The following is a 144,179-nucleotide window of genomic DNA, read 5'->3' as shown; positions in this document are numbered from 1 at the left end:
TCTCTGATTCCAGTTGACACTAAGCACATAGGATGGGGTCGGGGGTTTCGTCCTGCCGTTTTGAACAAGGGAAAAGAGCCATTGGGCTTGTGGTCCTCTGCAAGCTCCACAACACCTGCAGAGGCAGTTGCAAAGAGTTCAATAATAGGAGCTGGTTGTGAATTCTGATCATTGGTCGCTGCACTGATTAAAACGATTCCGTTGGTGAGTAGCAGAGAGAGAACAAGAGCTACAATTCCCATTGTAGATGATTTCCTCAAAAGGCCCTGCAATTTATCGGCAGGTAGTAGTCTGCAAATAGAATGGAAATCATTACTGGACACATTACAGCCTGGAGTGATACCAAAAAATGAATCAAGTTGGCATAAAGTCTATTGATTACAACAAGAAGCATGGATGATTGTCTGTGAAATTATAGATATAACGTTGAAATATGTCAGTTTACCTACTGTACACGCCAATCGATCCAGCATCAAACTATTCTCCACAATGCAGTGCCAATTGTAGCTTACACATGCAGTCTGTGGCCTAACTCGTACAGCTAAGGCAGATGAAGGTTTTATAGACCTGAGATTTTTATTGGCAAGGCTAGTCATCAATCTGTCACCGCATTACTCCTCTTGGTGCATCATACTGGATGAGAGGGCTTCACTGAAGTCTTGTCCTCAGCAGATCACTGATCACAGGTTAGAATTTGAATACCAGACATAATATGGACATTAACCTTCTTACGATGGGATAAAAGTCAGCCCTTTTGGTCAGGGAGTTGCCAACTATGGTTTGCCAGTGCTGCGATAAGATATTGTGTAAAAAATAATTAAATTTGTAGAATTTATCTGCACTCTTTGTTAGCTAGCTAGCCAGCCTGTTTTAGAGGAATGATCCCATTAATTGAAGTCAATGAAGTCAATCCACAGCCACACACTGGCTATAATCAGTTGATGACAGGACTTAGGCAAGTTGTTAAATGTGCTGATATTGTATCATATAATAGCACTCACTGCTTTCCAAGAAAATAAAAATGGAGACATTTATGGTCTGTTTACATATATTTTAGGATCTATTTATACAGAAAATTGGCATAAAACCCATATAAACTGTATTTATACTTATATGACAATGTTTTGGGTTGACAATAATTCTATTACACAATTTCTGATATATCACAGCCTTACTGTTATTGTCCTGCATAAGTAACATCGGGATTATGCCTGTACTGATGTTTTCACCCCATTCTGGAACTTTTAGGGTTTATGACATAGCCCTTCTAGTAATTTAACAGGATCTCTAGGCTTAGACCTAAAGGGCATCACTGACTTCTAAATGCCACATGATGTAATAATAAAATGCACACTAAGCTGTTGCCATGTATTTTATCAAAAATTAATGATGTCATTAGTATTTGTGATTGAACAGGGTCTATTTATTTTCACGTGGGTGCCACTTACTCCATAAAACCCTGTCAATATGAGTAGGGGGCAGACGACAGATTAAATCATTCAAGATTCTGGACGACAAGACTGACCTTTTACGCCCCTCGGTTCTTAGTCGAAAACGTGCAAAACCCAGGGGGCCAGTTGACCTGTGACAATCAGAAAGACCCCCGTTGCGACTCTTGTGACGGACAGGTATCCAAGTTTATCTGACAACGTTGAAATTTTGCCCACCTATATGGCGTCGGATGACATTTGGAAAGTCTGTGAATTGGACACGAAACTTCGACCTCTTGGAAAGAGTGAGTAGGCTAACTCACTAATGAGATATCATGTTCACTGCGTTGTCGTTGTGCTGTAATTGTTCTGTAACTGTATACATTTAGAAGCAGATAGATAGCCTACTTAACGTTACCTTCACTGTGCAATGCTAGGGGGCAACATAACAAAGACCCATGCCAGCACTCCTTTGAGCACAGATGAAAAGGTTATAAAGTAAGACATTTTGTATTATTTCAGGTTCAATGAGAGATTATTAGAGAAATGAGTATAATGTACTAAAATGTATCCAATAGGCTGGTAGCCTATTGTTAGAGGACAGCGGAACTGGATACAAGTGCTTTTTTATTGTTACAATTAAAACAACCGCGCGTCAGCCATTCGCCTTCATTAAGTTCATTTACTGATAAAAAAAAATGAAGGAGGATTTTATATATTATTTTAAAGTGGACCAGGTACCACAATCACAATCGGCATGCAAAAAACATGATGTTGTGGTGGAAATTCAACACCAGGGACACCTGAAGTCAATATTAAATGAATCACTCTTTATTATCAAGGCTGGAGAGGTTCACAAACTCAATACAAGCTTGATGAGAACTCTGAAAAGGGCGTTCCCTTTCAGTCCTTATATATTGCTACACAAACAAGTCATATAAGCATGATATACATTATTCATTATTAACGTTGGTTCCTGCATGTGACTGACTGATACCTCACGAGGCTTCTTCTCTCAAAGCTGAGACCTTGAAACTGAGATACTCCTTTTGGATCCCAGAGCAATGTTGTGGGCGTACTGCCAAATTGCTTATTTACATTTACATTTTAGTCATTTAGCAGACGCTCTTATCCAGAGCGACTTACAGTTAGTGAGTGCATACATTTTCAAACTGGCCCCCCGTGGGAATCGAACCCACAACCCTGACGTTGCAAGGGCACTACCAACTGAACTACAGGGGCTTATCAGTGATATTATGGTTAACTCCTGTTTGTAGTCAATCTGTCACTCGCATGAACCCAACCAAGACATGTAATTACAAAGCATCATTATTCTAAACATACGATCTGATACACACATAGAACATTTCCATCACAATGTGATTGGCAAATGAGTTGGACACACAATTTATTGGTGAGATTTTTCAACTCATTTACCAATCACGTCATGTTTTTTTTTTGTATTCCCATTGTGATTGGTCCCTGTACCCATAGGAAGGGCCAAATCCTGGCCCTGATGCGTTTGTTTTACTTTTAGCAGTGAAGCACTTTTTATAAACTTCCACTGCCCTCAGAGAGTTCCTCAGTTTCCTCTTCACTTCAGTTTGCTCCTCAATTCATGCACCTTTGGAGAGCGAGGTAGTAGCGTTGTATTCACAGAATTGTCATACGATTAATAACAGCTATTGCATTTCATAACAAAATTGGCATGCACTTGAAACTATTTTGCCACACAGTCTTAACATGCTTGAAGAACAGGCACTCTTTATCCTGCACTATCCAGCACACCGCCAAGGAGCGATTCTACCACAGCAGAGTTCATAGAGGTCCATGCGCTGGACGGCAGAGCCATCACCATAGTGAGCACCAGGACCCAGACAGACTGGGAGTGGGCGGAGCAGACACTCACAGACAGCTGTCAAGGTAGTCAGAATGTCAGACGGTTTGGGTTGGAATGCGTCACACTTTTCTGCTGCTCCCCCCCCCCCCCTCTGACTACTCAAACATCTGTCAGCACCTTCCTACAATTACCTCCTCTCTCGTAGTTCAAAGTGAAGTGGAGCGGTTTGAGCCAAAAGCCTCATCCCAGACAGCCCTCCAGTGTGAAGTTATTGGGCCTGATTCAGAGGTAAGGTAGGCTAACATGTATATAGCCTACGGTATGTGATTAGTTAATAGAAAATAGTTCAATCACAGCAGGGCTATTCAATCAACCAATTTACTACCAAACAAAACAAAACAGAAAATATTGATTGATCTTTTGTGTCGTCTGGAAGAACGAAGAGCCAGACGAGGAGAAGGAGGATGAGTCGCATGGTATACCTAATGTGGGGCCACCTTCCCTGTTGGCCTACAAACCCGAGTCGAAACAACCGCCGGTTCATTTTGAAAAGGTAAGCAACCTCCAGCACTTTGGATTAGAAATGATACAATGACTATGAAGTTAAAGTGCAGACTGTCAGCTTTAATTTGAGGGTATTTCCATCCATATCGGATGAACCGTTGTGTGTGTTAAAGTAATAAAACGTTACGTGTTCTGTCCCATAGTTGTAGCACGCAATGACTAAAAAAAGGGCTGTGTAGGCTTACCCTGGCTTGACGTTTTGATAACCGTGTACTGTAAAATGATACATTATTTACCATTCATTTCTATTGGGCACAAAATAATCTGAAACACAATCAAAACAAATAGCAAGTGCATCCAACAAATGTGTAAAGTCACAAGCTCGATGTAGTCATTGTGTGCTATGAATATGGGACCAAATACTTAACTTTTTACTACTTTAATACACATATAAGTGAATATTTCCCAATACTTTTGATCCCCTAAAATGGGGGGAGTACAAACAAAAAGTTCTGTAATTTCTGAACGGTTCCCCGATATGGATGAAAATACCCTCAAAATAAAGCTGACAGTCACCTCATAGTCATTGTATCATTTTGTATCCAAAGTGCTGGAGTACAGAGCCAAAACCACAAAACCACACTTACTAGAGCTTACTCTATTCCCACAGTGCTTGTTGTTTTCATGATGACATATTTAATGTTAAATACATAATATAGTACTGCACATACATCATATAGTACTGTACGTACATACATCCATATTATAGTACTGTACATCCATACTATAGTACTGTACATCCATACTATAGTACTGTACATCCATATTATAGTACTGTACATCCATACGATAGTACTGTACATCCATATTATAGTACTGTACATCCATACGATAGTACTGTACATCCATACGATAGTACTGTACATCCATACGATAGTACTGTACATCCATACTATAGTACTCACCATACATGGTATAGTATTGTACATCCATACTATAGTACTGTACATCCATACTATAGTACTGTACATCCATACGATAGTACTGTACATCCATACGATAGTACTGTACATCCATACTATAGTACTCTACATCCATACGATAGTACTGTACATCCATACTATAGTACTGTACATCCATACTATAGTACTGTACATCCATATTATAGTACTGTACATCCATACGATAGTACTGTACATCCATACTATAGTACTCTACATCCATACGATAGTACTGTACATCCATACTATAGTACTGTACATCCATACTATAGTACTGTACATCCATATTATAGTACTGTACATCCATACGATAGTACTGTACATCCATACGATAGTACTGTACATCCATACTATAGTACTCACCATACATGGTATAGTATTGTACATACATAATATAGTACAGTAGATACATACACACAAAATATAGTACTGTACATATATAATATAGTACTGTACATACAGTATCTCACAAAAGTGAGTGCACCCCTCACATTTTTGTAAATGTTTGAGTATATCTTTTCATGTGACAACACTGAAGAAATTACACTTTGCTACAATTTAAAGTAGTGAGTGTACAGCTTGTATAACAGTGTAAATTTGCTGTCCCCTCAAAATAACACAACCATTTATGTCTAAACCGCTGGCAACAAAAGTGAATACACCCCTAAGTGAAAATGTCCAAATTGGGCCCAAAGTGTCAATATTTTGTGTGGCCACCATCATTTTCCAGCACTGCCTTAACCCTCTTGGGCATGGAGTTCACCAGAGCTTCACAGGTTGCCACTGGAGTCCTCTTCCACTCCTCCATGACGACATAACGGAGCTTGTGGATGTTAGAGACCTTGCACTCCTTCACCTTCCGTTTGAGGATGCCCCACAGATGCTCAATAGGGTTTAGGTCTGGAGACATGCTTGGCCAGTCCATCACCTTTACCCTCAGCTTCTTTAGCAAGGCAGTGGTCGTCTTGGAGGTGTGTTTGGGGTCGTAATCATGTTGGAATACTGTCCTGCCGCCCAGTCTCCGAAGGGAGGGGATCATGCTCTGCTTCAGTATGTCACAGTACATGTTGGCATTCATGGTTCCCTCAATGAACTGTAGCTCCCCAGTGCCGGCAGCACTCATGCAGCCCCAGACCATGACACTCCCACCACCATGCTTGACTGTAGGCAAGACACACTTGTCTTTGTACTCCTCACCTGGTTGCCGCCACACACGCTTGACACCATCTGAACCAAATAAGTTTATCTTGGTCTCATCAGACCACAGGACATGGTTCCAGTAATCCATGTCCTTAGTCTGCTTGTCTTCAGCAAACTGTTTGCGGGCTTTCTTGTGCATCATCTTTAGAAGAGGCTTCCTTCTGGGACGACAGCCATGCAGACCAATTTGATGCAGTGTGCGGCGTATGGTCTGAGCACTGACAGGCTGACCCCCCACCCCTTCAACCTCTGCAGCAATGCTGGCAGCACTCATACGTCTATTTCCCAAAGACAACCTCTGGATATGACACTGAGCACGTGCACTCAACTTCTTTGGTCGACCATGGCGAGGCCTGTTCTGAGTGGAACCTGTCCTGTTAAACCGCTGTATGGTCTTGGCCACCGTGCTGCAGTTCAGTTTCAGGATCTTGGCAATCTTCTTATAGCCCAGGCCATCTTTATGTAGAGCAACCATTCTTTTTTTCAGATCCTCAGAGAGTTCTTTGCCATGAGGTGCCATGTTGAACTTCCAGTGACCAGTATTAGGGAGTGTGAGAGCGATGACACCAAATTTAACACACCTGCTCACCATTCACACCTGAGACCTTGTAACACTAACAAGTCACATGACACCGGGGAGGGAAAATGGCTAATTGGGGCCCAATTTGGACATTTTCACTTAGGGGTGTACTCACTTTTTGTTGCCAGCGGTTTAGACATTAATGGATGTGTGTTGTGTTATTTTGAGGGGACAGCAAATTTACACTGTTATACAAGCTGTACACTCACTACTTTACATTGTAGCAAAGTGTCATTTCTTCAGTGTTGTCACATGAAAAGATATACTCAAATATTTACAAAAATGTGAGAGGGGTGTACTCACTTTTGTGAGATACTGTACATACATAACATAGTACTGTCCATACATAATATAGTCCTGTACATACATTTTGCATTAGAGGAGTGAGTGATGATGATGGTGAAGCTTGACTACTCTAGATCCCAGTGGTGTCCAGCTCTGGATCCTCTCAGTCCAAACGGGACACAGAGTTTGTTCTATGTGACTACTGCCAGCAACCCTGTAACCCTTTCATACGCCGGGAACAATTGGAAAATAATCGTGACCTGGAATTGGTGAGTCCTGCTGACAGTGAAGTTGTTCTTCAGACTATCAATTCAAAGCAAATCAATACAAGTAACAATGGGCCAGTCTATAAATACCTGTTTCAGAGAGAGACTGGAATGATTGCATTCTTATGTTCCTTTATTGCTCCTGGTGTGGATCGCATGCTGCTGAGATTGTAGATATGGGTTAGAATTAAGAATCTCCTACACCCATAGAACCGTTTTTTTCTTCTTTTTTTTTCTACTCAGCTCTTTTGCTGTGAACGGGCTCAGAAAATGCGAGAGTTTCTCCTGGAAGAGGAGCGGGCCTTAGCTGCTGTGGAGGTGAACAGGAAGATTGATGTGGGCCCTCACCCACCCTTCATGAACAAGCACGAGAAGAGAGCTGCAAAGGAGCGGGCAGAGCAGAGGTGAAAGCATCTAGATGATGTTATACCCTGTCCATTTTGGTGTCAGCTATTTGAAACCCCCTGCAGTCGGCTCCTGTAAAAGGCGCTGCAGGGTCAATCCGTCGTCTGCAATGGCCGTGCCGCATTTATGGTAATACGGCCTCTGCAGAAGTCAGGGCATTCATACAGTACTTATTGAGCTTCGCGGAGCAGCGCATAGCTGTTGTGAAGGAAGTTGTCAAGGAAGTGAGTTTGTGTTTATACACGACCTCCCGCCCCCACCTACCGTCAACCAATCATGTCAATGTGGAGCTATACAGAGCCCTCTGCATTGTTACAACATTTGGGAGGCTCCGGAGGCTCCACAATTGCGTCACACCCTCCATACTGAGTCTCCGACCACATTTTCAGATCAAGCATAAATGGTCTCTAATCGAATGATGGTGCGCCTCACACCTCTCAACATACATGTGTAATAGAGCCCCACAGTATGAGTCATAATACCCATAAAACTCACGCCAGGGTAAGCCGACACGAAACACAGCCCTTATTTTAAGTGTTTCTAAAATCCCCTCTGGGAGAAATGAACGGGGGAAAACGATTGGAACCATTTCCCTGTTTGACCGCTAGGTTTTATGGGTATTATGACACCTCCACTGTGGGGCTCTATGTGCCCTTTTTAGACTTAAAAGCTAAACGTGGCCAAAGGGACACATTTCTGTCAGAGTGTGAGTTTTGGAAAGAAGAGGAGAGTTTTCCACTTAATCTCCCAAAGTAGTGTGAATCACTTCACGCTGTTCCGATGGTGCACTCTGAGGAAGGCCAAACTCTATTTTAACCCATTTTAACTTAAGGTTGCGGGAATGGGAACTTCAGAAGGTCCTGAATACAGGCAATCAGAACCGATTTTTTTCAGGTAAGTCCATTTTCACGCTTTCACAAAAAATCCTTGATACATTAAATAGTTAAAATGCTTATTATCTAACTAACATGAGATGCTGAGTATAGTGACTTTGCATTCTCAGACAAAAATGTAAATACAGGGTTATTTTTCTTGTGTTTTTAAGGTCAGATCAAAACCATATCCTACAGACTGTCCAATGAGGTTTGGACTATCCAAGAGGAGTCACGCTTCCCTCAGATGGACGTCATGGACTCCTCAGACATCTTCACCCTCCAGGGGGAGATGGACAGGCAGCACAGAGAGAGGGTAGGTTTCTGCATTAACACCATCCCTGTACTGTCACTGACACCAACTTATCTCATCTGAGTGCTCACTACACCTATTCCCTTAATGTTCAGGTCCACGCTATCCCTTACTGTTCAGGTCCACGCTATCCCTTACTGTTCAGGTCCACGCTATCCCTTACTGTTCAGGTCCACGCTATCCCTTACTGTTCAGGTCCACGCTATCCTTTACTGTTCAGGCCCACGCTATCCCTTACTGTTCAGGTCCACGCCATCCCTTACTGTTCAGGTCCACGTGACCCCTTACTGTTCAGGTGAATGCTATCCCTTACTGTTCAGATCCATGCTATCCCTTACTGTTCAGGTCCATGCTATCCCTTACTGTTCAGGTCCATGCTATCCCTTACTGTTCAGGTCCATGCTATCCCTTACTGTTCAGGTCCATGCTATCCCTTACTGTTCAGGTCCATGCTATCCCTTACTGTTCAGGTCCATGCTATCCCTTACTGTTCAGGTCCATGCTATCCCTTACTGTTCAGATCCACGCTATCCCTTACTGTTCAGGTCCATGCTATCCCTTACTGTTCAGGTCCACGCTATCCCTTACTGTTCAGGTCCACGCTATCCCTTACTGTTCAGGTCCATGCTATCCTTTACTGTTCAGGTCCATGCTATCCCTTACTGTTCAGGTCCACGTGACCCCTTACTGTTCAGGTGAATGCTATCCCTTACTGTTCAGGTCCATGGACTACCATAAATGAGTGATGTATTTGTTTGTTTTTTAGAGAACACATTTGCTTCTGAGGTTTTATCCAAATGGCAAACCCTTCATCACGTTATATCCGGATGGAACAGGTAATGTGTTGTATCTTTTTATTAAAGGGACTCAGGCACCAGGCTTGTCTACAATTGTACAATAGTTTTGCAATAAGTTCCTTAGTGGAAACAAAGCTATCCATCTGGGAATGTTGCTATCATAATCTCCTCTGTGGAGGCTGCTGACTTCATCTATATAATCATGGAGGACAAGGACTTTGAGCCAAACCTTGAGGCCATGTTTACAACCAGAGGCCAGTCTACATGCTACCACCCCAATGGACTTATATGGTGTGTACCCCCCAATGCTTGCCCTGAAAATCACGTACACAGATCAACTGTGGCAATGTTCTGCGATTACTGCATGTCTATACTGTAACTGTGGCCTACCTGTGTGTGGAACGTGGACCTAAGCTTTGGGGTGTGTGTGTGTGTGTGTGTTTGAAGGGTGAACCTGACCCAGTTGGGAGGATCCTGCTGCAGTGAGACCGGGGCTCTGAGACGACGCTGGAACTGGCTAGACCTTGAGCACCACATCCAAGCCCCTCCCTTCCAGCCCATCTGTCTGGTCATAGGTAGCCACATCAGCCTCCGTATCCAGTCCCAGGAACGCATCTACCTCACCTTCTCATCTCGCCAAAGCAGAGCGCGCTTCAACGTGGGCTCCAAACTCAAGGTGAGTCATCACAGGACTGTCTCAAGTGAGTACATATTGGGTGAACATCTCCATCGTTTACCATTGATGGATTTTCAAGGATAGGTACAGTAACACACGGAAACATTCATAGCTGCTAATCTCATGGACGCGCTCCATCCCCATGTGGTCTGACTGTTTTCTGTTGTGTTTATCCTCTCCTTAGCGAACCCACACAGAAGACCTAGTGTTGCCGGGGCCAAACATCCTGCAGCAACATCTCCAAATGAAAAGCCTGGAGATTTACTCTCTGCTGGACAGGATGCGGACATGCATGGCCTACCAGCATTCGGCCAATCCCCACAACATTAAGCCCCATTACAGCCTCATTGCCCAGATGCAGAGACTCAAGAGGCAGATGGAAAAACAGAGCTCGCCCAAAAATACCAAAGCTCTCATGGCTTCTAAGGACTTTTAACAACTGACAACTCAAAGCCTGTGTTGTTGTAGTATAAATCTCGTTGCTATGAAACCAAGGCATTTAGTATTTTTTCTAATTAGAAAGAAATACAGTTGCCATCAGTAGCTGTGCAAACATTTTAGAAAAAAGACGGGTCATGTTTCTTGTCAGATACATTTCGAATAGATTTAATGTTTGGCCCATTGTGTAAATGAAGAAATTAGTCAGCGGTCTAATCACAAGTAGGCCTAGAAGATTCAGTTCAGGTCCCAACAACCCTTGAACTCACAGTTGAAAACGTGCATTGGTTACAGCAGCCGTTTAATGGCGCTGATCGGCTGTACAGCAGCCGGGCAACTTGGAGGAATATGTGGAGTAATGCAGTCAAATGGACTCGGAGCCCGGGAGAATCAAGGAAATCTGCAAACAGGATAATAATGTTAGGACTACTAGTTTTATACTAACTCGGTGCAGGTATATTCCGTTGAGATAGCTAATAAACTCAGAATCTTCAATACAAATAGGCCATGGTACACAGAACCTTATTACTCACCTGTGCAGTAGCCGAAAGGTAAAAGGATTGACCGTGACATTTCTGAACAGTCTCTTCAGAGGAACTGTACCTGCGATTTATGCCCACCGCATTTACATTATGTAAATGCATATCTGGTTTTTGCAGATTATTATTTTATTTTTTTTTCAGTAGAAGGAAAATAATACATTGCAATGAATTTTCTTGTCAGTGGCATAATGTTGACTTATCTGAATGCCTGGACCACACCTATAGGAATCTGTGGAGGTCCATGCATTCAATGGCAGAGTCATCTCCAGAATGAGCACCAGGACACAGACAGACTGGGATTGGGTGGACCAGAGACTGGGATTGGGTGGACCAGAGACTGGGATTGGGTGGACCAGAGACTGGGATTGGGTGGACCAGAGACTGGGATTGGGTGGACCAGAGACTGGGATTGGGTGGACCAGAGACTGGGATTGGGTGGACCAGAGACTGGGATTGGGTGGACCAGAGGAGACATGAGGAGAGCAGCCAAGGTACAGTTGAGGTCGGAGGTTTACATACACCTTAGCCAAAAACATTTAAACTCAGTTTTTCACAATTCCTGATATTTAATCCTGGTAAAAATTCTCTGTCTTAGGCCAATTTAGGATCACCACTTTATTTTAAGAATGTGAAATGTCAGAATAATAGTAGAGAGAACGATTTATTTCAGCTTTTATTTCTTTCATCACATTCCCAGTAGGTCAGAAGTTTACATACACTCAATTTGTATTTGGTAGCATTGCCTTTAAATTGTTTAACTTGGGACAAACGTTTCAGGTAGCCTTCCACAAGCTTCCCACAATAAGTTGGGTGAATTTTGGCCCATTCCTCCTGACAGAGCTGGTGTAACTGAGTCAGGTTTGTAGGCCTCCTTGCTCACACACGCTTTTTCAGTTCTGCCCACAAATGTTCTATAGGATTGAGGTCAGGGCTTTGTGATGGCCATTTTGCCACAACTTTGGAAGTATGCTTGGGGTCATTGTCCATTTGGAAGACCCTTTTGTGACCAAGCTTTAACTTCCTGACTGATGTCTTGAGATGTTGCTTCAGTATATCCACATAATTTTCCTTCCTCATGATGCCATCTATTTTGTGAAGTGCACCAGTCCCTCCTGCAGCAAAGTACCCCCACAGCATCATGCTGCCACCCCCGTGCTTCACGGTTGGGATGGTGTTCTTCGGTTTGCAAGCAACCCCCTTTTTCCTCCAAACATAACGATGGTCATTATGGCCAAACAGTTATATTTTTGTTTCATCAGACCAGAGGACATTTCTCCAAACCGTAGTCTGGCTTTTTTATGGCGGTTTTGGAGCAGTGGCTTCTTCCTTGCTGAGCGGCCTTTCAGGTTATGTCGATATAGGACTTGTTTTACTGTTGATATAGATACTTTTGTACCTGTTTCCTCCAGCATCTTCACAAGGTCATTTGCTGTTGTTCTGGGATTGATTTGCACTTTTCGCACCAAAGTACGTTAATCTCTAGGAGACAGAACGTGTCTCCTTCCTGAGCGTTATGACGGCTGCGTGGTCACATGGTGTTTATACTTGCGTACTATTGTTTGTACAGATTAATGCGTTTGGAAATTGCTCCCAAGGATGAACCAGACTTGTGGAGATCTACAATTTCTTTCTGAGGTCTTAACTGATTTCTTTTGATTTTACCATTATGTCGAGCAAAGAGGCACTGAGTTTTAAGGTAGGTTTTAGCCTATCAGAAGCTTCTAAAGCCATGACATCATTTTCTGGAATTTTCCAAGCTGTTTAAAGGCACAGTTAGTGTATGTAAACTTCTGACCCACTGGAATTGTGATACAGTGAATTATAAGTGAAATAATCTGTCTGTAAACAATTGTTGGAAAAATTACTTGTGTCATGCACAAAGTAGATGTCCTAACCGACTTGCCAAAACTATAGTTTGTTAACAAGAAATTTGTGGAGTGGTTGAAAAACAAGTTTTAATGACTCCAACCGAAGTGAATGTAAACTTCCGACTTCAACTGTAAGATAAAAGTAATTACAATGGGATAGATGAGTGATGATTCTTAAAGGTCAGACTTCAGAATTATGCTGATCCTCAAAGCGTAGCTTGTTGCTTACTTAGCCTAACTACTTCCTTTTCTCCTGACTAATTATTTACTTGCAGTCAACATTCAGTCAGAAGAAGGGACTCTAAAACCTGTAGAGGAATCAGGGATCCCCTTGGATACAACTCTTGACCCTGAGGTAGCTAGGCAAAACACAGATGTTTTAGAAATAGGCGCTCACTATGAAAAATAAAGTAAATCACTTTAAATCAAAATCAAATCAAATCCAAGAAATGTCTATTGCCTGTCTCTGAGAAGTCCCTGAGAAGTCCCTGAAGTGCTCCAAGAGTGCGATATGTGTTGAGGGGAAAATTCTACATCTTCATCTGGGGGCATTTCTATTGAAACCAATCTAACAGACATCAAGCAGCATGAAATGTTAGCGTAACTGTAGATACAGAATCCTGAATTCTGGAGTTTCTCCTTTTCACTTATTAATGATGAGCAGTGTGGGTTCTTCTGTTAAGAGTTTAATAAATTATGAACAGCCTTTGTTGTCTCTCTTTAGAATCTTCCTAAAAACGAGGACCCGGAGATGGATACGTCCCTAGATAATGAAGTGTTGGCTATACTCAGCAAGGATCTCCAAACTCCCACAGCTTGCCAAGTAAAAACTGAACGGTTACCAACACATTTTGAGATGGTCTTGTTTTTTATTTTCACTGTTGTTGCTTTATATAACTTTCTTAACACAGTTTTTTCTAAGCACATTATGGCTTACCCGATTCAACTCAACACTGTCACGACACAGTAATACACCAATTGTATTACCCGTACAATATTTTCTTGTATAATTTTTTTGGGGGTAAATAGTGTATTGCTGGTACATAGGCCACTACAGGCCACTGGCTTGATGGACATGGCTAAAAAGGACAGGCTTAGAGCACTGTGCTGGATGTTGTCAACCGAGATGAATGCTTGGTCTCCTTTCAGAGCACAAGGGCATCCAGCTCGGACTCGTCAGGGGAGCTCCTGGAAAGCGAGCAGGACTCTATTACCCGTGAGTACTGCCAGCAGCACAGGAAGCCCCCTGAGGACTCTATTACCCGTGAGTACTGCCAGCAGCACAGGAATCCCCCTGAGACCAGCTAGTCGACGATACGGACCCAGAGGAGGTGAGGCCTTCACAAACCACATACTGTTCTCACACACATCCAACATAGCCAATAAGCACAAACCTTTCGTGTGAAACTGAAATTCACTCTAACCTTCCAAATAACCTCCAGTAACGTTAGTCACAATGGACATAAGATCCATGGCTTTATACTTTGAAATCTCCCATTAGAGGTAGAGCCCTTTGGTAGGTTCACCTGCCACTTAAGATTGCTGGAAAAAAAAAATTGTATTTGTGAGAGGTATTGACATGTTGAAAGCACCGAGCAGTCTGTTTGAACTACTGGCACACAGCTCGGACACCCATGCATACCCCACAAGACATGCCACCAGAGGTCTCTTCACAGCCCCCAAGTCCAGAACAGACTATGGGAGGCGCCCAGTACTACATAGAGCCATGGCTACATGGAACTCTATTCCACATCAAGTAACTCATGCAAGCAGTAAAATTAGATTGAAAAAAAACAGATAAAAATACACCTTATGGAACAGCGGGGACTGTGAAGCGACACAAACATAGGCACAGACATGCATACAAACACACGATAACATACGCACTATACACACACGACCACATGGATGTTGTGTTGTAGATATGTGGTAGTAGAGTAGGGGCCTGAGGGCACACACTTAATATGTTGTGAAATCTGTTGTGAATGTATTGTAACGTTTTAAAAAATGTATAACTGCCTTAATTTTGCTGGACCCCAATGCAGCAGCTAATGGGGATCTATAATAAATACAAAATACTTAGATGCAATTTTAGATGTCAAAATCAATAAGATTATACATGAATAGTCTGATTTTTGTGATGACTGTGTATTTATATCTTGCCGCTTTTATTGAAATTAAAAGGCATTTCAACAAATTGGATCTTAATTTCTAACAGATGCATGTTTGGATCTCTACACTACATATCCAAAAGTATGTGGACACCTGCTTGTCGAACATCTCATTCCAAAATGGGCATTAATATGGAGTTGGTCCCCCCTTTGCTGCTATAACAGCCTCCACTCTTCTGGGAAGGCTTTCCACTAATGTTGGAACATTGCTGCGGGGACTTGCTTCCATTCAGCCACAAGAGCATTAGTGAGGTCGGGCACTGATGTTGGGTGATTAGGCCTGGATTGCAGTTGACGTTCCAATTCATCCCAAAGGTGTTCGAATGGGGTTGAGGTCAGGGCTGTGTGCAGGTCAGTCAAGTTCTTCCACACCGAACTCGACAAACTATTTCTGTATGGACCTCGCTTTGTGCACGGGGGCATTGTCATGCTGAAACAGGAAACTGTTGCCATAAAGTTGGAAGCACAGAATGGTCTAGAATGTCATTGTATACTGTAGTGTTAAGATGTCCCTTCACTGGAACTAAGGGGCCTAACCCAAACCATGAAAAACAGCCCCAGACCATTATTCCTCCTCCACCAAACTTTACAGTTGGCACTATGAATTCGGGCAGGTAGCGTTCTCCTGGCATCCGCCAAACCCACATTTGTCCATCGGACTGCCAGATGGCGAAGCGTGATTCATCACTCCAGAGAACGCGTTTCCACTGCTCCAGAGTCCATTGGCGGCGAGCTTTGCACCACTCCAGCCGACGCTTGGCATTGCACATGGTGATCTTAGGCTTGGAAACCCATTTCATGAAGCTCCCGACGAACAGTTATTGTGCTGACGTTGCTTCCAGAGGCACTTTGGAACTCGGTAGTGAGTGTTACAACCGAGGACAGACAGATTTTTACGCGCTACGCTCTTCAGCACTCGCCGATCCCATTCTATGAGCTTGTGTGGTCTACCACTTTGTGGCTTAACCATTGTTGCTCCTAGACGTTTCCACTTCACAATAACAGCACTTCAGTTGACCGGGACAGCTCTAGCAGGGCAGAAATTTGACGAACTGACTTGTTGGAAAGGTGGCATCCTATGACGGTGCCACTTTGAAAGTCACTGAGCTCTTCAGTAAGGCCATTCTACTGCCAATGTTTGTCTATGGAGATTGCATGGCTCTGTGCTCGACTTTATAAACCTGTCAGCAACGGTGTGGCTGAAATAGCCGAATCCACTAATTTGAAGCGGTGTCCACATACTTTTGTATATAAAGTGTAGATATAGTGTATACAGTGCATTCCGAAAGTATTCAGACCTCGACTTTTTCTAAAATGGATTTAAATTGTTTTTTTCCCTCATCAATCTACACACAATACCACATAATGACAAAGCAAAAATATGTTTTTGAAATATCACATTTACATAAGTATTCAGACCCTTTACACAGTACTTTGAAGCACCTTTGACAGCGATTACAGCCTCGAGTCTTCTTGGGTATGACGCTACAAGCTTGGCACACCTGTATTTGGGGAGTTTCTCCCATTCTTCTCTGCATATTCAATCAAGCTCTGTAAGGTTGGCTGGGGAGCGTCGATGCGCAGCTATTTTCAGGTCTCTCCAGAGATGTTCGATCGGGTTCAAGTCCGTGCTTTGGCTGGGTCACTCAAGGACATTCAGAGACTTGTCCCGAAGCCACTCCTGCGTTGTCTTGGCTGTGTGCTTAGGGTTGTTGTCCTGTTGGAAGGTGAACCTTCGCCCCAGTCTGAGGTCCTGTGCACTCTGGAGCAGGTTTTCATCAAGGATCTGTCTGTACTTTGCTCCGTTCATCTTTCCCTCGATCCTGACTAGTCTCCCAGTCCCTGCCGCTGAAAAACATCCCCACAGCATGATACTACCACCACCATGCTTCACCGTAGGGATGTTGCCAGGTTTCCTCCAGACGTGACGCTTGGCATTCAGGCCAAAGAGTTCAATCTTGGTTTCATCAGACCAGAGAATCTTGTTTCTCATGGTCTGAGAGTCTTTAGGTGCCTTTTGGCAAACTCCAAGCTGGCATGTACGTTTTACTGAGGAGTGGCTTCCGTCTGGCCACTACTATAAAGGCCTGATTGGTGGTGCTGCAGAGATGGCTGTCCTTCTGAAAGGTTCTCCCATCTCCACAGAGGAACTCTGGAGCTCTGTCAGAGTGTCTATCAGGTTTTTGGTCACCTCCCTGACCAAGGCCCTTCTACCCCGATTGTTCAGTTTGGCCAGTCGGCCAGCTCTAGTAAAAGTCTTGGTGGTTCCAAACTTCTTCCATTTAAGAATGATGGAGGCCATTGCGTTCTTGGGGACCTTCAATGCTGCAGACATTTTTTAGTACCCTCCCCCAGATCTGTGCCTCGACACAATCCTGTCTCGGAGCTCTACGGACAATTCCTTTGACCTCATGGCTTGGTTTTTGCTCTGACATGCACTGTCAACTGTGGGACCTTATATAGACAGGTGTGCGCCTTTCCAAATCATGTCCAATCAATTGAATTTACCATAGGTGGACTCCAATCAAGTTGTAGAAACATCTCAAGGATGATCAATAGAAACAGGATGCACCTGAGCTCAATTTCGAGTCTCATAGCAAAGGGTCTGAATACTTATGTAAATAAGGTATTTCTGTTTATTTTTAATAAATTAGCAAATATTTCTAAAAACCATTTTTTCTTTGTCATTATGGGGTATTGTGTGTAGATTGATGAGGGCATTTTTTTTATTGAATCCATTTTAGAATAAGGCTGTAACGTAACGGAATGTGGAAAGTTTCTGCAGGAGGAGAGGTTCTCCATGATCCAGGAGAGCATAAAGATTGATGTGGGACCTCACCTGCCCCTCAAGAAGGCTGCGAAGGAGTGGGCGGAGCAAAGGTCATACAGGACCAGTCTCTCCTATGATAGATGGGGCACTAAAAAGATCCCGATACTGTACTTTTGATATGATATCCCTCAACACTACTTTAAATCATCACTAAAAATCCTAAATGGTACTGTTCCCACGACTCTAAATTCAGGTTGAAAGAATGGGAGAATCAGCGAATACAGAGTTTTTTTGTCCTCAGAATAATCTGACACTCTCCCCCTTTATGGAGCAGAACAAGGACAGAAGTTATACTAAAGGAACTCAATGATGATTTGCAGCGCAGGTGATGCTAACAAATAAATTAGCTCACTCAATATACTAGAGTGAAGGCCAATGGCTAGGTCTATACATTACTATCCAGTCAATTCATGTTCACGGTTTGATTTTACAGAGACAGCCCCCGCTTATCAAGCTCTACGAGAACGGTCAATCATTTGTCATCATATTGCCAGATGGGACAGGTTCTGTATCCTTTTGGAGAGATTACTCAGGGAATGTATACAACATACATTAATGACATTTATACAAAATACAGTAATGACATTTATAAAAACAATACAGTAAAATACAGTAATTACATTTATACAAAATACAGTAATGACATAAAAAAAAAAAATACAATTATTACTAAGTTCCTGTATTTTAATTATAACTTTTTCAAAAGTATCGACGAATAGTGAATAAGCAGGATGTTGGGATCGTTTACCCTAATGGTGTGCAAGCCATCCAGTCTCACATCTTCTGTGATACTGGAGGACAAAGATCCCCTACCAAAAATCCAGGTCATCTTTACATCCATATCATATAATAGCATTTATGAACAAATGCAGAGTGTCTTTTTGACTTCACGAGTCCTGTGTGCATTTGGGAAGTTGCTGATCTCCAGGTGACATGTCTGATCTTGCTGTTCTCCAGGTGACATGTTTGGTGTGAGTTTGCGTTTCTGACAGTGTGGCTTGCTTGAATTGTAGCCTTCACCTTTTCAGCTTAATTGGGGCCTGTGTAGGCTTACATTTGTAAACTTGACATACAGTGAGGGAAAAAAGTATTTGATCCCCTGCTGATTTTGTACGTTTGCCCACTGACAAAGACATGATCAGTCTATAATTTTAATGGTAGGTTTATTTGAACAGTGAGAGACAGAATAACGCATGTCAAAAATGTTATAAATTGATTTCCATTTTAATGAGGGAAATAAGTATTTGACCCCTCTGGTCTTGGCCATGGTGGAGAGTTTGGAATCTGATTGATTGATTGCTTCTGTGGACAGGTGTCTTTTATACAGGTAACAAGCTGAGATTAGGAGCACTCCCTTTAAGAGTGTGCTCCTAATCTCAGCTCATTACCTGTATTTTCTTGTTGTTATTCTGTCTCTCACTGTTCAAATAAACCTACCATTAAAATTATAGACTGATCATTTCTTTGTCAGTGGGCAAACGTACAAAATCAGCAGGGGATCAAATACTTTTTTCCCTCACTGTAAAAGTATCTGTGATCTTGCTGGTTTGCATGTTGGGTGTGAGTTTGTGACCATGTGTTTTGCCTAGTTGGCAGGCTGAACCTGACCCGGCTGGGAGGCTCCTGCTGCAGTGACAATGGGAATCGGCTGGACCACACCTCCCTCCCTGACTGGAATTGATCCCAACCAATACCAAATGTGATTGGCATACAGTACCCTAATCATACAGTACCCTAATCATACAGTACCCTAATTATACAGTACCCTAGTCGTACAGTACTCTAGTCATGTTAGAAGTAGGGCTGTGGTGGTCATGAAATTTTGTCAGCCGGTGATTGTCAAGCAAATAACTGCCGGTCTCACAGTAATTTACCGTTAATTAACATAAACACATTTAGCATCTCTTGGCTTTCACGCATAGCCTACAAGCCACTGATGCAGACCTTTGGAACATCTACATAAAAAAAGTATAATAAATCCATTTAATATAGCCTACACCATCACAATAAATCCATTATTTATTTTAGACAGGTCTAAAGAAACATGATATGAAGAAAATGTAGTCTGTTTCAGAACAGAATAGCATACTCTGCATTGTCCTTACGTTAGGCCCTGATCTGGCTATGCCATATGGCTGTGGGCTACACTAGTTAATTTAGCAGACAAGATATGCTTAGAATTCCGTGGCATTATTTTATAGTATGAAGAATACAATTGAACAAAGCTGAATAAAATAGAAAGGATATTTTCTCCAAACGATTTGAGGGAGTGCGCACATGCGGCTATTCGGTGTTGAGTGGTTAACAAATAAATAGGTACTCCTATATGCTTAATTTAGAGTTATTTATGTAACATAAACACATTTGCTGGGCTATATGTTTAGATTTTTTTATACGTTCTAAGGCTGCATGATGCGACTCTAATGATGATTTTAAAAAAGTTGCATGAAAGGCCTGAGCTCTGCTTTGTTTTTAGCGCAGGCTGCACACACTTCATCAGTCTCTCATTCACAATTTGACAAGCACTTGATAATGCCTCGTATTTCCCGGCTGCATCCCCTTTGTGTGGCCGTAAGGCCCCCTAAAAAAAGCCATGCCTTTTGTGGCCAGTGGCCATTGTGCCCTCGGGATGAATATAATAATTATAATTCCCTTCTCCAGGCTGCATGTTCTGAAGCACCTCTTACTCACATGGCTCTCAGTCACGCGATCGGGTCTTTCTCACAGGCTACAAGTGAAGACAGACAACTGCGCACATCCTTATCCAATTCCGAGGCGCATATTGAAGATATTGGAAGAACTGTCCACATTTACTTTTCGCCAGCCGACAAGATGAGTAGGCCTAACGAACAGAAGAAGCAATAGCCTACGTCAATCTACTGTCCCCCATAGTACAAAAGTTGACCTACTCTGTGCGAGAAATAAATATTCCAAACATAGTCTGGGACAGTTGTGGGATGGGATAGATCCCAAATTAATACAACCACTAGCATCAAAAAACCTGTTTTAACCTGTTTTAAGCAATGGGCCTGACGCAACAGATGAGAACGTTTAGCTTAAAATGTTGATAAACTATTTAGGCTATTTCTTCACATTATAAGCGCAGCAATGCGCACACGGCAGTAGGCTATAAGCGCAAATGTCTATTAGCAGGAAAACACCATTCTAAAAAGGGACCACAAATGCGATTATGCATGTATTGCTTTTATTATAAAGGTGCATTTTTATGGTGAAAATGGTCTTCCCCAAACTTGAAACTCATGCGCTGCGTACGTATGCCAGTTAGGCTCTACACCCCTTGTACAGCGGATTAATGTGCTTAATTTTTCATAAGTTATTTGTCCACTTTAGTTGTGATACAAACCTTATCAAAACATATAGGCCTATGGGGTAGGCTACATGAGGTGTGCGACTAGGATTTGAAAAAGTCACAAAAACATTTGCCTTAAGCTGGGCATCATTCACAAGTGATAATAAATAATTCACAAGTGATAGGCTAATATTGTCACACATCACACTATTCTTGATTTAATTTAGTCTTTAAATATACAAAATAATAAATGTGTGTAATCTGTTTTGATTTAGAATGGACCATTATCATGCACCTGTCTCAAAACAGGGGCAGCGGAAAGAAATACGTCATCTTAAATAGCGTACCAGCCATGTAGGCTATACTCCTGTTGTAAAGAGAAGCAATGTGCTTAATATTAGGAAAGTTGAGAAATAAATATAGTAGGCCTAGCCTATAGAAAGCTGATGGGATCCTCCTCTTTTTAAGAGGCCATCACTCAGTTTTCTCACGCAATTACATAGCCTATAGAAATGTTGCATAGCCTATAGAAATGTTGCGCAACATGAGCTAATGGGCCCTCGAAGTGTTTGATTACATTTTCAATCACATTTGCATTGATGTCAGAGTGATTAGAGGGACAATAGAGTGCTGAGTACCAGGCAGTTAACATGTTTGGTAGGCTACTAATGACCATCAGCAGCATCAGAGCTTGGAGAAGCCTAATTACCGTGACTAAATGGTCATGTGGAATTTGACTGCCGGTAATACGGTCACCTTAACAGCCCTAGTTAGAAGCACAATTAGCACACTGTGATTTATAAATGGCCACTGAAGTGACTCACAGGGGTCACATTCTTTCTGCAGTTCTCTCCTAACACCCACTCATATCAAGACTGATCTCCGGTCCTCTGTAGCTCAGTTGGTAGAGCATGGCGCTTGCAGTGCTAGGAGAGTGGGTTCGATTCCTGGGACCACCCATACGTAAAATGTTTGCACGCGTGACCATAAGAAGTCTGGTAAATGGCATCTATATGATATATGACTTTGCTTTTCCGCAGTTGGCGCTGATGCTGGCGGACAAGGCCAGAGACACCTACACATGAAGAGTGCAGAGATCTACAACCTGCTGCAGAGGATCCAGAGCCAAATCACCTAGCAACAGGCCGCGATTCCACCCCCCAGTATAGCCTGTTGTCACAGACGGAGAGACTGAGGACACCTCTGGATAAGCACTGTTCAGACAGCTACAGAAGCCATATTATTCAACACTAGAGTATGCCTGTGTGGTTTATTTTTCATGAAAGGCTATACTTTATTGGATAAGGCAACTTATTCATTCTCGGAAGCTTTTGTTAGGTTTTGCAATTAAAATTGCACAATGAGACATTAGTACTTCTGTATGGTGTGTACAATGAGATAAGGACAGCAGATATTCCAATTTGTAATCCTTTTATAAATCAGAATGTTCATAGATGAAAACAGAGGAGGCTGCAGTTTACATTCCCATCGTAATTCATTGAATTTGTGGGAATAGCATTTGGCAAATATAACCATAACATATTCAATTTCCAAGGGAGCTGTGTTAAAACCTGAGAGCCCTGCAGCACAGGCCACCATAGACCAGAGATCTCCATGTCCCATAGAGAAAGGAAAGCGTAGAGAAGTTAGATACTGTACAGTATTATTTTCTCTCAATCTATTAAAGGAAACCAAATGAAGCATAAATGTGGCAGCTGCTTGTCGCTAATTTGCTACCTTACTAATGAATCAACCTCTCTCCTCTCCTCATTCCTGCCGCTCAACATTCACCCTTGTTTGCTCACGGAGTGTGCAGACTTAACTCTTGATTTGGCACGTTGATAACGTTAAGAGAAATGCAGTTGATATACAGTGGGGAGAACAAGTATTTGATACACTGCCGATTTTGCAGGTTTTCCTACTTAAAAAGCATGTAGAGGTCTGTAATTTTGATCATAGGTACACTTCAACTGTGATCAAAAATCCAGAAAATCACATTGTATGATTTTTAAGTAATTAATTTGCATTTTATTGCATGACATAAGTATTTGATACATCAGAAAAGCAGAACTTAATATTTGGTACAGAAACCTTTGTTTGCAATTACAGAGATCATACGTTTCCTGTAGGTCTTGACCAGGTTTGCACACACTGCAGCAGGGATTTTGGCCCTGCCAATGTTGTTCTCAGACCATTTTGTAGCTCAGCTGGTAGAGCACGGCGCTTGTAACGCCAAGGTAGTGGGTTCGATCCCCGGGACCACCCATACACAAAAATGTATGCACGCATGACTGTAAGTCGCTTTGGATAAAAGCGTCTGCTAAATGGCATATTATTATTATTATTATTATTATTTATTAGACCTTCTCCAGATCCTTGAGGTTTCGGGGCTGTCACTGGGCAATACAGACTTTCAGCTCCCTCCAAAGATTTTCTATTGGGTTCAGGTCTGGAGACTGGCTAGGCCACTCCAGGACCTTGCGATGCTTCTTACGGAGCCACTCCTTAGTTGCCCTGGCTGTGTGTTTTGGGTCGTTGTCATGCTGGAAGACCCAGCCACGACCAATCTTCAATGCTCTTACTGAGGGAAGGAGGTTGTTGGCCAAGATCTCGCGATACATGGCCCCATCCATCCTCCCCTCAATACTGTGCAGTCGTCCTGTCCCCTTTGCAGAAAAGCCTCCCCAAAGAATGATGTTTCCACCTCCATGCTTCACGGTTGGGATGGTGTTCTTGGGGTTGTACTCATCCTTCTTCTTCCTCCAAACACGGCGAGAGGAGTTTAGACCAAAAAGCTCTATTTTTGTCTCATCAGACCACATGACCTTCTCCCATTCCTTCTCTGGATCATCCAGATGGACATTGGCAAACTTCAGACGGGCCTGGACATGCGCTGGCTTGAGCAGGGGGACCTTGCGTGCGCTGCAGGATTTTAATCCATGACGGCGTAGTGTGTTACTAATGGATTTCTTTGAGACTGTGGTCCCAGCTCTCTTCAGGTCATTGACCAGGTCCTGCCGTGTAGTTCTGGGCTGATCCCTCACATTCCTCATGATCATTGATGCCCCACGAGGTGAGATCTTGCATGGAGCCCCAGACCGAGGGTGATTGACCGTCATCTTGAACTTCTTCCATTTTCTAATAATTGCGCCAACAGTTGTTGCCTTCTCACCAAACTGCTTGCCTATTGTCCTGTAGCCCATCCCAGCCTTGTGCAGGTCTACAATTTTATCCCTGATGTCCTTACACAGCTCTCTGGTCTTGGCCATTGTGGAGAGGTTGGAGTCTGTTTGATGTTGTGTGTGGACAGGTGTCTTTTAAACAGGTAACGAGTTCAAACAGGTGCAGTTAATACAGGTAATGAGTGGAGAACAGGAGGGCTTCTAAAAAGAAAAACTAACAGGTCTGTGAGAGCCGGAATTCTTACTGGTTGGTAGGTGATCAAATACTTATGTCATGCAATAAAATGCAAATTAATTACTTAAAAATCATACAATATGATTTTCTGGATTTTTGTTTTAGATTCTGTCTCTCACAGTTGAAGTGTACCTATGATAAAAAATTACAGACCTCTACATGCTTTGTAAGTAGGAAAACCTGCAAAATCGGCAGTGTATCAAATACTTGTTCTCCCCACTGTAGCTAATAACATTTTCTGAGTCAAGATCACTGAATCAAAATGCAACCCGTGATCTACCGCTCAGATTTTTTTGGGAACTACACTTAAAAAACGTAAACCTATGCAACATTAACCAATTCTGTAGCAATGAGGTTTGTGGAGTAGGCTATAGGCCCAATGCATTATCACTGGATATTGGCTATGCTTGAATTGCCCTGCCAATGTTGTTCTCAGACCATTTTTAAGTTATATTAACAAAATGTAGGTATATGATCACACTGGTAATAGATAATTTGTTGTATTACTTGTGAGGAACAGCTGACTGAGCATAATAATCCTTTTTTTTTTACTGGACTGATGGCCTGCATCAGTCTGAGGGGACGGGAGGTGAGGCTGCCTCTGACCAGACTCAACGTCCCGACTCTCTGCCTCTCTCCGCTGAGAAAAGGGGACAGAGTCGATCCCCCGGTTGGTGACCACTGCCCTAGTCCAACCGTAACCACCTTTAATTTGAGTTGAAAAAAGTTGATTCAAGATCAGTAGCAAAAATAAAATCTTCCATTTCCCACGATCCTACCTACCAACTGAGTGACTGAATGGCTAACTGGCTGACTGGACCTCGACATGCTCAGAGCAGTTGTGTGTCAGTGTATATTTGGCCTTGTGTAGGATTTTTGCGCACCTGCCGTCTTTCCTAGGTGGGCCCGAGGGCGAAAGACTGGCACAGTCCTGTCCAGTGGTATTTTTCCTTGACTCTCACTCCACCGAGGGATCCTGGTCTGGCCAGGTCAGGAGTAACACTGCTGTCTGCCCAGACCAGGCAGAGCTCGATACTGACCAACCCCCCTTCAGGCTACTTATTCACAGACAACAGCAGGTTAATCTGAAGAGAGAGAGAGCAGAAGCACTGAGGGCTAACACCAACAACATCCAGCATGTCACTCCAGACGCCACTACACACAGTGAAAAATATATTGTGATCCCAATCGGATAACCTGAACAAATCAAAGTTGAATAAATACACTTGTAAAAAGACCTTGAGATCCAACAGTGTGAGAGCGACGAACCTTGTACTACCATGCCCTAGGTTATGATTTTGTAGTGTAGCCTTGTACAAACCTTACCTGGTCCATAGAAGGGCAAGCGATGATCTGAAGGTCCTCGCCGCTCTATTCCTCCTGAATCAAGGTGTGCAGTCTCTGGAACACCTGCTGAATGTTGTTCTGTTGGGAGAAAACTTCATGCTAGCTACAAGAGCTGCTGGAGAGAAATTACACCATCGCCGGTCCCCTTTGTATCCCAGTTGCCATGTCAACGGCGTTGTTGTGCACTTAAGAGTCGCTTAGATTAGCACTTAGCCTGACACAGAAAGCCACCGTAATTACTGAACAATGCTTTCTCTTTAACAAGCAGGATCAAGGCTGAAAAGGGTAACTGCGCATTACTCAGCCTCAGCACCTGCTGAAAAGGTCTATTTATTTTGTAGGTGTGTACCAAACCCCCCCATGAGCTCCTGAACAGGGTAAGCCTGGCCCCAGATCTGCTTGTGCCGTCTTCTCATTTTTGGCAGGACACCGCAAACAGATCTGGGACCAGGCCAGCACAGGGTTGGAAAAATAATGAGAGTTTCAATTCCTCCAGTGTCTAACAGACACCCACCCGGACAGGCTTGAAGAGGATAAACTCTGCGTCTCTGTTGGCCAGGTACAAGGACATGCTTTGTAACGTGCTTGGCAGCTTGCTCTTCATCACCCGGTAAGTAGCCATCACTATGTCGTTGATCTTGGCTAAAAGGGGAGACACAAAGAGTCATTTTTCAGTTCCATGCCTTCCTTTCACCACACGATTTAGAGGTTCCACTGAAATATGATGCTGCTGTTTCTTACCTGGCTGAGCCCAAGGTTGTTGAGAGAGGCCGTAGGTAGGACCTCCTTGGATCACCGTGGTTTTCAGAGCGGACACCTGAAACAAAACAAGTCCCCATCATCCCCAGTCAGGGACAACATGAGTGATCTCACACCTACCAACCTTGAAGAATGTTTATGAGTGCCACTTCAGTGCTGCGGTGGCCCCCCCGGCCTCCCCAGGCCCCCCCCCACACTGCTCAAATCATAGGGAAATAAACCTTTTGTTGCCTACTAATAGCTGGCAGAAGACTGCCTCAGTAGGAATGGTAGGCTATAGACTGTTATGGGTACTTGGTAATTGGCTGCTCTTCATTAGCTAACTAGAAATATGTTTAAATTGTACAAATCAGGGATCTCCTGAATCTGAAATCGGAGGGATTTTCTAACAAGGTGGTGCTGATGTAGGCCTAAGGTTGGGTAGGGGGGAGGTCCGGAGGGGGTCAGCCAAATTCCTCCGAATAATTTTTGCATTTTTGAAAAACCTGTAACTTCCATTTCCTGAAACCTAGAGTCTTAAATTATATCAAACAATGTAGCCAACACAGAAGTCGGGTGTTTGATCATAAATGAAATTGAGGTGGTCTCAATTACACTTTCACATTTTTCTAGGTTAAATGTAGGGGTAATGATTATTCATATTAATAGGTGTCTTTATGTGGATAGTCTAGTGAAAATGTAAACTGGCTTCTTCTTAATTTTATAGTAGTCTAGCTTACTGTCGGTTATTTGGAATATGAAACAACTGAACTAGCCCTATAGGAGCTTGTGTCAGATCTCCATCCCTCACCTCATCCATCCAGTTAGGTCTGACTACTAGGCTACCATTTATTCAACATGCCTTGTTGTCATTGGTGAACTGACTTATCGTGCATTCGGAAAGTATTCAGACCCCTTGACTTTTTCCACATTTTGTTACGTTACAGCCTTATTCTAAAATGGATTAAATTGTTTCCCCCCCCCCCTCAATCAACACACACACACAAACACAATATCCCATAATGACAAAGCAAAAACAGGTTTTTAGAAATTTTAGCACATTTTGTAAAAACGGAAATATCACATTTACATAAGTATTCATACCCTTTACTCAGTGCTTTATTGAAGCACCTTTGGCAGTGATTACAGCCTTGAGTCTTATTGGGTATGACGTGACAAGCTTGGCACACCTGTATTTGGGGAGTTTCTCCCATTCTTCTCTGCAGATCCTCTCAAGCTCTGTCAGGTTGGATGGGGAGCGTTGCTGCACAGCTATTTTCAGGTCTCTCCAGAGATGTTCGATCGGGTTCAAGTCCGGGCTCTGGCTGGGCCACTCAAGGACATTCAGAGACTTGTCCAGAAGCCATTGCTGCGCTGTCTTGGCTGTATGCTTAGGGTCGTTGTCCTGTTGGAAGGTGAATCTTCACCCCAGTCTGAGGTCCTGAGGTTCATCTTTCCCTTGATCTTGACTAGTCTCCCAGTCCCTGCCGCTGAAAACCATCCCCACAGCATGATACTGCCACCACCATGCTTCACCGTAGGGATGGTGCCAGGTTTCCTCCAGACGTAAGAATCTTGTTTCTCTTGGTCTGACAGTCTTTAGGTGACTTTTGGCAAACTCTAAGCGGGCTGTCATGTGCCTTTTTACTGAGGAATGGCTTCCGTCTGGCCACTCTACCATAAAGGCCTGATTGGTGGAGTGCTGCAGAGATGGTTGTCCTTCTGGAAGGCTCTCCCATCTCCATAGAGGAACTCTAGAGCTCTGTCAGAGTGACCATCAGGTTCTTGGTCACCTCCCTGACCAAGGCCCTTCTCCCCCGATTGCTCAGTTTGGCCGGGCGGCCAGCTCTAGGAAGAGTCTTGGCGGTTCCAAACTTCCTCCATTTAAGAATGACGGAGGCCACTGTGTTCTTGGGGATCTTCAATGCAGCAGACATTTTTTGTGTGTAGGCAAGTGACAATCAAAATTTGATCAATTTAAAATTCAGGCTGTAACATGAGAAGCTCACTGCCGATAGACTACTCATCACGGTGGGAGGCTATTCCATCTCTTGCTAGAACAGAAGCGGTACCCTTCTGCGTACCAACCTGGTAGCAACGAACCTACCGATTCTACTTGTAGAATGCTCGTCAGTGGCCAACAACTTGACGTTGAGCCAATCAGAGAGCACAACTCCACCCCTAATGTTCCTAATGTTTGTTTCCCGTGTGTATCAGGAATGGTCCACCACCCAAAGGACATCCAGCCAACTTGACACAACTGTGGGAAGCATTGGAGTCAACGTGGGCCAGCATCCTTGTGGAACGCTTTCGACACCTTGCAGAGTCCATGCCCCAATGAATTGAGGTTGTTCTGAGGGCAAAAGGGGGGGGGGGGGCTGCAACTCGATATTAGGAAGGTGTTCCTAATGTTTGGTATACTCAGCGTATAGCCTAATAATCAACTAATTCTAAAACAATGAGAATTATAAAAATGTCATCAATTACATGACCCTCCCCTGGATTTGAAAAGTACTAAAACCTCCCCTTGACTGAAATTGAAAAAGCATGACCCTCCCCCGTTTTCCTCCAGCTACCCATTCTGTAAATCTCGATCTATCCCTAGCGAATACGCTAATGTTAGCTAGTTAAACATTTGGCTATGGGCTGGCACTGGCAGTATGGGATTACGGAGAGTGAATTCAATTGTTTCTTCGTCATCTTGCTAGGTAGTTATCTAGCTGTGGCCATCTGGCTAGTATCAACAACGTCTTTCTACAAAATATCAGCATTAGCACAACTAGCTAACATTGGAATCTACACCATAAACTAAGCAACACTCCCTGACATGCATTGCCAAGAAAACGCTACTGTCACCTTCTGGTAAGGAGTATTTTAACAAGGCTGAGTGGCCAACGACTTCCAAGGTATTTGCTGTGTGAACACAAAAGAGATTGACTGCCGAGGAAAATAGTACTATGACTACGGGAGGCGGGCTGGAGATTTTCTCTCCTCGCCCAAGTCCTCGGATTGGCTCAGCTCCAACGTCAGAAGACAATGGATGATTGGCATGATTGGAACTAAACCCATCAAATTTGAATAGGCCTAGATTCACAATAGAATAACATTCACCTTTCAATAGGCCTTTTATATTTTCAGTTTTACTGAACAGTGAATTACCAGAAAAATGTAACTGTTCAAAAAGCAAAAGGGAAGAGAAAGCCCGAGGTCGTGTTGTGCAGTCTGAGCCCCAGGCTACGTCTGCCTGTCCTCTCCTCTGTCAGGCTGACACGTTACCTTGGTGAGAAACACCTCCTCTCTGTCTGATTGACACGTTACCTTGGTGAGGAACTCCTCCAGATTCCCCACAGAGAGTTGATTCTGTTGCTGGATGAACTGCTCACAGCTGAACTTCAAGTGGCGGTCTACGTCCTTCTTCGAGTCGATGTAGTGTTCTTTTATCTCTGGTGATCCCTGAGGTCCAAAAGCCAGAGGTTAGTTAGTTAGTTAGTTAGTTAGTTACTAGACGTGGTACTGTAGATGAGGTCCAACAGTCAGAGGTTAGTTAGTTAGTTACTAGACGTGGTACTGTAGATGAGGTCCAACAGTCAGAGGTTAGTTAGTTAGTTAGTTAGTTAATAGACGTGGTACTGTAGATGAGGTCCAACAGTCAGAGGTTAGTTAGTTACTAGACGTGGTACTGTAGATGTGGTCCAACAGTCAGAGGTTAGTTAGTTACTAGACGTGGTACTGTAGATGTGGTCCAACAGTCAGAGGTTAGTTAGTTAGTTACTAGACGTGGTACTGTAGATGAGGTCCAACAGTGAGAGGTTAGTTAGTTAGTTACTAGACGTGGTACTGTAGATGAGGTCCAACAGTCAGAGGTTAGTTAGTTAGTTACTAGACGTGGTACTGTAGATGTGGTTCAACAGTCAGAGGTTAGTTAGTTAGTTAGTTACTAGACGTGGTACTGTAGATGAGGTTCAACAGTCAGAGGTTCGTTAGTTAGTTACTAGACGTGGTACTGTAGATGAGGTCCAACAGAGAGAGAGAGAGGTTAGTTAGTTACTAGACGTGGTACTGTAGATGTGGTTCAACAGTCAGAGGTTAGTTAGTTAGTTAGTTACTAGACGTGGTACTGTAGATGAGGTCCAACAGTGAGAGGTTCGTTAGTTAGTTACTAGACGTGGTACTGTAGATGAGGTCCAACAGAGAGATAGAGGTTAGTTAGTTACTAGACGTGGTACTGTAGATGAGGTCCAACAGAGAGAGAGAGGTTAGTTAGTTAGTTACTAGACGTGGTACTGTAGATGAGGTCCAACAGTCAGAGGTTAGTTAGTTAGTTAGTTACTAGACATGGTACTGTAGATGAGGTCCAACAGTGAGAGGTTAGTTAGTTAGTTACTAGACGTGGTACTGTAGATGAGGTCCAACAGAGAGATAGAGGTTAGTTAGTTACTAGACGTGGTACTGTAGATGAGGTCCAACAGAGAGAGAGAGGTTAGTTAGTTAGTTACTAGACGTGGTACTGTAGATGTGGTTCAACAGTCAGAGGTTAGTTAGTTAGTTAGTTACTAGACGTGGTACTGTAGATGAGGTTCAACAGTCAGAGGTTCGTTAGTTAGTTACTAGACGTGGTACTGTAGATGAGGTCCAACAGAGAGAGAGAGAGGTTAGTTAGTTACTAGACGTGGTACTGTAGATGAGGTCCAACAGTTAGAGGTTAGTTAGTTAGTTAGTTACTAGACGTGGTACTGTAGATGAGGTCCAACAGTGAGAGGTTAGTTAGTTAGTTACTAGACGTGGTACTGTAGATGAGGTCCAACAGTCAGAGGTTAGTTAGTTAGTTACTAGACATGGTACTGTAGATGAGGTCCAACAGTCAGAAGTTAGTTAGTTAGTTAGTTAGTTAGTTAGTTAGTTACTAGACGTGATACTGTAGATGAGGTCCAACAGTCAGAGGTTAGTTAGTTAGTTACTAGACGTGGTACTGTAGATGAGGTCCAACAGTGAGAGGTTAGTTAGTTAGTTACTAGACATGGTACTGTAGATGAGGTCCAACAGTCAGAGGTTAGTTAGTTAGTTAGTTAGTTAGTTAGTTACTAGACGTGGTACTGTAGATGAGGTCCAACAGTCAGAGGTTAGTTAGTTAGTTACTAGACGTGGTACTGTAGATGAGGTCCAACACAGAGAGAGAGGTTAGTTAGTTAGTTACTAGACGTGGTACTGTAGATGTGGTTCAACAGTCAGAGGTTAGTTAGTTAGTTAGTTACTAGACGTGGTACTGTAGATGAGGTCCAACAGTGAGAGGTTAGTTAGTTAGTTACTAGATGTGGTACTGTAGATGAGGTCCAACAGTCAGAGGTTAGTTAGTTAGTTAGTTACTAGACATGGTACTGTAGATGAGGTCCAACAGTGAGAGGTTAGTTAGTTAGTTACTAGACGTGGTACTGTAGATGAGGTCCAACAGTCAGAGGTTAGTTAGTTAGTTACTAGACGTGGTACTGTAGATGAGGTCCAACAGAGAGATAGAGGTTAGTTAGTTACTAGACGTGGTACTGTAGATGAGGTCCAACAGAGAGAGAGAGGTTAGTTAGTTAGTTACTAGACGTGGTACTGTAGATGTGGTTCAACAGTCAGAGGTTAGTTAGTTAGTTAGTTACTAGACGTGGTACTGTAGATGAGGTCCAACAGTCAGAGGTTCGTTAGTTAGTTACTAGACGTGGTACTGTAGATGAGGTCCAACAGAGAGAGAGAGAGGTTAGTTAGTTACTAGACGTGGTACTGTAGATGAGGTCCAACAGTTAGAGGTTAGTTAGTTAGTTAGTTACTAGACGTGGTACTGTAGATGAGGTCCAACAGTGAGAGGTTAGTTAGTTAGTTACTAGATGTGGTACTGTAGATGAGGTCCAACAGTCAGAGGTTAGTTAGTTAGTTACTAGACATGGTACTGTAGATGAGGTCCAACAGTCAGAGGTTAGTTAGTTAGTTAGTTAGTTAGTTAGTTAGTTACTAGACGTGGTACTGTAGATGAGGTCCAACAGTCAGAGGTTAGTTAGTTAGTTACTAGACGTGGTACTGTAGATGAGGTCCAACAGTGAGAGGTTAGTTAGTTAGTTACTAGACATGGTACTGTAGATGAGGTCCAACAGTCAGAGGTTAGTTAGTTAGTTAGTTAGTTAGTTAGTTAGTTAGTTACTAGACGTGGTACTGTAGATGAGGTCCAACAGTCAGAGGTTAGTTAGTTAGTTACTAGACGTGGTACTGTAGATGAGGTCCAACACAGAGAGAGAGGTTAGTTAGTTAGTTACTAGACGTGGTACTGTAGATGTGGTTCAACAGTCAGAGGTTAGTTAGTTAGTTAGTTACTAGACGTGGTACTGTAGATGAGGTCCAACAGTGAGAGGTTAGTTAGTTAGTTACTAGACGTGGTACTGTAGATGAGGTCCAACAGTTAGAGGTTAGTTAGTTAGTTAGTTAGTTAGTTAGTTACTAGACGTGGTACTGTAGATGAGGTCCAACAGTCAGAGGTTAGTTAGTTAGTTACTAGACGTGGTACTGTAGATGAGGTCCAACACAGAGAGAGAGGTTAGTTAGTTAGTTACTAGACGTGGTACTGTAGATGTGGTTCAACAGTCAGAGGTTAGTTAGTTAGTTAGTTACTAGACGTGGTACTGTAGATGAGGTCCAACAGTGAGAGGTTAGTTAGTTAGTTACTAGATGTGGTACTGTAGATGAGGTCCAACAGTCAGAGGTTAGTTAGTTAGTTAGTTACTAGACATGGTACTGTAGATGAGGTCCAACAGTGAGAGGTTAGTTAGTTAGTTACTAGACGTGGTACTGTAGATGAGGTCCAACAGTCAGAGGTTAGTTAGTTAGTTACTAGACGTGGTACTGTAGATGAGGTCCAACAGAGAGATAGAGGTTAGTTAGTTACTAGACGTGGTACTGTAGATGAGGTCCAACAGAGAGAGAGAGGTTAGTTAGTTAGTTACTAGACGTGGTACTGTAGATGTGGTTCAACAGTCAGAGGTTAGTTAGTTAGTTAGTTACTAGACGTGGTACTGTAGATGAGGTCCAACAGTCAGAGGTTCGTTAGTTAGTTACTAGACGTGGTACTGTAGATGAGGTCCAACAGAGAGAGAGAGAGGTTAGTTAGTTACTAGACGTGGTACTGTAGATGAGGTCCAACAGTTAGAGGTTAGTTAGTTAGTTAGTTACTAGACGTGGTACTGTAGATGAGGTCCAACAGTGAGAGGTTAGTTAGTTAGTTACTAGATGTGGTACTGTAGATGAGGTCCAACAGTCAGAGGTTAGTTAGTTAGTTACTAGACATGGTACTGTAGATGAGGTCCAACAGTCAGAGGTTAGTTAGTTAGTTAGTTAGTTAGTTACTAGACGTGGTACTGTAGATGAGGTCCAACAGTCAGAGGTTAGTTAGTTAGTTACTAGACGTGGTACTGTAGATGAGGTCCAACAGTGAGAGGTTAGTTAGTTAGTTACTAGACATGGTACTGTAGATGAGGTCCAACAGTCAGAGGTTAGTTAGTTAGTTAGTTAGTTAGTTAGTTAGTTAGTTACTAGACGTGGTACTGTAGATGAGGTCCAACAGTCAGAGGTTAGTTAGTTAGTTACTAGACGTGGTACTGTAGATGAGGTCCAACACAGAGAGAGAGGTTAGTTAGTTAGTTACTAGACGTGGTACTGTAGATGTGGTTCAACAGTCAGAGGTTAGTTAGTTAGTTAGTTACTAGACGTGGTACTGTAGATGAGGTCCAACAGTGAGAGGTTAGTTAGTTAGTTACTAGACGTGGTACTGTAGATGAGGTCCAACAGTTAGAGGTTAGTTAGTTAGTTAGTTAGTTAGTTACTAGACGTGGTACTGTAGATGTGGTTCAACAGTCAGAGGTTAGTTAGTTAGTTAGTTACTAGACGTGGTACTGTAGATGTGGTCCAACAGTCAGAGGTTAGTTAGTTACTAGACGTGGTACTGTAGATGAGGTCCAACAGTCAGAGGTTAGTTAGTTAGTTACTAGACGTGGTACTGTAGATGAGGTCCCACAGTTAGAGGTTAGTTAGTTAGTTACTAGACGTGGTACTGTAGATGAGGTCCAACAGTCAGAGGTTAGTTAGTTAGTTACTAGACGTGGTACTGTAGATGAGGTCCAACAGAGAGAGAGGTTAGTTAGTTACTAGATGTGGTACTGTAGATGTGGTCCAACAGTCAGAGGTTCGTTAGTTAGTTACTAGACGTGGTACTGTAGATGAGGTCCAACAGTCAGAGGTTCGTTAGTTAGTTACTAGACGTGGTACTGTAGATGAGGTCCAACAGTCAGAGGTTCGTTAGTTAGTTACTAGACGTGGTACTGTAGATGAGGTCCAACAGTCAGAGGTTAGTTAGTTAGTTAGTTAGTTAGTTAGTTAGTTAGTTAGTTACTAGATGTGGTACTGTAGATGTGGTCCAACAGTCAGAGGTTCGTTAGTTAGTTACTAGACGTGGTACTGTAGATGAGGTCCAACAGTCAGAGGTTAGTTAGTCAGTTACTAGACATGGTACTGTAGATGAGGTCCAACAGTCAGAGGTTCGTTAGTTAGTTACTAGACGTGGTACTGTAGATGAGGTCCAACAGTCAGAGGTTAGTTAGTTAGTTACTAGACGTGGTACTGTAGATGAGGTCCAACAGAGAGAGAGAGAGGTTAGTTAGTTACTAGACGTGGTACTGTAGATGAGGTCCAACAGTTAGAGGTTAGTTAGTTAGTTAGTTACTAGACGTGGTACTGTAGATGAGGTCCAACAGTGAGAGGTTAGTTAGTTAGTTACTAGACGTGGTACTGTAGATGAGGTACAACAGAGAGATAGAGGTTAGTTAGTTACTAGACGTGGTACTGTAGATGAGGTCCAACAGAGAGAGAGAGGTTAGTTAGTTAGTTACTAGACGTGGTACTGTAGATGTGGTTCAACAGTCAGAGGTTAGTTAGTTAGTTAGTTACTAGACGTGGTACTGTAGATGAGGTCCAACAGAGAGAGAGAGAGGTTAGTTAGTTACTAGACGTGGTACTGTAGATGAGGTCCAACAGTCAGAGGTTAGTTAGTTAGTTACTAGACGTGGTACTGTAGATGAGGTCCAACAGTCAGAGGTTAGTTAGTTAGTTAGTTACTAGACGTGGTACTGTAGATGAGGTCCAACAGTGAGAGGTTAGTTAGTTAGTTAATAGACGTGGTACTGTAGATGTGGTCCAACAGTTAGAGGTTAGTTAGTTAGTTACTAGACGTGGTACTGTAGATGAGGTCCAACAGTCAGAGGTTAGTTAGTTAGTTACTATACGTGGTACTGTAGATGAGGTCCAACAGTCAGAGGTTCGTTAGTTAGTTACTAGACATGGTACTGTAGATGAGGTCCAACAGTCAGAGGTTAGTTAGTTAGTTACTAGACATGGTACTGTAGATGAGGTCCAACAGTCAGAGGTTAGTTAGTTAGTTACTAGACGTGGTACTGTAGATGAGGTCCAACAGAGAGAAAGGTTAGTTAGTTACTAGACGTGGTACTGTAGATGTGGTCCAACAGTCAGAGGTTAGTTAGTTAGTTAGTTACTAGACGTGGTACTGTAGATGAGGTCCAACAGTCAGAGATTAGTTAGTTAGTTACTAGACGTGGTACGGTAGATGAGGTCCAACAGTCAGAGGTTAGTTAGTTAGTTACTAGACGTGGTACTGTAGATGTGGTCCAACAGTCAGAGGTTAGTTAGTTAGTTAGTTACTAGACGTGGTACTGTAGATGAGGTCCAACAGTCAGAGGTTCGTTAGTTAGTTACTAGACATGGTACTGTAGATGAGGTCCAACAGTCAGAGGTTAGTTAGTTAGTTACTAGACGTGGTACTGTAGATGAGGTCCAACAGTCAGAGGTTAGTTAGTTAGTTACTAGACATGGTACTGTAGATGAGGTCCAACAGTCAGAGGTTAGTTAGTTAGTTACTAGACGTGGTACTGTAGATGAGGTCCAACAGTCAGAGGTTAGTTAGTTAGTTAGTTACTAGACGTGGTACTGTAGATGAGGTCCAACAGTCAGAGGTTAGTTAGTTAGTTACTAGACGTGGTACTGTAGATGAGGTCCAACAGTCAGAGGTTAGTTAGTTACTAGACGTGGTAATGTAGATGAGGTCCAACAGAGAGATAGAGGTTAGTTAGTTACTAGACGTGGTACTGTAGATGAGGTCCAACAGTCAGAGGTTAGTTAGTTAGTTAGTTAGTTACTAGACATGGTACTGTAGATGAGGTCCAACAGTCAGAGGTTAGTTAGTTAGTTACTAGACGTGGTACTGTAGATGAGGTCCAACAGTCAGAGGTTAGTTAGTTAGTTAGTTACTAGACGTGGTACTGTAGATGTGGTCCAACAGAGAGATAGAGGTTAGTTAGTTACTAGACGTGGTACTGTAGATGAGGTCCAACAGTCAGAGGTTAGTTAGTTAGTTAGTTACTAGACGTGGTACTGTAGATGAGGTCCAACAGTGAGAGGTTAGTTAGTTAGTTACTAGATGTGGTACTGTAGATGTGGTCCAACAGTCAGAGGTTAGTTAGTTAGTTACTAGACGTGGTACTGTAGATGAGGTCCAACAGTGAGAGGTTAGTTAGTTAGTTACTAGACGTGGTACTGTAGATGTGGTCCAACAGTCAGAGGTTAGTTAGTTAGTTACTAGACGTGGTACTGTAGATGAGGTCCAACAGTGAGAGGTTAGTTAGTTAGTTACTAGACGTGGTACTGTAGATGAGGTCCAACAGTCAGAGGTTAGTTAGTTAGTTACTAGACGTGGTACTGTAGATGAGGTCCAACAGTCAGAGGTTAGTTAGTTAGTTACTAGACATGGTACTGTAGATGAGGTCCAACAGTCAGAGGTTAGTTAGTTAGTTACTAGACGTGGTACTGTAGATGAGGTCCAACAGTCAGAGGTTAGTTAGTTAGTTAGTTACTAGACGTGGTACTGTAGATGTGGTCCAACAGTCAGAGGTTAGTTAGTTACTAGACGTGGTAATGTAGATGAGGTCCAACAGAGAGATAGAGGTTAGTTAGTTACTAGACGTGGTACTGTAGATGAGGTCCAACAGTCAGAGGTTAGTTAGTTAGTTAGTTACTAGACGTGGTACTGTAGATGTGGTCCAACAGTCAGAGGTTAGTTAGTTACTAGACGTGGTAATGTAGATGAGGTCCAACAGAGAGATAGAGGTTAGTTAGTTACTAGACGTGGTACTGTAGATGAGGTCCAACAGTCAGAGGTTAGTTAGTTAGTTAGTTACTAGACGTGGTACTGTAGATGAGGTCCCACAGTCAGAGGTTAGTTAGTTAGTTACTAGACGTGGTACTGTAGATGAGGTCCAACAGAGAGAGGTTAGTTAGTTAGTTAGTTAGTTAGTTACTAGACGTGGTACTGTAGATGAGGGATCTCTCAAATTACATATAGTTCCTGACATAGAAACTCCTGGTCCTATATGTGTATATTATATTTAAACTAAATCAAAAACTTTACCTCTAAGAGAAATTCTAGGATGGCGTTGTGGCTGTTGAGTCTGAAGAAACTAGGTACAGATTTGGGGTTCATCATTTTGAAGGCAGCATCTGATTTGAAAAAGAAAAGATTGATCTTGCTGAAGAAGGATTAGAGTGCTCTCTAGTGTTACAAATTAAATCTGCCCTTGGTTGAAATGAGTACCAGAACAGGAGCACTTCTACCGACAGCTACGGAAGTCTATACAGCAACTCTAGTTATTAACACTATTATAATAGCCATATGTGTATATGGACACAACGGCCATCCTAATGTTTGACAGGTTTTAAGGAACGTCTTCTCTTCCTCCTCCTCATCATCACCTCACCTCTGGTTCTCTTCAGGTCCAGAGAGATCTCATTGATGGCAAAGTCTGTGTGGAATGGGGCGATCTGTTCCCTCATGATCAGCAGGTGTTTTATCAGAAACAGCTGACCGTCTACCTGCGTCTGCACAAGATGAAACCATACCGGTAACTATAACATCTTGAATATTAAAACGTTAACCTTTTCCCCAAAAGGAAAACCAGTATTGACCCATTTCTACAGAAGAAAAAAAAAGGTGAACAGGTGAATGGTAAGGCTACAGTTGTTTTGGAATGACAACCTTTACAGTCAGAAATGTACACTCAGTGGCCAGTTTATTAGGTATACCCATCTAGTACCGGGTCAGACCGCCCTTGGCCTCCAGAACCTGAATTCTGCGGGGAATGGAAACACCATTACACCACCGCCACCAGCCTGTACTGTTGACACTAGGCAGGATGGGCCATGGACTCACGCTTCTTATGACAAATCCTAACTGCCATCAGCATGACGCAACAGGAACCGGGATTTGTCGGATCAGGCAATGGTTTTTCCAGTCCTTAATTGTCCAGTGTTTCGTGATCGCTTGTCCAATGGAGCCGCTTCTTGTTTTTAGCTGATAGGAGTGGAACCCGGTGTGGTGGTCTGCTGCAATAGCCCATCCGTGACAAGGATCGACGAGTTGTGCGTTATGAGATGCCGTTCTGCACAACACTGTTGTACTGCGCCGTTATTTGCCTGTTTGTGGACCGCCTGTTAACTTGCACCATTCTTGCCATTCTCCTTCGACCGCTCATCAACGAGCTGTTTTCACCCAAAAGGACTGCTGCTGACTGGATGTTTTTTTTGTTTGTTGCACCATATTCTCTAAACCCTAGACACTGTCGTGCGTGAAACGCCCAGGAGAACTGACGTGCCTGGCACCGACGATCACACCACGCTCAAAGTCACTTAGGTCAGTCGTTTTGCCCATTCTAACGTACAATCCAACAGTAAGTGAATGCCTTGATGCCTGTCTGCCTGCTTTAATATAGCAAGCCACTGCTATGTAACTCACTGTCTGTTGAAGCAAACCATTTTCGGGAACGGGGTGGTGTACTTAATAAACTGGCCACTGAGTGTATAACGTAACGCATTACGTGCATTGCATTGTCTTGTGCCTGAAATAAATCTGCACCAACCTTGTTCTTGAGGATGACATCAGAGGCTTTGAGCAGGGAGTGGATGCAGCCAGATAAAGCCTCTTGAGATAAGCCCTGGAAGACTGCTCTCTGGAGGGACAACAGATCCCATGCATCAACATGGAGGACGGCATCAACACAGGGACAACATGGTGGACAGCATCAACACAGGGACAACATGGTGGACAGCATCAACACAGGGACAAGATGGTGGACGGCCTCAACACAGGGACAACATCAACACAGGGACAACATGGTGGACAGCATCAACACAGGGACAATATGGTGGACAGCATCAACACAGGGACAACACGGGGGACAACATCAACACAGGGACAACATGGGGGACGGCATCAACACAGGGACAACATGGTGGACAGCATCAACACAGGGACAACATGGTGGACAGCATCAACACAGGGACAACATCAACACAGGGACAACATGGTGGACAGCATCAACACAGGGACAACATCAACACAGGGACAACATGGCGTAGAGCATTAACACAGGGACAACATCAACATAGGGACAACATGGTGGACAGCATCAACACAGGGACAACACGGGGGACAACATCAAGACAGGGACAACACGGGGGACAACATCAACACAGGGACAACAACACAGGGTAAACATGGTAGACAGCATCAACACAGGGACAACACGGAGGACAACATCAACACAGGGACAACACAGGGACAACATCAACACAGGGACAACATGGTGGACAGCATCAACACAGGGACAACATCAACACAGGGACAACATGGAGGACAGCATCAACACAGGGACAACATGGTGGATAGCATCAACACGGTGGACAGCATCAACACAGGGACAACATCAACACAGGGACAACATGGTGGACAGCATCAACACAGGGACAACATGGAGGACAGCATCAACACAGGGACAACATGGGGACAACATCAACACAGGGACAACACGGGGGACAGCATCAACACAGGGGACAACATCAACACAGGGACAACATGGAGGCCAGCATCAACATGGTGGACAGCATCAACACAGGGACAACATCAACATAGGGACAACATGGTGGACAGCATCAACACAGGGACAACACGGGGGACAACATCAACACAGGGACAACAACACAGGGACAACATGGTGGACAGCATCAACACAGGGACAACACAAAGGACAACATCAACACAGGGACAACACAGGGGACAACATCAACACAGGGACAACATGGTGGACAGCATCAACACAGGGACAACATCAACACAGGGAAAACATGGAGGACAGCATCAACACAGGGACAACATGGTGGATTACATCAACACGGTGGACAGCATCAACACAGGGACAACATCAACACAGGGACAACATGGTGGACAGCATCAACACAGGGACAACATGGTGGACAGCATCAACACAGGGACAACACGGGGGACAACATCAACACAGGGACAACATGGTGGACAGCATCAACACAGGGGACAACATCAACACAGGTACAACATGGAGGACAGCATCAACACAGGGACAACATGGTGGACAGCATCAACACAGGGACAACATCAACACAGGGACAACATGGAGGACAGCATCAACACAGGGACAACACGGAGGACAACATCAACACAGGGACAACACAGGGGACAACATTAACACAGGGACAACATGGTGGACAGCATCAACATAGGGACAACATCAACACAGGGACAACATGGAGGACATCGTCAACACAGGGACAACATGGAGGAAAGCATCAACACGGTGGACAGCATCAACACAGGGACAACATCAACACAGGGACAACATGGTGGACAGCATCAACACAGGGACAACATGGGGGACAACACGGGGGACAACATCAACACAGGGACAACATGGGGGACAGCATCAACACAGGGGACAACATCAACACAGGGACAACATGGAGGACAGCATCAACACAGGAACAACATGGTGGACAGCATCAACACAGGGACAACATGGGGGACAACAACAACACAGGGACAACAACACAGGGTAAACATGGTAGACAGCATCAACACAGGGACAACACGGAGGACAACATCAACACAGGGACAACACAGGGGACAACATCAACACAGGGACAACATGGTGGACAGCATCAACACAGGGACAACATCAACACAGGGACAACATGGAGGACAGCATCAACACAGGGACAACATGGTGGATAGCATCAACACGGTGGACAGCATCAACACAGGGACAACATCAACACAGGGACAACATGGTGGACAGCATCAACACAGGGACAACATGGAGGACAGCATCAACACAGGGACAACATGGGGACAACATCAACACAGGGACAACACGGGGGACAGCATCAACACAGGGGACAACATCAACACAGGGACAACATGGAGGCCAGCATCAACATGGTGGACAGCATCAACACAGGGACAACATCAACATAGGGACAACATGGTGGACAGCATCAACACAGGGACAACACGGGGGACAACATCAACACAGGGACAACACGGGGGACAACATCATCACAGGGACAACAACACAGGGACAACATGGTGGACATCATCAACACAGGGACAACACAAAGGACAACATCAACACAGGGACAACACAGGGGACAACATCAACACAGGGACAACATGGTGGACAGCATCAACACAGGGACAACATCAACACAGGGAAAACATGGAGGACAGCATCAACACAGGGACAACATGGTGGATAGCATCAACACGGTGGACAGCATCAACACAGGGACAACATCAACACAGGGACAACATGGTGGACAGCATCAACACAGGGACAACATGGTGGACAGCATCAACACAGGGAAAACACGGGGGACAACATCAACACAGAGACAACATGGTGGACAGCATCAACACAGGGGACAACATCAACACAGGTACAACATGGAGGACAGCATCAACACAGGGACAACATGGTGGACAGCATCAACACAGGGACAACATCAACACAGGGACAACACGGCGGACAACATCAACACAGGGACAACACAGGGGACAACATTAACACAGGGACAACATGGTGGACAGCATCAACATAGGGACAACATCAACACAGGGACAACATGGAGGACAGCATCAACACAGGGACAACATGGAGGAAAGCATCAACACGGTGGACAGCATCAACACAGGGACAACATCAACACAGGGACAACATGGTGGACAGCATCAACACAGGGACAACATGGGGGACAACATCAACACAGGGACAACATCAACACAGGGACAACATGGTGGACAGCATCAACACAGGGGACAACATCAACCCAGGGACAACATGGAGGACAGCATCAACACAGGGACAACATGGTGGACAGCATCAACACAGGGACAACATGGGGGACAACAACAACACAGGGACAACACGGCGGACAACATCAACACAGGGACAACACAGGGGACAACATTAACACAGGGACAACATGGTGGACAGCATCAACATAGGGACAACATCAACACAGGGACAACATGGAGGACAGCATCAACACAGGGACAACATGGAGGAAAGCATCAACACGGTGGACAGCATCAACACAGGGACAACATCAACACAGGGACAACATGGTGGACAGCATCAACACAGGGACAACATGGGGGACAACATCAACACAGGGACAACATCAACACAGGGACAACATGGTGGACAGCATCAACACAGGGGACAACATCAACACAGGGACAACATGGAGGACAGCATCAACACAGGGACAACATGGTGGACAGCATCAACACAGGGACAACATGGGGGACAACAACAACACAGGGACAACACGGGGGACAGCATCAACACAGGTACAACATGGAGGACAGCATCAACACAGGGACAACATGGTGGACAGCATCAACACGGTGGACAGCATCAACACAGGGACAACATGGTGGACAGCATCAACACAGGTACAACATGGAGGACAGCATCAACACAGGGACAACATGGTGGACAGCATCAACACGGTGGACAGCATCAACACAGGGACAACATGGTGGACAGCATCAACACAGGTACAACATGGAGGACAGCATCAACACAGGGACAACATGGAGGACAGCATCAACACAGGGACAACATGGTGGACGGCATCAACATGGAGGACAGCATCAACACAGGGACAACATGGAGGACAGCATCAACATGGAGGACAGCATCAACACAGGGACAACATGGTGGACAGCATCAACACAGGGACAACATGGTGGACAGCATCAACACAGGGACAACATGGGGGACAGCATCAACACAGGGACAACATGGGGGACGGCATCAACACAGGGACAACATGGGGGACAACATCAACACAGGGACAACACGGGGGACAACATCAACACAGGGACAACATCAACATAGGGACAACATGGTGGACAGCATCAACACAGGGACAACACGGGGGACAACATCAACACAGGGACAACATCAACACAGGGACAACATGGGGGACGGCATCAACACAGGGACAACACGGACGACAACATCAACACAGGGACAACACAGGGGACAACATTAACACAGGGACAACATGGTGGACAGCATCAACATAGGGACAACATCAACACAGGGACAACATGGAGGACAGCATCAACACAGGGACAACATGGAGGAAAGCATCAACACGGTGGACAGCATCAACACAGGGACAACATTAACACAGGGACAACATGGTGGACAGCATCAACACAGGGACAACATGGGGGACAACATCAACACAGGGACAACACGGGGGACAACATCAACACAGGGACAACATGGTGGACAGCATCAACACAGGGGACAACATCAACACAGGGACAAAATGGAGGACAGCATCAACATCAACACAGGGACAACATGGTGGACAGCATCAACACGGTGGAAAGCATCAACACAGGGACAACATGGTGGACAGCATCAACACAGGTACAACATGGAGGACACCATCAACACAGGTACAACATGGAGGACAGCATCAACACAGGGACAACATGGTGGACGGCATCAACATGGAGGACAGCATCAACAAAGGGACAATATGGTGGACAGCATCAACATGGAGGACGGCATCAACACAGGGACAACATGGAGGACAGCATCAACACAGGTACAACATGGAGGACAGCATCAACACAGGGACAACATGGTGGACAGCATCAACACAGGGACAACATGGTGGACGGCATCAACACAGGGACAACATGGGGGACGGCATCAACACAGGGACAACATGGGGGACGGCATCAACACAGGGACAACATGGGGGACGGCATCAACACAGGGACAACACGGGGGACAACATCAACACAGGGACAACATGGGGGACAGCATCAACACAGGGACAACATGGGGGACAGCATCAACACAGGGACAACGTGGGGGACGGCCTCAACACAGGGACAACACGGGGGACAACATCAACACAGGGACAACATCAACACAGGGACAACATGGAGGACAGCATCAACACAGGGACAACACGGAGGAAAGCATCAACACGGTGGACAGCATCAACACAGGGACAACATCAACACAGGGACAACATGGTGGACAGCATCAACACAGGGACAACATGGGGGACAACATCAACACAGGGACAACACGGGGGACAACATCAACACAGGGACAACATGGTGGACAGCATCAACACAGGGGACAACATCAACACAGGGACAACATGGAGGACAGCATCAACACAGGGACAACATGGTGGACAGCATCAACACAGGGACAACATGGGGGACAACAACAACACAGGGACAACATGGTGGACAGCATCAACACGGTGGACAGCATCAACACAGGGACAACATGGTGGACAGCATCAACACAGGTACAACATGGAGGACAGCATCAACACAGGGACAACATGGTGGACGGCATCAACATGGAGGACAGCATCAACAAAGGGACAATATGGTGGACAGCATCAACATGGAGGACGGCATCAACACAGGGACAACATGGTGGACAGCATCAACATGGAGGACAGCATCAACACAGGGACAACATGGTGGACAGCATCAACATGGAGGACAGCATCAACACAGGTACAACATGGAGGACAGCATCAACACAGGGACAACATGGTGGACAGCATCAACACAGGGACAACATGGGGGACAGCATCAACACAGGGACAACATGGGGGACGGCATCAACACAGGGACAACATGGGGGACGGCATCAACACAGGGACAACACGGGGGACAACATCAACACAGGGACAACATGGGGGACAGCATCAACACAGGGACAACATGGGGGACAGCATCAACACAGGGACAACGTGGGGGACGGCCTCAACACAGGGACAACATGGTGGACGGCCTCAACACAGGGACAACATGGAGGACAGCATCAACACAGAGACAACATGGGGGACGGCCTCAACACAGGGACAACATGGTGGACGGCATCAACACAGGGACAACATGGTGGACGGCATTAACACAGGGACAACATGGTGGACAGCAGTGTAGGGAAAGCAGGAGGACAGGTCAAATACTCCCATCATGCAATGGACTAGGCTCATGATTCATTCATATGCCTGTATCGTTTGTCATGCCTATATTATCTCATATTTGGAAGAGTAAACATGCCAAATGGCAGATAAGCCAAGTCCTCACATCTATACACCTGTAGAGCTTGGATAAGCAGACCAGCGTCCGTCTGACTGTGGGGTACCACATGCCATGCAGGTCAGCGGGAGAGATGGATGGTTGCAAGCGGGACGAGTCTATCCTACCTGTAAGCAAGGAACAGAAAGAGAGTAGGAGTTTACAACAGTAAGACCATTCATAACTTAGAAAGAAAAAAATTCCTCTCCACCTTCATATGTAAACGCTGACTTACTGGCTCTCCTGCCCTCTGAGAATTCAAGCTGCACGTCAGAGAACGAGGACTCCTGGGCCATTAGCTAAATCTGCTCTTCCTTCAGGCTCTGGGCGATTTTCTGTAAAGAGAGATTGATTACAAACATGCGTCTTTGTTTTGTATTGAGGACAGCTGCAGGTAGAAGTTGCCCATAGGCACAGATCTAGGATCAGCACACCTCCCCCAAATCTTAACCATTAGGGGGGTTTGTAAGAGCAATCTCCAGGTAAACAATAGAGAGGTGCAGCAGCAGATAAAGTCAATCATGAATTAGTATGGTTTATTATAAGGATGGGCATTAGACATTTTGACTGTTCGAGAACTCTAATTATTTTTTTGTTGAGTACTAGAATTAAAAAAAAAATATTTTCAGAACAAGGCCTGCACTAGAAACAAATGTGTATTTATCTATATACCAAAAGATCGCTTACAATGCTTAATTTATCATAACCATTACAGATAACAAATCCTAATTGCTAAATTGCCCCATATATATATATATATATATACAGTGGGGGAAAAAAGTATTTAGTCAGCCACCAATTGTGCAAGTTCTCCCACTTAAAAAGATGAGAGAGGCCTGTAATTTTCATCATAGGTACACGTCAACTATGACAGACAAATTGAGATTTTTTTCCCCAGAAAATCACATTGTAGGATTTTTAATGAATTTATTTGCAAATTATGGTGGAAAATAAGTATTTGGTCACCTACAAACAAGCAAGATTTCTGGCTCTCACAGACCTGTAACTTCTTCTTTAAGAGGCTCCTCTGTCCTCCACTCGTTACCTGTATTAATGGCACCTGTTTGAACTTGTTATCAGTATAAAAGACACCTGTCCACAACCTCAAACAGTCACACTCCAAACTCCACTATGGCCAAGACCAAAGAGCTGTCAAAGGACACCAGAAACAAAATTGTAGACCTGCACCAGGCTGGGAAGACTGAATCTGCAATAGGTAAGCAGCTTGGTTTGAAGAAATCAACTGTGGGAGCAATTATTAGGAAATGGAAGACATACAAGACCACTGATAATCTCCCTCGATCTGGGGCTCCACGCAAGATCTCACCCCGTGGGGTCAAAATGATCACAAGAACAGTGAGCAAAAATCCCAGAACCACACGGGGGGACCTAGTGAATGACCTGCAGAGAGCTGGGACCAAAGTAACAAAGCCTACCATCAGTAACACACTACGCCGCCAGGGACTCAAATCCTGCAGTGCCAGACGTGTCCCCCTGCTTAAGCCAGTACATGTCCAGGCCCGTCTGAAGTTTGCTAGAGTGCATTTGGATGATCCAGAAGAGGATTGGGAGAATGTCATATGGTCAGATGAAACCAAAATAGAACTTTTTGGTAAAAACTCAACTCGTCGTGTTTGGAGGACAAAGAATGCTGAGTTGCATCCAAAGAACATCATACCTACTGTGAAGCATGGGGGTGGAAACATCATGCTTTGGGGCTGTTTTTCTGCAAAGGAACCAGGACGACTGATCCGTGTAAAGGAAAGAATTAATGGGGCCATGTATCGTGAGATTTTGAGTGAAACCTCCTTCCATCAGCAAGGGCATTGAAGATGAAACGTGGCTGGGTCTTTCAGCATGACAATGATCCCAAACACACCGCCCGGGCAACGAAGGAGTGGCTTCGTAAGAAGCATTTCAAGGTCCTGGAGTGGCCTAGCCAGTCTCCAGATCTCAACCCCATAGAAAATCTTTGGAGGGAGTTGAAAGTCTGTGTTGCCCAGCGACAGCCCCAAAACATCACTGCTCTAGAAGAGATCTGCATGGAGGAATGGGCCAAAATACCAGCAACAGTGTGTGAAAACCTTGTGAAGACTTACAGAAAACGTTTGACCTGTGTCATTGCCAACAAAGGGTATATAACAAAGTATTGAGAAACTTTTGTTATTGACCAAATACTTATTTTCCACCATAATTTGCAAATAAATTCATTAAAAATCCTACAATATGATTTTCTGGAAGAAAAAAAACTCATTTTGTCGTGTACCTATGAGGAAAATTACAGGCCTCTCTCATCTTTTTAAGTGGGAGAACTTGCACAATTGGTGGCTGACTAAATACTTTTTTTCCCCACTGTATGGGGCAAATACACACAGTATATAAATAATTAGTCAATAAAAAAGTGCCATTTAAGATTAATTTATATAACATCATGGAACACAATCTGTAATATCAACTGGTTATATTACAGTTGAAGTCAGTAGTTTACATACACCTTAGCCAAATACATTTAAACTCAGTTTTTCACAATTCCTGACATTTAATCCTAGTTAACATTCCCTGTTTTAGGTCTGTTAGGATCACCACTTTATTTTAAGAATGTGAAATGTCAGAATAATATTAGAGAGAACGATTTATTTAAGCTTTTATTTCTTTCATCATATTCCCAGTGGATCAGATGTTTACATACACTCAATTAGTATTTGGTAGCATTGCCTTTAAATTGTTTAACTTGGGTCAAACGTTTCAGGTAGCCTTCCACAAGCTTCCCACAATAAGTTGGGTGAATTTTGGCCCATTCCTCCTGATAGAGCTGGTGTAACTGAGTCAGGTTTGTAGGCCTCCTTGCTCGCACACGCTTTTTCAGTTCTGCCCACACATTTTCTATAGGATTGAGGTCAGGGCTTTGTGATGGCCACTCCAATACCTTGACTTTGTTGTCCTTAAGCCATTTTGCCACAACTTTGGAAGTCTGCTTGGGGTCATTGTCCATTAGGAAGACCCATTTGCGACCAAGCTTTAACTTCCTGACTGATGTCTTGAGATGTTGCTTCAATATATCCACATAATTTTCCTTCCTCATGATGCCATCTATTTTGTGAAGTGCACCAGTCCCTCCTGCAGCAAAGCACCCCCACAGCATGATGCTGCCACCCCCGTGCTTCACGGTTGGGATGGTGTTCTTCGTCTTGCAAGCGTTCCCCCTTTTCCTCCAAACATAACGATGGTCATTATAGCCAAACAGTTCTATTTTTGTTTCATCAGACCAGAGGACATTTCTCCAAAAAGTACGATCTTTGTCCCCATGTGCAGTTGCAAACCGTAGTCTGGCTTTTTAATGGCGGTTTTGGAGCAGTGGCTTCTTCCTTGCTAAGCGGCCTTTCAGGTTATGTCGATATAGGATTCGTTTTAATGTGGATATAGATACTTTTGTACCCGTTTCCTCCAGCATCTTCACAAGGTCCTTTGCTGTTGTTCTGGGATTGATTTGCACTTTTCGCACCAAAGTACGTTCATCTCTAGGAGATAGAACGCGTCTCCTTCCTGAGCGGTATGACGGCTGCGTGGTCCCATGGTGTTTATACTTGAGTACTATTGTTTGTACAGATGAACGTGGTACCTTCAGGCGTTTGGAAATTGCTCCTAAGGATGAACCAGACTAATACATCCACAGGTACACCTCCAATTGACTAAAATTATGTCAATTAGCCTATCAGAAGCTTCTAAAGCCATGACATCATTTTCTGGAATTTTCCAAGCTGTTTAAAGGCACAGTCAACTTTGTGTATGTAAACTTCTGACCCACTGGTATTGTGATACAGTGAATTATAAGTGAAATAATCTGTCTGTAAACAATTGTTGTAAAAATTACTTGTGTCATGCACAACGTAGATGTCCTAACCGACTTGCCAAAACTATAGTTTGTTAACAAGAAATTTGTGGAGCGGTTGAAAAACGAGTTTTAAATGACTCCAAGTGTATGTAAACTTCCGACTTCAACTGTTTATCATGGAACACAATCTGTAATATCAACTGGTTATATGATATTGTGGAAGACAACCTGTAATATCAACTGGTTATATGATATTGTGGAAGACAACCTGTAATATCAACTGGTTATATGATATCGTGGAACACAATCTGTAATATCAACTGGTTATATGATATTGTGGAAGACAATCTTCAACAAGGTAGTAACCTCAGCAGTGGAGCTTGCTTGTAGAAGCCTGTGGCTGTGCTATGGACTAGCCTTGTTTTGTTCATTTAGCAGACAAGACGCTCTTATTCCCCGAGCCCTTATCACAGTCAAGACACACCTATTTTATAGTTTAAAAAAAGTAAAAATGGAGTAAAATGGAACAGAATATTTTTCCAAATGAAAAAAAGTTGCCAGTCCGAAATTCTGTGCATCTCGTCCCAAGAACAGTTATTCTCAAAGAGTGATAATTTGAAACGGGGCTCAATTTGGTGATTTGAAAGGCAATTTTTTCAGGGTTACAAACCAAAATCGGTCTTATTTTTGATATACAGATGTTCAATTTAGTTTATTCTGCCTGTTCTTCTGAATATTCTTAATGGATGAACAATTCCACATTATAAGTTGGGTGGTTCAAGCCCTGAATGCTGATTGGCTGAAAGCTGTGGTATATCAGACCGTATACCATGGGTATGACAAAAAACATTTACTTTTACTGTTGTAATTATGTTGGTAAACAGTTTATAATAGCAATTAGGCACATTGGGGGTTTGTGGTATATTGGCCATATACCACACTCCCTCGGGACTTATTGCTTAATTGAACGCTGCATGGTGATGAATTACAGCTACGACATCTATTTCCTGAGTAGGCATATGCTTAATGATTCTGATGAAAATACGCTGTCTTTATACATTTTATTGAGTGCGTATTTTCAGTGCGGAACCCGTCTATGTTTAAGGGGGTTTATAGCCTAGGCTAACCAATTCTAAATGGCACTAGCAGTTTGCAAAGTAGCTTAAGTGGAAAATAGACGGGAAACAATTATTTAAAAACTGGAGCTCGTTGTTGGAACACATTTTCCTACTTCAAATCAACCAGCCCATTTTGAATTTGTGATAGAACGATCATAATTTGGCAAGGAATGTAGCTTGTGTATCCCATCAGTTAGATACGTTTCTATAGGCATTTAGTTCTGTAGGCCTAACGGGAGCTTGTGTGCGCACTCAGCACCCGTGTGGAGAGGGAGCGGTCGGAAGGTAATTGAGTGAATGATACACGGAGGGGAAAGGGAATTTAGTGAGAACGGTGTGACGCTTGGCTTGGTTTCTTTTTTTGTTGTGCCCCGCAAATGCACATGTACAAAATGGAACACTAGAGTCAAAGCAAATCAACATTGTCTTCAAGACAAAATGTCACTTGCCCGTTCGGGCAGACACAAAGCACATTCCACCAAATAGTTTTACAGTATTCTTATTATCTCTGGTTAAAGAGATGTGTCCTCGGTCCTTGTACCTCCTTGTCAATCACTATCAACAGAACACTGCACAAACAGAACACTGGAAATATTACAGAACGGGAACATTGTGTTAATCACTCTTAACTGTATTAATGTTCAATATTCCCATTACAAGGGGAAACTAAAAAAACAGACCTTAGATTAGTATATAGGGGCAACTTCCTCCTACTGACTGAAAACAGCAGTCAGACAGACGCACCTCCATCATCTCCAGTTGTTCAGGATAGGCCAGGTCCCCGGGGGCGGGGTTGTATCCGATGATGTCAGTCTGGATGTAGATGTGTGTCCTGTAGACCAGCCTCTCCTGGACGTCCTCCTCTCCTGGATGTCCTCCACTCCTGGACGTCCTCCTCTCCTGGACGTCCTCCTCTCCTGGACGTCCTCCTCTCCTGGACGTCCTCCTCTCCTGGACGTCCTCCAGCGTCAAACGCCCCCAGCTGACCAGCTACACACACACACACACACACAATGAGGTCATACATTTCTACTCAGCCTGCTTACACACCCTCACTTTTAGAAATAAATATAATACCCTAGGAATGTTTTACATGTTGACGTGTAGGCCTATACACTGCTCTCTGAAAATACGTTATGATAAATATGTAACATACTGCCTAGTTCACTATACACTGACGAAGACATGATCAGTCTATAATTTTAATGGTAGGTTTATTTGAACAGTGAGAGACAGAATAACAACAAAAAAATCCAGAAAAACGCATGTCAAAAATGTTATAAATTGATTTGCATTTTAATGAGGGAAATAAGTATTTGACCCCTCTGCAAAACATGACTTAGTACTTGGTGGCAAAACCCTTGTTGGCAATCACAGAGGTCAGACGTTTCTTGTAGTTGGCCACCAGGTTTGCACACATCTCAGGAGGGATTTTGTTCCACTCCTCTTTGCAGATCTTCTCCAAGTCATTAAGGTTTCGAGGCTGACGTTTGGCAACTCGAACCTTCAGCTCCCTCCACAGATTTTCTATGGGATTAAGGTCTGGAGACTGGCTAGGCCACTCCAGGACCTTAATGTGCTTCTTCTTGAGCCACTCATTTGTTGCCTTGGCCGTGTGTTTTGGGTCATTGTCATGCTGGAATACCCATCCACGACCCATTTTCAATCCCCTGGCTGAGGGAAGGAGGTTCTCACCCAAGATTTGACGGTACATGGCCCCGTCCATCATCCCGTTGATGCGGTGAAGTTGTCCTGTCCCCTTATCAGAAAAACACCCCCAAAGCATAATGTTTCCACCTCCATGTTTGACGGTGGGGATGGTGTTCTTGGGGGTCATAGGCAGCATTCCACCTCCTCCAAACACGGCGAGTTGAGTTGATGCCAAAGAGCTCGATTTTGGTCTCATCTGACCACAACACTTTCACCCAGTTCTCCTCTGAATCATTCAGATGTTCATTGGCAAACTTCAGACGGGCCTGTATATGTGCTTTCTTGAGCAGGGGGACCTTGTGGGCGCTGCAGGATTTCAGTCCTTCACGGCGTAGTGTGTTACCAATTGTTTTCTTGGTGACTATGGTCCCAGCTGCCTTGAGATCATTGACAAGATCCTCCCGTGTAGTTCTGGGCTGATTCCTCACCGTTCTCATGATCATTGCAACTCCACGAGGTGAGATCTTGCATGGAGCCCCAGGCCGAGGGAGATTGACAGTTATTTTGTGTTTCTTCCATTTGCGAATAATCGCACCAACTGTTGTCACCTTCTCACCAAGCTGCTTGGCAATGGTCTTGTAGCCCATTCCAGCCTTGTGTAGGTCTACAATCTTGTCCCTGACATCCTTGGAGAGCTCTTTGGTCTTGGCCATGGTGGAGAGTTTGGAATCTGATTGATTGATTGCTTCTGTGGACAGGTGTCTTTAATACAGGTAACAAACTGAGATTAGGAGCACTCCCTTTAAGAGTGTGCTCCTAATCTCAGCTTGTTACCTGTATAAAAGACACCTGGGAGCCATAAATCTTTCTGATTGAGAGGGGGTCAAATACTTATTTCCCTCATTAAAATGCAAATCAATTTATAACATTTTTGACATGCGTTTTTCTGGATTTTTGTTGTTGTTATTCTGTCTCTCACTGTTCAAATAAACCTACCATTAAAATTATAGACTGATCATTTCTTTGTCAGTGGACAAACGTACAAAATCAGCAGGGGATCAAATACTTTTTCCCCTCACTGTAGCTTGACGGTGAAAGTAACCAGAGGAGGTTCTTTGTATTGTGAGTGACAGTACCGTTGTTGTGAACGTGGTCATCCAGCATCTCATTATTTAGGATGCCACAGAGTTCTGACAGGGTCTCCAGGTGGATAACGTGGATGATGAACGGTCGCAGGACGTCATACAGCGACAGACACAGCTTCTCCAGCAGCCCACTGGAGAGGGGAGGGGTAAGCTCCTTTACTTTTCAACCAGTGAGCAAAATACTCTAGTGAAATGACAGCATGTCCTCTGGGAAATGACAGTATGTCCTCTGGGAAATGACAGTATGTTGAAAATGCATTTCTTCTACAAGAGAGAAACACTAGCTAGTATCTGAGAAGTTTAGATGCATGTTTTCATCTCACTGTGTAGAATTGTACAGCTGCCCGTTGTCAATTCAACAGTAGAGCCATCAGGTGTTGAATGTTGAAAGAAAAAAAAGAAAAAGAAAAAAAGGAAAGAAAATCAAATAAAAGGATTGAGAATACTAACCAGGAAATAGCCATTCATCTGAGCCTTTCCTTCACCTTTCCTAGACTGTACTTATTGTAGTCTAGGTGTGGGTTTGGAAACAGTACTTACTGTAGTCTAGGTGTGGGTTTGGAGACAGGAGACAGTACTTACTCTAGTCTAGGTGTGGGTTTGGAGACAGTACTTACTCTAGTCTAGGTGTGGGTTTGGAAACAGTACTTACTGTAGTCTAGGTGTGGGTTTGGAGACAGTACTTACTCTAGTCTAGGTGTGGGTTTGGAAACAGTACTTACTGTAGTCTAGATGTGGGTTTGGAGACAGTACTTACTGTAGTCTAGGTGTGGGTTTGGAGACAGTACTTACTGTAGTCTAGGTGTGGGTTTGGAGACAGTACTTACTCTAGTCTAGGTGTGGGTTTGGAGACAGTACTTACTGTAGTCTAGGTGTGGGTTTGGAGACAGTACTTACTCTAGTCTAGGTGTGGGTTTGGAGACAGGAGACAGTACTTACTGTAGTCTAGGTGTGGGTTTGGAGACAGGAGACAGTACTTACTGTAGTCTAGGTGTGGGTTTGGAGACAGGAGACAGTACTTACTGTAGTCTAGGTGTGGGTTTGGAGACAGTACTTACTCTAGTCTAGGTGTGGGTTTGGAGACAGTACTTACTCTAGTCTAGGTGTGGGTTTGGAGACAGTACTTACTGTAGTCTAGGTGTGGGTTTGGAGACAGTACTTACTGTAGTCTAGGTGTGGGTTTGGAGACAGGAGACAGTACTTACTGTAGTCTAGGTGTGGGTTTGGAGACAGGAGACAGTACTTACTGTAGTCTAGGTGTGGGTTTGGAGACAGGAGACAGTACTTACTGTAGTCTAGGTGTGGGTTTGGAGACAGTACTTACTCTATTCTAGGTGTGGGTTTGGAGACAGTACTTACTCTAGTCTAGGTGTGGGTTTGGAGACAGTACTTACTCTAGTCTAGGTGTGGGTTTGGAGACAGTACTTACTCTAGTCTAGGTGTGGGTTTGGAGACAGGAGACAGTACTTACTCTAGTCTAGGTGTGGGTTTGGAGGCAGTACTTACTCTAGTCTAGGTGTGGGTTTGGAGACAGGAGACAGTACTTACTCTAGTCTAGGTGTGGGTTTGGAGACAGTACTTACTCTAGTCTAGGTGTGGGTTTGGAGACAGGAGACAGTACTTACTCTAGTCTAGGTGTGGGTTTGGAGACAGGAGACAGTACTTACTCTAGTCTAGGTGTGGGTTTGGAGGCAGTATATAATAATAATAATAATATGCCATTTAGCAGACGCTTTTATCCAAAGCGACTTACAGTCATGCGTGCATTCTTTTTTTTTTTTTTGTGTATGGGTGGTCCCGGGGATCGAACCCACTACCTTGGCGTTACAAGCGCCGTGCTCTACCAGCTGAGCTACAGAGGACCACAGGTTTGGAGACAGGAGAGAGTACTTACTCTAGTCTAGGTGTGGGTTTGGAGACAGGAGACAGTACTTACTGTAGTCTAGGTGTGGGTTTGGAGACAGGAGACAGTACTTACTGTGGTCTAGATGTGGGTTTGGAGACAGTACTTACTCTAGTCTAGGTGTGGGTTTGGAGACAGTACTTACTCTAGTCTAGGTGTGGGTTTGGAGACATTACTTACTGTAGTCTAGGTGTGGGTTTGGAGACAGTACTTACTCTAGTCTAGGTGTGGGTTTGGAGACATTACTTACTGTAGTCTAGGTGTGGGTTTGGAGACAGTACTTACTCTAGTCTAGGTTTGGGTTTGGAGACAGTACTTACTCTAGTCTAGGTGTGGGTTTGGAGACAGGAGACAGTACTTACTCTAGTCTAGGTGTGGGTTTGGAGACAGGAGACAGTACTTACTGTAGTCTAGGTGTGGGTTTGGAGACATTACTTACTCTAGTCTAGGTGTGGGTTTGGAGACAGTACTTACTCTAGTCTAGGTTTGGGTTTGGAGACAGTACTTACTCTAGTCTAGGTGTGGGTTTGGAGACAGGAGACAGTACTTACTCTAGTCTAGGTGTGGGTTTGGAGACAGGAGACAGTACTTACTGTAGTCTAGGTGTGGGTTTGGAGACAGTACTTACTCTAGTCTAGGTGTGGGTTTGGAGACAGTACTTATTCTAGTCTAGGTGTAGGTTTGGAGACAGGAGACAGTATTTACTCTAGGTGTAGGTTTGGAGACAGGAGACAGTACTTACTCTAGTCTAGATGTGGGTTTGGTGACAGTACTTACTCTAGGTGTGGGTTTGGAGACAGGAGACAGTACTTACTCTAGTCTAGGTGTGGGTTTGGAGACAGGAGACAGTACTTACTGTAGTCTAGGTGTGGGTTTGGAGACAGTACTTACTCTAGTATAGGTGTGGGTTTGGAGACAGTACTTATTCTAGTCTAGGTGTAGGTTTGGAGACAGGAGACAGTATTTACTCTAGGTGTAGGTTTGGAGACAGGAGACAGTACTTACTCTAGTCTAGATGTGGGTTTGGTGACAGTACTTACTCTAGGTGTGGGTTTGGAGACAGGAGACAGTACTTACTCTAGTCTAGGTGTGGGTTTGGAGACAGGAGACAGTACTTACTGTAGTCTAGGTGTGGGTTTGGAGACAGTACTTACTCTAGTATAGGTGTGGGTTTGGAGACAGGAGACAGTACTTACTCTAGTCTAGATGTGGGTTTGGAAACAGTACTTACTCTAGTCTAGGTGTGGGTTTGGAGACAGTACTTACTCTAGTCTAGGTGTGGGTTTGGAGACAGGAGACAGTACTTACTGTAGTCTAGGTGTGGGTTTGGAGCCAGTACTTACTCTAGTCTAGGTGTGGGTTTGGAGACAGGAGACAGTACTTACTGTAGTCTAGGTGTGGGTTTGGAGCCAGGAGACAGTACTTACTCTAGTCTAGATGTGGGTTTGGAGACAGTACTTACTCTAGTCTAGGTGTTTGGTTTGGAGACAGGAGACAGTACTTACTGTAGTCTAGGTGTGGGTTTGGAGACAGGAGACAGTACTTACTGTAGTCTAGGTGTGGGTTTGGAGACAGGAGACAGTACTTACTGTAGTCTAGGTGTGGGTTTGGAGCCAGTACTTACTCTAGTCTAGGTGTTTGGTTTGGAGCCAGGAGACAGTACTTACTGTAGTCTAGGTGTGGGTTTGGAGCCAGGAGACAGTACTTACTGTAGTCTAGGTGTGGGTTTGGAGCCAGGAGACAGTACTTACTGTAGTCTAGATGTGGGTTTGGAAACAGTACTTACTCTAGTCTAGGTGTGGGTTTGGAGACAGGAGACAGTACTTACTCTAGTCTAGATGTGGGTTTGGAAACAGTACTTACTCTAGTCTAGGTGTGGGTTTGGAGACAGTACTTACTGTAGTCTAGGTGTGGGTTTGGAGACAGGAGACAGTACTTACTGTAGTCTAGGTGTGGGTTTGGAGACAGGAGACAGTACTTACTGTAGTCTAGGTGTGGAGACAGTACTTACTGTAGTCAAGGTGTGGGTTTGGAGACAGGAGACAGTACTTACTGTAGTCTAGGTGTGGGTTTGGAGACAGGAGACAGTACTTACTGTAGTCTAGGTGTGGGTTTGGAGAAGAACTCAGCGTAGAGCCGGTGCTCATCCTGACAGACATGAACCATGAAGGCACAGCCACTACGCACCTGGGAGGAGAACACAGGACAAACAGACAACATTAGCACTGGCAAAACATGAAGGCTTCTCAGATAATATTATTTAATTTCTGTAATGTGTTTGTACAGCATCTATGTAATTGTATCTGACAAATACAATCAATCAATCACACGTGAATGGATCTGAGTAAAATAGTGTGATCTTACTAATGCACAGCGGTCCTTGTTGTTTAACAGAGTGTGATCTCACTAATGCACAACGGTCCTTGTTGTTTAACAGAGTGTGATCTCACTAATGCACAACGGTCCTTGTTGTTTAACAGAGTGTGATCTCACTAATGCACAGTGGTCCTTGTTGTTTAACAGAGTGTGATCTCACTAATGCACAACGGTCCTTGTTGTTTAACAGAGTGTGATCTCACTAATGCACAGTGGTCCTTGTAGTTTTGGCTGGTCAGGTCCGTAATGGTGGCTGTGATGCCGGGCCTGAGGAGCTGCTCTCTCTGGTCCAGGTAGCACTGGTGGATCTCCTCCAACAGCTGATGGTACCTGGGGATGACAGAACATGAGCAGGAATTACACATCGATGACAGAACATGGGCAGGAATTACACATCGATGACAGAACATGGGCAGGAATTACACATCGATGACAGAACATGAGCAGGAATTACACATCGATGACAGAACATGAGCAGGAATTACACATCGATGACAGAACACGGGCAGGAATTACACATCGATGACAGAACATGAGCAGGAATTACACATCGATGACAGAACATGGGCAGGAATTACACATCGATGACAGAACATGAGCAGGAATTACACATCGATGACAGAACATGGGTAGGCATTACACATCGATGACAGAACATGAGCAGGAATTACACATCGATGACAGAACATGGGCAGGAATTACACATCGATGACAGAACATGAGCAGGAATTACACATCGATGACAGAACATGGGCAGGAATTACACATCGATGACAGAACACGAGCAGGAATTACACATCGATGACAGAACATGGGCAGGAATTACACATCGATGACAGAACATGAGCAGGAATTACACATCGATGACAGAACATGGGCAGGAATTACACATCGATGACAGAACATGGGTAGGCATTACACATCGATGACAGAACATGGGCAGGAATTACACAAAGATAACAGAACACACCACAGTAGGTGAGATGATCCCGTTAAGCCATGAGCATACAGTACAACAACCCAATACTCACTCAGGGATTCTCTCTGACCGCTGCTCTATTTGTTCAATCAGTGTCTGAAAGAACAATCACTATTATTCATCTCTAGAAAGACAACACAACATTTTGTACCGAAAGGATGGCTTAGCAATTTTATGGTAATTCCAACAGAAGAAATAAATAATGATACTCACTCTGACTTTGGGTGCAGCAGCTCTGAACTTGACATGGCACAATGTGAAGGCATTGTCTGCGTTAGCTAGACCCAATGGATCCTGAAATAAAAATATATTTTAAGTCAGACAGACAACTCAAGACAGTTGATTGTGTCCCAGTACCAAGTCAAAATCCATAATAGAAAGTGGCCGAGGAGTTTTTCCTACCCTTTTTGTTAACTGGCCGGTGAGATTCTGCATAGTGTTCACAGTGTGAGTCTTCATGAAGTGCATGGCTTTAGACAGACATTGTTTGAACTTTGTGAGATACACTGGGTAGTCCTTAAAGTTTGGCTGAAAAAAAAGTAAGTATTCAGACAATGATGACACAGCTCTGCAGTAGAATACACACTTTCCATTGTGGGCTGAAAATATACTTACATGGGAAGAAACATACTCTATGCAGTCATCCAATTTCCAAAGCATTGGTATAAATCCTTCACTGTTTACAGACAGTGTGGGTGAGTTTAATTTCTGCAGAGACAGAGCGAGAATGAACTTTTGCAAGGCTCGAGTCAGGAAAAAGATTAACCTTCAGCGACATTTGCTAAAGGATTTCAAATGCCACAGAAAGGAGGATGGGTACAGGGTATAATAAATAAATAAACAGCGAACCCTGTTGATGTTCTCCAACTCGTTGATGTAGGAAAGCTTCCGCTGTATGCTCTCAGCCAGATCCACCAGCTCTGACTGTTTAAGAGAAAACGATCTGTTGGCAGGGAACTAGGATTTTCATAACAGGCTGACATTTCATGTCTGACGTTTTATTCCATTACGAATGGAAACAGGTCCATACTACTATGTTCTGTTGGTACCTTTCGTGCCTCTTTTTTTTTTTTTTTTTTTCATTTAGCAGACGCTCTTATCCAGAGCGACTTACATGAGCAATTAGGGTTAAGTGCCTTGCTCAAGGGCACATCGACAGATCTTTCACCTAGTCGGCTCGGGGATTAGAACCAGCGACCTTTCGGTTACTGGCACAACGCTCTTAACCACTAAGCTACCTGCCGCAGTCACATAGCCTACATGTACAGTACCAGTCAAAAGTTTGGACACACCTACTCATTCAAGGGTTTTTCTTTATTGTTTACATTGTAGAATAATAGTGAAGACATCAAAACTATGAAATAACACATATGGAATCATGTAGTAACCAAAAAAGTGTTAAACAAAGATTCTTCAAACAGCCACCCTTTGCCTTGATAGCTTTGCACACTCTTGGCATTCTCTCAACCAGCTTCACCTGGAATGCTTTTCCAACAGTCTTGAAGGAGTTCCCACATATGCTGAGTACTTCTTGGCTGCTTTTCCTTCACTCTGCCGTCCGACTCATCCCAAACCATCTCAATTGGGTTGAGGTCGGGGGATTGCGGAGGCCAGGTCATCTGATGCAGCACTCCATCGCTCTCCTTCTTGGTAAAATAGCCCTTACACAGCCTGGAGGTGTGTTGGGTCATTGTCTTGTTGAAAACACTTTCTCGTGCATGCTTTACGGTGGGAAATACACATGCGGAGATCATCATATCACCCACACCGCGTTTCACAAAGACACAAAGGTTGGAACCAAAAATCTCAAATTTGGACTCCAGACCAAAGGACACATTTCCACCGGCCTAATGTACATTGCTCGTGTTTCTTGGCCCAAGCAGGTCTCTTCTTCTTATTGGTGTTTCTTTGTAGCAATTTGACCATGAAAGCCTGATTCACACAGTCTCCTCTGAAAGGTTGATGTTGAGATGTGTCCGTTACTTGAACTCTGAAGCATTTTAATTGGGCTGCAATTTCTGAGGCTGGTAACTCTAATGAACTTATCCTCTGCAGCAGAGGTAACTCTGGGTCTTCCATTCCTGTGGCGGTCCTCATGAGAGCCAGTTTCATCATAGCGCTTGATGGTTTTTGCGACTGCACTTGAAAAAACTTTCAAAGTTCTTGACATTTTCCGTATTGACTGACCTTCATGTCTTAAAGTAATGATGGACTGTCATTTCTCTTTGCTTATTTGAGCTGTTCTTGCCATAATATGGACTTGGTCAAATAGGGCTATCTTCTGTATAATGAGTTTGTAACTCATTTTGTACATAATGTTGCTGCTACCGTCTCTTATGACTGAAAAGAGCTTCTGGACATCAGAACAGCGATTACTCACCTTGAACTGGGCGAATACCTTTTCTTTCATGAGTCGGACGAGAGGGATTTGCTCCAGACACCCGACAGGGCCCTCATCCCAGTCATTTGCAGTAGAAAGAAAAGTAGATATCGCAGAAGGAGATCGGGGTACTTGGTAAGGAGCCGGCGACGAGTACCTTTGCCATCGATACTATTGGCCAATTTACAATCGCTTGATAATAAAGTGGATGAACTACAGGCACGAATATCCTACCAACGGGACATTAAAAACTGTAATATCTTATGTTTCACCGAGTCGTGGCTGAATGAAGCTACATGACTGTTCTGCTAGCACAGACTGGAATATGTTCCGGGATTCTTCCGATGGCATTGAGGAGTACACCACATCAGTCACTGGCTTCATCAATAAGTGCATCGATGACGTCGCCCCCACAGTGACCGTACGTACATACCCCAACCAGAAGCCATGGATTACAGGCAACATCCGCACTGAACTAAAGTGTAGAGCTGCCGCTTTCAAGGAGCGGGACTCTAACCCGGACGTTTATAAGAAATCCCGCTATGCCCTCCGACGAACCATCAAACAGGCAAAGCGTAAATACAGGACTAAGATCGAATCGTACTACACCGGCTCCGACGCTCGTCGGATGTGGTAGGGCTTGCAAACTATTACAGACTACAAAGGGAAGCACAGCCACGAGCTGCCCAGTGACACGAGCCTACCAGACGAGCTAAATTACTTCTATGCTCACTTCGTGGCAAATAACACTGAAACATGCATGAGAGCATCAGCTGTTCCGGACGACAGTGTGATCACGCTCTCCGTAGCCGATGTGAATAAGACCTTTAAACAGGTCAACATTCACAAGGCCGCAGGGCCAGACTGATTACCAGGACGTGTACTCCGAGCATGCGCTGACCAACTGGCAAGTGTCTTCACTGACATTTTCAACTTCTCCCTGTCTGAGTCTGTAATACCAACATATTTCAAGCAGACCACCATATTCCCTGTGCCCAAGAACATTAAGGTAACCTGCCTAAATGACTACTGAACCGTAGCACTCACATCTGTAGCCATGAAGTGCTTTGAAAGGTTGGTCATGGCTCACATCAACACCATAATCCCAAAAACCCTAGAACCACTCCAATATGTATACCGCCCCAACAGATCCACAGATGATGCAATCTCTATTGTGCTCCACACTGCCCTTTCACACCTGGACAAAAGGAACACCTACAGTTGAAGTCGGAAGTTTACATACACTTAGGTTGGAGTCATTCAAATTCGCTTTTCAACCACTCAACAAATGTATTGTTAACAAACTATAGTTTTGGCAAGTCGGCTAGGACATCTACTTTGTGCATGACAAGTAATTTTTCCAACAATTGTTTACAGACAGATTATTTCACTGTATCACAATGGGTCAGAGGTTTTTATACACTAAGTTGACCTGTGCCTTTAAACAGCTTGGACAATTCCAGCTGATTCCAAATGATGTCATGGCTTCTGATAGGCTAATTGACATCATTTGAGTCAATTGGAGGTGTACCTGTCGATGTATTTCAAGGCCTACCTTCAAACTGAGTGCCTCTTTGCTTGACATCATGGGAAAATCAAAAGAAATCAGCCAAGACCTCAGAAAAAAATGTGTAGACCTCCACAAGTCTGGTTCATCCTTGGGAGCAATTTCCAAACGCCTGAAGGTACCACGTTCATCTGTACAAACAATAGTACGCAAGTATAAACACCATGGGACAATGCAGCCGTCATACCACTCAGGAAGGAGACACGTTCTGTCTCCTAGAGATGAACGTACTTTTGTGCGAAAAGTGCAAATCAATCCCAGAACAACAGCAAAGGACCTTGTGAAGATGCTGGAGGAAACAGGTACAAAAGCATCTATATCCACAGTAAAACGAGTCCTTTATCGACATAACCTGAAAGGCCACTCAGCAAGGAAGAAGTCACTGCTCCAAAACCGCCATAAAAAAGCCAGACTACGGTTTGCAACTGCACATGGGGACAAAGATCGTACTGTTTGGAGAAATGTCCTCTGGTCTGATGAAACAAAAATAGAACTGTTTGGCCATAATGACCATCGTTATGTTTGGAGGAAAAAGGGGGGACTTGCAAGCCGAAGAACACCATCCCAACCGTGAAGCGCGGGGGTGGCAGCATCATGCTGTTGGGGTGCTTTGCTGCAGGAGGGACTGGTGCACTTCACAAAATAGATGGCATCATGAGGAAGGAAAATTATGTGGATATATTGAAGCAACATCTCAAGACATTAGTCAGGAAGTTAAAGCTTGGTCGCAAATGGGTCTTCCAAATGGACAATGACCCCAAGCATACTTCAAAAGTTGTGGTAAAATGGCTTAAGGACAACAAAGTCAAGGTATTGGAGTGGCCATCACAAAGCCCTGACCTCAATCCTATAGAAAATGTGTGGGCAGAACTGAAAAAGGGTGTGCGAGCAAGGAGGCCTACAAACCTGACTCAGTTACACCAGCTCTGTCAGGAGGAATGGGCCAAAATTCACCCCACTTATTATGGGAAGCTTGTGGAAGGCTACCCAAAACATTTGTCCCAAGTTAAACAATTTAAAGGCAATGCTATCAAATACTAACTGAGCGTATGTAAACTTCCGACCCACTGGGAATGTGATGAAAGAAATAAAAGCTGAAATAAATCACTCTCTCTACTATTATTTGGACATTTCACATTCTTATAAATAAAGTGGTGATCCTAACTGACCTAAAACAGGGAATTTTTACTAGGATTAAATGTCAGGAATTGTGAAAAACTGAGTTTAAATGTATTTGGCTAAGGTGTATGTAAACTTCCGACTTCAACTGTATGTGAGAATGCTGTTCATTGACTACAGCTCAGCGTTCAATACCATAGTGCCCTCAAATCCTGGGACTAAACACCTCCCTCTGCAACTGGATCGTGGACTTCCTGATGGGCCGCCCCCAGGTGGTAAAGGTAGGTAACAACACATCCGCCACGCTGATCCTCAACACGGGGGCCCCTCAGGGGTGCGTTCTCAGTCCCCTACTGTACTCCCTGTTCACTCATGACTGAATGGCCAGGCACGACTCCAACACCATCATTAAGTTTGCCGATGACACAACAGTGGTAGGCCTGATCACCGACAACGACGAGACAGCCTATAAGGAGGAGGTCAGAGACCTGGCAGTGTGGTGCCAGGACAACAACCTCTCCCTCAATGTGATCAAGACGAAGGAGATGATTGTGGACTACAGGAAAAGAAGGAGGACAGAGCACGCCCCCATTCTCAACGACAGGGCTGTAGTGGAGCAGGTTGAGAGCTTCAAGTTCCATGGTGTCCACGTCACCAACAAACTATCATGGTCCAAGCACACCAAGACAGTCGTGAAAAGGGCACGACAAAACCTAAGGAGACTGAAAAGATTTGGCATGGGTCCTCAGATCCTCAAAAGGTTCTACAGCTGCACCAACGAGAGCATCCTGACTGGTTGCATCACTGCCTGGTATGGCAACTGCTCGGCCTCCGACCGCAAGGCACTACAGAGGGTAGTGCGTACGGCCCAGTACATCACTGGAGCCAAGCTTCCTGCCATCCAGGACCTCTATACCAGGCGGTCAGAGGAAGGCCCTAAAAATTGTCAAAGACTCCAGCCACCCTAGTCATAGACTGTTCTCTCTGCTACCGCACAGCAAGTGGTACCGGAGCACCAAGTCTAGGTCCAAGAGGCTTCTAAAGAGCTTCTACCCCCAAGCCATAAGACTCCTGAACATCTAATCAAATGGCTACCAGACTATATGCATTGCCCCCCCCCCCCCTCCCCTTTTACGCTGCTGCTACTCTCTGTTTATTATCTATGCATAGTCACTTTAATAACTCTACCTACATGTACATATTACCTCAATTACCTCGACTCCCTGTATTTAGCCTCGCTATGGTTATTTTTACTGCTGCTCTTTAATTATATGTTATTTTTATTTCGTATTATTTTATATAGTATTTTTTTGTAATTTATTGGGTATTCTTTCTTTAAACTGCATTGCTGGTTAAGGGCATGTAGGTAAGCATTTCACTGTAATGTCTACACCTGTTGTATTCGGTGCATATGACAAATAACATTTGATTTGATTTGATAGGGTGGCTATTTGAAGAATCTCAAATATAAAATATTTGGATTTGTTTAACACTTTTTTGGTTACTACATGATTCCATGTGTTATTTCATAGTTTTGATGTCTTCACTATTATTTTACAATGTAGAAAATAGTAAAAATCTAGAAAAACCCTTGAATGAGTAGGTGTGTCCAAACTTTTGACTGGTACTGTAGGTTCTCTGACACAGTCACATAGCCTACATATAAGTGGTCCCCTACCTGTTCTTTGAGGAGCTGTTCACAGGCCTCATGGAGGGTTCCTGTCTTGTTGGACACAAAGAGGTACTGCTTCTGCAGAGAGTCCAGGTGTTCTAGAGCAGCATTCACGTCATTCAGAATAGCATCACATTGCTCCTGATAATAATTGAGATGGTCTCTGGTTTTCCTGCAGGAGTAACACACACGATACATTCCATTCCATTCCCCAAAGATATAGATCTAATGCAGCGTACTCTGTGTGTATAAATGTACTTTCAATTTGAGAGATCAGCAAGTGGCAAGGCATGAACATCAAGCTCACATGTGCTTAGCTCTTTCACCCTGATCCATTTGTGTCTGTAGCTTCAAAAACCAGGAGAAAAACTGCAGAGCAAAGAACACCAAAATGATAAACCTTTGACCAAGATAGCTAGCTAACTACACAACAAACTAACACATGCAACATTCACGTGATATGAAAAATAGTAGACAGTACACTTGAGGCATGTAATGACACTGTGTACGTGTGTGTATGCCTCGGGGAGTAGTAGCATTGACATGTAACGTAAAGCAACAGTCTCTATCCTCTCATTCTCGAGACCAAGCATTTGAAAGCCCTTGAGCAGGACATCTTCTGTGGAGGCTGGCGCAGTTGTCGTGAATGAAGACCGCAGAGAGCAGGACATCTTCTGTGGAGGCTGGCGCAGTTGTCGTGAATGAAGACCGCAGAGAGCAGGACATCTTCTGTGGAGGCTGGCGCAGTTGTCGTGAATGAAGACCGCAGAGAGCAGGACATCTTCTGTGGAGGCTGGCACAGTTGTCGTGAATGAAGACCGCAGAGAGCAGGACGTCTTCTGTGGAGGCTGGCGCAGTTGTCGTGAATGAAGACCGCAGAGAGCAGGACATCTTCTGTGGAGGCTGGCACAGTTGTCGTGAATGAAGACCGCAGAGAGCAGGACGTCTTCTGTGGAGGCTGGCGCAGTTGTCGTGAATGAAGACCGCAGAGAGCAGGACATCTTCTGTGGAGGCTGGCACAGTTGTCGTGAATGAAGACCGCAGAGAGCAGGACATCTTCTGTGGAGGCTGGCGCAGTTGTCGTGAATGAAGACCGCAGAGAGCAGGACATCTTCTGTGGAGGCTGGCGCAGTTGTCGTGAATGAAGACCGCAGAGAGCAGGACGTCAGGCTACACAAGTCCTCAATGGAGCTTGAATTAGACCAGCAAATGGCACAATCAATACAATCCTGTCATAGATCTCAAAATGCTAAACAGTTAAGCTAGCTAAGGTTAGCTACCGGGTTTGAGCGGTTAACTACAATGACATTGGCATGACATGAGCCACTTATGATATGCTGACTTCAACACTTGGCCTGGTATGTTAGTGAGAGTTATCTAGCCTATGGCAAGTGGCTAACTAGTTAGCCTAGCTGGCTAGTGGCTACAAAGTAAAGACTCACGCAACGACGTGGCAGACAGTAACATTGGCTAGCTAACGTAGATATTTGAGCTGGCAGCTAGATAGGTTGAGTTGTGACACTAGATAATGTTATGATCCGCAAGTCCGTCCTGACAATCCTACAATGAAGTCAATCTATTTGCTTTCTGGGATGGATCTTTGCACCTGTCAACTAGCTTCTAAGTCAGGGGTGTCAAACGTCCGGCCCGCGGGCCGGATCAGGCCCGCAAACGGGTTTAATCCGGCCCGCGAGATGATTTTGTAAAGTATAAAAATGAGCTGCAATTTTTCAATAAAATAAACAGCGCTTCCAATTGTGTCCACTGGATGCCGCAATATAAATTTTGTTAAGCAAGCAAACTGTTTATACCGGGGCAGAGCAAATAGGTCAAGCAAGTGCAGCCAGTCTGGATGAGCTACTTTGTTTTGCCCGCGATATTTATTACGGCTTCTACTTTTAACATTATGTGCTTTGGCACCCTCATTGCCCCAATATGTCTCTGTCAAAAAAGAGAAAAGTGGACGCAGAGTGCAGAGTGTTCCAAGAAAAATTGTCATCCTTCTATTTATTCACGGAATTGAATGGGAAAGCTGTATGTTTGGTGTGTTCACAGCATGTTGCATTGCTGAAAGAATATAACCTTCGTCGCCACTATGTGAGTCTTCATGCCGACAAATATGACAACTTTCAAGGACAGCGGAGAAGAGAGAAGGTGAATGAACTGTTGGCGGGTCTGAAGAAACAGCAGTCTGTGTTTACTCACAGCCGAGACATCAGTGACGCTGCAGTGAAAGCTAGCTACCTCATTGCTAATGAAATCGCAGTGGCTTCAAAACCATTTAGTGAGGGTGAATTTGTAAAAACATGCATGATGAAGGCAGCAGAGATTGTGTGCCCTGAAAAGCACCAGGCTTTTGCAAATATCAGCCTGACAAGAAACACAGTTGCAGACAGGATTTCCGATCTTTCAGTGGATTTGGACAGCCAGTTGAAGCAAAAAGTAAAGTCATTTATTGCGTTTTCGGTTGCAATTGATGAAAGCACGGACATTACAGATGTTGCACAACTGGCCATTTTCATCCGCGGAGTTGATGACACATTGACCGTCACCGAGGAGTTCGTGGAGTTGGTGCCGATGACAGATACAACGACAGCAGCTGATATTTTCACTGCACTCGTCGGCGCGCTGGACAGGGTCGGAGTGGACTGGTCCCGCGCTGTCAGCCTGGCTACAGATGGTGCGCCCTCAATTATCGGGAAAAAAGCAGGCGTTGTGACAAAGTTCAGAGAGAAAGTGCAATCTGCAAATGGAGGACGTGATTTTTGGACTTTTCACTGTATTTTGCACCAGGAGGCTTTGTGTTGCAAGTCATTAAAGATGGATAACGTCATGAAGGTGGTCATCCAAACTGTTAATTTCATCCGATCCAGAAGCCTGAATCACCGTCAGTTTGACAGCCTTCTCAGAGAGAAAGACCACATCTATGGCCTGCCATACCACACTGAGGTAAGATGGTTAAGCCGAGGTGCTGTGCTGAGGCGTTTCTTTTGATTTACGAGAAGAAATTTAACAGTTCATGGAAGAAAAGGGCAAACCAGTGTTAGAATTTAATTCCGCAGAATGGATGCAGGACCTTGCATTTATGGTGGATGTTACAGAGCACCTGAATAACTTGAACAAACAGCTGCAAGGGCGCAAGAAAGTTGCCACGCAGTATTATGACAGCATACGTTCTTTCAAGTTGAAGCTGTCATTGTGGGAGACGCAACTCGCCGGTGGTGATGCAGCTCACTTCCCCTGTCTGAAAAATGTGTGCGCGACCCAACATGTGGCAGACATGAAGCGGTTCAAAGATAAAATAACGGGACTGTTAAGGGAGTTTGAGCAACGCTTTCAGATTTTTGGTGAACTGGAGAAAGACTTCAACGTTTTTTGTTCGCCATTCACCATGAATCCCTCTGATCTGCCCGTCAGCATCCAACTTGAAATAATAGACTTGCAGTGTGACTCGGATTTGAAGGGCAAATTTGCCGCAGCTGGCTTGGACACATTTTATCAGAATCTCTTGCCAGGTTACCCCAACTTGACAGCCCTCGCTGCAAAACTGTTGTGCATGTTTGGAACCACATATCTTTGTGAGCAAGTTCTCTGTAATTAGCATAAATAAAACAAAGCTGCGCTCAAGGCTCACGCACAAGCACTTGAATCACATCCTGAAGTTGGCTGCCACTCAGGATGTGACGCCTGATATTGATGCGCTGGTGAAAGCTAAAAGATGCCAGGTATCAGGAGTCAAATAAACTATGCAACCCCACTTAAAGTGCTGCATGAGACACCCTGATATAGTTCTGTGATCTGTGATATACTTCTGTGAATCACTGAGGCATTGTGTGTTTGTGTGTTGTTTGTCCTCAGAATTTCAAATAACTTGAGGTGTTTTATGATTAATAGTGATGTTGTGCTTTTGGACACACTGTCCTCAGGCTCCAGCTTTATGTTTATATGTTTTTATGTTGATGTGCTATTGTTTTTAATTGATTTTATTTTATTTGTATATTTAACCTATTCTTGACTCTGTGGTTCTTGCACTTGTTTGGGGAACAGGATTTCATTATTTGTATCTACATTTCTGCCTGAGAAATGACACCCTGATATAGTTCTGTGATCTGTGAAACAGTTATGTGAATCACTGAGGCATTGTGTGTTTGTGTGTTATTTTTCTTTAGAATTTTCAAATAAACTTCAGGTGTTTTATGATTAATAGTGATGTTGTGCTTGTACTATTTTGGACACACTGTCCTTAGGCTCCAGCTTTATGTTTTATGTTGATAGTATTAAAACAAACAAAAAAATCTGAAGTTGTTGTTTTTAAGTTATATATATACCATGATTTTACCGGTCCGGCCCACTTGGGAATAGATTTTCCTCCATGTGGCCCCTGAGCTAAAATGAGTTTGACACCCCTGTTCTAAGTGCTAGTTTAGCTAGGTTGTTAGCATTAGCAAGCAGTTAGCCAGCTAACGCCTGTCTCGCAGCTCACCTCTGCGGGAATAGAGAGAGTTTCAGATGCAGCTCGGATGTCCAGAACTGAGTCCGTTTGTTTATCTGTCAGAGGAGCCATGGCATCTGTCCGCCGGTCCCACTGTGACAGTTTTTCACGCCTTTCTTTATCTGTCAGATCCGGGAGAGAATGGTCTGTGGACCCCATCATCATCCTCCTCAGCAACATCCAACGTCAGCACGGTCGTCACTAGTTACCACAGCCACAAAGTCATAAACCCCGCCTATTTCTGCTATTTATCTTCTTAAAATTTGATTTTAAACTTAACCTTAACCCTAACCTTAACCACACTGATAACCTTATGCCTTAACCTTAAATGAAGACAAAAATCTAGTGGAAACCCGTCAGCAGCAGACTAGTTCCTGTTCAGGAAAAAGGGCGGAGTTCCAAAAAGGGGGAGGACTCTGACTACAGCATCCAATGGTATGACTACTTTCAGAACACATGCAGACTTCATTGGTAGAAACATTGAAAGGCATAAAACGTTGCACACAAAAATAAAGGCGATACTTGAGTGCTTATGCTGAGGTATAATTTAGTGAACAGTGTTTTTCGACGCAGTTGCCATGTCTGTAACATTGAGGACACTCTTTGACATTGTTTCACCAAACAGAGAAATGACAACCCAAAGCATCAATTTGCATGACAGCACAGAAGCACTCACTGCTGTTGCCCATCGCTCCTAGAACTAGTTTTATTATAATATATTTTGGTATCTTCCACCTGGGTGGCAGATACCCAAGAATTCTCCACTCCAGGTGGAGTTGAGTTGAGAAATCTTGGCTTACCTAGAGTATGTGGACAACTACAAATACCTAGGTGTCTGGTTAGACTGTAAACTCTCCTTCCAGACTCACATTAAGAATCTCCAATCCAAAGTTAAATCTAGAATCGGCTTCCTATTTACTCATGCTGCCAAACATGCCCTCGTAAAACTGACTATCCTACCGATCCTTGACTTCGACGATGTCATTTACAAAATAGCCTTCAACACTCTACTCAGCAAATTGGATGTAGTCTATCACAGTGCCATCCGTTTATCGCACTGCTTCATCTTGGCCAGGTCGCAGTTGTAAATGAGAACTTGTTCTCAACTGGCTTACCTAGTTAAATAAAGGTGAAATAAAAATAAAAATAAAATAAAGACAATGTTGCAATGTGTAATGTGTAGGTAGAATGTAATGTGTGTGTTGTACCTGCGACCATAGAGAGACCGTGACATATACCACTAGGTGGAGCCCTGGATCTAATTTTCCATCCAATAACTGATTTTTCTACAACCTAAGGCTATAACTCGGCATACAGAACTATTTTGTATGACACTCAGAATTACAATAATATCAGACAAAACCATATCAAACTGTACTGATTTGGAAGTCAACATAGGTTGTGCTGGATGCATTTTTAAAAGAGACACTTATACAAAGACCAATCCCAAAATACTGTCTGTGGAATGTTTTGTGAACGCAAGAACCCTTGAACCAGACTGACAGACTCATAGACCGCCATGTGTTGTGTCTAATCAACCGCGGAGCACTGTATTATGACGGGGTATTGGACCGTTTCTGCCCCAGCATGCAGTCTGTCTAGACGTGGATCGATAAGTCCCAAGATACTTCAGAGATCTGCATCTAGTAATGACAAAAGTATTAGGCATACATATCACTAATTTCGTTTCCTTCTCTGTTGTTTTTTTTGCGCTGTTTTCAACCAAAGAATCTGCTTTTGTTTATGTGAAATGTTTATCTTCATAAGATATAAAAGAGTGGGCGAATAAAGGAGCAAATTCAATTACATGATTGCGCAGATAATGTTCTTCTAAAACAATGTTATTTCTTTGTTGTGGTAGAAGAACAACCAATTTATCGTCAATGAAAATAAAATGTTCTGGCCCAACGTTGATATGTTTCATGTTTCTTCGCTGTTCCCTGGGAAATGGTGAATGTACTGTATATCCAAGACATATAATCCACATCCGATCATAAATTCCAAATAATAATTTGATATAAAATCACCTGATATTTTTTGCTTAATAAGTATTTCCTATATGTGTTATTCATAATACAGTATGTTAAAAAAACATAGTGTTTGAGACTACAGATTTAGAATGTTCAAGATCAGTCATCAGTCATGAAATAGTACACCGTATGGTACGGATGAAGCAATTCATTTGTTTCCTTACTTCTTTTGAAAAGCATGTTACTGTATGATTATTTGAACACCATCTTTGCTTCATAATGGCCTCAGGGCATTCAGACTGCTGTTAACCCCATTCTGTGTCAGATTGCGTGCAAATCCACTTTTCTCTCAATGCTCTGAAATGACTAAATGTTCATGCAATAAATGAAATGGGATATATTGAACCATGTTTTCAGTGATTTAGATAACTTCTTAACCAGTTAGCATGGATGGAATCTCTATAAATCCCTCTCTCTTGGGATTGTCTCCAGTACCGTATCACTGAAACAACCGCCAAGTATATTGGCCAATACTTTGTCCAAGATTAAAGGCCAGATTCAAAACGTTCCATCCTGCCTTAGCTCTGTTTATGCATTCGTTTTGAATACAAAGCTACAGTCCAACATACAAACATCTTATTCTGAAAACTAGGTAGGACTAACTACTGCACCTGCTATTTTCACCCTGTATAATTTTATTTAAACAAATAAATGAATGTTATGCTACTGTGTAAATACCTATATTTTCACCGTGTACAATTGTATTTAAACAAATAAATGTATGTTACGCTACTGTGTAAATACCACAAATGCACATTTGATCAAATTGACCTGCAATACGTTTTCACAGTCTTTAATATTTTTTTGTAAACAAATATTTACAGATGTCTCCAATCAAACCATGGAGGTCTCTGTGACATCATTCAAGCTGGGCTGTGTTCGTGCACTCGGGCTCTGTCATGATCCATGTCTAGAGGGTGTCTGATGGTGAGGTCACGGTAAATTCAAATCCGTTTTAGTCTACTACAAGTTGAATGGACCGGGGTCCAGTGGTCTTCAAGCCATGTTACTTGAGGATAAAAAGAGATGTCAGAAGGAATCTCGTCACAGATGAATTATTGTTGTATGGTGCTTTAGAATAATAGTGACACTCCTTTTTTAAAGATACAGCATCCCAACATTAATGACACCTTATAAATCGGTGAAATGAAACTAAGGCAAAACATATCAAGTTGTTTTCTTTGTTTTGCCTACAGTGGTGTCTGAATGAAATGAACATTACAATTAAGATTAGGTAACAGACAATTAAAAAGCATTATCATTACAATTCACATTTAATTGATGTAATCTTATAAAATTTTTAACAAGGAATGTATTCTAGTGAGAAAAGTCAAATTGCTCAAATTGAAATGTACATGTATATGAACATACAGAGCCAACATGTGAGAAGAAAACAGTAAGGTATTTACAGAGATTGCACATGTATCTAATTACAATTAATACATTATTTGTGTATCGAAATTTCACTTAAAATGGCTTTTATTTAAAATGTACATTTTCACCATTAATCAACTTTTTAACATCATAGAATTAAAAAAAAAATCTATAAATGAACTCTTTAAAATAACTCTTAACATGTTTATTTTCACAAACATCATCCTAATACATATGAAAAATCATAGAGAGGATCTTGGTGCACCTGTATGAAACAGAAGACTGTAGACAAATACTCCTGTTAGAACTGCTCTGTAATCAGAGGAACTGGTGTCATGATGACAAAATCAACAAGTTACACATAAAACACTTATCAACATGCTGCTTACGATGGATCCATGGACAAAGGTAAACAATCTACTGTATGTGTAAGAATGAAATAAACTAATCTAAGGGCTGCATGAATATACTGTAAGTTTGACTGAATTTCAAAACGTTATATCCACCTTCCTCTCTAAGCGCATCCCAAAACCAACACACATAAATATAGCAGTGTATATTAATGTGCAAAGCAAGAAATAAAATGGACAATGTTGTTTTACCCAATAAATGGTTTCCATAAATAATTCAAAAAATGTATTTACTTCTATAAGATGATTAGAGACTTATCTGGCACCATGGCTTTGTTCTGTTTTATACAGAATTATTAATTATACAGTTTTATACAAGGTGGTGGGACACAAAGTCAGCCAGGTGAGGCTGTAGTCAGTCTGTTCTGCTCCCTTTGTGTCTCTGTGGTCTGTTAATCCTGGCAGTCTGTCCCCTCGAGGTGGTCTGGGATGGGCAGCCCCGTGAGAACAGTCAGACACTTGTTCCACACGTTGAACACGGGACAGACTGGCTGGGCGAAGGCGATGTCGAACGTGTACAGGTGCTGTGAGCCGGCGCCATCGTAGAAGGCCAGGGAGCCAGCGTCGTAGTCCAGCAACACCCCCACGCGACGCAGGTGGGGGGACGGCTCGATGGGCATCTCCTTGCTGTTGTGACGTACTACCCAGGAGTTGTTGCATCGAGATAATACCCACGAGGCCGAGTTCTTGCCGATCCACTCATGTTTTGGTGCTGACCTGTAAGCAACGCCCACAGCAAACCTGATGAAGATAGAAAAAGTGCATATTGAATGTTAATGGCTCTCTACTAGAGGTCAAATAGCACCTGTGGGAAATGACAGGAGTCCTAGCGTCCTAGAGATTTTAGATTTCAAGATTGAGTTTATTATAGTGTAACAGAGGCTGTGATTGGACCTCCCAATCTGAATCTCACACACCTTTGTCTCTCCATATGTACTAGTCTGACGTATCTCAGGCACCACAGGTACATATTCTTACCATGTGCTCCCTCCTATCAAGGCTTCCCAGTAGTGACGCCCGCTGTCGATGTACACATTCCCTGTGACGCCGTAGCTGCCCTGGCTGGTGAAGCGGTCCTGAGTGTGGCTCTTCTTGGACGACGTCTCGTCTCGCTCCACCGTCAGGTTGTCATGGGAGACCTTCAGCTTCTTGTGGGCAGACTTTGGGTCCAACTTGAATGGCTGACCTGTGAATTGACCATAGATTAATTAAGCAATAAGGCCCGAGGGGGTGTGGTATATGGCCAATTCAAAAGTATTCAGACCCCTTGGAAAGTATTCAGACCTGTTGACTTCTTCCACATTTTGTTACATTACAACCTTATTCTAAAATTGATAAAATAGTTTTCCCTCATCAATCTACACACAATACCCCATAATGACAAAGCAAAAACAGATTTTTCAAAATGTTTGCAAATTTATAAAAAATAAAAAAACGGAAATATCACATTTACATACGTTTTCAGACCCTTTACTCAGTACTGTTGAAGCAACTTTGGCAGTGATTACAGCCTCGAGTCTTCTTGTGTATGACGCTACAAGCTTGGCACACCCCACAGCATGATGCTGCCACCACCATGCTTAATCGTAGGGATGGTGCAAGGTTTCCTCCAGACGTGACGCTTGGCATTCAGGCCAAAGAGTTCAATCTTGGTTTCATCAGACCAGACAATCTTGTTTCTGATGGTCTGAGAGTCTTTAGGTGAGCCTTTTGGCAAACTCCAAACTTCTTCCATTTAAGAATGATGGATGACACTGTGTTCTTGGGGACCTTCAATGCTGCAGATATTTTTTGGTACCCTTCCCCAGAACTGTGCCTCGACACAATCCTGTCTCGCTCTACAGACAATTCCTTCGACCTCATGGCTTGGTTTTTGCTCTGATGTGCACTGTCAACTGTGAGACCTTATATAGACAGGTGTGTGCCTTTCCAAATCATGTCCAATCAATTGAATTTACCACAGGTAGACTCCAATGAAGTTGTGGAAACATCTCAAGGATGATCAATGGAAACAGGATGCACCTGAGCTCAATTTCGAGTCTCATAGCAAATTCATATATATATATTTATATATATATATATACAGTGAGGGAAAAAAGTATTTGATCCCCTGCTGATTTTGTACGTTTGCCCACTGACAAAGACATGATCAGTCTATAATTTTAATGGTGGGTTTATTTGAACAGTGAGAGACAGAATAACAACAAAAACATCCAGAAAAATGCATGTAAAAAATGTTATAAATTGATTTGCATTTTAATGAGGGAAATAAGTATTTGACCCCCTCTCAATCAGAAAGATTTCTGGCTCCCAGGTGTATTTTATACAGGTAACGAGCTGAGATTAGGAGCACACTCTTAAAGGGAGTGCTCCTAATCTCAGCTTGTTACCTGTATAAAAGGCACCTGTCCACAGAAGCAATCAATCAATCAGATTCCAAACTCTCCACCATGGCCAAGACCAAATAACTCTCCAAGGATGTCAGGGACAAGATTGTAGACCTACACAAGGCTGGAATGGGCTACAAGACCATCGCCAAGCAGCTTGGTGAGAAGGTGACAACAGTTGGTGCGATTATTCGCAAATGGAAGAAACACAAAAGAACTGTCAATCTCCCTCGGCCTGGGGCTCCATGCAAGATCTCACCTCGTGGAGTTGCAATGATCATGAGAACGGTGAGGAATCAGCCCAGAACTACACGGGAGGATCTTGTCAATGATCTCAAGGCAGCTGGGACCATAGTCACCAAGAAAACAATTGGTAACACAGTAGGCCGTGAAGGACTGAAATCCTGCAGCGCCCGCAAGGTCCCCCTGCTCAAGAAAGCACATATACAGGCCCATCTGAAGTTTGCCAATGAACATCTGAATGATTCAGAGGAGAACTGGGTGAAAGTGTTGTGGTCAGATGAGACCAAAATTGAGCTCTTTGGCATCAACTCAACTCGCCGTGTTTGGAGGAGGAGGAATGCTGCCTATGACCCCAAGAACACCATCCCCACCGTCAAACATGGAGGTGGAAACATTATGCTTTGGGGGTGATTTTCTGCTAAGGGGACAGGACAACTTCTCTGCATCAAAGGGACGATGGACGGGGCCATGTACCGTCTAATCTTGGGTGAGAACCTCCTTCCCTCAGCCAGGGCATTGAAAATGGGTCGTGGATGGGTATTCCAGCATGACAATGACCCAAAACACACGGCCAAGGCAACAAAGGAGTGGCTCAAGAAGAAGCACATTAAGGTCCTGGAGTGGCCTAGCCAGTCTCCAGACCTTAATCCCATAGAAAATCTGTGGAGGGAGCTGAAGGTTCGAGTTGCCAAACGTCAGCCTCGTAACCTTAATGACTTGGAGAAGATCTGCAAAGAGGAGTGGGACAAAATCCCTCCTGAGATGTGTGCAAACCTGGTGGCCAACTACAAGAAACGTCTGACCTCAGTGATTGCCAACAAGGGTTTTGCCACCAAGTACTAAGTCATGTTTTGCAGAGGGGTCAAATACTTATTTCCCTCATTAAAATGCAAATCAATTTATAACATTTTTGACATGCGTTTTTCTGGATTTCTTTGTTGTTATTCTGTCTCTCACTGTTCAAATAAACCTACCATTAAAATTATAGACTGATCATTTCTTTGTCAGTGGGCAAACGTACAAAATCAGCAGGGGATCAAATACTTTTTTCCCTCACTGTATATATATATATATATATATATTAATATTTATATATATATATATATATTTGCCAAAAATTCAAAAAACCTGTTTTCGGTTTGTCATTATGGGGTATTGTGTGTAGATTGCTGAGATTTTAGATTTATTTAATTCATTTTAGAATAAGGCTGTAACATAACAAAATGTTGAAAAAGTAAACGGGTCTGAATACTTTTCGAAGGCACTGTACCACAGCTAAGGGCTGTTCTTAAGCACGATGCAACGTGGAGTGCCTGGACACAGCCCTTAGCCGTGGTATATTGGCCATATATCAGAAACCCCAGAGCTGCCTTATTGCTATTATAAACTGGTTACCAACTTAATTAGAGCAGTAAAAACTAATGTTTTGTCATACCCATGGTATACGGTCTGATATACCACGGCTTTCAGCCAATCAGCATTCAGGGCTCGAACCACCCAGTTTATAATTTAACAGTAAACAATGGTAAATATCTCCATATGTCAATATCTCCAAAGACGCTTAACGATGTCAGTACGGTACAGCTATTGGAAACGCTGACATACTGTTGGTCTTGAGCTTCCCAGGCACACTGCTGCGACTCCCTGCCTGGTTGATAGCTTTGACCATAAAGATGTACTTGGTGCCACACTGGAGTCCATGCACTGTGTAGTGGTTCTGCTTGATGTTGGGCACAATCATCCAGCTATCAGCCGAGTTACACAAACCTAGACCACAGACACAGTCAGTCAGTTAATCAGCAGCAAAATAAAAGGAAATACAACCACTGGATTGTAACAAGGACACAGTGTAACAGACATTCGTTGAGATAAGAACACCTCCAATGAATCCTTTGTCGTCGTCAAATCTAGATGTGGTAGTTCTAACGCCCCGTGTTGTCATAACCTCTTATTTCTCTAGGAATGTGTGACCCCATCGTACACAATATACATGACCAATTCACTCTAGTATGAACAGGCACTGGGGCAGAAGAGGGCCAATTGCTTGATTGAGCTGCAACCCTACTAGGGTGATCTGTTCCAACAGTCTGCCACTTACATGAGCCACGGGGAAAATATTCAGCCCATAATCTGCATCTGGATTGGAATCCAGTCTGACTCAGACGATCTACTCTGGCCTAGATCAGTCTCTAGTAGAGATCTCTGATACCTTATTATTATCTTATCACCCAATGAAAGGAAAGCATGGTTGTTGCCCCCCACTTCTGAAATGAAAAATGCTTTATTTAATCAGGATAATGTTATAATGCCCCCAAAGCTATTCACAGTAAGAGGCTCTTTATTTATGGTTGCTCTCAGATAGTCTCCCTTTCAGCAGTTTACGCCACAACAGGCATACTGTACTGAGGCGCTCTAGACATGCTTTGTGTACATACTGACAACATTGGCTTGTCCAGTGAAGATGGCATACTGAAGTTCATAGGAGACGACACAGAACTCGTCATCTGACGTCCAGTGAACGGTGATGGTGTCGTACGACGATGTACATAATTCCTCCCGGATTATTGGGGGATTTGGTGCTGCAAATAGAAAAATTGTAGTTGTTTTTATTCACGTCTCCGGTGTGTGTCAGTTATTAAGGACAACAATGATGAACAGTAGACATAACACTCACTACAGTACATTGGATTTACACAAAATCACTATTTTCTTATGACCAAAAGGGGTTGGATATTTGGGTTGGTAAATAAATTCTAGTCCACTCTTGCAGGTGGCTGTGACTTCATTTTGTTGGTTAAATTACAGACCCTAGAGTGGAGAATGACCTAAAAACCAGAACAATCAAAATCCAATTATTTAAACTGTAAACGAACCCCGAATTGCAGCTTCTAAACGTGTGAGCATTTTGTTGTCCCAAGGAAGCACTTAACAAAGCACCAGGGGTATTACTCAGTCGAGACCACAGTCAATGTATTTATTTTGTCTTTGACTCTGCATTGTTGGAAAAGGACCCGTAAGTAAGCATTTCACTGTTAGTTTACACCTGTTGTTTACGAAGCATGTGACAAATACAATTTGATAATGATTTACACGACGCATCATTTCTGACATGAGAACCTAGTGTAGCTGTTTTTATATTTGACTGCTGGAGAAAATAGATAAACAGAGAAATTGCACTGTACCAGAATGTCCCATTTCAGATAGACCCGAGTTATAGATATGTTCTCAATATAATTCTGAATGAAAAGATGGATCACAGGTGGAATAGAGTTCACCTGTGAGGTAATCCAAGCTTTCCAGCATCTTCTTTTCCCTTGTGAAGTCCAACGCAAACGTATCAAAGGAGTCATTCAGGTTTATCTCTGGTATCAGGATCTGAGAGGATGCTGTTGCCATGGACACTCTAAAACACAACGATATATAATTTACATTACATTTATCTTATTACAACCTGGGACTCAGGTCAGTTGAGACTGTTTGTGGAGCATTATCACAACAATCAGTTTGACTTGAACGCTCACCTCTCGCTGATGCTTTTGGCTGTCTGCAGGAAGCGGGCGTGGTCTGTCTCCTTGAGGGTGTGATCGGCCTGTGTGATGAGGGATGAGGATCTCTCAATGATCTGCTTGCAGCTGGTGATCTGCTGGGCTAGCTTTCGCAGCCGCATAGCCTGAGAGGACACAGTGGATTACTGGATTACTGAACACCCCAGTGCAGAGACAGACCTCTAGACCGCTGTTACTGCGGATTCAGAAACTACTGGACTACAGCAGGTTCAATTGAGTTGACAGTTCCTCATTTAAAAAAGGACACAATTGAGAGGTAATTCAATTGTACATCATCATATCACCATTTTCTCGAATTCAAAAACATGCTTTGTGTGTTTTTATCTAATCAAATTTGCTTAGACCATCACGAGGAGCCAAGAGATCAACTTTAGAGGATGGCATGAGGAGTATCTACATCTTCCATAACGTCGACCATGGTAACGGAATGTGCCTGCGTGCCCCCTCTGTCCATTGGCAGGGAGCAGGGAGCAGAGAGCAAAGAGAAGAGAGGAGAGGAGAGAGGAGAGAGGAGATAGCAGAGAACAGAGAGGAGTGAGCAGAGAGGAGAGAGGAGAGAGAGGAGAGAGGAGAGAGAGGAGAGAGGAGGGAGGAGAGAGGAGAGAGGAGAGAGGAGAGAGCAGAGAGAGGAGAGAGCAGAGACGAGAGAGCAGGAAGCAGAGAGCAGAGAGGAGATAGGAGAGAGCAGAGAGCAGAGAGGAGAGAGGAGAGAGGAGAGAGCAGGAAGCAGAGAGCATAGAGGAGAGAGGAGAGAGGAGAGAGCAGGAAGCAGAGAGGAGAGAGGAGAGAGGAGAGAGCAGAGTGGAGGGAGGAGAGAGCAGAGAGGAGAGAGGAGAGAGCAGAGAGCAGAGAGCAGAGAGCAGAGAGCAGAGAGCAGAGAGCAGAGAGCAGAGAGGAGAGAGGAGAGAGGAGAGAGGAGAGAGGAGAGAGGAGAGAGGAGAGAGCAGGAAGCAGAGAGGAGAGAGGAGAGAGGAGAGAGGAGAGAGGAGAGAGGAGAGAGGAGAGAGGAGAGAGGAGAGAGCAGAGAGCAGAGAGCAGAGAGGAGAGAGGAGAGAGGAGAGAGGAGAGAGCAGAGAGAGGAGAGAGCAGAGACGAGAGAGCAGGAAGCAGAGAGCAGAGAGGAGATAGGAGAGAGCAGAGAGGAGAGAGCAGGAAGCAGAGAGCATAGAGGAGAGAGGAGAGAGGAGAGAGCAGGAAGCAGAGAGGAGAGAGGAGAGAGGAGAGAGGAGAGAGCAGAGTGGAGGGAGGAGAGAGCAGAGAGGAGAGAGGAGAGAGCAGAGAGCAGAGAGCAGAGAGGAGAGAGGAGAGAGGAGAGAGGAGAGAGGAGAGAGCAGGAAGCAGAGAGGAGAGAGGAGAGAGGAGAGAGGAGAGAGGAGAGAGCAGGAAGCAGAGAGGAGAGAGGAGAGAGGAGAGAGGAGAGAGGAGAGAGCAGAGAGGAGAGAGGAGAGAGGAGAGAGCAGGAAGCAGAGAGGAGAGAGGAGAGAGCAGGAAGCAGCCTCCTGACTTTGAAACGAGGCACGGGGCGAGGAAGGAAGCAGTGTTCCTCAGAGGGGCTAGATCACAGGAAACAGGTCTGATGTGGCTCTGACACTGAACATGGCACAGCATGCCAGCGCCATCCCTCCGAGCCCCCCCCCGAGCCCTCTCTAATGACACTTAATGGGGGGAAAGGAAGGAAAACCACTCAAGGAGCAGAGTGGATTTGTTTCAGATGCATAAATGCTGTGCAAACACTCGCATACTACAGGATACATACTGTATTGCACGTACAAATCAAAGCTATTACAGTTACATCAGTCACACAGCAACACTGCTTTTCATAAAATATGAATTCCAGAGTAAATCATAAAAGTCATGCATTCCAACAAACTCTTGTTTATGTTTGCCTCTTGAGGTACATAGTCAGTGAAAGCTGTGCATGTCTAGCAGAGCTGTATGGTATGGTAACAACCTAAGTCCTCAGCCTTTATAGAGGGTTCAGCCTTGGGGGCAGAGGAAGAAGAAGAAGAACAAGTCGAACCATGCCAGCTCCCAGGGGTTAGGCAACCTGACCCATCTGCCCTCCTCAGTAACCATCAAAACATACGAATGAAATATTCACAGGCTATTCCAGGCACAAACAAATCTGGGCCTAGACAAATGGAATTGCCATCAGTCACAACAAGATGGAATCAGAACATTGTCATCAGTCACAACAAGATGGAATCAGAACATTGCCATCAGTCATAACAAGGTGGAATCAGAACATTGCCATCAGTCACAACAAGATGGAATCAGAACATTGCCATCAGTCATAACAAGGTGGAATCAGAACATTGCCATCAGTCACAACAAGATGGAATCAGAACATTGTCATCAGTCATAACAAGGTGGAATCAGAACATTGCCATCAGTCATAACAAGGTGGAATCAGAACATTGTCATCAGTCATAACAAGGTGGAATCAGAACATTGCCATCAGTCACAACAAGGTGGAATCAGAACACTTCCGTAAAGCTGTAGATTTACGTTCCTTTTTCATATTGAGATTCATCAGCCACACCATACAGTATGCAGTAAAACTACAGTACAGGTTACACCATACAGTATGCAGTAGGTATAGAGTACAGGTTACACTATACAGTATGCAGTAGGTCTACAGTACAGGTTACACCATACAGTATGCAGTAGGTCTACAGTACAGGTTACACTATACAGTATGCAGTAGAACTACAGTACAGGTTACACCATACAGTATGCAGTAGGACTACAGTACAGGTTACACTATACAGTATGCAGTAGAACTACAGTACAGGTTACACTATACAGTATGCAGTAGAACTACAGTACAGGTTACACTATACACTATACAGTAGGTCTACAGTACAGGTTACACTATACAGTATGCAGTAGGTCTACAGTACAGGTTACACTATACAGTATGCAGTAGGTCTACAGTACAGGTTACACCATACAGTATGCAGTAGGTCTACAGTACAGGTTACACTATACAGTATGCAGTAGGTCTACAGTACAGGTTACACTATACAGTATGCAGTAGGTCTACAGTACAGGTTACACTATACAGTATGCAGTAGGTCTACAGTACAGGTTACACTATACAGTATGCAGTAGGTCTACAGTACAGGTTACACTATACAGTATGCAGTAGGTATACAGTACAGGTTACACCATACAGTATGCAGTAGGTCTACAGTACAGGTTACACTATACAGTATGCAGTAGGTCTACAGTACAGGTTACACCATACAGTATGCAGTAGGTCTACAGTACAGGTTACACCATACAGTATGCAGTAGGTCTACAGTACAGGTTACACCATACAGTATGCAGTAGGTCTACAGTACAGGTTACACTATACACTATACAGTAGGTCTACAGTACAGGTTACACTATACAGTATGCAGTAGGTCTACAGTACATGTTACACTATACAGTAGGTCTACAGTACAGGTTACACTATACAGTATGCAGTAGGTCTACAGTACAGGTTACACTATACACTATGCAGTAGGTCTACAGTACAGGTTACACTATACACTATACAGTAGGTCTACAGTACAGGTTACACTATACAGTATGCAGTATGCAGTAGGACTACAGTACAGGTTACACTATACAGTATGCAGTAGGTCTACAGTACAGGTTACACTATACAGTATGCAGTAGGTATACAGTACAGGTTACACCATACAGTAGGTCTACAGTACAGGTTACACTATTCAGTATGCAGTAGGTCTACAGTACAGGTTACACCATACAGTATGCAGTAGGTCTACAGTACAGGTTACACCATACAGTATGCAGTAGGTCTACAGTACAGGTTACACCATACAGTATGCAGTAGGACTACAGTACAGGTTACACCATACAGTATGCAGTAGGTCTACAGTACAGGTTACACCATACAGTATGCAGTAGAACTACAGTACAGGTTACACCATACAGTATGCAGTAGGACTACAGTACAGGTTACATCATACAGTATGCAGTAGGTCTACAGTACAGGTTACACCATACAGTATGCAGTAGAACTACAGTACAGGTTACACTATACAGTATGCTGTAGGTCTACAGTACAGGTTACACCATACAGTATGCAGTATAACTACAGTACAGGTTACACTATACAGTATGCAGTAGGTCTACAGTACAGGTTACACCATACAGTATGCAGTAGGTCTACAGTACATGTTACACCATACAGTATGCAGTAGGTCTACAGTACATGTTACAATATACAGTATGCAGTAGGTCTACAGTACAGGTTACACTATACAGTATGCAGTAGGTCTACAGTACAGGTTACACTATACAGTATGCAGTAGAACTACAGTACAGGTTACACCATACAGTATGCAGTAGGACTACAGTACAGGTTACACCATACAGTATGCAGTAGGTCTACAGTACAGGTTACACTATACAGTATGCTGTAGGTCTACAGTACAGGTTACACTATACAGTATGCAGTAGGTCTACAGTACAGGTTACACCATACAGTATGCAGTAGCACTACAGTACAGGTTACACCATACAGTATGCAGTAGGTCTACATTACAGGTTACACCATACAGTATGCAGTAGAACTACAGTACAGGTAACACTATACAGTATGCAGTAGGTCTACAGTACAGGTTACACCATACAGTATGCTGTAGGTCTACAGTACAGGTTACACCATACAGTATGCAGTAGATCTACAGTACAGGTTACACTATACAGTATGCAGTAGGACTACAGTACAGGTTACACCATACAGTATGCAGTAGGTCTATAGTACAGGTTACACCATACAGTATGCAGTAGGTCTACATTACAGGTTACACCATACAGTATGCAGTAGAACTACAGTACAGGTAACACTATACAGTATGCAGTAGAACTACAGTACAGGTTACACTATACAGTATGCTGTAGGTCTACAGTACAGGTTACACTATACAGTATGCAGTAGAACTACAGTACAGGTTACACCATACAGTATGCAGTAGAACTACAGTACAGGTTACACCATACAGTATGCAGTAGGTCTACAGTACAGGTTACACCATACAGTATGCAGTAGAACTACAGTACAGGTTACACCATACAGTATGCAGTAGAACTACAGTACAGGTTACACCATACAGTATGCAGTAGGTCTACAGTACAGGTTACACCATACAGTATGCAGTAGATCTACAGTACAGGTTACACCATACAGTATGCAGTAGGACTACAGTACAGGTTACACTATACAGTATGCAGTAGGTCTACAGTACAGGTTACACCATACAGTAGGTAGTAGATCTACAGTACAGGTTACACCATACAGTATGCAGTAGAACTACAGTACAGGTTACACCATACAGTATGCAGTAGGTCTACAGTACAGGTTACACCATACAGTATGCAGTAGAACTACAGTACAGGTTACACCATACAGTATGCAGTAGAACTACAGTACAGGTTACACCATACAGTATGCAGTAGGTCTACAGTACAGGTTACACCATACAGTATGCAGTAGATCTACAGTACAGGTTACACTATACAGTATGCAGTAGAACTACAGTACAGGTTACACCATACAGTATGCAGTAGGTCTACAGTACAGGTTACACCATACAGTATGCAGTAGGTCTACAGTACAGGTTACACCATACAGTATGCAGTAGGACTACAGTACAGGTTACACCATACAGTATGCAGTAGGTCTACAGTACAGGTTACACCATACAGTATGCAGTAGAACTACAGTACAGGTTACACCATACAGTATGCAGTAGGACTACAGTACAGGTTACATCATACAGTATGCAGTAGGTCTACAGTACAGGTTACACCATACAGTATGCAGTAGAACTACAGTACAGGTTACACTATACAGTATGCTGTAGGTCTACAGTACAGGTTACACCATACAGTATGCAGTATAACTACAGTACAGGTTACACTATACAGTATGCAGTAGGTCTACAGTACAGGTTACACCATACAGTATGCAGTAGGTCTACAGTACATGTTACACCATACAGTATGCAGTAGGTCTACAGTACATGTTACAATATACAGTATGCAGTAGGTCTACAGTACAGGTTACACTATACAGTATGCAGTAGGTCTACAGTACAGGTTACACTATACAGTATGCAGTAGAACTACAGTACAGGTTACACCATACAGTATGCAGTAGGACTACAGTACAGGTTACACCATACAGTATGCAGTAGGTCTACAGTACAGGTTACACTATACAGTATGCTGTAGGTCTACAGTACAGGTTACACTATACAGTATGCAGTAGGTCTACAGTACAGGTTACACCATACAGTATGCAGTAGCACTACAGTACAGGTTACACCATACAGTATGCAGTAGGTCTACATTACAGGTTACACCATACAGTATGCAGTAGAACTACAGTACAGGTAACACTATACAGTATGCAGTAGAACTACAGTACAGGTTACACTATACAGTATGCAGTAGGTCTACAGTACAGGTTACACCATACAGTATGCTGTAGGTCTACAGTACAGGTTACACCATACAGTATGCAGTAGATCTACAGTACAGGTTACACTATACAGTATGCAGTAGGACTACAGTACAGGTTACACCATACAGTATGCAGTAGGTCTATAGTACAGGTTACACCATACAGTATGCAGTAGGTCTACATTACAGGTTACACCATACAGTATGCAGTAGAACTACAGTACAGGTAACACTATACAGTATGCAGTAGAACTACAGTACAGGTTACACTATACAGTATGCAGTAGGTCTATAGTACAGGTTACACCATACAGTATGCAGTAGGTCTACATTACAGGTTACACCATACAGTATGCAGTAGAACTACAGTACAGGTAACACTATACAGTATGCAGTAGAACTACAGTACAGGTTACACTATACAGTATGCTGTAGGTCTACAGTACAGGTTACACTATACAGTATGCAGTAGAACTACAGTACAGGTTACACCATACAGTATGCAGTAGAACTACAGTACAGGTTACACCATACAGTATGCAGTAGGTCTACAGTACAGGTTACACCATACAGTATGCAGTAGAACTACAGTACAGGTTACACCATACAGTATGCAGTAGAACTACAGTACAGGTTACACCATACAGTATGCAGTAGGTCTACAGTACAGGTTACACCATACAGTATGCAGTAGATCTACAGTACAGGTTACACCATACAGTATGCAGTAGGACTACAGTACAGGTTACACTATACAGTATGCAGTAGGTCTACAGTACAGGTTACACCATACAGTAGGTAGTAGATCTACAGTACAGGTTACACCATACAGTATGCAGTAGAACTACAGTACAGGTTACACCATACAGTATGCAGTAGGTCTACAGTACAGGTTACACCATACAGTATGCAGTAGAACTACAGTACAGGTTACACCATACAGTATGCAGTAGAACTACAGTACAGGTTACACCATACAGTATGCAGTAGGTCTACAGTACAGGTTACACCATACAGTATGCAGTAGATCTACAGTACAGGTTACACTATACAGTATGCAGTAGAACTACAGTACAGGTTACACCATTCAGTATGCAGTAGGTCTACAGTACAGGTTACACTATACAGTATGCAGTAGGTCTACAGTACAGGTTACACTATAAAGTATGCAGTAGAACTACAGTACAGGTTACACCATTCAGTATGCAGTAGGTCTACAGTACAGGTTACACCATACAGTATGCAGTAGGACTACAGTGAAGAAGGGGGGGGGGAGAGAAGGGGGCAGTAAGAAGTACCGTATTACCTTGCCCTCGTTTATCTTGGTGGCTATGATCTGTCTTCTCTTCTGTATGATGTCCATCAGGAGGTCACACTCTTCAAGGAGCTTGTTCTCTTGTCTTGATGCATTACCCTTGGAAACAGATGAGGACAGGGACATGAATGTAGTACTTGATGTTTTCTCATTGCATTGGCGTTGACTTGAGACAGGATAAAACATAGCATTTACAGACATTTGTATTGTTGTAGCCCTTTCCTGCAGTCAAATTACCAAAGCGCCCTCTAGTGGCCTCATGGGTGGAATGTTATATATTTCATAATTCCATAATTAATAACCTTTGTTATATTTCAGTCTTCTGTGATGTACACTACCGGTCAAAAGTTTTAGAACACCTACTCATTCAAGGGTTTTTCTTTATTTGTACTATTTACTACATTGTAGAATAATAGTGAAGATATCACAACTATGAAATAACACATATGGAATCATGTAGTAACCAAAAAAGTGTTAAAGAAATAAAAATACATTTTATATTTGAGATTCTTCAAATAGCCACCCTTTGCCTTGATGACAGCTTTGCACACTCTTGGCATTCTCTCAACCAGCTTCATGAGGTAGTCATCTGGAATGCATTTCAATTAACAGGTGTGCCTTCTCAAAAGTTAATTTTGGAATTTCTTTCCTTCTTAATGCGTTTGAGCCAATCGGTTGTATTGTGACAAGTGAAACAACAGTCCATCATTACTTTAAGACATGAAAGTCAGTCAATACGGAACATTTCAAGAACATTGAAAGTTTCTTCAAGGGCAGTCGCAAAAACCATCAAGCGCTATGATGAAACTGGCTCTCATGAGGACCGCCACAGGAATGGAAGACCCAGAGTTACCTCTGCTGCAGAGGATAAGTTCATTAGAATTACCAGCCTCAGAAATTGCAGCCCAAATAAATGCTTCACAGTTCAAGTAACAGACACATCTCAACATCAACTGTTCAGAGGAGACTGTGTGAATCAGGCCTTCATGGTCGAATTGCTGCAAAGAAACCAGTACTAAAGGACACCAATAAGAAGAAGAGACTTGCTTGGGCCAAGAAACACGAGCAATGGACATTAGACCGGTGGAAATTTGTCCTTTGGTCTGGAGTCCAAATTTGAGATTTTTGGTTCCAACCGCTGTGTCTTTGTGAGACGCGGTGTGGGTGAACGGATGATTTCCGCATGTGTATTTCCCACCATAAAGCATGTAGGAGGAGGTGTTATGGTATGGGGGTGCTTTGCTGGTGACACTGTCTATGATGTATTTAGAATTCAAGGCACACTTAACCAGCATGGCTACCACAACATTCTGCAACGATATGCCATCCCATCTGGTCTGGGCTTAGTGGGACTATCATTTGTTTTTCAACAGGACAATGCCCCAACACACCTCCAGGCTGTGTAAGGGCTATTTTACCAATAAGGAGAATGATGGAGTGCTGCATCAGATGACCTGGCCTCCACAATCCCCCGACCTCAACCAAATTGAGATGGTTTGGGATGAGTCGGACCACAGAGTGAAGGAAAAGCAGCCAACAAGTACTCAGCATATGTGGGAACTCCTTCAAGACTGTTGGAAAAGCATTCCAGGTGAAGCTGGTTGAGCGAATGCCAAGAGTGTGCAAAGCTGTCATCAAGGCAAAGGGTGGCTATTTGAAGAATCTCAAATATAAAATATATTTAGATTTGTTTAACACTTTTTTGGTTACTACATGATTCCATATGTGTTCTTTCATAGTTTTCATATCTTCACTATTATTCTACAATGTAGAAAATAGTACAAATAAAGAAAAACCCTTGAATGAGTAGGTGTTCTAAAACTTTTGACCGGAAGTGTATATAAAGTGTAATATTGGGATGCATACTAAAAATTGCATACATTTCAACTCTATATCTGACATGTGTCTTCTTCTTTTTTTTTAAGCCCATAACCATGTGTGTGAGGTGTATACGTTTGTTTCTAAATAGATTTGTTTAAGACTACCAAGAAACACTCTGTGTGACCCTGATTTGGCCCACTGCAGTAAAATGAATTAGGATAATGCTCATAGACTGTAACAAAGCCCCTCTGGCTCATATATAACAGTGCACCTGAGGCAGGAGGCTATCTAGTTAGATCTACACAGCCACGGAGATCCTATTAAATTACATTTCTAACACAGGGTAGCACCGTGCCGCAGGTGAGAGTCAGCTGAGCATAGTCATTGCAGTAGTTGTTTTGCTTTCCTACATACAGCCAGAGCTGCTGCTGGCCCACTCGCTCCTTCATCTCTCTGAGGGCACGTTGTGTTATCTGTGCCATTTATTCGTCAATTGGTTCACGCGCATATGTTTTGCTACGGCCTATTCATGCCTATTCCCCAAACAACCCCCTACCATGCACAAACACACACGTACGTACACGGTCAAATTGGCAATATGGCACTGTTTATGTGAGGCTAGCCTTCATCCTACTTTGTATAGATAGGTTTACTGGCATAACCACTTGACTGTATATGTAACCGGTGTGAAATGGCTAGCTAGTTAGCGGTGCGCGCTTGTAGCGTTTCAATCGGCGACGTCACTCGCTCTGAGACCTTGAAGTAGTTGTTTGCCTTGCTCTGCAAGGGCCGCGGCTTTTGTGGAGCGACGGGTAACCGTGCTTCGAGGGTGACTGTTGTCGATGTGTGCAGAGGGTCCCTGGTTCAAGCCCAGGTAGGGGCGAGGAGAGGGACTGACACAAAAGTGTTACATATACCCAGTTAACATATTCATCTCAGTAACTGTATCCGTGAGATATGTCACTGTTCAATGAATTTCAAAGCATTGCATGTCACAGAATCTGGTGAGCTTGAATGCTAAATAATAACATTTTTAAACCAATTTATTTTTTAACCATTTTTTTTTTTTTAACCAATACATTTTTCTATCGGTAAAATGTGTCTTACCTGACACCTAATGTGTTAAATGTACAATACAAGGAAGAAATCAAGAAAGCTTAACCTATCAAACAATAGAAATGCCACAGAAATTGAGAGCTGTATCATATAGCCTGATATGGAAACAGATAAACATGCTTACTTACCTCCACATGTTGGCAGGTCTGGATCAACTTGCCCATCAGAGTTTCCAACTCATTGTTCCTCTTAATCAGATTGCTGAGGTTAGAGTCCAAGGCTTGCTGTGGAAACAAGAATAGAATAAATATGAACAACAGAGAGAGAGTCTGTAGCTGAAAATATTCCTCTAGCAAACTGTAAACAGTTAACTAAATGTGGAAAGAAGGGGGGGGGGGGGGGGGGGGATCACAACCATGGCTGTCCACTGGAAGAGGACGATAAGCTAACGGACAGTCCCTTCATAGGGTCTGGTTGTGTCCCATTTGGTGAGTGATCAGTCAGTCAGTCAGTCACCTCTGAGCTAGCCCCAGTTCCAGAACTCTCATCATCCAGCCTGCTCACTGAGCTGCCAAAGCTGAGAGGGACAAGCAGAGCATCTGCCAGAGATTTGTCCTAGGGCTCAATACTTTTTTGGTATTTTATTACAGATCCCCATTTGTGGCTGCCAAGGCAGCAGCTACTCTTCCTGGGGTCCAAAACAAGATTAAGGCAATTACATACAAAAAAAAGAGAGGCATTATTACACCACTACATATCTACAATACAACACATTATTACACCACTACTCTATCACTACATATCTACAATACAACACATTATTACACACTACTCTACCACTACATATCTACAATACAACACATTATTACACCACTACATATCTACAATACAACACATTATTACACACTACTCTACCACTACATATCTACAATACAACACATTATTACACCACTACATATCTACAATACAACACATTATTACACACAACTCTACCAAAACATATATCTTACTGAGCTATTTACTTTATGCTCGTGTTCTTATCTTTTTATTATTTCTTATTGTTGTTGCATTGTCGAAAAGGAACCTGCCAGTAAGCATTTCGTTGGACGGTGTATACCATGTGTATCCTGTACATACGACTAATACAACTTTAAACCTAGAAACTGTGTAGATTGTATTTTCAACCAGAAACTATCAGGAAATAACACATAAGATGTTTCACACTTTTACAGCAAGTTTCATCAGCTATTTGTACAACACTTGGACGGACTTAAATAAATAAATAAAAAATGCAAAAATTAATTGCGAGATTGCGAGCAACCAGCAGTGCCCCCACGGACCAGTGTCCACAGGTTAGAAACCACTGGTCTATAGTTAGGTGAATATTTGGGAAGTTCTGTTTGGCTGTTATGCATCCAGAAGGTTCTTTATTTTACATTGACATTTTAGTTATTTAGCAGACGCTCTTATCCATAGTGACTTACATTCATCTTAAGATAGCTATGTGAGACTTAAGTGATAATGCCTGAGAAGCCAGTGTTTGGAGGATATATTGGCACGGGGTGGCAAACCGTGCCAATATATCCTCCAAACACCGGCTTCGAGGGCATTATCACTTTTATACAACGGGTTACCAACATAATCAAATAATGATTGACATATTTTCATAAAAAAATGTATTTTAATGAATTGATTCATACTATTTCATCCTTCCACAAGATATAGTCCCGACACAAATCTAGGGTTACTACCCAAGCCGGCTGGTCGTTTGATCTATCGGTTCGGTTGCCAGAGACGCGACCCAGTCGTTCAGTCTTTTTGTTCTGTATCTATGGACCCTGTCGTTCGTTCGAAATTCATTCTGGCTGGCAACGTTCTTATCCCTTGCTTGCTAGCTAGCCAACTATGGCTAACTTACAGTCACGTCAAACAGTGCAGGCAGAATAACAACAGTAGCTGCATTTGCGTTTGTTTAAGCTGTTTTCTAGTAACATTTATTTGGACACATCCATAACAATGAGCTAATGAGGCGCGATTTCACCTGGCATAGAAAATATGCTCTCTCGCCAGGACACTGTTGTTCAGAGGAGCTAGCCAACAACACAGCTAACACAATCACTTCAAACTGAAGCTGGAAAGACTGCAAACAAGCTGCACTTCATTTCGTTTTACCTTTTTTCAATGTACATTTCTTTGTATATATCCATAAAAATTATGCCAGGTGATTAATGATTTCGACTGGCTGAGAAACACTGCCTGCCTGTCTGTCTCGTCCCGACTCCCGACACGTTCATTACTATGGGACAGCTGGAGATTGAATTTGAATATTGAAACAATTTTGCAAAAGTCTGAGAAAACAGACAGCAAGGTTTATACAAATCTCCGCTGTTGAAAACTAAATGTTAGTCTAAAATAAATGTGAGATAATGTCTAGATCCGTTTTATAGTGGAGATCAAGTTTATAAATTGCCTGGCTGGGCTGATGAGACAGTGGATTGCGCAGTCAGATGGAACAGATTAAATAGGCATTTTAACGTCATATATTTAGCCGGTGGTAACTAGTGGAATAGACACCGGCTGTAATGTTGTTTTAACCAATCAGCATTCAGGATTAGACCCACCCGTTGTATAAAACCACATATCACAGTCATAGCAAGTACATTTTATGTTGTATGATTGTCTGGCATTACGATTTAGATTACAATGTATTACTTTTCTCTGTTTGAACTATTCTCCAATGATTACTTTGTCTTTCCACAGGGGTTATGCAGTGAGGCATAAGGAGGATACGAGGTCATTGGTTTGATGTCAGAGGGTTATTCGTTAATGGTTATATAATCCTGGATGGATTTAATACTGGGATTATGCTCCAGCAGAATTGTTCCATGTCTATAGATAGCATCATGGGCTTACCTCACTGAATAAACACAGCCAGATAATACCAAAATGGACTGTTTATACCAGAACACTTTGCCCATCAAAACAAGGAATTTATATCAACTGCTTGTTGAAATCCTTAGGCCTATATGTCACTGGTTGAAGTAATTGTCCACCATGTTTTTTTCTTTCTTGGTTTCATCATATTAAGTACAAAGCCCTTCGTATTGCAACGCCATAAAGTAATTCTGATACATACAGTACTGTATGATAAAAAAAATGGAATACTTTTGTAAACAGAGAGCCTATAACTTTAGAGAACTGAAGGCGTCTTTTGAAGTCACTGTTTAACTAACTGTGGGAAGCTCTCTCAGGTCGGCTTTTTCACATTTCCATTTCATAAGGCTCAGTGCGTCAGCCATCAGTGTGCACAGAAATAGCAGTGTTTTTTTTTTTTAACTGCTCTCACCGAAATGATTTATTTATATCCAAGCAGAGGTGATGTAAGCCATTCTAATAGCTGTGCTGCCTGTTGTGGATGGATGGAAGGTGCAGGGGAGAGACCCAGAGAGCCCTGGCTGGAGAACAATTGATGCAGCCTCACAGAAACAGCCCACCCCACAACTCCATGATGAATGCTGCAATGCAGTTCATTAAGCATAAAATGGACTCATTATGATAATTTAATCTACTGAAAAATACAACGATTATATATAGCAGTGTGTCTATTAGTATGTTTGCATGTCTAGTTGTAATAACGCACTTGAAATAATTGCCTTGGTGAAGAAAACGTAATGTGAAAACAAAAGGAGCCATAGAGGGAATAGTGATGAAGGATATGCCTCTTGGTTGGTTAATACTGTTGCCAGGCCAAAATAACATTGCTTTTATGTAAATAGGGTATCTCCCCATCTCTCCTGTCTATCTTCCATAAACGTTTGACAGTTAGGGTGGCATGCCAGTTGGCTTTTCAATTCCCAACAGGAGATAAAGCAATCCACTTCCTCTCAGAGATGATTTATCCTGTGCCATTCATCTGAAAGTGTTTGGATCCCTGAAGAACCTCCCAGTCCAACACTGAGAGACAGACAGCAGGCCCAGACTATATAACCTGCTCTGCCAACTCCATTTCTCTCTTACTCCTTTCAGATGGATTCAGCTTCCTTCAGCCTTTTGAGGGTTGATGCACAGTTTTGAAACACCGACAGTGATCTGACCGGTCAGGTTTTTGTCAGGAGGGAAGAGAGCCAAAATCAAAGGTGTGGGTCCAAAAGCATTCCTCATCCTGAGGAAGTGGCTATTCCTTCCTCTCATCAGGCCTGGATTGATTTAGGAAAATAGAAATCCATCGCAGGGAACTGTCTAAACATGAAGAGCATTTCAATGTTAGATGAAAGTGAGGAAACAATGTAGAACCATAACACACAATGATCCTTCTAACTCTAGAACCAATACTGATCCTTCTAACTCTAGAACCAATAATGATCCTTCTAACTCTAGAACCAATACTGATCCTTCTAACTCTAGAACCAATACTGATCCTTCTAACTCTAGAACCAATACTGATCCTTCTAACTCTAGAACCAATACTGATCCTTCCAATTTGTAAGTCGCTCTGGATAAGAGCGTCTGCTAAATGATGGAAATGTAAATGGAAATGTAGAACCAATAATGATCCTTCTAACTCTAGAACCAATAATGATCCTTCTAACTCTAGAACCAATAATGATCCTTCTAACTCTAGAACCGATAATGATCCTTCTAACTCTAGAACCGATAAAAGGGGAAATGTATTTTTACCCCCTCCCCTCTCTTTCTCACTTTTCTTTTGCCTAACATAAGAGATTTCAGACATGTACAGGTGTCTAAATACTTCTGTTACGTCTATGATTTGCGTTCCCCCTACATTAGACAGAGAGTACTACATTGCATGTGCCCTCTGGGATGTGACTTAGCAGTGGGGAACATTGACATACTGTAGTATAGCTTGGAGCATGCTAAGTGCAATTAATTTTGCAACGCTGCTTTTTTGCATTGAGGCGTATGGCTACATCTCCATGTCAAAAAATATATCTTTGTCTTTTCATAAAGTCTCTGTTAACATTATTTATTTAGATGGGGTTATTTTGTACTTTGGCTGTTGTATATTTTATATACGTTTAACTTCAAAAGGCGAAGCGGGTTGACTAATCATTTTTGTAAAAGATGAAGCCTCTTAAAATCAAGACAACAGCCCCATGTGAAAGACGTGGAGGGAGAACAAAGGAAAATGCTGCACAACAAAAATGAATCCTTGTAGACTAAAACAAACAATCCCAAACCCGGTCATTCTCGTGCTATAGACTGACTCAGGGACACAGTATGACAATACCTTGGTACAGAGGTCAGGGGGAATACAAACAGACTAAAAGTAATCTCACTCAAGACAAGGGTATTAACATGTGGATAAAGAGTAATGAGCACCAGTTCTGGGTTTGTTAGTTGGTTCTGACATTACAACTGTCATGCTCAGAATAGCTTCATCCATTTTGGAGAATGGAGTTGACATCTGTCACGAACATTCTAATCACATATAATGTAGGATTTGTGCTGAAAATAGTGACCACCTAGTAGGTAGAGTATCTTACATCTGGCAAGAAATATCAGACAAGCAGAGGTCAAGTTTGACCACAACTACTGAGTAACATTAGTAAAATACAGAGCAACAGGAAGGAGGGGCTTGTCATTTTCCTTCACGATCTCCTTGATTATGATAAATATGTACATACTTGTATCTATTGTGGAACTAATGTGCACTTTTTCCAAAATTGATAACTTTACATAGAATCAAATACAGTATGTATTTTAATAGTGATCTCCCTGGGGGGTTATGTAACAATCTGAATGCAAACTATGTCCCAGAGTACATTCAATATCTTTATATTGTATGTATAGATACTGTATGTCATAAATTGTTACATAAACTAAGCAGATCTCGCATAGAGGCCGTGATGTCACCCATAGTAAAATGAGGACTCTATTCTACGTGTCAGGTTTACAGAGCATTTACACGTTTGCAAAATATTCTCCTGTTATTTTCAGAGGGGAATAAAAGAGCCAAAAAATTATTTAGATTTTACCTTGATATAACTTATTTGTATTATTTAGTCTGTATGTTTTATTCCCCATTGAAAACAACAGCTGTAAACTCTTAGTAGACCTGTCCCTGAATGTAGAGTTGGATTAATGCGGTAGATACCGTAGAGATCTCCTGGTCTGCTTCCTCCTGTTCACTCCTCTCACTGAGATAGCGGCCTGGAGTTCTCTGCACAATGACAGCATGATCAAACACAGGAGACACTGGTTAACGCTGATGCTCTGACCTCGATCGCCATAGTGTTGCAATCTAAGATTACCGCATCTCAGTTTCACTGGGAGTCTAGGACCAAGCTTGGCATTCTCTTTGTTTTTGGAGAAAGGCCAAGCAAAAAGTAGTCTGTGCGTATTATGTAACGCAAAATCCCTTTTTGTGATTCTTGCATAAATAGTGTTACATTTTTATATATTTGTGAAAAGTCCTGTGGTCTTTCAAAGCCATGCAATGGTGTCCATGTGGTCCCTAGAAACTCTTCAGCTAGTCACATTATTACATTATTACACTGACTTCTACTTGAATAAAGGCATTGACTAAACACTGCCTTATGCAAATATTCAAATAAACCATAACTTGGCCATCAATCAACTGTGATAAACGATAATAGATACGGCTACTGTGCTGTGCATGAAAGACAAAAGGGTAGGAAATGTTAACTACAAAAAAAAGTATTGATGAATTGTAAATATAAAAAAAAATGACTTCACTGATAAAATACTTCAATGCATGTTGATCAACAGAATGTAAAGGGTTGAGGTCTGCTGACATCACAGCCCTGTTTGCTACGTCTCTTGATAGAACTTGTCAAATGTGAGGGTTACATTTCCATATGAAAGGCTAACTATAATACACAGCTGCATGGTTCTGCCTGGTAATAAAGCATTCAATCGCTCCCATGAGGTTTCTGGAGCCATGATCGAGTCCCATGGTGTGTTGGCAAAATACATGCCCACAAAGCCCAAATTTCAGTGCTTTGACAGGGGCTCATTCAAGTCTTAAGTGCAAGGAATGCGTGGCCACCTTTTTGTGTGTTCCAGCTAAGAGCCTCTCATGATACCATATTAATATGGACACATGGAGGGAAAGAGGTTAGTTCTACTTAACCTGAAACCCTGGAAGCTATCTTTTTTATTGGTTGGAATTACGTGGCAAATGTTCTATTTAAGCTGCTAAAAGAAAGAGTGTCATGGTTTGTGATCACTCCTTGTTCCCAATGCTCCTGCTCTTTGAAATATTAACAGACCTCACATGTGTTTAATGCGGATGTATTATTGGGAAATCTGACTGAATGGGGGAATTCAATTTGACATGTTTCTAATACGGTTAGCTTTGTTTTGACGTTCCGTAAGCCAAGAGGTCAGTAGATACAGTATAACACAGTTGACCTGATTGTATTGTTCTTGTGCTGCACCGTTTCCAACAACAATGACTCCCGATTTACTCATGAGTCTGAGGAAACATTCCTCGTTGGTTAACAGAGGATATCAATAGGAGAAAGACTATTTATTGAAATATTTGATACTACCTCAAGTTTATATCTTTAAAATGCCATCATCATGATGCCTCTATGAATTGTGGAACAACGTGTTTTCCTCACGCTGCAGTATGTCACATAGATTTTTTAGGATGAGGCAACATTTGGAAAACAACACAATGATCAATCACATAATTTTTTTGCATTTCTAATAGTAAGCAATGACAAAATTAACTGTGATCTCTGAAAATGTGTGTGGTGAATCTCAACAAAACACTAAAAGTATGGTCAGATATTGAATCTGATGTCTCAGGCAATTCAGGCATAATATTGTTTATCTAATATACACTCAAATAATTTGAACTTGATTTGAATCAAATATGATTTTTTAATCTGCACATTTATTCCACTCAGCGGACACAAAGTATTGCACATAGTGAGCTCTTCACAGTCAATCACTCACTTCCCATACTCCCCAGACATTCCTGAAGCTGTGTACAGTGTAGCACAGTACAGCACAAAGCATCTCTTACCTTGAGTTTCTCATAGCGGTCACTGAGGGCAGCTACTTGGTGGTCCCGATGCCGACCGATCAGTTTGCACAAGGCACAGATCAACTGTTCATCTGTGACACAGTACATGTTCACCTTCTCTTCCTCGTGCTCCAGACACATGAGTCCCTTGAGGTGGCAGTCCGGCATGGGCTCGATCAGACGGTGGCTGGTGAAGGGCTTCTTATTGGGGTGGGTGGCTTTCAAGCACTCGTCGCAGTAGGACACCTCGCAGGTGACGCAGGTCTTGACGGCATCCTGGGGAGGGTCCTGCTCACAGAACTGGCACTGCACCGTCTCGCTGGGGGAGGTCATGGCCGTGCCGTCCGGGGCGGCCCGCTCACGGCGAGTCTCGCTTGGAGAGTTGGGCCCGCTTACGGAAGCCTTCTGGAATCGGTCGATGATGTTCTGCAAAGTGACGTTACGCTTCAGTCCCTCTAGGCCCCTCTGGTTGAGGGTGATAACATAGCGACAGGTTGGGCACTGGAAGGCGCCGATGGACTGCACAGGCTCGTTGGGGCTGCACTGGGAGATCAGGATACGGTGGGCACAGTTGAAGCACAGGCTGTGAGCGCAGGGCAAGAGCAAGGGGTCCTCGAAGAGCTCCAGACAGATTGGGCAGGTCAGCTCCGACTCCAGTGTTTCCATCTTCACACACAACAAAGCGATGTCGTCAGCGAAATCCAGGGAAGCTGATCAGCTATCTGTAGGGATGACATGGACTTCATCATTAGAGAATGGGAGAGAGAGAGAAAGAGAGAGAGAGAGAGAGAGAGAGAGAGCGAGCGAAAGAGAGAGAGAGAGAAGCAAGGGGTTCAAAAGGGTTAAACTGTAGGGGGTTGTCAACTTTTCCAGAATATAAATTAATGAGTGGCCTTGCCACATTCCTAATCTAAATAACACTGGAGATTACTTGGCGTACTAGAGGAATAAATAGCAGGTATTGGATAACACATCTCTGGTATCTTTATCAGGAGTATTGAATGAAATGCAGACGCTTCTAACTGAGTTACAGCGTATTCTAAACCCCTTACAGAAATACAAATTAAAGCTCAATCGAAAATGAAAGTTGTTTGGTTAAAAAGTAAAGAAATCCATGTCGATCTTGAGTTCCCTTGAACTAATTCCTACATCTTTTATAGGGAGGTGCATCTGTCCTTATTCCCTGTGATGCAACAGCCAAACGAATTGGGAAGAACAAACAAACGCTGCATTTTTTATACGAGCTTTGAATTGTAAAAAAAAAAAAATGTTTTAGTCAATTAGCAGACGCTCTTATCCAGAGCGACTTACAGTTAGTTTTGATGATATAACTCTGGAAACACCGTAAATTAGTCATTTTTCTGTCAAGTGGCCCATGTCTATGGAGAGGCTTGGTTAGGCTAGCAAGCTAGCTAGCCCAGGGCAGTGAAGCCAGACAGCTCACTGAAGCAGAAGTCCTTGCCTGCTCACGGCTGGAACTCCTTGCTGTGACTGGCCTGACGGACACAGAGCCTTTGTTCCAGGCCAGTCGGAACACCCCAGCTGTGAGTGGACGCGCTGTGTCTGTCACGTCTCCGCGTGTGAACTCTCTACCTCCACTCGTTATGTGTGAAAGAAGGCAGAAGCTCGTTATCAGGCCAGCCGGGCACAAGTTGTCTTTGAAGTTGAGGATACAGAAACTGTGCAGAAAGCTACAGCTGCAAGCCAGGTTTGTTTCCCCTCCTATTCAGTTGAAATCCACAGAGGCACTCAGCTAACCTACTGTAAGAGACAATTGTTGCACTCGTCTCACATGTCTGTGATGCAGACAATATGAATTCATCTGTGGGGCTTTGTTGTGCTTCTGTTGGTGCTTTGTCCGGACATGGAGTTTGTTTTAACAAAAACCTGCTCTCTGCTATCCAAGTTGATGAGCCAAGCCAACGTACGGTGTAGGTTACTGCATAGCAGTTGCCAGAAAAATACACTCAAATATTACTATGGTTTATGGTTTCCGGCATTAAAAAATAGAGTATATTCTTAACATCGTGACCTTGAACACTCAAGAGACATTTCAGAAATCATACATTTGAAATGCAATATTAAATTATCAATTTGAAATGCACAGTGCACACAATATAACATTTTGATAGTTTGAACACTGAAGTAAATTCATCTGGTGAAATGGAAGTTATAAAATCTCAACAGTAAGATTAGTGCTCAGGTCTAATACGAATAGCTGTAGAATTAGGAGTGGCTACTTAATCCACACTCCATCACTGTCCTGACATGTTTGTCTGTCATAATGTGTGGACAAGTATTCCACAAATCAAACACAACTCAACTGACACATACACTCTTAGAAAAAAAGGCGCTATATCTAGAACCAAAAAGGGTTCTGCGGCTGTCCCCATAGGAGAACCCTTTGAAGAACCCCTCTTGGTACCAGGTAAAACCCTTTTGGGTTCCATGCGGAACCCTTTCCACAGAGGGTTCTACATGGAACCCAAAAGAGTTGTACCGGGAACTAAAAAGGGTTCACCTATGGGGACAGCCGCAGAACACTTTTCGAACCCTTTTTTCTAAGAGTGTATGTCTGAATATTTTGTTATATTTCCTCTAAGTAAATGACAATACAACAGTAGCATGCAAATATCCTGCCATGTGTGACGAACATGATTAAGTCTCCATTCACTGAAGCCAAATAATAGTTAATAAATATGCAAAAGATCTAAGAGCTTTGCGTGAAGAACACAATGCAAATACTGAACACAAAGACAAATGTCCCAGCCTTGATGTCATCATACAAACCTACAAAAGCCCTAGAGTTACACTAAAACCCTGTCAAAGTACACTGTGGCAGAGAGCCAGAGGAAAGTGCTTCACATCAACTGCACCTTACTCCACTCCACTTGCAAGTTTTCCATTCACACACAGTTTACTTTACCCACCGATGGATTTCGCCCCGCTTTGTACTGCAGAGACATTTCGGTTGAGGGTGAACTTCTGACCCAAATCATGAAAGCATATTATAACGACAACAAAGGAAACGAGGCGGTGGCGGTGTGCAGTAACAGACTGTGGAGAATCCAGATAACACCAGTCTTCATAAGGCAGTAATCCTGCTGTGTCGGAGCAGGGCTGTCATTAACCAGGAACCAGAGACAGAGAGCAAGAGGTAGCAAGTAGCCAGCACAACAGGAAGAGCTGCCCCACAATTCCAGGACAGAGGGCTCCACCTACAGTAGGAGAGAGCACTCACTGGAAATACAGGCAAAGAGAGAGAAGAGAGAGAGACAGAGAGAGAGAAGAGAGAGTAGAGAATAAAAGAGAGACAGAGAGAGAGAGAGAGAGAGAGAGAGAGAGAGAGAGAGAGAGGCCGGACATAAGCAGAGACAGCGCTCTCCAGGACCCCAGGGGTAGGCCTAGTCAGTGTAACTCTGGCCCTCCCACAGGACAGGCAGGTCAGTGTCCTCTGCCCACTGAGCTGTAAACCAGAGAGGAAAAAGAGAGGAGAGCGTCAGGATCAGTTTCCCTCTGTGACCGTCTCTTCTGCCTCTCCAGCGGCACAATGCTGCCCTGTGTGGCGGAACTTTTCTTAGCTCTGTCACCAGGGATAACAAAATGAGAGAAAGGCTGACGATACACATGCACACAAATACACACGCATGCAGTAACGCAGGCACGCACACGCACACACACACACACACACACACAGGGGATGGGTTGTGATTGGAGCAGGGACAGGGGACTCTGATTCCCTATGCTCCCAAACAACAAGCTGACCTGGAACACAAGGATTACATCACAATCTGTACTCTCTCTCTCTCTCTCTCTCTCTCTCTCTCTCTCTCCCTGCTCAAACCGTCAGTGTCTCTCAAATGTCTCACTGAGTTGAGGCAGTAAGCATACAACGTTTCACAAAATCATTTTTAGATTACAAAAGAGAGGTAAGACTTTCCATCACATTTCTAGCCCTCCCCCAAGACCAGTAAAATCTGTAAAAATGTGTCTCTCCACCACATGAAACTTCCCAGTGTGTTCATGATAAACTCTGTGTTCATCTGTTCCAGTGTGTTCATGATAAACCCTGTGTTCATCTGTTCCAGCGTGTTCATGATAAACCCTGTGTTCATCTGTTCCAGCGTGTTCATGATAAACCCTGTGTTCATCTGTTCCAGCGTGTTCATGATAAACCCTGTGTTCATCTGTTCCAGTGTGTTCATGATAAACCCTGTGTTCATCTGTTCCAGTGTGTTCATGATAAACCCTGTGTTCATCTGTTCCAGTGTGTTCATGCTAAACCCTGTGTTCATCTGTTCCAGTGTGTTCATGATAAACCCTGTGTTCATCTGTTCCAGTGTGTTCATGATAAACCCTGTGTTCATCGGTTCCAGTGTGTTCATGATAAACCCTGTGTTCATCTGTTCCAGTGTGTTCATGATAAACCCTGTGTTCATCTGTTCCAGTGTGTTCATGAGAAACCCTGTGTTCATCTGTCCCCATCACTCAAGGTTTATAAAGTGGGGATGGATCACTTTCAGATAAGAATGGTACCATCTACCATCTGGTCTCCATGTGCCTCCCTCCCTCGCTCTCACAATCCCCTCCCTGACAGACAGATCCATACTGTAGACATGTCTTGGTGAACACAAAGCGGTGGGTGTCAGGGTGAGAGACACATGGTGTTGGAGATGGCATCGGAATGTCAATGTCTGATTTCCTCTGAAGCCTCCAGCTGGGCAGGAATGCCTGCTGTACTGTAGTGCACTGTGGGGTACTGTGGGGTACTGTAGTGCACTGTGGGGTACTGTGGGGTACTGTAGGGTACTGTAGGGTACTGTGGGGTACTGTAGGGTACTGTGGGGTACTGTAGTGTATTGTACTGTAGTGTACTGTACTGTACTGTGGGGTACTGTAGTGTACTGTACTGTAGTGTACTGTACTGTACTGTGGGGTACTGTAGTGTACTGTACTGTAGTGTACTGTGGGGTACTGTAGTGTATTGTACTGTAGTGTACTGTAGTGTTGTGTATTGTAGTGTTGTGTAGTGTACTGTAGTGTACATTTTACATTTACATTTTAGTCATTTAGCAGACGCTCTTATCCAGAGCGACTTACAGTTAGTGAGTGCATACATTTGTTTCATACTGGCCCCCCGTGGGAAACGAACCCACAACCCTGGCGTTGCAAGCGCCATGCTCTACCAACTGAGCTACAGGGGGTGTAGTGTAGTGTAGTGTTTTGTATTGTACTGTAGTGTAGTGTAGTGTACTGTAGTGTAGTGTATTGTGGTGTACTGTACTATAGTGTACTGTAGTGTACTGTAGTGTATTGTACTATAGTGTACTATAGTGTACTGTAGTGTATTGTAGTGTACTGTAGTGCTGCAATTTAGTGTCAGTGCGTTTCAGTGGAGAAGAGTGGTGGTCATCTTCACACACTCAGGACCCAGAGGTTCCTAAAAATATGGTCCTAGTTCCTTTCCACACCTATAGTAGCTTAACACATGGCTGCTATTTATTTATTTATTTTTGTTATACACAAAGTACTCCAGGAATAGTTTCTTACAAAATGAATTGATGACATCGTTAAAACTGTGCTTATCTATAAGAAAGCAGCAGTATTATCATACACAAAGATCATGTTGCATTAACTTGTTCCCCCATTGACAAAACATGGATTAATAATGCATGGGTGGAGCTGAATTATCAATTGCCTTGAAACCAGCCCCCTGTCTGCCCACTGCCAGCGATGGAAAAAGGCCCATGTGAAATGAAAAGTGACCTTAACAATGGGGCTGGGACAGGCTCCACAGCCAATCGGGGTTGGCACCTACAGTCATTGGTTGGCACCAGACTGACAATCAATAGCCAATAGGATGCATCCACATGGCCCGAGAGGGAGAAACACCACTCTAAAAAGCCAACCAAGTCTAATGAGTAACCACATCTAGACACTACCAGCCTAATGAGATCCACAGAGCTGTGGTCGTAAAGGTTGTTAACCTCTATGGGATCAGTGTCCCGTATACGGGACGGTTGAGCTAATGTGCGCTAATGTGATTAGCATGACTGTTGTAAGTAACAGCAAACTTTCCAGGACATAGACATGTCTTATATGGGCAGAAAGCTTAAATTCTTGTTAATCTAACTGCACTGTCCAATTTACAGTAGCTATTACAGTGTAAAAATACCATGCTATTGTTTGAGGAGAGTGCACAACAACAACAAAAACGTATCACGGCAACTGGTTTGATACGTTCACCTCTGAAGGTAAATAACGTACTTACGTTCAGTAATCTTGCTCTGATTTGTCATCCTGAGGGTCCCAGAGATAAAATGTAGCATAGTTTTGTTTGATAAAATCAATTTTTATATTCAAATGTAGGAACTGGGTTCTACAGTTTGAGCCCCTACTGTCTCTGGCTCCACACCCACCCCGCCCGGCCATCTAGATGTGTGAAAGTTACTGTATAAGCTAATGATCCATCATATATGACATTACTGGGAGTGTGTAAACTTACAAAAATTATATGGTAATACAAAATGTATGTTCTCTACAGCTACAGTGGAGAGAACAAGTATTTGATACACTGCCGATTTTGCAGGTTTTCCTACTTACAAAGCATGTAGAGGTCTGTAATTTTTATCATATGTACACTTCAACTGTGAGAGACGGAACCTAAAACAAAAATCCAGAAAATCACATTGTATGATTTTTAAGTAATTAATTAGCATTTTATTGCATGACATAAGTATTTGATCACATACCAAACAGTAAGAATTCCGGCTCTCACAGACCTGTTAGTTTTTCTTTAAGAAGCCCTCCTGTTCTCCACTCATTACCTGTATTAACTGCACCTGTTTGAACTCGTTACCTGTATAAAAGACACCTGTCCACACACTCAATCAAACAGACTCCAACCTCTCCACAATGGCCAAGACCAGAGAGCTGTGTAAGGACATCAGGGATAAAATTGTAGACCTGCACAAGGCTGGGATGGGCTACAGGACAATAGGCAAGCAGCTTGGTGAGAAGGCAACAACTGTTGGCGCAATTATTAGAAAATGGAAGAAGTTCAAGATGACGGTCAATCACCCTCGGTCTGGGGCTCCATGCAAGATCTCACCTCGTGGGGCATCAATGATCATGAGGAAGGTGAGGGATCAGCCCAGAACTACACGGCAGGACCTGGTCAATGACCTGAAGAGAGCTGGGACCACAGTCTCAAAGAAAAACAATTAGTAACACACTACGCCGTCATGGATTAAAATCCTGCAGCGCACGCAAGGTCCCCCTGCTCAAGCCAGCACAATTGCACAATTGGCCCAGCGTCGTCCAGGGTAGGGGAGGGAATGGCCGGCAGGGAGGTAGCTCAGTTGGTAGAGCATGGCGTTTGCAACGCCAGGGTTGTAGGTTCGATTCCCATGGGGTATGAAAATTAAAAAGAATAATGTATGCACTAACTGTAAGTCGCTCTGGATAAGAGCGTCTGCTAAATGACGTAAATGTAAATGTCCAGGCCCGTCTGAAGTTTGCCAATGACCATCTGGATGATCCAGAGGAGGAATGGGAGAAGGTCATGTGGTCTGATGAGACAAAAATATAGCTTTTTGGTCTAAACTCCACTTGCCGTGTTTGGAGGAAGAAGAAGGATGAGTAAAACCCCAAGAACACCATCCCAACTGTGAAGCATGGAGGTGGAAACATCATTCTTTGGGGATGCTTTTCTGCAAAGGGGACAGGACGACTGCACCGTATTGAGGGGAGGATGGATGGGGCCATGTATCGCGAGATCTTGGCCAACAACTTCCTTCCCTCAGTAAGAGCATTGAAGATGGGTCGTGGCTGGGTCTTCCAGCATGACAACGACCCGAAACACACAGCCAGGGAAACTAAGGAGTGGCTCCGTAAGAAGCATCTCAAGGTCCTGGAGTGGCCTAGCCAGTCTCCAGACCTGAACCCAATAGAAAATATTTGGAGGGAGCTGAAAGTCCGTATTGCCCAGCGACAGCCCCGAAACCGGAAGGATCTGGAGAAGGTCTGTATGGAGGAGTGGGCCAAAATCCCTGCTGCAGTGTGTGCAAACAGGAAACGTATGATCTCTGTAATTGCAAACAAAGGTTTCTGTACCAAATATTAAGTTCTGCTTTTCTGATGTATCAAATACTTATGTCATGCAATAAAATGCAAATTAATTACTTAAAAATCATACAATGTGATATTCTGGAATTTTGTTTTAGATTTCGTCTCTCACAGTTGAAGTGTACCTATGATAAAAATTACAGACCTCTACATGCTTTGCAAGTAGGAAATCCTGCAAAATCGGCAGTGTATCAAATACTTGTTCTCCCCACTGTATGTACTTGAAAATGTATCAATTGACCAATTCGGCACATTTGGGCAGACTTGATTCAAAATAGTCCAGTATTGCAATGCTTCACTGGATCAATCTGAAACTTTGCACACACACTGCTGCATTCTAGTGGCCAAAATCTAAATTGCGCCTAAACTGCAATATTATATTGTGGCCTTTCTCTTGCATTTCAAAGATGATGGAAAAAATTAATAAATAGAAAACGCATGCTATTTTGTGTGTATTATCTTTTACCAGATCTAATGTGTTATATTCTCCTACATTAATTTCACATTTCCACAAACTTCAAAGTGTTTCCTTTCAAATGGTATGAATGCATATGCATATCCTTGCTTCAGGTCCTGAGCTACAGGCAGTTAGATTTGGGTATGTCATTTTAGGCGAAAATTTAAAAAAAGGGTGTGATCCTTAAGATGTTAAATCCCCGACATCTAGTGCCAGCAGGCCGGCCCAGATTAAGTGCAGGAAAGCCGATTAATATGCTTAAATCATAGAATGAAGTGTAAATTGGTTTTCCCCAGGGCGGTGTAACTTCTGAACTGGAAGAGCAGATGAACAAAAAAACAGGCATAGGGTTCTCTGCATGTGGGCACTGACAGGTTTTTCGAGTGTGGGATACATTTTACATTTACATTTTAGTCATTTAGCAGACGCCCTTATCCAGAGCGACTTACAGTTAGTGAATTCATTTTTTTTTTTTTTTTTTTTTTTTATACTGGCCCCCAGGTGCAGGAATCAAGCATTGGTACTCTACTAAGCAATATGGTGCTTCAGTGAAACTCTGAACTTGAATATTAGGGCTTACAGATGTATTATTTTCATTTGAGCCAGTTCGCTACAGCAGGGAAATAATCATGCAGCAACAGGAAATGTGAATTATTATTTGGATTATAATTAATGGATTTTTTGTTTTTGTTTTGTTAGGGCAAATCAAGTCTGACATTTTAAAGAGGAAATTACAAACTTTAGAAACCTTTTTAAACCTTGAATACACTACAACTTTACATTTCCTGCTGTGCAGGAAAATTCACAGCAACCAAAGAGTGATCAAATTAAGATCCTACATCTGTATATCTAAGTATACATTTTGTTTGAACGAGAGTCATTCTTGGACAAAAATTACATTTCACAGGATACGTGCTGTCTTTCTCACTTTTGTCGTATAATTTTTTTCTCTCAATTGAAGCTCTTTTTAATCAGCTTTGCGACGCTATTTGATCATCTCTAATGACGGCCTCTATGCATGTATTCATCATTAGAGACAGAGAGAGAACTTTCTCTTTCCCCCTTTTTCCCGGGGCAGATACCTAACATGTTTATCTGTAATCCTGTCTTCGTGGCGGATCTGTGACCAATGTGTGGCCTGGCTCGGCCCCTAAAAGCAGCCGGCTCAATAGAGCGGTCCAACAGTCCACTATGTCAAGTCTGACATCAAGTGTGACATTTCAAAGTGAACATTTCAAACTTTAGAAGCCTTTTTAAACCTCGAATTCACTACAAGTGTGCATTTCCTGCTGCACAGGAAAATGTTCAGCAGCAAAAGAGTGATCAAATTAAGATCCTACATATGTATTGATTGTGACAGGACAGTAGGTGTTTCATTTGTTTAGTGTTGATGTCCTGATGAGGGATATTGATTATTGTGTGCCAATAAAGTAAAGTATGGAAAATGTATGCACTCACTAACTGTAGGTTGCTCTGGATAATAAAAATAAAAAAAGGAAATACACTGCAAAGGAGTTTGTGTGCAGCTGAGAGAGAGAATCCAATGCGGATTTGACCATAGATAAGAAACTGGAACCGGAGGCCACTAGTTGGATTGATACATTGCCAGTTAGCCTTTAGCCAGCCAAGCAGTCAAGCAGCTTTAGAACAGAGGGTCTGTTAGCTACGCCTGCTGCTGGCACGGTTAGTCTTTCTGTAGGTCATCCCAGTCAGTTATCAGAACAGCCAAACTCTCCCATTTCCTCCCCCGCGGCTTGGCAGGTGGCATCAGCAGGAAAATAGTGTGTTTTCTTTCCATGACCACATGAACTTTCACTGAATCCCCCTAAGACTCATGCTTTTCCAGCAAAGCCCTCCCCAGCATAGATTTCATGATAACAGAATTGGTCGCAGTTGGATTGCACTAATCTCGAATTCCAGTCGTATGATTAAAATATAATCTAGCCCATGTCAAAACAAATGTTCTCCCTTGATCCCAAAATACTGTACAAAGAATTCACTGGATTAAATTGAGGGTTTATTAATATTTGAGGCAGATTATGCATCATTGAAATTACTTGAACATTTATGGGTTAACAAAGTATATATTTTGTAATTCTTATACATTAAGTGTACTGTTTATATTGATGCATTGTGACTTCAGATTACCACATCGAAATTGAGGGGGCAATTTAGACTATTACAAAACAGAGGTTAAAGAGGGACACCTTGTGGCTGACATATAAACTGCATGACACTGACAATCCCTGACATATTGACTTTTTAAACTGATGATGAGTCATGCACTATGCATACAGACTTCTATAATACTAATCTATATTAGTGTCAACCAAAACGTTACCGATGTAGACTCCCAAACAAACACATACAAGTCATTATTCACTATACGCCTGTACCTTTCCTTGTTGACCTCTTTCAACACCTAGGCTACAATCAAAAGACTGAACCTGAACAAATCCTTCACAAACTGACTCCTGCACTGATACCTATAGTGAAGACCATGAAGACCAAGGAGCTCTCCAAACAGGTCAGGGACAAAGTTGTGGAGAAGTACAGATCAAGGTTGGGTTATAAAAAAATATCTGAAACTTTGAACATCCGACGGAGCACCTTTAAATCCATTACTAAAAAATGGAAAGAGCATGGCACCACAACAAACCTGCCAAGGAGGGCATTAATCAGAGAGGCAACAAAGAGACCAAAGATAACCCTGAAGGAGCTGCAAAGCTCCACAGTGGAGATTGTATCTGTCCATAGGACCACTTTAAGCCGTACACTCATCAGAGCTGGGCTTTATGGAAGAATGGCCAGAAAAAAAGGGGATAGTGAATAGTTATGCACACTCAAGTTTTCTATTTTTTGGGGGGTCTTATTTCTTGTTTGTTTCACAATAAAAAGTATTTTACATCTTCAGTGGTAGGCATGTTGTGTACATCAAATGATACAAACCCCCCAAAAAATCAATTTTAATTCCAAGTTGTAAGGCAACAAAATAGGAAAAAAAATAAAGTGGGGTGAATACTTTCACAAGCCACTGTATTTCACTTGCATTTACCTTATGTTATCTAAGTAGTACATTACATTTGGTGGGGCATCGGGACACCAGGATATTCTCAACGGCTTCTTTTCATTCCCCTGGTAGTGCTAGTATAACTCTCATACCGTGGAACAAACACAGAACGTTATTGGTAATAAACTGTTGAAAAAGAGGAGCTTCACTCAACAAAAACAGCTTTCATTAAAATTTGTGAGGGGCAAGACAAGAATTCTATAAAATGAATAACAATAAAAGCTGATATTCCAACTGCATTCTGAAAATGCCATGCTTGATAAAAAAAGAAAAAAAAAGAGGCAATACTTATTGGGCTTGATATAACTCATAAATAATGTTTTCATGACAATCAAAGGTGTAAACTTTGGCATGGTGCCAGCACTGAAGTTGGCACACCAGCTTTCCTAATCACAACATTCACAGCTTAGAATGAGTCACATCAAAAGATTGCTTATCACGGACAACCCATTGCACATGATCGCAACATTGGCCTGTTGTTGTACTCTGTCATTTCACTCACTGCCTCTCCCCTCAACTACTGTGCTATTCTACACTCTGTGATGTCACTTTGATAGTTCAAACATAATGGATTTCTGAGATCGGAACAGCAGAGTGACATCAGCTTTTGAACTGCACCCTGCCTCCAGGCTGAGTCAACGTTTGGAGCCAAACGTGTCAACACACTGACACCAAGCACTTACAGCACACAGACACCACTTGTTTCTGTGTAAGAAAAGCAACCCTGAAGATAATGTAAGCAGTAACCTCTTTCTTACCTGCCACATGGTTAAAATCCCATCATCCACAAACAGGGGGGAAAAGAAGAAAGGTTTTACAGTTGACAAGTCTGGTAAGCGTACGCTATAATAGACCAATCCACTGCAACGCTCTGGAAGAACCAGCTGACTCGTCTGTTTTCACCTCCAGTGCCAGTATTGACTCTTCTGTGAGTTTCTGGCCCTCTAACCATGTCCTCTCAGACTATTGAGAGAAGGAAGATAGGGTTGAAACTGTCTGCCATACTCTCCGTTCTAATGAGAACCTTATCCAGCCCTGTGGGCTGCAAACTAACCAATCACACAGAGAGGGAGGGTCCTCTGAGAGGGTGGGTGTGTCTGCTCAGGGATTGAGAGCTGTTCAGAAAGTATTTCCGAATGGCACATATGGTATTACTAGAGAATGTTTATAATTCAATAACTATTAATCATAATGTATGTGGGTTAAGTGACTTGCCGTTGACATATAAAAACACAGTTGGTATAGCAACGATATCAATCCAGTATACCACAATGATTATTACAGTGGGGGAAAAAAGTATTTAGTCAGCCACCAATTGTGCAAGTTCTCCCACTTAAAAAGATGAGAGAGGCCTATAATTTTCATCATAGGTACACGTCAACTATGACAGACAAAATGAGGGAAAAAAATCCTGAAAATCACATTGTAGGATTTTTAATGAATTTATTTGCAAATTATGGTGGAAAATAAGTATTTGGTCAATAACAAAAGTTTCTCAATACTTTGTTATATACCCTTTGTTGGCAATGACACAGGTCAAACGTTTTCTGTAAGTCTTCACAAGGTTTTCACACACTGTTGCTGGTATTTTGGCCCATTCCTCCATGCAGATCTCCTCTAGAGAAGTGATGTTTTGGGGCTGTCGCTGGGCAACACAGACTTTCAACTCCCTCCAAAGATTTTCTATGGGGTTGAGATCTGGAGACTGGCTAAGCCACTCCAGGACCTTGAAATGCTTCTTACGAAGCCACTCCTTCGTTGCCCGGGCGGTGTGTTTGGGATCATTGTCAGGCTGAAAGACCCAGCCACGTTTCATCTTCAATGCCCTTGCTGATGGAAGGAGGTTTTCACTCAAAATCTCACGATACATGGCCCCATTCATTCTTTCCTTTACACGGATCAGTTGTCCTGGTCCCTTTGCAGAAAAACAGCCCCAAAGCATGATGTTTCCACCCCCATGCTTCACAGTAGGTATGGTGTTCTTTGGATGCAACTCAGCATTCTTTGTCCTCCAAACACGACGAGTTGAGTTTTTACCAAAAAGTTATATTTTGGTTTCATCTGACCATATGACATTCTCCCAATCCTCTTCTGGATCATCCAAATGCACTCTAGCAAACTTCAGACGGGCCTGGACATGTACTGGCTTAAGCAGGGGGACACGTCTGGCACTGCAGGATTTGAGTCCCTGGCAGCGTAGTGTGTTACTGATGGTAGGCTTTGTTACTTTGGTCCCAGCTCTCTGCAGGTCATTCACTAGGTCCCCCCGTGTGGTTCTGGGATTTTTGCTCACCGTTCTTGTGATCATTTTGACCCCACGGGGTGAGATCTTGCGTGGAGCCCCAGATTGAGGGAGATTATCAGTGGTCTTGTATGTCTTCCATTTCCTAATAATTGCTCCCACAGTTGATTTCTTCAAACCAAGCTGCTTACCTATTGCAGATTCAGTCTTCCCAGCCTGGTGCAGGTCTACAATTTTGTTTCTGGTGTCCTTTGACAGCTCTTTGGTCTTGGCCATAGTGGAGTTTGGAGTGTGACTGTTTGAGGTTGTGGACAGGTGTCTTTTATACTGATAACAAGTTCAAACAGGTGCCATTAATACAGGTAACGAGTGGAGGACAGAGGAGCCTCTTAAAGAAGAAGTTACAGGTCTGTGAGAGACAGAAATCTTGCTTGTTTGTAGGTGACCAAATACTTATTTTCCACCATAATTTGCAAATAAATTCATTAAAAATCCTACAATGTGATTTTCTGATTTTTTTTTCTCAATTTGTCTGTCATAGTTGACGTGTACATATGATGAAAATTACAGGCCTCTCTCATCTTTTTAAGTGGGAGAACTTGCACAATTGGTGGCTGACTAAATACTTTTTTTCCCCACTGTATATGCCGCAACATACCAATGTTGATGTAGTTGATGGAAAACACATAACACTTTAACAATGTGAGGTGGTGGGGCTCATCCCAGTCCAATGTGAGGTGATGGGTCTCCTCCCAGTCCAATGAGAGGTTATGGGTCTCATCCCAGTGCAATGTGAGGTGATGGGTCTCATCCCACTCCAATGTGAGGTGATGGGTCTCATCCCAGTCCAATGTGAGGTGATGGGTCTCATCCCACTCCAATGTGAGGTGGTGGGTCTCATCCCACTCCAATGTGAGGTGGTGGGTCTCATCCCACTCCAATGTGAGGTGGTGGGTCTCATCCCACTCCAATGTGAGGTGGTGGGTCTCATCCCAGTCCAATGTGAGGTGGTGGGTTTCATCCCACTCCAATGTGAGGTGGTGGGTCTCATCCCACTCCAATGTGAGGTGGTGGGTCTCATCCCACTCCAATGTGAGGTGGTGGGTCTCATCCCACTCCAATGTGAGGTGGTGGGTCTCATCCCACTCCAATGTGAGGTGGTGGGTCTCATCCCACTCCAATGTGAGGTGGTGGGTTTCATCCCACTACAATGTGAGGTGGTGGGTTTCATCCCACTCCAATGTGAGGTGGTGGGATTCATCCCACTCCAATGTGAGGTGGTGGGTCTCATCCCACTCCAATGTGAGGTGGTGGGTCTCATCCCACTCCAATGTGAGGTGGTGGGTCTCATCCCACTCCAATGTGAGGTGGTGGGTCTCATCCCACTCCAATGTGAGGTGGTGGGTTTCATCCCACTCCAATGTGAGGTGGTGGGTTTCATCCCACTCCAATGTGAGGTGGTGGGTTTCATCCCACTCCAATGTGAGGTGGTGGGTCTCATCCCAGTCCCAGAGAAACACTATACAGCCCAGAGAAATATAGCCAAGCAAAACAATCAATGATGTCACCATGCATGCATTACACCTCTACAGAATTAGACCACTGGCCTAACAGGGCAGAAACACCCACAGTGGAACCAAAGCTAGACTTCCATGGTAACACAGATAAGAGTTATCAGGATCATATTGGCTATGCTGTTTACCACAGTGAATACATTAGCTTTTGTATGAAAATTGTGTGTTTATAGTCACAACAATATATTTCCATCATCCACAATGGAAACATGATCATAACACTTAGGCAGACTAAATAGCCTTGGATTCTCAAATGACTGCCTCGCCTGGTTCACCAACTACTTCTCAGATAGAGTTCAATGTGTCAAATCGGAGGGCCTGTTGTCTGGACCTATGGCAGTCTCTATGGGGGTGCCACAGGGTTCAATTCTCAGGCCGACTCTTTTCTCTGTGTATATCAATGATGTTGCTCTTGCTGCTGGTGACTCTCAGATCCACCTCTAGTCAGACGACACCATTTTGTATACATCTGGCCCTTCATTGGACACTGTGTTAACAAACCTCCAAACGAGCTTCAATGCCATACAACACTCCTTCCGTAGCCTCCAACTGCTCTTAAACACTAGTAAAACTAAATGCATGCTCTTCAGTCGAACGCTGCTGGCATCCACCCACCCGACTAGAATCATTACTCTTGGCGGGTCTGACCTAGAGTATGTGGACAACTACAAATACCTAGGTGTCTGGTTAGACTGTAAACTATCCTTCCAGACTCACATTAAGCATCTCCAATCCAAAGTTAAATCTAGAATCGGCTTCCTATTTCGCAACAAAGCCTCCTTCACTCATGCTGCCAAACATGCCCTCGTTAAACTGACTATCCTACCGATCCTTGACTTCAGCGATGTCATTTACAAAATAGCCTCCAACACTCTACTCAGCAAATTGGATGTAGTCTATCACAGTGCCATCCGTTTTGTCACCAAAGCCCCATATACTACCCACCACTGTGACCTGTACGCTCTCGTTGGCTGGCCCTTGCTACATATTCGTCGCCAAACCCACTGGCTCCAGGTCATCTATAAATCACTGCTAGGCAAATCCCCCTTATCTTAGCTCATTGGTCACCATAGCAACACCCACCCGTAGTATGCGCTCCAGCAGGTATATCTCACTGGTCATCCCCAAAGCCAACACCTCCTTTGGCTGCCATTCCTTCCAGTTCTCTGCTGCCAATGACTGGAACGAACTGCAAAAATCTCTGAAGCTGGAGACTCTTATCTCCCTCCCTAACTTTAAGCATCAGTTGTCAGAGCACCTTACCGATCACTGCACCTGTACACAGCCCATCTGTAATTAGCCCACCCAACTACATCATCCCCATATTGTTATTTATTTTGCTCATTTGCACCCCAGTATCTCTATTTGCACATCATCTCTTGCACATCTATCATTCCAGTGTTAATACTAAATTGCAATTATTTTGCACTATGGCCTATTTATTGCCTTACCTCCATAACTTGCTACATTTGCACATGCTGTATATATATTTTCTGTTGTATTTTTGACTTTATGTTTTGTTTACCCCATATGTAACTCTGTGTTTTTGTTTTTTATCGCACTGCTTTGCTTTATCTTGGCCAGGTCGCAGTTGTAAATGAGAACTTGTTCTCAACTGGCTTACCTGGTTAAAAAGGGTGAAATAAAAAGAAATAAATGGTAAAGCCAGACACTGGGAAGTTTTATTTTGACTTTCATTCAACTTCACAAGCACTGTGTCAGTTTCTCGCACCGAACACACCCTCATTCCATCTTGCCATGTAAACACACTAAATGGACATGGAGACACAGGGGAATGTATTTGTGGTTGAAACAGTTGACTGAGACAGTGTTGAAAGTCTCCTCAGTTTGTTGGCACCAGTTCCACCGCTCTCTCTGTGGGTCATGTGGAAAAATACAGCCTCTCTAAACGTCTGCAGCTGCTAGACATGTTTGGCAGCCGCATGTTGATGCCATGACATCGTATAACCTCTGATCAATGCTAAACCTTGACCTCCGTAGTGAAAGGCTGACGTATGTCCCGTAGTTCAGCTCACACATTCCACTACCTGGGATGACCTTTTATCAATGACCTCATGGGATCACTAAGGTTTTCTCCCAAATGCCACCCTATTCCCTATTCAGTGCACTACATAGAGCTCTGGTCAAAAGTAGTGCACCAGATAGGAAATAGGGTGCCATTTGAGATGCAGATTATGACTATTGATATCTCGTAATAAGGCCTGTGTTAGTTAACCGTGCTAAGGCCCCAGCACAGCATGCTGGCTACAGAGCTCTGGTAGTAATCGATTCTGATTGGTCATTACCCATAGCAGAACCCCTGCCATGAGAACACTTCTGTTCACGTTGTCCTTTTTCACTTCAGAAAGCTATGAAAAAGTAATCCAGTTTTCCATGGGTTGAGAAAAGATTGAGAAATGAAAAAAAAAATATTTCAGTAACCCATTACACTAGAGCAACTACCCACTGGGCACACACTGGTTGAATCAACGTTGTTTCCATGTAATTTCAATGAAATTACATTAAACCAACGTGGAAAAGACAATGACATTTTACTTGGATCAGAAAATCAATCACTATCTGGTGTCACTACCATTTGCCTCATGCAGCGCGACAACATCTCCTTCGCATAGTGTTGATCAGGCTGTTGATTGTGGCCTGTGGAATGTTGTCCCACTCGTCTTCAATGGCTGTGCTAAGTTGCTGTATATTGGCGGGAACTGGAACGTGCTGTCGGACGCGTCGATCCAGAGCATCCCAAACATGCTCAATGGGTGACATGTATAGTGAGTATGCAGGCCATGGAAGAACTGGGACATTTTCAGGTTCCATTAATTGTGTACAGATCCTTGCGACATGGGGCTGTGCATTATCATGCTGAAACATGAGGTGATGAATAGCACCTCAATGGGCCTCAGGATCTCGTCAGAGAATCTATGTGCATTCAAATTGCCATCGATAAAATGCAATTGTGTTCGTTGTCCGTAGCTTATGCCTGCACATAACCACCGCCACCATATGGCACTCTGTTCACAACGTTGACATCAGCAAACCGCTCGCCCACACAATGCCATACACACTGTCTGCCATCTGCCCGGTACAGTTGAAACCGGGATACATCTGTGAAGAGCACACTTCTCTAGCATGCCAGTGAAGGTGAGCATTTACCCACTGAAGTCAATTACGACTCCGAACTGCAGTCAGGTCAAGACCCTGGTGAGGACGACGAGCACACAGATGAGCTTCCCTGAGACGGTTTCTGACAGTTTGTGTAGAAATTCTTTGATTGTGCAAACCCTCAGTTGAAGGTGGCTCATCTCAGACCATCCTGCAGGTGAAGAAGCCGGATGTGGAAGTCCTGGGCTGGAGTGGTTACACATGGTCTGCGGTTGTGAGGCCGGTTGGATGTACTGCCAAAGTCTCTAAAACAACGTTGGAGGCAGCTTATGGTAGAGAAATTAACATAAATGTATCTCTGGTGGACATTCCTGCAGTCAGCATGCCAATTGCACGCTCCCTCAAAACTTGAGACATCTGTGGCATTGTGTTGTGTCACAAAACTGCACATTTTAGAGTGGCCTTTTATTGTCCCCAGCACAAGGTGCACCTGTGTAATGATCATGCTGTTTAATCAGCTTCTTGATATGCCACACCTGTCAAGTGGATGGATTATCTTGGCAAAAGAGAAATGCTCACTAACAGGGATGTAAACAAATTTGTGCTCACAATTTGAAAGAAGTAAGCTTTTTGTGCGTATGGACCATTTCTGGGATCTTTTATTTCAGCTCATGAAACATGGGACCAACACTTCACATGTTACGTTGATATTTCTGTTCAGTATAGTTTATTTTGCGAACTCATCAAAACAGAAGCTTCTGAGATAAATAGTGGTTGAGTAGCCAGTGCACTGCACACTGCATGGCATCTGTCATGGAAATCTGCCTCAATATGACATTGATGGCCTACAGTAATCCTCTTAAACGTTAAGTCCACTTTTTAGGTGACTGAGCGATTCTGGACCAGTTCCGACCAACGTTTTTCTGTACAGAGCGCTTTGTGAACGGCGCAACATCAATTGCTTTGCACCTCCTGACAGCTCTGGTTGTGCTGCTCTGCTCTCATCTGAGACCATTGCTGACACTTGCCAGATCTTACAATGCCAGGATAGGTATTTTACGCATCATCTAACCACATCATATGTTATAGCAATCTGTCAGTCGATGACACAGTCGATGACGTGGCACGCAACCATTGGTTGATGCACGCAACGTCTGAGCAGGGGAACCCGACTCCAGTATGTGAAATCTGACACCTCATTTGACTAGGGAGCGACATGTCACATTTTCTGGCCTATCCAGACAAAGGATGGAACACCCTTGGCTGTGAACCTCACATCTCTGCTTACAATATAAGCATACGAAACAGGACCCTCTAGTGCAGGGGTAGTCAATTCTTACCCTACAAGGTCCGGAGCCTGCTGGTTTTCTGTTCTACCTGATAATTAATTGCACAACCTGGTGTCAGTCCCTGATTAGAGGGGGAAAATGAAAAAAACGCAGTGGAACTGGCTTCGAGGTCCAGAGATGGGTTTGAGGGCTCTAGGGATCACAGCAAACGTGGTCTCATCTCGCTGTGATGTTCTCAGATGGAGTTACAGTTCTCAACATAGAATTGAAACAAGACTAATTTCTCTTCGTCACACAGGGACAAAATCAACGTGTGCTTAAAGCTGAATTGTAACGAGTCAGCAGGCATTTGAATGGTGCCAATTTTGTACTGTCACTAAGTAGGCGCCGACAGACATGGCAGCTCTGCTTCTAGCTCCTAAGCAAATCAAATCATATCAAATACATTTTTATTTGTCCCATGCGCTGATTACAACAGGCGTAGACCTGTACAATTTAAAATAATTCGAAATAGAAGTAACAAATAATTAAAGAGCAGCAGTAAAAATGACAATAGTGAGGCTATATACAGGGGGTACAGGTACCGAGTCAATGTGCGGGGGCACTGGTTAGTCGAGGTAATTGGGGTAATATGTACATGTAGGTAGAGTTATTAAAGTGACTATGCATAGATAATAAACAGAGAGTAGCAGCAGCGTGAAAGAGGGGTGGGGGGCAATGCAAATAGTCTGGGTAGCCATGTGATTAGATGTTCAGGAGTCTTATGGCTTGGGGGTAGAAGTTGTTTAGAAGCCTCTTGGACCTAGACTTGGCGCTCCGGTACCGCTTGCCGTGCGGTAGCAGAGAGAACAGTCTATGACTAGGGTGGCTGGAGTCTTTGACAATTTTTAGGGCCTTCCTCTGACACCGCCTGGACATGTCCTGGATGGCAGGAAGCTTGGCCCCAGTGATGTACTGGGCCGTACGCACTACCCTCTTTAGTGCCTTGCGGTCGGAGGCCGAGCAGTTGCCATACCAGGCAGTGATGCAACCAGTCAGGATGCTCTCGATGGTGCAGCTGTAGAACCTTTTGAGGATCTGAGGACCCATGCCAAATCTTTTCAGTCTCCTTAGGGGGAATAGGTTTTGTCGTGCCCTCTTCATGACTGTCTTGGTGTGCTTGGACCATGTTAGTTTGTTGGTGACGTGGACACCAAGGAACTTTAAGCTCTCAACCTGCTCCACTACAACCTGCCCCGTCGATGAGAATGGGGGCGTGCTCGGTCCTCTTATTTTTCCTGTAGTCCACAATCATCTCCTTTGTCTTGATCACGTTGAGGGAGAGGTTGTTGTCCTGGCACCACACGGCCAGGTCTCTGACCTCCTCCCTATAGGCTGTCTTGTCGTTGTCGGTGATCAGGCCTACCACTGTTGTGTCATCGGCAAACTTAATGATGGTGTTGGAGTCGTGCCTGGCCATGCAGTCATGAGCAACTTTGCAATATTATTATTATTTTTTTGTTATTTCTTACATTATTAGCCCAGAAATTTTTTTGTGTTATTACATACAGCCGGAAATAACTTTTGGATTTTAGAGCGGCGCTAACTCACCAGCATTACAACCAGGAATACAACTTTCCCGAATTGGATCCTTTGTTCGTACCCCCCAGGGCAATTGAACTTATCCCAGAGACTGCTCCAAGATGCCGCCGGCAGAGAAGAGGTATTCGGAGTGGACTTCTAGTCCGACACAGGAGGCGTGCACATCATCCACCGCTTCTGAGTATATAACTCGCTAATGTTCAGTCTCTGGACAATAAAGTAGACGAGCTCAGGGCGACGATTTCCTTCCAGAGAGACATCAGGGACTGTAACATACTCTGTTTCATGGAATCATGGCTCCCTCTGGATATACAGCCTGCTGGGTTCTCAGTACATCGTGCAGACAGGAATAATGAACTCTCTAGGAAGAAGAAAGGAGGTGGTGTATGTTTCATGATTAACTACTCATGGTGCGATTGTGATAACGTACAGAAACTCCAGTCCTTTTGGTCACCCGACCTAGAATACCTCACGATCAAATGCCAACTGTATTACCTCCCAAGATAATTATCTTCGGTGTAGCTCAGTTGGTAGAGCAAGGCATTTGCAACGCCAGGGTTGTGGGTTCGATTCCCACGGGGGGGGGGGGGCAGTATGAAAATGTATGCACTCACTAACTGTAAGTCGCTCTGGATAAGAGCGTCTGCAAAATGTAAATGTAAATGTTATAGTCACAGCTGTGTATATTCCACCTCAAGCCGATACCACGACAGCCCTCAAGGAACTACACTGGACTTTATTCAAACTGGAAACCACATATCCTGAGGCCACATTTATTGTAGCTGGGGATTTTAACAAAGCAAATTTGAGGACTAGGCTGCCGAAGTTCCATCAACACATTGACTGTAGTACTCGCTCTGGAAAAACACTCGACCACTGCTACTCCCCATTTCGAGATGCCTACAAGGCCCTCCCCCGCCCTCCCTTCGGCAAATCAGATCACGACTCCATCTTCTTCTTCTTCAGTGGGGTTTATCGGCGGTTGGCATCCAACCTTATGGTGCATTACTGCCACCTACTGTATTGGAGTGTGGGCCAGCGACAGGGAGAAACTAAATCCTACCTGCCAGCCCCGTTGCTCTTAAAAAAGATAACAAAATATATGAGACTATATCTAATGACGTTCTACTCAATATACTCTTTAAACTAATTTCCTTTATCCCCTTCTCCCTCATACTAGATACATGCTCCACGGTCTCTGTTTCCTGGCAATAATCACACTTTCCTGTTGGATTGTTTCCTATCACATTTAAGGTCTTATTCAACTGGCTGTGTCCCACCCTTAATATGGTAAAAATAGCCTCCTCTCTTCTGTCCCCCCCTCCCCGACTTTCCTCTGTACCTGAAATAAATGCCTTCCCTTATTATCTCTATTCCACTGCTCCTGCCATCTCTGCACCATCACTGTCCATATCAGTCTTTTTGCCTCTGCCTTGCTCATTGACACTTCAACATCAACATCCCCACTACTAAGTCCTTGTTTAGCCTGTTTATCTACTGCCTCGTTCCCCTCCACCCCCACATGGGCTGGGACCCAAGTAAATCTTATCTGAATACCCATCTGTTTAATCCTGCCATGGGTTTGTAGTACCTCATTAAGCAGGTCTTGTCTGCTACGTGAGCTAAAGGACTGCAGTCATCAACACTGCACATGAATCAGAGCAAATAACTACTCTGTCTGCCTTGACTTCCTCCACCCACTGCAAGGCCATCAACTCCACCGTATATACAGCCAGATGATACGTTTCCTGACTTCCACCCCACATTCCTGCACTACAAATGCTGACCCAGTACGTCCTATCCTTGGCTCTTATGAACCATCTGTGTAAATGGCCACAAAATCCTGATACACAGTATCCAGACGACTCTTAAACAAATGAGATGGATCAACACCCTCCCTATCTTTCTGTAGTCTCTCCAACACTTCTAGATCAACTACTGGAGGCGGGAGTAGCCATGGTGGATTTACAGGAATAGCTACCATTGGACTAAACTCCCTTCCATACAGTCCCTTCTCCTTCGCCTGGGTATTACCCACCCACCCAAAGCTTGTGTTCTGTCTTCGCTCATGTTCCCAGCATGCCTGTAAAATCCCTTTCGCAGGATGAGACACCCCATGCTAGCTGCTGTCTCCTAATCTGCAATGGCATATCCCCCATCTCCACCTGTAGTGCAGCCAGTGGGGAGGTCCGAAACGCCCCACTACATATTCTGAGTCCTTGCCCCTGTATGACATCTAGCCTTTCCAGTGAGGTCCGGGCTGCCGAACCATATGCTATACTGCCATAGTCTATTACAGATCGGATCAATGCAACATGCATGGTCGTCAATGAAGAACGCCCAGCCCCCCACTCCTTCCCCGTCAGACGGCGCATCACATTTAGCACCTTCTTACACTTTCCCACCACTCTCTCAACGTGTTCTGCCCAGGTCAGTCTAGTATCAAAGTATACCCCAAGGAACCTGAAGGCCCCCACCCTCTCCAAGTTTCTCCCATATAACCTCAAGCATACCTCATCTCCCACCTTCCTCCTGGTAAAGAACACTGTTTGAGTTTTCTCTACAGAGAACCTGAATCCCCACATTAATGCCCACCGCTCTACCTCATCAATTGCTTCCTGTACCTTCCTGACTATGTATGGCACATTTCTTCCCCTCTTCCATAAGGACCCATCATCTGCAAATAACGACCTTCCAATATCCGGCCGTACCTGAGAGTAAACATCATTGATCATGATTTCACGACTCCATTCATCTCCCACCTTCCTCCATTCAACTTGTGGTCGATCCTCAAGAGGCGGATGGACAAACAAAAACCCACAAATTCTGACAAACTCCAAGCATTGATTATGCAAGAATGGGCTGCCATCAGTCAGGATGTGGCCCAGAAGTTAATTGACAGCATGCCAGGGTGGATTGCAGAAGTCTTGAAAAAGAAGGGTCAACACTGCAAATATTGACTCTTTGCATAAACTTAATGTAATTGTCAATAAAAGCCTTTGACACTTATGGAATGCTTGTAATTATACTTCAGTATACCATAGTAACATCTGACAAAAATATCTCATAACACTGAAGCAGCGAACATTGTGAAGATCAATAATTGTGTCATTCTCAAAACTTTTGACCATGACTGTACACGGACACGGTGACTGAGTTCATCAGGAAGTGTATTACATTTACATTTTAGTCATTTAGCAGACGCTCTTATCCAGAGCGACTTACAGGAGCAATTAGGGTTAAGTGCCTTGCTCAAGGGCACATTAACGTCATTTAGCAGACGCTCTTAGCCAGAGCGACTCACAAATTGGTGCGTTCACCCTATAGCCAGTGGGATAACCACTTTACAATTTGGGGGGGGGGGGGGGGGGGGGGGGGGGGGGGGGGGGGGTTAGAAGGAACACTTTATCCTATCCCAGGTATTCCTTAAAGAGGTGGGGTTTCAAATGTCTCCGGAAGGTGGTGAGTGACTCCGCTGTCCTGGCGTCGTGAGGGAGCTTGTTCCACCATTGGGGTGCCAGAGCAGCGAACAGTTTTGACTGGGCTGAGCGGGAGCTATGCTTCCGCAGAGGAAGGGGAGCCAGCAGGCCAGAGGTGGATGAACGCAATGCCCTCGTTTGGGTGTAGGGACTGATCAGAGCCTGAAGGTACAGAGGTGCCGTTCCCCTCACTGCTCCATAGGCAAGCACCATGGTCTTGTAGCGGATGCGAGCTTCAACTGGAAGCCAGTGGAGTGTGCGGAGGAGGGGGGTGACGTGAGAGAACTTGGGAAGGTTGAACACCAGACGGGCTGCGGCATTCTGGATGAGTTGTAGGGGTTTAATGGCACAGGCAGGGAGGCCAGCCAACAGCGAGTTGCAGTAGTCCAGACGGGAGATGACAAGTGCCTGGATTAGGACCTGTGCCGCTTCCTGTGTAAGGCAGGGTCGTACTCTCCGAATGTTGTAGAGCATGAACCTGCAGGAGCGGGTCACCGCCTTGATGTTGGCGGAGAACGACAGGGTGTTGTCCAGGGTCACGCCTAGGCTCTTCGCACTCTGGGAGGAGGACACAGCGGAGTTGTCAACCGTGATGGCGAGATCATGGAACGGGCAGTCCTTCCCCGGGAGGAAGAGCAGCTCCGTCTTGCCAGGGTTCAGCTTGAGGTGGTGATCCGTCATCCATACTGATATGTCTGCCAGACATGCAGAGATGCGATTCGCCACCTGGTTATCAGAAGGGGGAAAGGAGAAGATTAGTTGTGTATCGTCAGCGTAGCAATGATAGGAAAGGCCATGTGAGGATATGACAGAGCCAAGTGACTTGGTGTATAGGGAGAAAAGGAGAGGGCCTAGAACTGAGCCCTGGGGGACACCAGTGGTGAGAGCACGTGGTGCGGAGACAGCTTCTCGCCACGCCACTTGGTAGGAGCGACCGGTCAGGTAGGACGCAATCCAGGAGTGAGCCGCGCCGGAGATGCCCAGCTCGGAGAGGGTGGAGAGGAGGATCTGATGGTTCACAGTATCAAAGGCAGCAGACAGGTCTAGAAGGACAAGAGCAGAGGAGAGAGAGTTAGCTTTAGCAGTGCGGAGAGTCTCCGTGACACAGAGAAGAGCAGTCTCAGTTGAATGACCAGTCCTGAAACCTGATTGGTTTGGATCAAGAAGGTCATTCTGAGAGAGATAGCAAGAGAGTTGGCTAAAGACGGCACGCTCAATAGTTTTGGAAAGAAAAGAAAGAAGGGATACTGGTCTGTAGTTGTTGACATCAGTGGGGTCGAGTGTTGGTTTTTTGAGAAGGGGAGCAACTCTCGCTCTCTTGAAGACGGAAGGGACATGGCCAGCGGTCAAGGATGAGTTGATCAGCGAGGTGAGGTAGGGGAGAAGGTCACCGGAGATGGTCTGGAGAAGGGAGGAGGGGATGGGGTCAAGCGGGCAGGTTGTTGGGCGGCCTGCAGTCACAAGTCGCAGGATTTTATCTGGAGAGAGAGGGGAGAAAGAAGTCAAAGCATAGGGTAGGGCAGTGTGAGCAGGACCAGCAGTGTCATTAGACTTAACAAACGAGGATCGGATGTCGTCAACCTTCTTTTCAAAGTGGTTGACGAAGTCATCCACAGAGAGAGAGGAGGGGGGGGGGGGGGGGGGGGGAGGATTCAGGAGGGAGGAAAATGTGGCAAAGAGCTTCCTAGGGTTAGAGGCAGATGCTTGGAATTTAGAGTGGTAGAAGGTGGCCTTAGCAGCAGAAACAGATGAAGAAAATGTAGAGAGGAGGGAGTGAAAAGATGCCAGGTCGGCAGGGAGTTTAGTTTTCTTCCATTTCCGCTCCGCTGCCCGGAGCTCTGTTCTGTGAGCTCGCAATGAGTCATCAAGCCACGGAGCTGGAGGGGAGGACCGAGCCGGCCGGGAGGATAGGGGACACAGAGAGTCAAAGGATGCAGAAAGGGAGGAGAGGAGGGTTGAGGAGGCAGAATCAGGAGATTGGAGGGAGAAGGAATGAGCAGAGGGAAGAGATGATAGGATGGAAGAGGAGAGAGTAGTGGGAGAGAGAGAGCGAAGGTTGCGGCGGCGCATTACCATCTGTGTAGGGGCAGAGTGAGTAGTGTGGGAGGAGAGCGAGAGAGAAAAGGAAACAAAGTAGTGGTCGGAGACATGGAGGGGAGTTGCAGTGAGATTAGTAGAGGAGCAGCATCTAGTGAAGATGAGGTCAAGCGTATTGCCTGCCTTGTGAGTAGGGGGGGACGGTGAGAGGGTGAGGTCAAAAGAGGAGAGGAGTGGAAAGAAGGAGGCAGAGAGAAATGAGTCAAATGTGGACATAGGGAGGTTGAAATCCCCCAAAACTGTGAGGGGTGAGCCATCCTCAGGGAAGGAACTTATCAAGGCGTCAAGCTCATTGATGAACTCTCCAAGGGAACCTGGAGGGCGATAGATGACAAGGATATTAAGCTTAAATGGGCTAGTGACTGTGACAGCATGGAATTCAAATGAGGAGATAGACAGATGGGTTAGGGGAAAAATTGAGAATGTCCACTTGGGAGAGATGAGGATTCCTGTACCACCACCCCTCTGACCAGATGCTCTCGGGGTATGCGAGAACACATGGTCAGACGAGGAGAGAGCAGTAGGAGTAGCAGTGTTTTCAGTGGTGATCCATGTTTCCGTCAGCGCCAGGAAGTCGAGGGACTGGAGGTTGGCATAGGCTGGGATGAAGTCAGCTTTGTTGGCAGCAGAACGGCAGTTCCAGAGGCTGCCTGCGACCTGGAACTCCACGTGGGTGGTGCGTGCAGGGACCACCAGGTTAGAGAGGCAGCAGCCACGCGGTGTGGTGCGTTTGTGTAGCCTGTGCAGAGAGGAGAGAACAGGGATAGGCAGAGGCATAGTTGACAGGCTGTAGCAAATGGCTACAAAAATGCAGAGGAGATCGGAATGAAATGAGCTAAGCATCTGGGAGCGGAGAGAGCAGGGCCTCCCTCACCAAAAACGTCTACCTCAGAAACTAAAATTGTTTCACTGAACCACCCGAACAAAAACTCTCCCAACTTCCGCCTTTAGAAATCAGAATTGTTGTGAACCACAGCGGTTCAATGTTTAAAGGAATAGACTCAACCCACTTTATTCAGCTAGCCAACTATGACACCATAGCTAACTAGCAAGCTAGCATCCAATAACAATAACACACCGTTTAGCACCAACACTTGGTCACAACAAACCACCAATAGTGTGATAACACACTAAACAGATCATTCGTGTCTGTGTCAAGTTCCTTTCATGACGCAGCAATGATTAGACGTTGGCTAGCTAGGACAAGTATATTGTATTTAGCTACTACCGTACAGTTAGCTGGTCGTGTTGGGTAGCTAGCAATGGCCACTGTGTTGACTTTGTTTGAAGAACGGCTAGCTAGCTAGCTTCGTGCTACACCCGGCACACAATGGCTATTGTGTTGACTCTGACTCTGTTCGAAAAAACGGCTAGGTAGCTCGCTTCGTGCTACAGCCGGCACTGCCAAGACACAGTAACTACACACAACAACCCACGATGCCTAGCTATGACGCCGTAGCTAACTTGCAAGCTAGCATCCATTAACACACAATTTAGCATCAATACTTGGTTACAACAAACTGCCAAGAGTGTGTTAGCACACTAAACAGATAATTCAAGTCCGTGTCTAGTTCCTTTCATAACGCATAACGCAGCAAAAAATTAAACGTTGGCTAGCACTACATTAACATTGGAACCAGCTCTCCAGCGTTGCTAATCGTTACCAGTAGCTACCCGCTAGCTAGCTAGCCTCGTGCTTCGATACTAACCTACAATTACCTACGGAAACCTACAATAACAACAATACTAACCTATAATAAATACAATACCTAACTACGGCTAACTACCTACCTACGATCTAATACATGGTTAAGCAAAAAATTAAACGTTGGCTAGCACTACATTAACATTGGAACCAGCTCTCTAGCGTTGCTAATCGTTACCAGTAGCTACCCGCTAGCTAGCTAGCCTCGTGCTTCGATACTAACCTACAATTACCTACGGAAACCTACAATAACAACAATACTAACCTATAATAAATACAATACCTAACTACGGCTAACTACCTACCTACGATCTAATACATGGTTAAGCAAAAAAATTAAACGTTGGCTAGCACTACATTAACATTGGAACCAGCTCTCTAGCGTTGCTAATCGTTACCAGTAGCTACCCGCTAGCTAGCTAGCCTCGTGCTTCGATACTAACCTACAATTACCTACAGAAACCTACAATAACAACAATACTAACCTATAATAAATACAATACCTAACTACAGCTAACTACCTACCTACGATCTAATACATGGTTAAGCTTTACTCAACACCATATGTGTATAGGGGAAGATGTTGTTCCCACTGTGACTATTAAAACCTACCCAAACCACCGTGGTTAGATGGCAGCATTCGCGCAAAACTGAAATCGCGAACCACCGCATTTAACCATGGCAAGGTGACTGGGAATATGGTTGAATACAAACAGTGTTGTTATTCCCTCCGTAAGACAATCAAACAGGCAAAATGTCAGTACAGAGACAAAGTGGAGTCATAATTCAATGGCTCAGACACGAGACGTACAGTTGAAGTCGGAAGTTTACATACACTTAGGTTTGAGTCATTAAAACTCGTTTTTCAACCACTCCACAAATTTCTTATTAATAAACTATCATTTTGGCAAGTCGGTTAGGACATCTATTTTGTGCATGACACAAGTAATTTTTCCAACAATTGCTTACAGACAGATTATTTCACTTATAATTCACTGTATCACAATTCCAGTGGGTCAGAAGTTTACATACACTAAGTTGACTGTGCCTTTAAACAGATTGGAAAATTCCAGAAAATGATGTCATGGCTTTAGGAGCTTCTGATAGGCCTATTGACATCATTTAAATCAATTGGAGGTGTACCTGTGGATGTATTTCAAGGCCTACCTTCAAACTCAGTGCCTCTTTGCTTGACATCATGGGAAAATCAAAAGAAATCAGCTACGACCTCAGAAAAAATATTGTAGACCTCCACAATTCTGGTTCATCCTTGGGAGCAATTTCCAAATGCCTGAAGGTACCACGTTCATCTGTACAAACAATAGTACGCAAGTATAAACACCATGGGACCACACAGCCGTCATACCGCTCAGGAAGGAGACGCATTCTGTTTCCTAGAGATGAACGTACTTTGGTGCGAAAAGTGCAAATCAATCCCAGAACAACAGCAAAGGACCTTGTGAAGATGCTGGAAGAAACAGGTACAAAAGTATCTATATCCACCGTAAAACAAGTCCTATATCGACATACCCTGAAAGGACGCTCAGCAAGGAAGAAGCCACTGCTCCAAAACTGCCATAAAAAAGCCAAACTACGGTTTGCAACTGCACAGGGGACAAAGATCGTACTTTTTTGAGAAATGTCCTCTGGTCTGATTAAACAAAAATATAACTGTTTGGCCATAATGACCATCGTTATGTTTGGAGGAAAAAGGGGAATGATTGCAAGCTGAAGAACACCATCCCAACCGTGAAGCACGGGGTTGGCAGCATCATGCTGTGGGGGTGCTTTGCTGCAGGAGGGACTGGTGCACTTCACAAAATAGATGGCATCATGAGGAAGGAAAGTTATGTGGATCTATTGAAGCAACATCTCAAGACATCAGTCAGGAAGTTAAAGCTTGGTCACAAATGGTTCTTCCAAATGGACAATGACCCCAAAAATACTTCCAAAGTTGTGGCAAAATGGCTTAAGGACAACAAAGTCAAGGTATTGGAGTGGCCATCACAAAGCCCTGTCCTCAATCCTATAGAATATTTGTGGGCAGAACTGAAAAAGCGTGTGCGAGCAAGGAGTCCTACAAACCTGACTCAGTTACACCAGCTCTGTCAGGAGGAATGGGCCAAAATTCACCCAACTTATTGTGGGAAGCTTGTGGAAGGCTACCCGAAACGTTTGACCCAAGTTAAACAATTTAAAGCCAATGCTACCAAATACTAATTGAGTGTATGTAAACTTCTGACCCACTGGGAATGTGATGAAAGAAATACAAGCTGAAATAAATCATTCTCTCTACTATTATTCTGACATTTCACATTCTTAAAATAAAATGGTGATCCTAACTGACCTAAGACAGGGAATTTTTACTAGGATTAAACGTCAGGAATTGTGAAAAACTGAGTTTAAATGTATTTGGCTAAGGTGTATGTAAACTTCCGACTTCAACTCTATGTGGCTGGGTCTACAGACAATCACAGATTACAAAGGGAAAACCAGCCATGTCGCGGACACCAACGTCTTGCTCCCAGACAAGCTAAACACCTTCTTCACCCGCATTAAGGATAACACAGTGCCACTGACGAGGCCCACTACCAAGGACTGTGGGCTCTCGTTCTCCGTGGCCGACGTGAGTAAGACATTTAAGTGTGTTAACCCTTGCAAGGTTGCTGGCTCCGACAGCATCCCTAGCCAGGTCCTCAGAGCATGAGCAAACCAGCTAGGTGGAGTGTTTACGGACATATTCAATCTTTCCCTATCCCAGTCTGCTGTCCCCACTTGCTTCAAGATTTCCACCATTGTTCCTGTACCCTAGAAGACAAAGGTAACTAAACTAAATGACTATCGCCCCGTTGCACTCACTTCTTTGAGAGTCTAGTTAAGGATCATATCACCTCTACCTTACCTTAATTGACACCCTAGACCCACTTCAAATTGCTTACCGCCCCAATAGATCCACAGATGATGCAATCGCCATCGCACTGCACACTGCACTATCCCATCTTGTCAAGAGGAATACCTATGTAAGAATGCTGTTCATTGACTATAGCTCAGCCTTCAACACCATAGTACCCTCCAAGATCATCATTAAGCTCGGGCCCTGGGTCTGAACCCCGCCCTGTGCAACTGGGTCCTGGACTTCCTGACGGGCCGCCCCCCAGGTGGTGAAGGTAGGAAACAACACCTCCACTTCGCTGATCCTCAGCACAGGGGCCCCACAAGGGTGCGTGCTCAGCCCCCTCCTGTACTTCCTGTTCACCCATGACTGCGTGGCCATGCACGCCTCCAACTCAACCATCAAGTTTGCAGACAACACAACAGTAGTAGGCCTGATTACCAACAATGACGAGACAGACTACAGGGAGGAGGTGAGGGCCATGGCGGAGTGGTGCCAGGAAAATAACCTCTCCCTCAACGTCAAACAAACGAAGGAGCTGATCGTGGACTTCAGGAAACAGCAGAGGGAGCACGCCCCTATCCACATCGACGGGACCGCAGTGGAGAAGGTGAAAAGCTTCAAGTTCCTCGGCGTACACATCACTGACAATCTGAAATGGTCCACCCACGCAGACAGTGTGGTGAAGAAGGCGAGAAAGCGCCTCTTCAACCTCAGGAGGCTGAAGAAATTCAGCTTGGCCCTTAAGACCCTCACAAACTTTTACAGATGCACAATTGAGAGCATCCTGTTGGGCTGTATAACCGCCTGGTACGGCAACTGCACCGCCTGCAACCGCAGGGCTCTCCAGAGGGTGGTGCGGTCTGCCGAACGCATTACCGGGGGCAAACTAGCCGCCCTCCAAGACACCTACAGCACCCGATGTCACAGGAAGGTCAAAAACGTCATCAAGGACATCAACCACCCGAGCCACGGCCTGTTCACCCCGCTATCATCCAGAAGGCGAGGTCAGTACAGGTGCACTGTTGGAGCTAGGAACACAAGCATTTCGCTACACCCGCAATAACATCTGCTAAATATGTGTATGTGACCAATACAATTTGATTTGATTTGATCATATTTTACAGTTACGAGAAAGGTTGTTTATAATTTCATTCTTATTATATTTAGATAGCATTTCAATGATTTTTTAATTCCCCCACTGTTGTTTAATAAGAAAAAAATCAGAAGTGACATACACAACTACGCAACGTACGACCAGTTTTAACCAGAAAGGTGTTTACATTTATTAATTTACATTGTAGTCTTTCTGGCATTATGAGGTATTGTTTATGGTCCTCTCATGATAAATAATTACTTTTGAGAATGTCTATCTACTGTAGGCGGACATCTACATTTTGACATCACGTTGAACAAGATAAAACTGCTGCCATTGTTCCTTCTGCTTCCTAATCAACACTAGCATATCAGCCCCCCTCAACAACAGTGGAGCTCTATTAGTCTCAGCTCTAGGTTTTTTCAGCCCTGTGTATTGTACAGGACACTGGCCAACTGCTGCGTGCAAATACTGGCAGTATCAATCGACAGTGACTACTTTCCCGAACTGACTTAATGCACACCTCTTCATCACGTCCAGCTGATGAAACGTACAGATGAACAATGCAAACAAAGCCAGGGGGAAAAAAAAAACGAATTATTGATTTAATATTTCACACCCACAAAAAAATAAAGAAAGTGGCTGCAGCCAAACTTCTTGAATTTGACGTTTGTATGCCGAAGCTCTACTACTTTAACTGGTTCAGCTTTATTTTGCATAAAGTTGCCAAAACAAAAAAAAACAAAAAAAACTTTATCCATATTCTCTTCATATCAACACACATTCTATAATATTGTATAAGTATATAAAGTAAAATTAGATTCAGATTAAGAGTAAGATTGCTTACTAAACAAACCAAACAGTAGAGATATCACCCTCCAAAGGATAAACCGTCATCATCAACACACCTACTAGGATGATACAATTTGGTAGCTTGTATTTGTTAACAAAAACACAAAACCAGCCCCCTCTGTCTGGAAACAAAGCTCCATCAATAAGAAAAAACAGAGAGAGACTCATGCAATTGTCCCTTACCAGTCACTTCTCCACACACAGCCTGGGTGACAGATGAACACAGCACTGTCACGGACACCTTGCAGAGTGGGAAAGTGCTGAGAACACCCCTTTCCTTCCTTCGGGAGCCTCTTTCTCTCTCTCAGCCCTGGTTGGTTTCCTGATTCATCAGCCTTTGCCACTATTTGTGAAATTCTCCTCACACACAAACACACACACACACACAAACACACACACACACACACACACACACACACACACACACACAACCCTTTCTCTCTCTTCTCTAATCCCCCTCATAAGGAAGCAGAGTAAATTTCAAATAACTGCAGCAGGCAGCAGTGACTTCTCAGGCTTTTCCTCTTTGTGTTGTGTTGTTGGCTGGGATTATTAACTTCCTCTTTGTGTTGTGTTGTTGGCTGGGATTATTAACTTCCTCTTTGTGTTGTGTTGTTGGCTGGGATTATTAACTTCCTCTTTGTGTTGTGTTGTTGGCTGGGATTATTAACTTCCTCTTTGTGTTGTGTTGTTGGCTGGGATTATTAACTTCCTCTTTGTGTTGTTGGCTGGGATTATTAACTTCCTCTTTGTGTTGTGTTGTTGGCTGGGATCATTAACTTGGTCCCTGGAGACTTTATGAGGTAAATAATCCCCCTCTTGTGGTGGGAGGCTGTCAATCAAACCTGGTGGCGGGGACTGGGGAGTCTGGCTGCCAAGGAGACATCCCTGGTTGGTAATTAGGGTACAGCAGTGCCCTGCATGGAGATAAATGGGACATGTGGAAATGGGGATGGGGATACAGGGATATGGTATTGAGGATATGAGGATATGGGGAAATGGGGGTGAGGATATGGGGATATGGGGGTGAGAATATTGGGATATGGGGGTGAGGATATGGAGATATGGGGAAATGAGGGTGAGGATATGGGGAAATGGGGAAATGGGGGTGAGGATATGGGGATATGGGGGTGAGGATATGGGGAAATGGGGAAATGGGGGTGAGGATGTGTGGATATGGGGGTGAGGATATGGGGATATGGGGGTGAGGATATGGGGATATGGGGGTGAGGATATGGGGAAATGGGGAAATGGGGGTGAGGATATGGGGATATGGGGGTGAGGATATGGGGATATGGGGGTGAGGATATGGGGATATGGGGAAATGGGGGTGAGGATATGGGGAAATTGGGAAATGGGGGTGAGGATATGGGGATATGGGGGTGAGGATATGGGGAAATGGGGAAATGGGGGTGAGGATATGGGGATGGGAATATTGGGGTGGGGATATGGGGGTGGGGATATTGGGATATGGGGGTGAGGATATGGGGAAATGGGGAAATGGGGGAGAGGATAAGGGGATGGGGATATTGGGGTGGGGATATGGGGGTGGGGATATGGGGATTTGGGGATAGGGAGGTGGAGTTGGCACAGCTGAGCTGGCCTGTATGTTGATAATGGAGATAAATGACTATTTTGCAATAAGAGACTTGACACATGAAATATATGTGTACGTAGCTATGTACTGTAGATGCATTATTGTTCACCGTACAATTTCATTGCTCATACGCTACAGTTACAAGCGTACAGCTTGTGAGTACAGTATGAAAAAAAGTATTCAACACATACAGTAAGATCCTTTTTAATTGCATGAGAAGGGATGGCGTTGAGGAGAGTTGGCAGGTGTGTGTAAGGCTTTGGTTGCCATGGTGATGTGCAACAGATCCACAGTGCATCTTGGTCCTTGTGCCAAAAAGCACTCTAATATTTTCATGGCAAGTCCTCCAGCTCAGCTCTCGCGCTCTCCGTCTCAGATTAAAGCCTGCTTGTCTCCTAGTCAGGCCCATGGCTGCCTGTCTCTCCTGTCTCTCCTGTCTCTCCTGTCTCTCCTGTCTCTCCTGTCTATCCTGTCTCTCCTGCGTCTCCTGTCTCTCCTGTCTCTCCTGTCTCTCCTGTCTCTCCTGTCTCCCCTGTCTCTCCTGTCTCCCCTGTCTCTCCTGTCTCTCCTGTCTCTCCTGTCTCTCCTGTCTCTCCTGTCTCTCCTGTCTATCCTGTCTCTCCTGCGTCTCCTGTCTCTCCTGTCTCTCCTGTCTCTCCTGTCTCTCCTGTCTCTCCTGCCTATCCTGTCTCTCCTGCCTATCCTGTCTCCCCTGTCTCTCCTGTCTCTCCTGCCTCTCCTGCCTCTCCTGTCTCCCCTGCCTATCCTGTCTCCCCTGTCTATCCTGTCTCTCCTGCGTCTCCTGTCTCTCCTGTCTCTCCTGTCTCTCCTGTCTCTCCTGTCTCTCCTGTCTCTCCTGTCTATCCTGTCTCTCCTGCGTCTCCTGTCTCTCCTGTCTCTCCTGTCTCTCCTGTCTCTCCTGTTTTTCCTGTCTCCCCTGCCTCTCCTGTCTCTTCTGCTCTCCACCCCCAATCGTGAAGACGGGTAGAATGTTTTGAAAAGGCAAAGCAATTTGTATACAAAGGCTTTCTCCGCTGGAATGGACGTGTGAAGAGTGTTTCTGTTCCCACCGACCCCAAATCAACTCTTAAGCTGACGGTTTGACGTGGAGAGGCTTGAGGAGTGGTACTGATGAAAGGTTTGTACAAAGGATTCCCAACAAGGATGTACCAATGACCCATGACTGCCTCGCAGATGCTGTACACACGCTATGTTTGATTATTCTCACTCCGTTGACAGAAGTACGTCCCACACCCCTTATTACAGCACGTGACAACAACTCTACAAGCTAACTCTGACACTTTACTGTATACGTTTGACACACAATTGATGTTTCAGCAGTGTAGGTATCCTCCCGGAAGGCCTGTATTGAAATAGGTCTTATTCTATTCCCTATGTGTAGTCTCCAGGTAAAACTCCAGAGTATACAGGATTGCTCAATAATAGCATTTCCACTCAGCTTTTTAGAAATGCCATTATGACAGATGCTGTAGTGTCGTTGCCTCAGCAGTCCAGGTTATTTGGAGACAAGACTCTTTTTACTGGTAACAACTAGTTTACCAGCAGAAGGTCAAGTCCAATTTCACACCCATTTGGAGCTGAAATAAGGATTGAGTGGCAACTTTATTTTGTTACATTTTGAACCACCCCAAAAGGAAATGTCTGGACTGCGGTTTACCAACTGTCTCCACCTCGCCCACATGAAATCCAAACTGATCCTGAATCCAGGCTGACGCACAAAGCTGCATTTATGATGTTCTGAGAGAAAAGAGGCAGGAAACCAAAGCCTTAAGTTTTTTTTTAAATCTATAACTCACTTCTAAACAAACTTCCCTCAACAACATAATTATACCGATAACAATCAAATTCTGGTAAGTAATTGTGTAAGCCACATCTGACAGCGTTATAGTTAACTGAAGTATTACATAGAGTACAAACTGAGATGGTGAGGTTTTAGATTAACATTAGACTGTCAGAAAATAGAGCTTCAAACTGAGACGGTGAGGTTTTAGATGAACATTAGACAGTCAGTAAATACAACTTCTTCTGATCCAGAAGGCTTTGAATACAGTGCCTTGCAAAAGTATTCATCCCCCTTGGCGTTTTTCCTATAATGTTGCATTACAACCTGTAATTTAAAATGGATTTTAATTTGGATTTCATGTAATGGACATACACAAAATAGTCCAAATTGGTGAAGTGAAATGAAAAAAATAATTTGTTTTAAAAAATGCAAGAAAATAAATTACCTTCAGAAGTCACATAATTAGTTAAATAAAGTCCACCTGTGTGCAATCTAAGTGTCACATGATCTGTCACATGATCTCAGTATATATACATCTGTTCTGAAAGGACCCAGAGTCTGCAACACCACTAAGCAAGGGGCACCACCAAGCAAGCGGCTCCATGAAGACCAAAGAGCTCTCCAAACAGGTCAGGGACAAAGTTGTGGAGAAGTACAGATCAGGGTTGGGTTATAAAAAAAATATCAGAAACTTTGAACATCCCACGGAGCACCATTAAATCCATTATTAAAAAATTGAAAGAATATGGCACCACAACAAACCTGCCAAGAGAGGGCCATCCACCAAAACCCACGGACCAGGCAAGGAGGGCATTAATCAGAGAGGCAACAAAGAGACGAAAGATAACCCTGAAGGAGCTGCAAAGCTCCACAGCGGAGATTGGAGTATCTTTCCATAAGACCACTTTAAGCCGTACACTCCACAGAGCTGGGCTTTACGGAAGAATGGCCAGAAAAAAGCCATTGCTTGAAGAAAAAAATAAACAAACACGTTTGGTGTTCACCAAAAGGCATGTGAGAGACTCCCAAAACATATGGAAGAAGGTACTCTGGTCAGATGAGACTAAAATTGAGCTTTTTGGCCATCAAGGAAAACGCTATGTCTGGCACAAACCCAACACCTCTCATCACCCCGAGAACACCATGATGTTTTTCATCAGCAGGGACTGGGAAACTGGTCAGAATCGAAGGAATGATGGATGACGCTAAATACAGGGAAATTCTTGAGGGAAAGCTGTTTCAGTCTTCCAGAGATTTGAGACTGGGACGGAGGTTCACCTTCCAGCAGGACAATGACCCTAAGCATACTGTTAAAGCAACACTCAAGTGGTTTAAGGGGAAACATTTAAATGTCTTGGAATGGCCTAGTCAAAGCCCAGACCTCAATCCAATTGAGAATCTGTGGTATGACTTAAAGATTGCTGTACACCAGCGAAACGCATTCAACTTGAAGGAGCTGGAGTAGTTTTGCCTTGAAGAATGGACAAAAATCCCAGTGGCTAGATGTGCCAAGCTTATAGAGACATACCCCAAGAGACTTGCAGCTGTAATTGCTGCAAAAGGGGGGGGGGGGGGGGGTGAATAGATATGCACGCTCATCTTTTATTTTTGTCTTATTTGTTGTTTGTTTCACCCCAAAAAATATTTTGCATCTTCAAAGTGGTAGGTATGTTGTGTAAATCAAATGATACAACCCCCCCCCAAAATCCATTTTACTTCCAGGTTGAAAGGCAACAAAATAGGAAAAATGCCAAGGGGGGTGAATACTTTCGCAAGCCACTGTATTCATCAATGAATGAAAAGTGGTTATATTGTTTCATATATATATATATATATATATATATATATATATATGCATTTACCGTTCGCTCCGATGACTACCATAATATATAACAAATATTACAGACAGATGAATATTCATCCGTTCTAAATAAGGCCATTAGCAGCCAGGGGCTATTTCCTTGGTGGTGCTTGGACACGACAAATAGAAGAAACTGCGGGTCGGAAAAACCTTCTTGAAGGACAAGATAAGGGACGGCGCTGAGGCCTAATGGATCCAAGAGTCTAAAGCACATGGGTGAATAAGATGTAGGATGTGTCATATTATGGACTGGGTTCACACTGTCCATCCAATAATTAATCTACTTCTTCCAGTACTCTTGGTTTAGTCTGGTTATTGAACCATTTAACTTTCCATATGATTCCAACTAAACAGATTCATACTGAAGTTTTCTGAACATAATACACTTCTCAAATGTACATGGTTTCAGGTACAGGCATATCAAAACTAGCCACATTATTCCCCATCATCAGACAATAGTTTAAAAAGGTTCATAAATATACTAAAGAAGAAGACAATAAGAGTAATGTGATGTCCTTCAAACACTAAAATCTAAAGGATTCCTATAACACACTTGCAAATAAAAGTATACTGGTTATATCATGAATCAGCATGCAAAGAATCTCAAGATGCTACCCATCTCTATGACATCATAATAAATAGCTACACTCATAAATTACAACAACTTTCCACAATATACAGGCATCACAGTGTGACCAGTACTCACATTCTATGTTCCATGGTGGTCCTATCCAACAGAGACGAATGATGCAACTCCCACTGAATGGTTGTTAAACCCTCTACTGCATGTCACTGGCGCATGGATGAAACTCTGTCTCCAAACAAAACACAGCCACCTAGTTACTGTGGTGCCTCCCTTCCCTCTACCCCAGCCCCAGCCCCAGCCGTATGCTCACGGGAGCGTGTAACACGCTGGGGAGGCGTTATTTCCACTGGGTTACTTCAAGGACGCTGCCTCCGTTAAAGGCTAGGGCTGTGCTTTTGGCCCTGACACTCTTCTCTCTATTTCCCCATCCATCCCTTCTCCACCCCATGAGACAAAAAGGAAAGCAAATGTGGAGACAATGGCTGGGAGGCATGGGGAACCTTGGGGACTCTACAGAGAGGAGGCTGGGGAACCTTGGGGACTCTACAGAGAGGAGGCTGGGGAACCTTGGGGACTCTACAGAGAGGAGGCTGGGGAACCTTGGGGACTCTACAGAGAGGAGGCATGGGGAACCTTGGGGACTCTACAGAGAGGAGGCTGGGGAACCTTGGGGACTCTACAGAGAGGAGGCATGGGGAACCTTGGGGACTCTACAGAGAGGAGGCTGGGGAACCTTGGGGACTCTATTGTGAGGAGGCTGGGGAACCTTGGGGACTCTACAGTGAGGAGGCTGGGGAACCTTGGGGACTCTACAGAGAGGAGGCTGGGGAACCTTGGGGACTCTACAGTGAGGAGGCTGGGGAACCTTGGGGACTCTACAGTGAGGAGGCTGGGGAACCTTGGGGACTCTACAGAGAGGAGGCTGGGGAACCTTGGGGACTCTACAGTGAGGAGGCTGGGGAACCTTGGGGACTCTACAGAGAGGAGGCTGGGGAACCTTGGGGACTCTACAGTGAGGAGGCATGGGGAACCTTGGGGACTCTACAGTGAGGAGGCTGGGGAACCTTGGGGACTCTACAGTGAGGAGGCATGGGGAACCTTGGGGACTCTACAGTGAGGAGGCTGGGGAACCTTGGGGACTCTACAGAGAGGAGGCTGGGGAACCTTGGGAACTCTACAGAGAGGAGGCTGGGGAACCTTGGGGACTCTACAGTGAGGAGGCTGGGGAACCTTGGGGACTCTACAGTGAGGAGGCTGGGGAACCTTGGGGACTCTACAGAGAGGAGGCTGGGGAACCTTGGGGACTCTACAGTGAGGAGGCTGGGGAACCTTGGGGACTCTACAGTGAGGAGGCATGGGGAACCTTGGGGACTCTACAGTGAGGAGGCTGGGGAACCTTGGGGACTCTATTGTGAGGAGGCTGGGCTGGAGCTCACTCTAGCTGTAGTATGGCTGAAGCCAGATGGGGTCAGCCTCCAAGGCTCGGCTGCTTCGCTGCTTCCCATACACACACCCGTACAGCATCGCAATGGATAGACCACACTGCTCAATGAAAGCTACTCATGAGATCATGCGTGGTCAAATAAATGCAAGACCATACAAAGTGACAAGATCTAGGTGGGAAGGTTGACGTCTTCGTTGATGTCTCCAATGTTAGCAAGTCAGCTGTGACAGAACAGAGATGTAATGCAAGTGAACGCAAGCATGTGTTAGCGATAACTGTTTCACAGATTTATTATAAGGCCGTATTGAATATGTATCAATTCAACCAGCCAGGAGAAAAAACTTTAAATTGAGGGATAAATCCAATATGAACGGCACCGTACTGAACAAAATCTGCATCATTCTGTGAGAACATTATCACTCCTGTTTTACTCTACCTTATTGTCCCCACAGACAGTTCTATTGGCAACGTAGACTAGTATCTGATGTGGATGTGCCCACGGTAACCATGGCAAAGGTTGAAGATTTGAATGACTCTGCTGCCCTATCGTTAAGAGGATCTCCCCCAAGGGCTCACTACTGAAAAACACACGGCTAATGAATCAAATAAGTAAGGGATAAACACAGACGTTCTGTACATTACCTTGGAAATAATGGACGATGCAGCAGGACGAGTTCATTTTTCCAAGGTAATGTACAGAACAGAGGAATTATCCCGCTTATTCCACAGCTGCCAAAGAAAACAATGCTCAAGCGTAAATGTATCCGTAGAATATTTTGTTGTTGTTGTTGTTGATATTTTAATTATGAGCGAATTCATACTTTCTCAGCTTTTGGTTCTATATTTTATGGACGCGATCCAGTTGTTCGCAGTGCTTGACTTGAGTGAAAGAGGTGCAGGATCTGTCTTTTTTCCAAGTCGGTCCATTAGACTATGTTCACAGAAATTCCCAAATGACATTATGCCGTAGAGACATCTGATTATTCATTGTTAAGGGTTCACACACATTTTGACAGATGGAATTTCATGACTTTTCCATGACTTCTCCAAGACTTTTAACCAAATGACATGAAAAAGTCAGCGTAAATGTGGTATCGACACTAAAAGGCTTCTGGTCTCTGATCTCACGTAGACCTACTGTCTACTTCCGTTGTGCTCGCAACCAATCAAGGCACTTAACCCCCCACAAAGTAGAATAACTGCCCTGTTAGGCTACTGTATAAAACACATGTGGTCAACACTCCATCTGGAGAGCTACTGGGAGTGCAGGCGTTTGATCCAACCCTGAAACACACCCTACTCTGCTTATCAAGGTCCTGTTGAGCAGCTGATGTTTAGGCTATAATGTTGTGTTTTTATCAAGGTCCTGTTGAGCAGGTTGTTGGTTCTATATGTTCCGTTGCCATGCTCGCTGGCAACGTTCTTGTCCCATGCTTGCTAGCTAGCGTGCTAACTATGGCGAACACAGGCACGACCTATGCAGCCAGAATAAAAAGCAAAGTAGCTGCGTTTGCGTTTGTTTAAACTGTTTTCTATTGACTGTATCCAAATGAATGATGACGCCCATGTTTGCCTGGCATAGCTAGAAAGGTTTGCCTTCTCATCAGGACACTCAGCACTGTTCATTATGAGGAGATCGCATTGCATATCAAACTAGGCTAGAAGCTAGCTACCTTAGCTAAATAGTTTGTTGCTAGCAAACCTGTCAACATGACAACTGAATTAACAAATATTTGCTGAAAACAGCTGGTCAAACTAGAAATATGTGGGAGGATTTTACAGCATAGCACCACTTGTGTCATGGCTGCAACAGTGGGCTAGGGTCCGGATAAATTAATGTTCATCACTCACCACCTTAGGTCATCAGATGCTCCAAAAGAAATACATGTCTGCAAAAACAAATCAATGCTGGAAGTTTTTCCTCATTGAACCTGTGTTTACAATGTATCCAATTTCGGTTTGTGTGGTTGTTGGTTTAGCTTTCTGTAACTTTAGCATGTACAGTATGGTCTGCATGTGTAGGCACATATTGTGTCATGATTTCAAGGTGTCCGGATATCTACTCCAACTGTCCCGATATCTTTTCCAACTGTCAGTTATCTGGTTTTAATGCCCATTCTAGAATGCCCTTCTAGCCAATCAGAAACAAGTATTCAACAACGCTGTGGTGTAAGGAAATATATAAACGCATCACAGAGTCCTACAATATCTGATTAACCTACTTCTAATCTATCAAAAATATGACCTAAAGAATAGCAATGCCGATAACATCTAGTATCCTCATAACCTTTGTTTGTTGTTTTCAGTTTGAGAAGCTATGGTTAAGTGTCAACCGAGTGGAACTGGAAAGCAAAATGTATGCCACAGCAAGAGATGCACTGACTGTAAACAACCTTTGGACTGCTTTCTGATTAGCCCGGATAACATATAGTTGTCTGGGAGGGGCTATAGGAGGCATTGACCTGGAAGTGATGTTTTTCCTCTGGGCATAGGCTGCTACAGTACACTACAGCTTGATTGGTTCCATGGCTACGGCCCTTCCTGCCAGCACTGTGACATCAGATGCCATGCAGCTCCACTCTGCTCTCTCTCTCACGAGCTGTAGCCAACCAACAGCAGCCATGTTCTGAACTGACACCGTGTAGGATGTTATCAGGAGCGTAGAAAAATACTTGGAGGAACTGAATGCTGTTTAACAGTGTAATATGGAGGATTTCTACATTTCCCATGTTGCTTGGGTGGGGCATTCCCTAGTCGATATTACTCTGTACAGTTCTTCTCTACTGAAACGCTGTAGACTCTTAAAATATCATAACAGAGCTGTTATGTGTATCAAACAACACTTCTACCATGATTAAGACTATAAAATAACTTTGCAGAAAGAGATGAATTTGGAGGTTCTCTGGAGTTTCACCTCTGGTGGTCCTCTGGTGGTTCCTGACATCTGACACCTCAAAAGGTCAGAGGTCATGTAATCTCCTTTCAAAGACAAGCGTCAAGATTAGACTGTTTACGATGAGGCATGCTATGACTAGCTACTCTGGCTCACTCTACAAAGCCACATTTTGGACACAAAGGCTGCAGTCAATGTATGACTCAAATGTCCAGCACATATAAATCATTCACAGAGAAGAGCCGGGATGAGTTGTGATCTGTGGTTTAGATGTGATACTGAATGTCTGTCGTTTTCCCAGTTAAACAGGAAGACAGAGGGAGTAACTTATGGGAAAATAAGATAATGCGTTGTGTTTATTTCCCCAGCACAGCTCATAGCCAAAGACTGTTGGCTTTATTTTTTCCTGAAAAATGTATCCTTTTGTAGGACTGTGGTGAAAGCCGGCCACATTCTTTACTGCTTGGAGAGCCCTATAATTGCTTCCAGCAGCTTCTGAGGGTTTTCTTAGACACTGTTAGACTCTGAGATGGATGTCTTTATTAAGCCTCATCTCAACTTAAAGGGGCAACCTGCAGTTGCTTCATCCATTTCTGGACTTCTGAGTTAATTAAATGTAACCATTGATTCTTGAAGAATATAACTTCTAAATGCCTCATGAGCTTAGTTCAACTGTCGTACCCCATCAGAACCGCAAATAGAAGCTTGTTTCACTCCAATGTTTGTAAACAAAGCAAAACGTAAACAAACACTATATAGCCTCAAAACATCAAATAAAATAAAATCAATTTTATTTGTCACAAACACGTGTTTAGCAGATGTTATAGCGGGTGTAGCGAAATGCTTGTGCTTCTAGCTCCGACAGTGCAGTAATATCTAACAATTTCACAACATATACCCAATACACACAAAAAAGTAAGGAATGGGATTTAAGAATATATACATATATGGACAAGCAATGACAGAGCGGCATGGACTAAGATAGAGTAGAATATTATAGAATAGAATGCAGTATATACATATGAGATGAGTAGTGCAAGATATGTAAAC

At 43.7% G+C, this 144,179-nt stretch overlaps 2 protein-coding genes and 1 pseudogene across 6 annotated transcripts in view; all 3 read right to left on the bottom strand.

Annotated features, from left to right (window-relative positions):
- The window catches only part of LOC311143860 (endothelin receptor type B-like), a gene marked incomplete at both ends in the record, with an annotated part of 8,333 nt that extends 3,587 nt beyond the window's left edge, over positions 1 to 4,746 (bottom strand). The window contains 2 exons of the mRNA XM_084179735.1: positions 1 to 115; positions 4,740 to 4,746. The exon at positions 1 to 115 is cut by the window's left edge and continues 190 nt beyond it. Of these exons, the coding sequence (XP_084035861.1) occupies positions 1 to 115; positions 4,740 to 4,746 (122 nt within the window). The remainder of the gene's footprint in view (positions 116 to 4,739) is intronic.
- Positions 4,747 to 24,940: 20,194 nt separating this feature from the next.
- Positions 24,941 to 70,991, bottom strand: LOC311143859 (conserved oligomeric Golgi complex subunit 3-like; annotated as a pseudogene). Its single transcript, XR_014615563.1, has 22 exons — positions 70,655 to 70,991; positions 66,479 to 67,184; positions 66,178 to 66,343; positions 60,283 to 60,357; positions 60,049 to 60,141; positions 59,836 to 59,961; positions 59,647 to 59,727; positions 59,486 to 59,529; positions 58,658 to 58,784; positions 58,174 to 58,265; positions 54,167 to 54,306; positions 52,125 to 52,370; positions 46,666 to 46,765; positions 46,440 to 46,558; positions 39,835 to 39,924; positions 38,677 to 38,797; positions 38,331 to 38,419; positions 30,149 to 30,283; positions 26,834 to 26,909; positions 26,607 to 26,734; positions 26,072 to 26,170; positions 24,941 to 25,830 (listed from the first exon to the last, which is right to left on the bottom strand). The product of XR_014615563.1 is annotated as a conserved oligomeric Golgi complex subunit 3-like (transcript).
- A 2,464-nt stretch (positions 70,992 to 73,455) lies between these two features.
- Positions 73,456 to 142,556, bottom strand: LOC311144038 (E3 ubiquitin-protein ligase Midline-1-like). Of its 4 annotated transcripts, none has more exons than XM_084179966.1 (11): positions 142,088 to 142,556; positions 99,366 to 100,087; positions 97,464 to 97,529; positions 91,537 to 91,632; positions 88,463 to 88,570; positions 80,629 to 80,777; positions 80,383 to 80,510; positions 79,543 to 79,686; positions 78,713 to 78,874; positions 75,456 to 75,663; positions 73,456 to 75,218 (listed from the first exon to the last, which is right to left on the bottom strand). In XM_084179966.1, exons 2-11 carry the CDS (start codon positions 100,029 to 100,031, stop codon positions 74,870 to 74,872), a joined length of 2,076 nt encoding a protein of 691 aa, XP_084036092.1. In that variant the 5' UTR covers positions 100,032 to 100,087; positions 142,088 to 142,556; the 3' UTR covers positions 73,456 to 74,869. The 4 variants fall into 4 exon arrangements, with proteins under 4 accessions (XP_084036092.1, XP_084036091.1, XP_084036093.1 ...); XM_084179965.1 differs by lacking the exon at positions 142,088 to 142,556 and adding an exon at positions 111,778 to 112,039; XM_084179967.1 differs by lacking the exons at positions 97,464 to 97,529; positions 142,088 to 142,556 and adding an exon at positions 111,778 to 112,031.
- Between the last annotated feature and the right edge of the window lie 1,623 nt (positions 142,557 to 144,179).

This window comes from Coregonus lavaretus (assembly GCF_964263955.1).
Source record: "Coregonus lavaretus genome assembly, chromosome: 16".
NCBI classification, from domain to species: domain Eukaryota; kingdom Metazoa; phylum Chordata; class Actinopteri; order Salmoniformes; family Salmonidae; genus Coregonus; species Coregonus lavaretus.
The sequence above is the reverse complement of the archived record's forward strand: the minus strand, read 5'-3'. Positions and strand labels throughout refer to the sequence as shown.

Coding starts and splice junctions, on each gene's coding strand:
- LOC311144038 (XM_084179966.1), bottom strand. CDS start 100,031: ATGGAAACACTGGAGTCGGAGCTGACCTGCCCAATCTGTCTGGAGCTC. Junction 80,778..88,462: donor CCAAGATAAACGAGGGCAAG/GTAATACGGTAC, acceptor GTGTCCTCTCAG/GCTATGCGGCTGCGAAAGCT. Junction 75,664..78,712: donor TGGGAAGCTCAAGACCAACA/GTATGTCAGCGT, acceptor GTCAATTCACAG/GTCAGCCATTCAAGTTGGAC.